Source organism: Psittacula echo (genome assembly GCF_963264785.1).
Source record: "Psittacula echo genome assembly, chromosome: 4".
Taxonomy (NCBI): Eukaryota; Metazoa; Chordata; class Aves; order Psittaciformes; family Psittacidae; genus Psittacula; species Psittacula echo.
Genome location: NC_137738.1, coordinates 36,609,577 through 36,753,755, shown reverse-complemented (window position 1 = coordinate 36,753,755; position 144,179 = coordinate 36,609,577). Strand labels below are relative to the sequence as shown.

The following is a 144,179-nucleotide window of genomic DNA, read 5'->3' as shown; positions in this document are numbered from 1 at the left end:
GCTCAGCCTCCACTTGAGTATTTTCTTTAAGATCATTTTGCACCTACAAGATAGATAGAACTGATAAAATAGGTACAAAAGCCAAATTATGCTTCCTGTCCTACCACTTCAGACCCAGAGAAATTACTGGGGGTTTTTTTCCTGTATGTAGACTAGGGAACATTTTGAACCGAATGACTGAAAGCTCAACAGTCTGCATGAAAGAAAAGTATGGCTGCGAAAAAAAAAAGATAAAGTGAAAAAGTATATAATAAATTTTCATGTGACAAGCACAGGAGTCGTTGAGTCCATTTGTTATTTCAAAACAAGAGTGACATTAAGAAGAAATGAGTTTTGAGAGAAAATATTAAACTAGGTTAGAACAATATCATGGGGATGCTGCAATGCTTTCCACAAGGACAAGAAATACAAGTAAAGAATTCCTATTATGATACAGCTTCCATGCAACCTTAATTCTGTTCTAACACTTTGCAATAATATTGTCATTATAATTACAGCATTTGACTTTTAAATATTGACAGGGTCATAATTGATTTGAGTCATAAAAATATTTTCCCTCCTTTCTGTTGTAATTCCGTGGCAGGGCATAATACTCTAAGAACAAAATGAAAACATATGCAAGCTGGATAACAACACTTTATATTTTCTTTCTAATATTTTCCCCATGTCTAAGGAATTTTGCAGGGTTTGAAAGATATGTTACTGCCTTATTCAGAAATCAAATATTTTCTGCCATTTGATAAAAGATCTGCAGACAAAAACAGTCTTGCAGACAAAAGCCCAAATCCTGTATTTTCCTCCATCATATAAAATTCTTACTTATTTGAGAAGTGCATTTGATTTCAATGAGGCTGGTTTTCTGCAAAAATAAAGCTTAGAAATTAGAATTTAAATTAAGATGACAATTCTTTACATTAAATAATATCTAGAATTATTTATGCTGGGGCATGTAAAATGCTTATGTATTTTATTGGGGGGGTTTATATGTGTTGGCACATTCACAACTGTATTTTTAACTGCAGTCACAACAGACTGTGTAGTAATACAGAAGACCTGAAAGAAGATGTGACATCTGAATCCCATAGCTCATTGAATTTTAAAGTTTTCAGAACAGAGAATATTTATTTGAGATTTCTGTAAGAGTTACAATCTAGTAACCCAAAAAAAGATATATGCAAAGAGCTTTACTTAGTTCTTGTGTGTTACAAGTTATTTGCACTGTCTTCTGCAAAAATAGCATTGCAGCACCAAAAGTACTGCAGAAACTATTGCTGACCAGATTTGGGCCTACCTATCACATAGAATTAAAAATTTCCTGTTAAGATTGTGGCTATGAAAAAACCTGAAACAAGTATGTAGAGCAATTTTTCCTTTTCTTTGTAATTTTGTTTTTAACAATGCATTCACAAATTTTAAACCAATCAAAATAAGAATCACACTTCTTGTCAATAACAGTGATAAGAAACAACTCTACGATAAAAGGCTCTTGAAATGAGAGACAGACGAGTCTTTGTAGGAAGCCTTCGATAGGCTGCTTTCCAAGCATGCCCCCGTTTCTGGCAATAGGGCATGTCTGCAGGGAGCCATTAGTTCCCCATGCAGACACCAAGGCTGTAGCTCCTCTGGTGTCTCTAACAAACACAACACTGGAGCAACCGTAGCTCTAACTTTGCTCAACAGCAACTCTCTCTGGCCAGGAAGACCTAAATCCATCACTGTCCAGGTCGGTGGTGGCACAGAGATTTGGGGACCTACCTTTCGCAAATGCAAGCGTGTGGCCCCCATCTCACCTGGGCAAGTAGAAGGCAAAGACTCTTACCTGAGCTGAGCAAGAAAAGAAAGAGAAAAGCAGCTTTGCTAATCCCCATTTTGGCCCAGTTGGCGGTGCTGGAAGTTGTGTGTGTCGGTGCACAAAGTTTTATTGACTCGCACTGCAGTGAGGCAGCATCAAACAAACAAGGCAGGTAGATGAAGTTAATCATTCTCCCATGCTGTGACCCCCTTTACCATAGTGTGGCCATTCAAACAACCTTGAATTGGGTGGATTACCAAATCAGACTCAATCATTTGTACTGGATACTGGGAAATGTGAAGGCACTCTCTTGTTTTGTGGGGCACTTTTGCTCTCAAATGGTTAGGCCTTTCTTTACTAAAGAATATAATAATTTTGCTGGAAAGCATAGGAAATCATGGGTCCAGGCAGAATTTGAATTTCTCCTGACACTGTACTCCCAATGGTAATTTCAGCCAATAATACCTCTATTGGTATTATAAGCACCAACTTGCATTTAAACTCAGGATAAGCACAATTATCAGATCTTGACAATATTAACTCTGTAAAATAGTTTAATTTTACTTTTTTATTAAATAATTCCTTCTGTCCTACATTTGCTTGACCTAAGCTTCACTTTTTTTTTCTATTTGGGAGTAAGAATTAGAGTTAATTTTAGTTCAATAGCATAACTTCAGGCTTAAGACCCACAGATAGCTATTTCATGTTCTCCCTTACCACACATTTAACCTCATATCGCCTGCACAAACTCATCCAGGTAGGGTGTCAGACTTTGCTCATCCATGTGTTATCCTGATTTCAACAACAGCTCACTCTGCATTTCCCAAGCGGCCTTTGCCTTGGAAAGTTGCACTGCAGCACCATTTCATGGCTTCTTTTGCATGTTAGGTCATTGATGTTTCTTCAAAACAACTTGTTGAATTAAATGTGCTGGTGACTCACCGGAGGCAGGAGGGGGCTGAATATTGGATGAGGAAAACAGGTCTGAATGGGCGCTGCTGGGTCATGAAATTCAGTCTTCTGCAACTGAGGGCTTAGGATAAAGATAGGAGTGCAGAAGTAAATAGGTGAGAGAGTTATTCTAATATGGAATCAGATTAGCTGCTATCATATTATTATATGACGTTATATATTATTATATACAACATATATATAGCATATATATATTAGATGATATATTAGCAGTTATGTGAAAAATCTAGAGTTGATCCTGCTTATAGCCCTGCTATTTTTCTCCATTAATACCATGTTATCGGGTTGTCTTCCGTACTTGAAGCTGTTTTAATGCACTTGTGAACAACAGTAAGGCACAGGATATCTGTAGAGACTTGAAAGACCACTAATGTTACACCAGGGAAACAAAGCAAATGGGCCCCAGAGAGGAGCTTATGGGAGCTGGACACAGCTCAGGGGAACACTTGTAGGGTGACAGGGAGAAGGGGCTGGATACTGTGCAATTACATATAGGATTTGGTTTATTGGGTTTTAGGAAGAATTACTTGTTAGGAAGGAAAGAAAACATGAAGGAGCAGAATACAAAGTAGGCTTCACTAGCAAGCAGGCTTCATAGACATACTCTAGTCTGGCTTAGCCCCACATGTTTTTAACAATCTTAACCCCATTTTTGATCTTCACTCCAGATCCTGAGCTCCCTCTCTCCTGTTCCACACCCAGTGACTCCCTGGCTACTGCTTTGTCCCCAACCACACCAGCATCTGCTTGCCAATCCCCATGCCTCCTTACCATTAAATATTATCAGATAGTGGTTTTTTACTTATCCCAATGCAAAATTTGTTTTTTGCACATCTCTGTCATCCCCAGCATGACTGGCACCTTCCCCGCCCATCTACATCCCCCATTTCCACTGAGGTATTCTCTGGATTAGTGCATTATGGTACATATCTGGTGGTTAAAGTCTAAGAAAAAGCTGCATATGTGGTTTACATGCAATTGTTTCTGCTGCATGTGCAAGGTTTGAAAAGCCTTGAGTTTTAGCTGCACTCTTTTGCAAGTTTTCCTCATGTTAAAGATCCACATATACTCCTTCAGGTCTACAGCAGTTGCCACTTTTAGGCTTGGGTCTGGTTCTTCCCTCAGTCTCATTGCCTTGAACCTGATTAAGATGAATCTACTGCAGTGTGGATGCTTCTCATTTATTTCTGAGGAAAGAAAAGAAAACTTGTATTGGCTTTTCTTTCACAGACAATATCAAAAGGATATTGTCAGCAATTGTTCCTGGTACAAAAATGTCATTCTATTAGTTTTCCACAAGAAAATGTCAAAAAAGGGGAAATGTCTTTCATCTGCCAGACTGGCGCTTCTCACTGATGTCTTGTGACAAGGATGTGATCTTGCAAGGCATCATGTTTGAAAGAATCTCTTGCAAGCTGTTGATATATCTGACTCCTTCCATACCTTTCCTTCTTTCCTCTTTTCCCTCATAGATCCGCACAGTGTCTAAATCCTTCCACAGTTCTGGTCTCGTGGTGTTTGTTCTCATTTATTTGACCACTACGAGGCCTACCACAGGTGGAAGTTTATCAGACTTTATTTCAGAGTCTGGGTACATTAGTTAGCACAGTGGTTAAAATATAAACAACAGTAGGAGGCTTTTTAAATAGAAGTTGACCCTTGAAATTGGGTTTACTGTAAGCTCAGAAAAAAATCCCCTGAAAAGAAATTGCAAACAGTGTCAGAACACGGGTCACACCTTACTGAATAACTCACACAAACTTAATTTCCCTAAATTTCAGATTCAGAAAAAGTCAGAAAACTGCCATTTAGATATCAGTTATTTGCTAAGAGGGGAAAGGACTAAAGGCAAGATTCAGTTTCTTGGAGGGGAAGATCTCAAGTCAGCTCTAAGGAAAGGCACAGCTGTAAGACGGGGATGATCATGGACTAAAGGAGCTCATGTAAGAGCTCCAGAGGGTAACGCTATGGCACAGATCCACAAGCAGCTGAGTAATAAGGAAGATGTTTTTACTCTCTTTCCAAAGACAACCAGAACAAGTGACACAAGTGACATAGCCCTAGTTCACAGAGCCAGAGGGAACTTTGGGCAATGACCCCAAGGATAATGTGCTCAGCTTCCAATAGCAGGAGCTGCTGCAGGTAATGCGGGAAGGGGTTCAGGAAGGAAAAAGGTAGCCAATTTAGGAATAAATTCTGTCCTTGCTCTACACATGAAGGAACACAGAGGGCAGAAAACCTGATGGATAAGCTCATCTCTGCAATTTTTGGCCATAGATGCTAATGTATCCAAGGAAAGGATGGTGATGAAACAGAGAGGATGTTTTTCCAGTAGTGAAAGTTTTAGTCTTTGAGATGTTCATTTGTTCTGGCAGCTGCCAGATATAAGAAACCAGCAGAATAAAGTCAGATAGACATGTGAGAAACAGAGAGGTTAGGAAGTGAGTAGACTGATGTCAAGATCTTTATGGAAGATCTTCTTTATAGAATATCTAAAGAATTAACTATTGGGGGGTTTGTGTTGCTGAAAATGGTATCTGGAAAAACAGGGACCCTGCAATTGAGCTTAACAGAGCCATGAAGAGCATTATTGCCATAAAGAATATGACAGCAGCCTTTACTGGAGGAGATTAAGAGAAAGTGCAGTCCTTTTGCCATCTTAAAAGTAAGCAGCTGAAGTGTTAATTCATCTGTAAATACTCAGAAATAGTGCCCAGCTCAGCAGCCATGGCATTTAGCACAGTGTGTGCTAGAACTTTTTCCGCATGAGAAACAACTTCATCTTGTCACTGCTAGGTAGGAAAGCAGCAGCATTCTCCATATCCTAGACAGAGAGCTTTGGAGAAACCATAGCTAAACTGAAGGATGGCATACAGCAGAGTGACCCATCCGGTGGGCAGCTTTGAGTCCTGCTCAAGTGTCTTGGCATTTAATGCCCAGCACTAGTAGTGCTTTGAGAAATGGTTCAGCAAAACCACTGTGGTGATCTGCTGTAGCCTACTCCACATTTTTGTTAGTGGGAGCACATGTCCTGCATACAACCTTGTCCTGTCTTGATTTTGCTATTCTCCTAGCATACTGCCATCAGCATCCTGCATGCAGGTGCTAGTCACTCTTTACATGTGGAGCTGCACATCAGAAACAGAGAAGCAGCATACAGTAGGGCCTGAAATTCAACCTGTATGTACATTTTTCTTTTTAATTCTATTTTATTTTTGGAAGAGTCCATAAGGAAGTGAATTACCTGTTTGTACTCAGGCTCTTTAAAAGGCTGGTGCCTGGCAGATCATGGCTACACCTTTTTTGCGTTTAGCAAGCAAGTAGTTCCTGTCCCCACTGCCCCAGATCACAAGACTCAGTTGTGACTGCTGTTCTGGAGCCCATGGGGAGGAAGGGTTGTTGAACTCTTATCAGTCCTTCCTCTCACATGCAATGGTGCAGCTTAACCCTCTGTTCAAAATATCTTGAGCTACTGGGAAGCTGCAGGATGAAGGTGAGGCTATTTGCCAGCAGAATGTGGAAGAGAAAGTGAAGAAAAGCGTAAACACGAGTCCACTTCTGGTTAGAAAGGCAGAGGAGGTAACGTGTGGAGTGATGTTGCATTTTACCCAAAAATTGCCCAAGTGCCTCCAAAGACCCCAGAAAATGCCTCCTGTTTGTAAGGTGCTGTTCTGTTATTTTTCTACATGCTTATACAGTTATATACAATGAAGCCTGCAGCAGTGTATTGCTTACTGATGGTTCCAGCTACTGATGAAATCAGCTGTCTAAAAATGTCACTGAAATAAGATCATAGAATCATAGAATAGTTAGGGTTGGAAAGGACCTTAAGATCATCTGGTTCTAACTGATGAATGTTTATAGCTCCCTGCTCCTGACAGTTTCAGAAGAGGGACAACCCACCTCCATTTTCCATGCAATGTATATATTGAAATTGCCAATGAAGTTTCTACTTGTAACTTACATGTAGGTTTACTTCCATGCTTGTTCTTGACTCACTAACTTGCATGAAAGATGGATATTACCAGTGAGGAGGGAATATCACCTTCAGATTTAGTTTAATATTTTGGCAGATTATGTTTGTATGTGCACTGTGTGAGTTTGTGTGCTTATGTGTGTGAGCATAACATACAATAACATCTTCTTTGTTTACAAGTTCTTTATAAAAGTATTTACAATAGTTCCAGTTTAATAGATGTTGTATAAAAATCCTTTATTCTTTAAGAATTTTCATGCAAAAGATCTTGCTATTAGGTTCCACAGCTTGCATTTGCTGGAGGAAGCATTGGAAAAGTTGTTGGAATTTGGGCTTGTTTTTCCCTCTGACTCTCATGTAAACTCCTGAGCTACGACATTTTACATTAGAAATCATGGAAAATTTGCTGATCAGCCTTTTTTTTTGCTCTTATTCTATTTTAATGTAATGTAAATTTCTGAAAGATACTCCATTTGCGTATGTGTCCAAAAGACTGTAGCATACCATGTTCTATTTTTGCCAAAGAAACTGCAGAAATATATGATTCATCACAAACAACGAGGTGGAAGGTAGATAAAAGTGGGTTGGAGACTTAAACAGATAATGCTGTCAGCAACTGTAGCTATCTTCATAACTTTTTTCCCAACCTTTTCATCAAGGTCTGCAGCACCTTCCCTAGTTACAAACTGCCCATTAGTCTTGTAACATCTTGTATAACATAACTTCTTGAAGAAAATGCACTTCTAGCACTCTGAAAGGTTTGAAGTGCAGCAGTTGTCTACAGGCTTAAGGTACAGGAAAACAAAGAAATCCAGTGGTCCTTTTGCAACTGTGACAGAATAAGAAAATACAGTGCACTGAAGCAGACCCAAGAAGCATGGATGAAACACAGGATGGTACTCTTGTGCCAAAGATGCAGGGTGCCATCTGATGACAAAGTATTGGTCTTATTGTCAGAATCAGAGTCCAACTTCCTAACTCCTATGACAATGTATGGACACAGTCCTAGTATTGACGAGTTGCACTGTTAATATAAATATAGATTTATTATTTAGACACATCAAAAGGCCGGAAAATGCAAGAAGCCTTGCCAGAAGTAGTATTTCACTATATGCCAAACCCAGGACAGATGACTAATAATAAATCAAGAATTCCTATGCTGCAAGAAAACAGCTGAAATGGCAGTCATTTTTTCATCTGGAGAAAGTAATGCAGGATTTCCAGATTGTGTTCTCATAAAAGCTAAATTAAAAAAACCCAAATTACAAAATGACACCCAGAAAAGACTCAAATAACTGTGGAACCAAGTCAAAGAAGATTCAGAGCATATTTTAAAGTGAAGGCTAAAGAGAGAGGTTCTTCAGCCCCTGAATACATCCTGTAGCAAGAGGATGAACTGCTAATGAATCACATGGACTTCTGGGAAAGAAACCCAATTTCCAAATGTGATGCATAGTGACATGAAAATTGTCATATTTATTAATGTCCAGGAAGAGCTACACTGATGGTTACACCAAATCTAACCAAATAGTATTGCAAGGTACACTGCCAAAAGTGCCTGGCAAGAATGGCATTTTTTAAGCTTTGCAATCAAGAAAAACAGCCATTGGTTTACATGAAACAGCAGCAGCATTTCAGTGACAAACGTGTGGGGTTGCCAGGTTCCATGAGGGGTATGCAGCTGCACATGTTTGTGCTACTGCGACATGTGAATTAGAGGCAGACTGTACAAAACCTTTGCAGGCAATGGTATCATCTAGGTTGGCAGACCTCCAGCAGGCACAATTCGGCATCTACTAGCAAAAGATGGTAACAAATACCTGAAATTGCCATTAGGCAGTGCCTGGAGCACCAACAGAAAGGGAAGCAGACGCCAAGGATGGGTAGAGGGACAGGCTTGATTTGGGATAAAGTTTCTTGCACAGAAAAGACCTTGTACACAGAGATAGGCCAGCTGTTTGCACTTACAGAGAAGAAAAGCAGGTTTCTCAGCAAAGAAGAAGCCACTTTTATGAGTTGGAGCATGTCTTAAAGAGGAGGGTGAAGTAGGAACCTTAGAGTTGCCACATGCAATATGTTTGACTTACTAGGCACAACACAGACACACTGATAGACAGTAATAATTGGCCAACTTGGCTATTTCTTTGCAATAACTACTTCAGCCAGTTCAGCCAGTAATTATATTTATTTAAGATTCTTACAAATTATTGCAATTTAAGACCATACTTGGAATGCTTTCCAGAAAAGCTAGCCTGCAAGTAGATTCAGTGGGCAACCATTGCATTCTTGATCCAAGAAATGAAATGAGGAATTTGGACAAAAACTGGCTTTGATGGCTGAGTACAATCCAGTCCCCAAGAGGTGACTCCATACTGGACAAATCTGTCCTTATCTTGGCAGACCAAAGGTCCTCCAGCTTCAGCCTAGGGAGGAGAAAAAAGAATAAGGTGACTTCACTAGTGGAGACACTGGACACAAAGAGCAAAATGTTTGGCAGGAATAATATTGTGGTAACTCTGAAGGCCTCAAAATATGACAGAGGCAAGGGATGTAGAGAGAGGAAGAGTGTTTTATTAGACCTGCTGGACTAAAGCAATTTAAAAGCCCCAGAGTTGCTTCCAAGCATCCAGGCCATTCCCCTGCTCTGAAGATCTACCATCTGAAGATCTAATCATGGATGTAGGAACATCCCAAGATCATTGTGAGGCCAACGACACACACAAAAAGGAAGTTTCTTGATTTTCCACATCCTCTGACATACTTCACCCTGGTCAAAATGAGTTTGTTTTAATGCTGTTCCTTAAAATCCAGGCATCATAGGATATGAATACCTATGTGCAATAATTTGTAAGCCTATCAATAAATGCACTGTCAAAGATATTGTTTGCAAAGTCTTAAACACATGCTCAGACAGACCAGCATTTTCTTTCTGACTGTCACCAAGTGGTTACCAGGTTTTTATTGAAAGGCTCCCATCATGATGGCCTCCAGTAAGAAAATCACATTTTAAAAGTCTTTTCACCTACTGAGAAAATTGGAAGCACTACAAGCTTTATTTAATCAAGGGATTAAATGAAGATGTGATACAACTCCAGGCTGCACCAGAATCAGCCACTAGTTTCCTCTCTGTCTCTAGGAATAAAGGGAAGCCCAGCTAGTATACTGAAGTATATTTCACGTGAGGTGGGGCATTCACAACACTAGGCTACAATGAGTAGGATATGCCAGCATGCAGTTCTGAAAGGAAGGCAAAATTGCTCTACACAATTTTCCTGCTATTCTAGTTAACTGTGTGAGGAAAGAAAACATAGTAAGCAAGCCTCAATTTTTATTCTTCAGGCAGAAGCCTTGAGTTGCTGAAGCTGTTTCTGAGCCTTGAAACTGTCATTTGAGCTGCTTACACTCACAGCCCGATTATTCTTACCTCACAGTTATCTATGCTTCCAAAGGTAAATCCACCACAAAATTCATGATTTCTGACACTGCCATTCAGAAATTCAGGTAGATTACATATTCTATTTTCAAGCACGGGGAATTCAACGTCTTTTAATCTGTTGTCTGCATCGGTACCTTTTTGAACAACCAAGAAAATATAAGTTATAAATGGTAGCTTGGGCATTTTGATCCGGTGAAGCCTCAATAATGAAAAGACTGGGATCCATCCCCATCTCTACTGTAGTCTCCGAGCTCCTTGAGGGGCCTTATTAAATCTATTTTGTACTTGGGCCATACCTACCTCAGCAAGCAGAGGTCAGTGCTCTTTGCAAAGTGTTACTAATAAATAAAAACAAATTCTCAGTATTCTGAGCCACTGTGTCTGTTTGCAGGCTTTCATTATGGTGCCTTAGCAGTGGCTTGTTTCAGGGTGAAAAATGTTAACCTGGGTTTACTTAATTTGAATTCTTTCAAGCCTAAAGTGTTCTCCAGACAAGGAGGATTTTCCTGATGCCAAGGTTGAATTTTCCCAAAATACAGTTTGTTTAGATGTGGGACTCTGGCTCTGTTCTCCCTTCTCTGCAGATCTCATGAACTAATTGTATGATGTGGAAGGACACTCTTTCTCACTTCCTAAATGCAGCAATGGTCTATTGAGTTTTCCATCCTAATGCACTTCCAGAAGAAATCCAGCCTGTACCATTTTTTGTGGCTGGGATCACTAGAACATAGGAAGCAGCTGCCATCGTGTGGCAAGCTGAACAAAAAAGAAAAAAATGCAAGATAAGAAGGGGAAAATAGGTGAGAAGAAAGCCTGTAAATACTGATCATGCTGGAGGAAAGTGTTTCTTGATAATGCTGAGTTACACTAATAATAGAGAGATTATTCTTAAGTACCCTTTTCATGGCATCAGTTTTATAGCTAAATAACACAAGATGTGAAGGTACTGCAATCTATGTGTAAGCTTTGTATGGTGAAACTCAGAGACAGGGACATGTTCTGTTAATTTGTGTTTCTTTCTTTTAATTCCGTGGATGCACACACAAAGAAAAATTCATTGGCTTCGTTTCACAGGTGGAGTATTAATAAGGTGCTGTCTGGCAAATGGGATGGGAAGGGCATCTCTTGCATGTAGCTCAGCAAGGCCAAAAGTGTGCACATGGAAGCTGGGACTGAATGAAGGCAGATGCCAGCATCACTGCTGGAAGTTGCAGGGATGAGGAATCGCCCCCTATTGCAGTAAAAAATGGGTCAAAGAGGGCTGGGTATTCTCAGCCTGCAGCTTAGGTGGAGCGAGAGCTGAGCAGCAGGACACCCCATGGTCAGTTTTTAAAGCTCCACTGTGAACAAAAATCTGGTAATGATTTTACTTACATTAAAAACCTTCGGTCTGAACTCATTTTGCCCCAAAAGGTGGCTGGATCTGAGTAAGGTCTGACTTAGACTCTTTGTGGTTCCTGGGGTGCTATCTTATCTCAGATAGAAGGTCTTAAGCTGATGTTTGCCCATATATCCTATCAGTCTGAAATGAATGTAGGTCGCTGCAGAAGCTTATGCAGACAGTAATGTTTAGATTAGAAGAAAGCAAGTGCAAGCTTCATTCAGATGTTAAAAAAAATGTATATCTGAAGATCAAAATTAAAGGCAAGGGCATTATTTAAGTATTGCACTTATTTGGGCAAACATTATAGTGTGTACCTAAGCTGAAGAAAGACCTAAATAGACAGGGATAAAAGGTGGTAATTCCCATCTCTCTTTTTCCTGTTCAATGAATTCAGTGTATGTGACCAATGAGGAGCAAGAAATAAAAATAATAAAATAAAAGAAATAAACCACATATTATTGGGTAGGATTTGAAAATCCTAAGTGATCAACCGCCTCAAACATGCTTTACCTCTCTTTTTCCCCCAGGCAGTTAGAAAACATACTGCGTTTCTTTCTACCATCAGGCTGGTTTCAGGCAAACAAACTGGTTTAACACGGTCGGTAATTGTTACAGGACTGGAAAACAAAGAAAGAATAATTAATAGATCCTTATTAAAATGACCAGCAGCTGGTTCAGTCTTCATTCGCAGAAGGCTCTGTATAGAAATTCAGTGGGGAAGGGTGGAGAAGCTGATGGTGCCCTACAACCATATAGATGGTTGCAATATTAGTCACTTTAGTGAAAAAAAAGGAGTTAGTTACAGCAACTGAAAGTCTCTGGGATGTTTCTGTGGGTGCAGTCTCAGTGTGAGTGTGTTTGCAGCATAGTACTTTAGTACTAATCTCTGATCTCTGGTTACCCCTGAGGCGCATACAGGAACATGGACAAGTCCATGTAGGTGGTGTGAGCCTGACTTATATCATCCTTGCCTCAGAGATCATGGACATTTTCAAGGACTTCATGGCAGAAGGGAAGGATGAATGAACGAGTAAATAAGCAGGCAAAGATGACAATGCAGAAAATTCCTTTCTCCTCTGGTTACATGGGTGATAAACCTGTAGGTGACATACAGTATCTCACACATTACAAACCCTAGAACCTGGCAAAATCTTGGAGCAGATTCTCCTGAAAAGCATGCTAAGGACCATGAAAAACACCAAAGTGGTTGGTGACAGCCAGCATGGCTTCACTAAGGGGAAATCCTCCTGACCAATTTGGTGGCCTTCTATGATGGCGCTACAGAATTGATGGACAGGGGTAGAGCAGTTGACATCATCTACCTGGACTTGTGCAAAATGTTTGCCTCGACTCTACTCTTGTAAGACACCACTTGCAGTACTGTGTACAATTCTGGTGTCCTCAACATAAAAAGGACATGGAACTGTTGGAACAAGTCCAGAGGAGGGCCACGAGGATGATCAGGGGAATGGAGCACCTCCCGTAGGAAGATAGGCTGAGAAAGTTGGGGCTGTTCAGCCTGGAGAAGAGAAGGCTGCGTGGAGACCTCATAGCAGCCTTCCAGTACCTGAAGGGGGCCTACAAGGATGCTGGGGATGAACTCTTCATCAGGGACTGTAGTGATAGGACAAGGGGTAATGGGTTAAAACTTAAACAGGGAAAGTTTAGATTGGATATAAGGAGGAAGTTCTTTACTGAGAGGGTGGTGAGGCACTGGAATTGGTTGCCCAGTGAAGTTGTGAATGCTTCGTCTCTGGCGGTGTTCAAGGCCAGGTTGGACAGAGCCTGGGGTGACATGGTTTAGTGTTTGGTGTTCCTGTCCATGGCAGGGGAATTGGAACTAGATGATCTTTCCAACCCTAACTATTCTATGATTAAAACAGAATTGTAACAAACACAGAGTAGACACTGGCTCTGTCTCAGAGGTCTCTGATGTGGGAATCCCTCATGAAAATCCCTCCCATCATAAGTGGTCCTTCCCTTCCTTAAACTGTGTAAGATCACATGGGTTCTGCCAAAGGGGTTCTTCATCAGAAGAGATGTTCAGAGTTCACCCTTGAACAGATACCAGCACTAGCACTCAAAGGGGTTCTCATTCTCTCTCATACCACCCACAACCACTCCTGAGAGCTAACTCCAGGTTAAGCTAACTTGTGACTATAGAATAAAGGTGTTAGGGGTAGAAAACTTGGACTGAAATGGTACCTGTTCAACTTCATCAAAGCAATGTCTGCTCCACTTGGTTCCTTTAACACTTTCTGAACACTTTGTGTTTGCAAGGATGGCTCTGCTGTGTTGAGATTCTGTATTCCAAGAAACACCCTGTAGGAAGAAGGTTCAGTTGACCTGGAAGAAACAAGGTGGCAAGGTTGTACATCCATACATGTTATCAGGAATGTCACTCAACGACTTGTGACTTCCCTGGAGAACTGCAATTAACAAGATAGTGGGTCTGCTGCTTCTGAACACAGATGCCCTCATTTATTCTTGGGGAGAAGGAAAATGTGACGCTTTTAACAATTTGATTTTTATGATGGTGAAAAATCCCATGGGCTGTAAATAATGTGGCACCTTCTCCCAGTGTTCACACCTCCCAGATCCACAGTTTTACCAAGTGCAATTAGCACCAGCACATCATTAGCACCCTTTTTGCATGCTTTGGGGTGGGGAGAGGGCAGGCAACAGAAGTAACCCTAGTTGTGCTCTGCTACTTTTTGACTGGGAAAAGAGAGGAAGATAAAAATTAGGTCTCTGGCAAGACAGACAGGAAATAAGGAGTAAAGGAAGCACCTTATTGAGTACATCTTGCTCTTCTGTTTGTTTTTCTCATACAGATTTAGGAAATGCCTGTCACTCATTCCAGCAGATACTCACTTTTGCAAGCACCGAGCTGCAGTAAGGACCCACTGTGGATGTATCAGAGTGCCAGCACAATGGTGCTCATTGGAACTAGAATAGAGAAGACAATGACATTCATTAAGACAATTCTCCACCATCTATGCTGTGCATAATGGAAAATATTAGTAAATTAGCAATATGCTCCTTATTCAAACCTTTTACCAGTCATAATGTGTCTTTTGCCAATCGCAAAAGGAATCAAGTGCAGGTTTTCAAAGGGCAAACTTTATCTTCTCTAGGAGAAACATGACAGAAATTTGACACACAGGTGAAACTTTTGCGGCAGGGCACACTTGCTTTCAGGAACTTAATAAAAATAACTGTATTTCCTAACAATTTCACATGGGTTTGTCCTGATCACCAATTCATAAATGGATACATCTTCAGATTTGTAGGGTTGCTTTGGACTAGTTCTTTAAAGAAACCTTACTATGGGCTTGTAGCTTTTCTTGAGATAATATTTAATGTGGTGACTGTCATCAACTCTATAGAAATTTTCATTAGCCTTTCTGTAAGCACTTCTCCAGCGGCTGTTCAGCCACTCTGATTTTGATTATGGAAATGCCATGCATAATTGTCTTTTATATAGAGAAACGATGGTCTTCCTATGGCTTCTAACACAATCACGGTGGTCACAGCCTCTACTTACATTTGAACCAGACAGGATGCTGGGTAAAAAGGAATGATCAAAATCCATTCATGCACATTACAGTCTGGTGGCTATATGCCTGGGCTTAAATCCCCCACTGCAGAATACAATTAACTATCACTGTCCTCAGTGGGAATTATTCCTTCCCCATTTCAGTAAAAAAGGGTTTACTTAATATCTGCAGTTCAAGCTTGCCCTCTAGAGATTCAGGAGAAAGTGAGGACTTAGGAATTAATGACCCAATAATTAGCTATATGTGGACATTATGTGTTTTACTTGCTAAGGCATTTTATATAGAAACCAAGGCCAGTCTCCAGAAGCATCTGAATTATTTCCTATTAGTTTCTTTCTAATGCCTGTTCTTTGTGAAACCCTAGTGCCCATGGATGGTGATACAGTCTGGAACACCAGTACCTTGTCCTGAGACTGACATGCCAAGGCCAAGACCCTGGAGGTGCGTTGCACATGCTATATTGCTCACAGGCTCGTTCACTCCTCACTAGGACTTTACCACATTCATTCTCAGAAGAAGCTACAGAATGAAAAAAGATATAATGGAGAATTTTAAGGCAGTTCTGTAATGCCATCCACAGTGCAATCAGATGGAAAGGGAAAGACATCAAACATTTTTTTATCTTCACTCTTCACATTGGTTAATAGAAAATAAGGGTAAAGAAACAATCTGAACCTTTAGACTCCATTATATTATCATTACCTGAGCATTTAAACCTGAGGCTAATCTATCACATTTGACATCAGAAAATACTAATTTACCTAGAAAAAATTGCTAACTATGTCAAGTATTTGGACATAGTCAGATAACATAAGTAAAACTCTAACCCTAACCCACACCAAAAAGAAAATCTGTAGGGAAGTTGAAGAGCTCAAGAAAGTGGAAGAGTTTTTGCCCAGACAATAATAACGATTTCTAAATTTTTAGAACATTACAGTGTACACCTTTGTTGAGTTCAAACCAATCCCTAGATTACAAATAAAATCTGTCCCCTTGTCATAAAATATTCTAATTTTGCCCTCACTCTACTTTCTTGTTAATTTGAGCCTCTCTGAACTTTTAAAAATGTATTGAGCTTGGGTGCTCCATAAAGGCTTGAGTAATTCTTTCCAGAGCTCCATATGGTGCTATGAGTGTAAATTTATAAGTTCCAGTATGAGACAATTAATGAAATAATCAAAAGTAAGAGCCTATAAGGTTCCCCTACATCTTAATTTAAAAATCTAGTATTCAAAAGCTCTTTTGAAAAGAGATCAAAGTGAAACTCCACCACAGCAGTTCCAGGGAGCAGGGTTTTACAGCTGTGGTATGCGTCCTTCGTATACTATTCCTTACTCTTTTTGTCTGTGCAGCTCTTATGTCTGGTTAACAAAATTGATGTGTACAATCACAATGCACTGATGCATAGAGGAATACATTAAATGGCCAGCATGAAGAATGTCACATACTTCTGAGACAGTGACCACTCTTCACTCTTTTGTATTGCTACATTGTCCAACAGAGCAGGGACCTGGCCTCTAGATGTTGCTGTAGTAATAATAGCACATAAGATGAAGAATAGACTTTTCATATCCCTGCCAGGTATATATAAAATATAATTATATCAAAATGCAGGCAAGGAAGGGAAGAGCAAAGCAAATGAAATGACTGCCAGGTGTGCCAAACAGCATTACAGCTGTTACTGATCCCCACTGCCGGGAGACCAAAAAGGTAAAGTCTCTTTCAGTGCTAAATTTTTCAGCAAACACTGCACATGCTCAGTGTGCTGAGTGATGTCCTTAAATAATAATTTTTTTAAAAAATCATTAAGAAAATCTGTGTAAAATATCCAGGACCAAATTCAAGCCCTATCCCAAAAGAAAGGCAAAATATCTAGGAACAAGTTATTTAATATCCTGATCAGAATAAAATTTAAGTCAGTTGAGAATGAAAAGTGTTTGAAAGGATGTCATCTCTGTGCTCGCAACTAACAGGAAAAGTGTATGAACATGCTGTGATGGCATTAGTACTGCCACAAAGTACATGGAAAGGCTAGCATGAACATCAAGGAGCCCAGGGAAGGAATATCTCTTTGCAGCTTCATTGGGTATTTCAAATTCAGCTAGCAACTCTGAGTGCTTAGCTTCACTGATGATAAAACGCATGCAGATTGTTATCTATGAAATCTTACTGACGATTCTTAGCTCTGGGTTATCTAAACTTTGGCTGTTACAGGTGCGTGATTGTGCCCAACTTCCATACAGAACTAAATTCAAAGCTAAAGCTACTGCCTATTGCCGTTTTTTATGGGCAGACTGAAAACGTTTTGTAACCATCAAAGCAAGTTGTAGAAAGGGAGGACAGAAGAGTCTTTAAGGATAATTACAGCAGCGTGGGATTTCACAGTATTCCCATTTTTTTTCTGGGTCTGTTGTGAAGCACCAAACACCATTTACATCTCCATCAGGATTCCTGCAATACTGTAATAATTACAAAAAAAGAGAATGAAGACTCCAAATGTTAGCCACAGAATGCAGAAGTCTTTAAGCACGTGTTTTTTAAATGAAAACTTTGAATTATTTCCCCCAGCTACTTTCCCACTGGATGTAAAATGCTTTCTGTTTCCTCTGATAAAAAAAACCCTGTCTTTCCTGTATCTCAAAACCATTAGGTGAAATTAGGAAAATATGATTAAATTGCTATTATTTTCTCAATCCACCAAAAGTCACGTAGCTGTAGTGCTTTTTAAAGCCTCTTAAGTAAAGTTTGACATAAGATGACTAAGTGCTTTGCACTAAAACATTCATTGTTGGCCTAATACTTCTGCTAGTCAGTGAGATCAAGTTAGGTCACCTCTGAGAATTTGCCAGGAGCCTGCTTATTTGTGACAGACAACAAAAGGCATCACTTTGGGGTTTGCAGAAATCAGGGAAGCTCTGTACGGTTTCTTTTGTGCTTCTTGCCTGTAAGCATAAACCCCATGGCATACATCTGCACTTGAAGAACCAACAGCCTAAGTAATGTAAAAATGCATCCTTCTTTTTTCAACTCTGATATAGGTCTGGGCTATCAACTCAGTGACTTCCAGATACACTTAACCTTGTCTATAAAGGCTGAATCGGAAGTGATTACTGAGGCATTATGGAGAAGGGAGACAATGTTCATTGACACCAGTGGCATTAGTAGCTGTTTACATTTTTATCCAGGCCTGCTCTTGGATGAGTCATGGGAGTGAAATATCTGTGGCTATGAGGTTTCTGAGAACTCCACTCTTGACAAGTTCTGCCCATTGCAGTTTTTGCCACTGTGCCACGATAATCTTTACCATTGCCATTCATGCAGTCTGTGAAAAAAGAGGAAACGGAAATGATTGTTAGCTACTGAATCTGTATGTGGTGGTGGCAAGCAGAAACAAGCCAGAGTAAGTACCTTCAGGACTTGCATGCTCTCTAGTGTCTACAGCAGAAAGAAAAAAAATGTACCCTCTGGTGGGATCCCTTAGTTTGACGAGGTGGATGTTTTCCTGGATGTACAGAGTAACTGAATTGGAGGAACATTCAAGGAAATTCAGGATAAACTTTTTTTGTAACATGTTACAAGTATCTGAAAAGACTCCAAGATCCTTGCTAAGTGGGTATCAGTAAGCACTGTCCATGAGAGAGCATATTTCAGACTTAGCAGCCCACTGGACTGAAAGAGCAGTTTTTGCTTCCAAGGACATTGCTTCAGGTACTCCTGCTGCACATGAGTAACAGTACACAGCTCCATTTAAGAACATATCTTTTATCCAACCCTGCCACCTTCTTTTGAAAATTAAATAATCCATTGAAAGATCTACTATACATTAAGAAATGTCACACCACTTTGACTAACATGAACTGTTTCAGAAAGCAAGAAAGCAGGACAGAGCAAAACATTGTTTTTCTTGGTGCATACATTTTACAAAGCATGGCTGCCTGTGAACGATACAAGGTAAGGTCAACCTCCTGAAAACATAAAGCACAGCACAAGCAATATTCCTGTAATAACAGCCTTCACTATGATTGTATTTCGGTAGCACACAGCTACAGAAACACTGGAAATTTTGTTTATGTTCCTCTTTTTCCCCTAAATGAAATAGATATCCTACAAAGTGTATTGTAAAATGACACAGGCTACTGATACGAACTGACTAAAGAGTACCTGCTGCAAAATTCAGCAGTATAGATCTGAAAACTGAAAGAGGGATGTGACTGCTATGTTGCAGCCCTACTCAAGAACAGTTTTAATAGATTAGTATTTCCTTTACCCACAGACTCTACTGGAGGTGACACTTATAGCCAGCTGTTACCAGGTGTGTTGGGTGTAGTCAGGCCAACGTTTCGTGCCATTGTTGCAGGGGGATCATTTGGTATGTGTTCTTGTGTATGATCATCACACCTCTTGAGATTGCAGTACTCCCATGTCACGCTGGGGTCAGTGGTGAAACACCATGGGCTGCTGTCACCATCTGGGTTTCTACAATAGTTGTCCCTCAGATCACTGCAAAGATCAGTACAATAGTCATGGTGTATGACTGAAAGTAATCATAAGAATACCTTGCCAAAAAAGATGAGGATCTGTGTTATGTAGAAATAAATAAATTAATTATTTTTTTTACTTATTGCTAGATATCCCTGTACCAGCAAAAAATTTATGTCTGCAATATGAGTGGAGAGTTATATTTCACATGTACAGCAGTCATGAACACATTTATGCATAAGGAAACCTAATTCAACAACTGGCTTAAATTCTGGCTGTAATATGTCAATGTGCTAAGTAGCTAAATGCCCGATAGGCAAATAATTTAATTTCTAAGAATATATGAATAAGCACATACAATTGTGTGAACATATGAATTAGTAATAAATATACAGGAAGATCCATACGGTTAGTGGGCAATTATGATTTTCCAAATTGTTTATTTTTAAATGTCAAAGAGTTCTTTCTCATATTTAGAAGAATGGCAAATAAGTATTTATGCAAATGACACCCCCCCAAACAAACCAAACCAAACCACACCAAGCCAAAACAAAACACTTCTACTGAATTCCATGTGAGCACTCCCATGCCTATGCTTGCTATGGCAGGGTGAATTAGAATTTCTCCAATAATTTGCAGAGTGACTGTATTTTCTCATCTTGAATCACAACACAGTCACAGAATAAAAAACCTGGAATGTTTGTGGGTTTTTTTTTCTTAATATGTTAGAACATGTTAATTCCTTGTTTTCACTGCTTAACTTCAATTCCTTTAAATGTTTGTGGAAAACTTCATCCCCTCTGAGGATGTTCCGGTTTCAATACATCAGTATTTTTGATGCCAAACTATAACTGAAAATTTCTAAAAACTTTATTGAGGGTGACATCATAAAAAAGTTAAAAGAATAGAAAACTATCAACCTTCTTGCTTATACCTGTAATCCACCAAACAATGATGGATTTCCTAGCAATTGTCATCTTGTTGCTTTCCTATGCTTATTAAAAGCTGGCGTATTAGTAACTATGATCAGCTCTCTTAAGTCATTGCTGGTCCAGTTTTGCTAGTCTGATGAAGACAAATCAAGGGGAAAATCCGATGTATGCAATTCTATGTGCCCAATTCCAACTAGAAAGAACATTTAAATGGTAGTTCTTATTGTAGTATATCTGAATGTGTGTTTTGCAACATGAATGCTGTGTTCTCCCCAGATGAAATTAGTAGAAAGGCCACCACAAAGGTCTCAAGTTCATAAACAAAACACATATTTCAGCAGGTGCGCAGACTCTGGATACAAGTCTCCTGGTGTTGTTACAGAAGCACAGATTTGAAAGTAAAGGTACACTGGTGTAGTTTAGTCAGACTTCAAAAACAGGAAAAGGTGGCATTTAAAAATGAGACTAACAGAAAGTGTTTCTGCATCTTTGAAAAATTCTCTTTCATAGATACATCCCCTGGCAGTGTTTTTGAGCATGGGTGTGCAAAGATAATACAATCAGTGATAGTCATTGTCAGATAAAGCAAGAAAAGGTGGGATAAACATACGCATATGGGAATCTGTCGGGGGTTTTTTCATGTCTGTGTGGGAACATGGAGTTCCAGGCCTGGCATTTTTTTCCTGATGCAGTAATGGAAGTTGTGCCACGATAACTCTGGCCTTTGCCTTGGTAGCACTCCTCTACCAGGGGAACTTTCATAGGCACATCTGCAATGAACAACAGAAACTGGTCTTTTGCACCATGATTTTGTGTTCTTACTGAGTAGGCACAAGAAAGTATCAAACATACAGGATGGCAAGAACGAATGACTTGTTTATACAGACAGCCTCCAGAGAGAGCGTCATGGCCAGCATGAAAAGTGGAAGGGCATTTCCAAAGATGCTTAGAAAGCTTTCACAGATTAACCTCATTTGTCAGATGTCATTCATTGGAGGGTTCACCATTTGTTTCATTTTGGTATGTGAATATGCTTGAATTAAAGATCAGCAAGTTCACATGCAAGTCCTCAAAGATCAGGTGCTAGTGATTTTGCCCCTGCTATATTTCTAAAATGGACATTATATTAGACTTTAATATCTCTATTATGCTTCTGATTGCACTAGATTTTCTTGTTATTTTTTGTGCTTAAATGAATGGCTGTTTCAGATGATATATTTATTACTTTTGAAGCTTCTGTCCTCTCATTTGTGCCTACTTTCCAAAAATGGGGTTTCCTTTTACTTAGCCATTTTTCATGTCTTTAAACTTGTTTTTAATTTTTCAATTAACTTGCTAAAAATGCCCTACCTTTGGGAAAAAAGAAACATTAGAAAAATAAACTTCTTTTATCATGTAGTTTTTCTGTTAGGTCAGTGGTGATTTACATCCTTCACTGCACTTCCTTAACCATTGAAAGTCCAATATTTGGCAGGTTTTGTAACATACCAAGCAGAAAAACTGCATTAACAACAGTGACAAAATTACTGAAAAAAGATTTATCACATTTACAATGAGAAACAATAAATCTCTCACTATTTTAAAGTCCTTAGCTCAAACACGCTCCACTACTCATACCAACAATCACTTGTTCTGTCTCATCACAGTGGGGAATTGCACAATATTCCCACCGAACGCTGCTGGTGGTGGTATAGCACCAAGGTCTCTTCTCTCCATCAGGGTTTCTACAGTAGTTTTCCTCTAAGCCCCTGAAACAGAAAAAACAGCTTTAGATCTCTGGATTTCTTTGAGTAGAGTTGTGTGCAACACAACTACTATTAACAACTACTGCATGCAGAACTCAGTGGCTACATTTACTCTTTTTGGAGATTAATTACCTTATGCTCAACTATTTTCAAACTAATCAGCAGCCTTCAAATTTACAGTCTGAAATCTGATGATATATGAAGACCTTTTCCAATGCTCGTGTTTTTAAGGCAAAGATACAGCAGTAAAAACTGACTTCAAAACACAAACCATTGATGCACTTGACCATTATGGTAAGAACCAGGCAAGGCTGGATATCAGAGACTGATCTTGAAAGTGTGTTCATATGAGTACCAGTGCACACTGCTCTCTGCCCTGTGATAATGGACAGGGTTTCACATACCCAGGAAACCTTGCAGGACCCATTTAACAACCCACAGGATCAAGATACAGAGCTGAAAGCCTGGTCAGTCACAGCTATCTTGCCTATAGATAATGCTCCACAAACCCAGCTTTTCTGACCTTGGAACTTGAGGATGTATTGTAGCATCTTGGACCCTGGAGCATCACTCTTCAGAAGAGTAACACATTGAAAGTGTGCTAAACACAGCCAGGAGATTTTTAACTTTAAAATAGTAAATACATATAACTCTGCAGTGAAGAAGACAGGTGATCACAGCATCATAGAATAATAGAATACCAGGTTGGAAGGGACCTCAAGGATCACCAGGTCCAACTTTTCTTGGAAAAGCACGTAAATAAAGCAGCTGGTAAAAAAAAAAAAGGAATGCAGAAAAAAGTGAAGAGCGAGACCTGAATGGATGTATTGAGAGCTGACAAAAGGTGAGAAAACAGCTTATCAACATAATGATGTAAAACCTGTGCTCCTCTGCACCTGAATTGATAAGGAATAATTGTATTCTTTGGTATTTAATAAAAAGTCGAGGTACAGCATACTTGCAGGGATATCTGCCAGGAATCCAGCCATGTTTGTGAGGAAACTGCGTGTTCCAGTGTTGGCAGGCATTTCCTGATTCAGTGGTGGCTATCCTGCCTCGATAGTCTTCTCCTTTCCCTGAAAGACACTGGGAGCCCGGACCAGAGACTGGGGGAGGTGTAGCTGTAATAGGATAAAAAAAAAAAGAAAAATAAGAAAAGGAAAAGAAAATCACTGCTAATTCCTGTTTTCAAATATATTTAAAAACCCTTTGTTTTCCAGAATGTTGGAAGTGCGTTTTTTTCTTTCAGGAAAGGTGACATTTGTGGGAAGCCGTGGCAAAACCAAAGTGTACGCTTTCACAAGCAGTTGGGCTGCCAGACAGGGGTCCTGTGTCTGCTCTTTTGCGGCAGTCAGTAAATAACTTTGCTGGGTCAAGCCAGACTTTGTGCCAGCAGTCCCCTGAGAGCAGAGCTGGAAAGTCAGTAAGTAGTCCTGTACAGTCTTGTAGAAACAAGTGGGATGAAAGGAGCGCATGAATATAATACACATAGGGAAGGTGGAAACACAGAAACGGCCAAGAAGAAATTGTGACAGAAAGCACAACAACCTTCAGAGCTGAGCCTCTGGAGTCAGTGAATTGGGAAAGTGGTGCGGAAGGAGGAGTAGAAGAAAGTGAATTGTTCTGGGAATATAGGGAACAGCAAAGCAAGTAAAAGTAATGATCAGAGGCACAGAACCTGCAGAATGCAGAGAGAAAATGAATCTACAGTGCATACCTATTATATATACCTTATATATATATATCTTTTATATATATATACCATAGGTATTTCACAAGGAGACAAGTATGACTCTGAAAGGTTGGCCTATTCATTTGTTCCTTAAATTTTAAGTTTTAAGCACAAAATGGAGAGGCTATGATAACTTTCAGAATTTACATTATCATACAGAAGTTTAAAATAACCATTCTTCCATCTGTAATTGAGCATGATGAGGTGAACTACATCTAGAAAACACACGCTGCTACTTAGAGCAATGGCAAGCGCAGAAGCATAAGAAAGCAAGTTCTAGAGATAAAACCAAAAACAATTTCTCAAAGTCCAGTCCGGTTCTCCAAGCAACAATGCTAATCTCGCTATTCAGCACTTTGGAACTGTCCAAATTTAGTGTGTTCAGCTTAATGGGTTAAGCTGGCTCACTGATAAGTCAGGTTTTTCTCCTGAGGCCTGAACTTGTTTCTCAGAATTCATGCCTTGATAAGAAAAAGGCAGTTCCGGCTGTGCTGGCCAGACCCAGGTAAAATATCTCAGAGTGGCCACACGGTGATTTAGGCGTTTTACATGAATTAGCAGGGCAGCTGAAAACTAGCACCTGATTTAACCTGAATGCCCTGTCTCTCAGGCAAATTGAAAAGTAAGGTGGTTTAAGAAAAAAAAAAAAATTAAGTTTTCCATAACATCTTTGACATTATTGTACTTTGTGAGACCTGCATCCTCGCTGACCTTACATGATTTTATGTAACAGAAATTTAGTAACTCTGCTCATTAATGTGCACTTTTCCTGGTCCACAAGGATTTCCTCAGGTTATTCAGAATCGTGATTTCTTGTATTTCCCCTCCTTTCATTATTTGAATGAGAATAGCTACCTTCCAAAGTGATCTTACGAAATCAGACTCACTGCAACGAGGAATGTTGCAATATTCCCAGCGTTTAGTAGGGCTGGTAGTGAAACACCAGGGCCGAAGTTCGCCATCGGGATTACGGCAATAGTTCATCTTCAGATCCTTCTCTGGAAAGCTGCACATTGCGAATGAAGGAGAAGCTTGTCAGTCAGCTATGTCCAGCTGTAGCAATTACACTGTCTGCAGGCAGGGACTCCCAGGCACTGCAGGAAAGAATTCAGCACTGAGTGTGACTCACTGTTTCAAGGTGAATCTGTGCATATGAGGCTCTTGGGCATCCCAGCGCTGGCACTCAAGCCCAGACTCTGTTCTGGAAACTTCTCCATGGTAGTCTTCACCATTACATCGCATGCACTCTACTGTCGGGGCTAAGCAGAATGAAAACAAAGCAAGGTTTGCGCTAGCCCATGAATTCTTATCCTGATCTACATGGAGGACTACGCTGAAAGGAAAGGAGGGTTTTGCTCCAGCTAATGATGAAAGGAATTCAGAAGACCATGCATTACAGCCTAGCCAAATGAATAAAGCTTTAGAGATACGTGTCATTTGGAGGGAGGACTTTGTAACATATCTGTATGTACTGATAGCAACGGGAATTTTGTACATAACACAGCACTTGGGTCAACCTTTACTCTTGCTACAATTAAATAAATTGCTAGGGTTAACAGCAGGACAATATCAAAAATTATTTAAAAAGTTCCGTTCCTCCATGTTTACAAAACTACTTTGACTTGGGTGACCTGGTTTAGCAGGAGGTGTCCCTGCCCATGGCAGGGGGATTGGAACTAGATGATCCTAAGGTCCTTTCCAACCCTAACTATTCTATGATTCTATGATTCTATAACTGGAGCCAGTTAGAAAAAAGAGCAAACTTTGTGTTGACAGCTTCTTAAGTACCAGCTTGAACCAAATTAACATTTGAAACCAATCTGCAATAATAAAGCAAGAAGAAATAGCAGGAATGATATTACCTACTCAAACACTCCTTCCATGAATAATAAACATACCTTCTCCAGTGTGCGTGACCTGGCCCTCACACTCTGGGATGTTACAGTAATCAAATCTTGTAGCAGGATCTGTTGTGTAACACCAGGGTCCATTTTCATCCCCATCAGGATTCCTGCAGTAGTTTCTATCCAACCCTGCTTTGGGGTGTTTTTCAGGAGTATAACTGTAACAGTATTAAAATTATTTTAATTCCAGTAATTTAGTGGAGCAGAAGGGAAATGTCTATCTTGCTAAGCTAGCAGATCTATTCATTCACAGTAAAAATGAGAGAAACAGATTCCTTATTGCAACCCATAAATGAAATCTGGAAACACATTCCATAACTATGATTATTAGTAGCTTTCTCCCTAGGTCCCAGTTGCCAATGATGAGTGAGCTTAGAGCCTGCAAGGACTATGGCAGTCTCAAAGGACTGTCTTTAACGTTTGCATTTAGCTAATCTAGTCAACTCGTTACGACCTGTGGTTCTATCATGAAGTAGGGGAAGCTTGGAAGAGATTCAGAACAACATGAAGACAAACATAAATAAAGCCATACTTTGGGTTGTGAGGTGTTTTATCTGCCCACATCTGGCATGGAATACCCCTCCAAGTTTTAGCTTCTGTTCCTCTGTAGTCCTTCCCAATCCCTTTTTTACATTGTAGAAGGTAAACTGAAATGGAATTGGCTTTGTTAATTCAATGGTGTTACAACACAGCATCTCTTAACACTGAGAATGTGCAGATATAACTCTAATGTTCATCAGTTCATACTGAACTATGTTTTAAGCATGTTTTGAACCTCTTGTGCATGCAAACAAACGTGATTCCATAAGGTATTTTAAAACAAATCAGTTACCAGCTACTAGCAACTATACAGGAAAAGTCCTGAAACATATGTATAAAGCTAAAAAAATCTAGTTAAGAAAATAGATATAACAAGTTACAATTGTTTTTGATAAGTATAAAATGTATGCCTATGTTATCCTATTACTGGGATAAAAAGGAAGGTCTTTCAACAGCAGCTGGAGATTATTTGAAATGCACTGTTCATAAGCACATTTGCAATGTAGGTGCCATGCAACTATCCCTTCAAGCCACAAAATCTTTAGTTATCGAAATATGTTTGTCACATGATGGCCTCCAACTGTTTGATTGCTCTTAGCCTCAAACTCACAGGTCAGACAGACATTTACCTGAGGCTGGCATACAGTAAGAATTAAGCACAAACGAAACAGCTTACAAAATAAATTTTTTTTTCTGCCTGGTCCCAATAATACATGACTTAAGGAGTGAAATATAAGTTCAAATATAATGAGCCTTGATGCTCTATGTGGAATTCTCCGACAGTTTCAGCCCAGTTCATAATGGGTGCAGGCCCCCCTCCACTGAAACTGTCACCACCCACAACAGTTCACTCTAGCACTGCAGCAGAGAATGCAAGTTAAAATAGAGTTAACATGTAAATGTGTAGCGTCTTACTATTCACATACTTTTCTTCTCAAAAAGAACTGCATCCGTGCTGTTGAATGTCACTGTCATTTTGGCATTTTCAGCCAGTGTTAAACACTGTAGCTTTTTCCTGGTGAATAGGAAGGCCCTGTTGAAATTTAGAAGGAAGCAATGTTAACATAAGGGTGGAGGTAAGCCACAAGCTTTAAAGGCAAAAGCATGGGTGATGCTGCTGTAGGCAGAGCTGAAGCAGGGTGAGGATTTTGTTCTGAGCAACAGCAGGAAAATATTGATATGCAGACACCCACAATAACATAATTTTAAGATTCAACATAAATTACCTGCAATTAAAATTTCCTTCTGCTTCACATTTCTCTGCACATTCTTTTTCATTATTTGTTTTGTAAAACTGTTTATTTCGAGTAAGTATCCAAATACCGTCTGTTCTTAAATAGTCATCCAGTATATCTCCTTTCACTACGAGGGAAGGAAAGGAATAAGGCAAAAAAAATGAGAATGCTGCAGTTAAGAAGATCTGTGACTCCAAGTCCCATTTTCCACGTAGCTTTGACAGGGAAAGGCACCATTTATTTTGTGTAATTCTGGGTAAAAGATGATAAACTCTGAGGCAATTTCTGTCTCCTGACACAATCACAGCTGTATCACTATAACACGTTACAGGACAAAAACAGCGGAAGAGGGATGTAGAAAAGCAGCTCTGGATGGAGTTATGCATGGGTTTGAATCTGAGAACAAGAAATGTGAAACAAGAATAAGAGACACTGAAGAGAGGGACTAAATGATGTCAAACAAACACCAGTCATAGAAAAATGAAAGGAAGTTATACCGATATTAAAGTTTTGGAGAAGCGAGAATTGGGAAGACGTGAGATTATGACCTCCCATGTGGACTGTACAATCATTACAGTTTAATTGGTCACTGCATAGCTGTTTGTCTTAAGATCTCTCGCCTCAATCATAAGATGACTATATAGCTTTTTATGATAGACAACATTATTCTTTTGTAATGGGTTGAGCAGACTTACTAGTGAAACTGCCAGGCTGCATCTCTGTTGCAACAAATTAACCCAAGATCTTAAATTAACGAATCAGTATTATCATATCTGAAAGCTACAGGTGCATAAGATATCTCTATTTGATGTGCCTGCTAATACATTTAACATTTATCTCTAAAATGTTGTTGCTCTCAATGGAGTTTGACATCTAATTGCTCTTTCCTTTCATGTCTATAAAGAGTCTGTTTTTCTTCATGGAAAAAAAAACCATTCTATGTTCCTAATTTCTACAAAAGTTTGTTTGTATATCCAGCACCAGGTTACAAGGTTATGAAAGTGATATGGTTTAATGATTTCGTTTTTCAAGCTAGATTATTATTACTGATGGACACAGGAAATTCATAATCTTGTGCAGCACTGTCACAAGTAAAGGTGTGTATCTCTTGTTTATGCAAACACTCAAATTAGGCTCAATTCACTGCAATCACTCCAGTGTAATTAATTCCCATGACATAAAGGTCATCCATCACCTACCTCCTATTCATGTAAAATAAAAGGTAATTGGGGCAATAAAGAAAGTAAGATGATTAATTGCCTGAGGGCTATTTTCTGTGACTGTTTGCACAGTTGTTGAAGCGCTAAAAGATCTGCGTGTTTTAAGAAATCCCTGACACTGAGACTTCTCATATCTAATCCTACCGTTAAAGTAGGACTATGTAAAGCACCAATAGCCTACCAATTTCTCCTGATGGACTCAGCAAACAAGTGTTTCCTATCCTGATTTTCTTCATAAGATGACGCCACCGTTCCAGAACTGCAGGTATCAGAAGACGAAAATATTACTTTTCAAAATTCATTGGGCCTTCTTAAAACTTTATGTTTGTCCAAAGAGCTCTACTTTGGATAAAATTCCTTCTCAGTGACCATAAAAAAAAAAAAAAGACATATTTCAGTTGATTTAAGAATGAACACATGAGATTTTGGATGACATGCATAAGCTAAAAGGCAATACAGATTGGCAGAAGCTTAGATAACAGAAAAGAAAATGTGAACTAAGATGCTTGGAAAACACTGCGAAGTATAAACTTGCAAAAGAATCCAATGGGTTTAAAATGCATCAGGGAATGTATTAGTCTGGACAAAGTCCAAGTCTTTATAAACCCAGACATGACACATGATAATTGAACAGAATATTAAAATATATATGTAAGCAAACCAATTTATTTTTTTACATATGTATCCTTCCAGACTTGACCAGTACTAATCCAGAAGACTTAAAAAATGGTTTGCAGGCAGTTTTGTGGATCATCACTTTAAAGCAAGTGAATTAGGGCCGATAACAATAAGCAAACAAAAATAACTTTATCAGCTGTCTTTTATAACCAAGCACAACCAAAGAGTGATATGTCCCTGTTATTCTAACATATTAAATGGTTGAGCTATTAGAAAGTCATAGGAACTGCACTGATATGTTTTTACCAGTACTTTCTAAAAGTCATTTAACAGCCATACAATGATACACAATGTTAAAGTACTAAAGAATATGATATCTGATTGAAATCTGATTTAAATGTATACTACATGTGGGATATTTATTTACAGAATTTGTAAATAAGCTTGAAACTCATATATTACCTTTAGTGGAATACCTATCTTCTTTTGGAGTTGTAAAGAATTCTAGACATATTGCTGCAGAAGTTGGTCTAGGTTACTGAAGATACAATTTCTACCTACTGCCTCCGGGAAGCATGAGAACATTTTTTTATAAGTGCTTGACAACAGAAATGAGAATTTGATGGAATATAAAGGAGCATTTTAAATTTTGAATTTGTTTTAAATATTTATTTTTAAAACTTCAAAACTGCTATCATAAAGGGTGAAAATCAGGATCACTGTGCTTAGAAAAGCTTGGCAGTAAAAGCAGCTTCGACATTTGATCCAAGCTCACTGAAAACAGATAGCTGTCTCACTGCCTGCTCTGGGTTTTGTACAGGGCCTTTGGGGCTGTTTCCCATGTCTGCAGGGAGCCATTAGTTCCCCATGCAGACACCAAGGCTGTAGCTCCTCTGGTGTCTCTAACAAACACAACACTGGAGCAACCGTAGCTCTAACTTTGCTCAACAGCAACTCTCTCTGGCCAGGAAGACCTAAATCCATCACTGTCCAGGTCGGTGGTGGCACAGAGATTTGGGGACCTACCTTTCGCAAATGCAAGCGTGTGGCCCCCATCTCACCTGGGCAAGCAGAAGGCAAAGACTCTTACCTGAGCTGAGCAAGAAAAGAAAGAGAAAAGCAGCTTTGCTAATCCCCATTTTGGCCCAGTTGGCGGTGCTGGAAGTTGTGTGTGTCGGTGCACAAAGTTTTATTGACTCGCACTGCAGTGAGGCAGCATCAAACAAACAAGGCAGGTAGATGAAGTTAATCATTCTCCCATGCTGTGACCCCCTTTACCATAGTGTGGCCATTCAAACAACCTTGAATTGGATGGATTACCAAATCAGACTCAATCATTTGTACTGGATACTGGGAAATGGGAAGAAAACACCATTCATTTCTATTTGGCCAGTCAGCAAGTGTGTACACTTCAACCAGCATGTCAGCATATGTACAGGTGAATCCCAGGAACATCACCTTGTACACATGGATGTGGAAGAGATGGGCTGTCCTTATAGAAGCAGGAATACCTCACAGGGAGATTATGGGGACATGGATGGGAAGAAGCAGGATTAGAGGAATATTTGGGAGTGAGGAGGGCATGGAGGACCTGAAGATTTCACAGTTTGATATAGGAGAGAGGCGGGGCCACCAAGAGATGCAAGAGGGCATGATGAGCAGGGATACGAAATACGTAGAGACAAGCCTTGCTTGTTCTGCCACTGACAGCGTTACTTGCTCTGTTCTCAGTTAACAAATGTTAGAGACTATAGATGCAGAAGTCTAAAGTCACTCTAGATCTGCTAGTAAATAGCATGGAGATTTTTATAGCAGAGAGATTTTTATGCCCATTTTCTATTAGAAACAATGAAAGCCACATCCTTGCTCATGAAAACTCTTCTGTAATCCTACCTGGTTTTGTTTGGGATTTTCTGGCGAATGTGCTGTGCTGGTAACGTCCAGAAGGGTGCAGCAGATGATACCTTTTTGACAAAGGGTGACTAAATCCCTAGCATAAAGCGGCAGTAAACACTCAAGATAAATTGGCCAGAGATATTTGTCCATAAACTTGAAAAAATCCCGAGGGATTTATTTTTTCATTGCTCATATCACTGCACTAGATTATACGAAAATTTGTCTTACTCAAATATGCGTTTCTTTTCTTTCTCAGTTCCCCTTTTTCCTTCCTACCGGAATACAAGAGGCTTAAAGTTGGTTCACTTGAATTTATGCTGTATCAATAGGTTCAGAAGTTTTTATTTTCTCAAAGCTGTATTTCATGTGAGAAAGGCAGCATGCAAGTGTGAAATGCTGGGAAAGAACAAGGGATAAAAGCCAAATGTAACATTATCACTGTAAGAAACTGAAAAACATAATCAAGGTTATGATTTAGTGAAAAATAGGGGCCCCTATTTGGAAAAACACCCCCCACACACACATATTTTGTGAAAGCATAGTGCAGATTTCATCTAAATTAGAAAAAGGAGAAGAAAAAACAACTCCCTTGAAAAGGAAAATAAATATGGATAAAATGAACGAATGAGTTTTGAGCTCAAATTAGTGTTCTTAGTTTGGAAAAACATGGAACTGCACAGTAATCAAAACAAAAAAGAATTTGAATGTCAAGTGTCAGATTATAAAATACCTGCATTAGGCTTTCACCTTGGAGGAAGAGATGTGTACGTTATTGCTCATTCTACACCTTAGCTAGGGAACATCATGCAGCTCTGCTCCTCTGGCTTGGAGTGTGTGTTTTCCTGAAGTGATGAACAGGAGACTTGTCAGTTAATCAAGGAGGTACTTCCAAGCACTGATTCAGTAATTTCTGTCAGTGGAATATAAATATTTCTGCCTACTTCAGAGGGCTTTTATACAGGCTTTGTACAATTTTAATCCCCCTGTACTCTGCACTGGTGTTACTGTTTCCCCATCAGATGCAAACTTGTTCTGAAGAGCCAGCTTCTAAAGTACTAGGGAAAATTTCCCTAATTTTCCTTTCCTGGTAGAGACACATTGATAGGAGTAGCAAGTGAGAGATGAACAACCAGAACTAATAAGAAGGATAGTAAGTGGTGGGCACTGCTTTTGTATTGATTGGCCAATTTGTTTATTTTTTCGTACTTTTCCATTTTTAGTCACAGAATTCCCATCCCCAGGTTGGTTTCCAAGGGGAATGAGAGCAGTGTCCTTTAACTCTCATTAAAATCTCTTTCATGCAAAGGAGAGTGAAGCCCTGGAATTTTGCCTGGGGAGGTAGTGGGATCTTCCCATATGGAAGTTTTAGGAACAAGTTTGATAGATATCTGATGAACATTTTGGGTCTGTGTGTGTTCCTACACCATGAGGGCTGAAATAGAAAATCCTTTTTTGTTGTCTTTTTCTTTAACTCTGTGCATTAGATTTGTGACACCTAAACAGCTGTACTGCAACTCACCACAAGCCACTGGCAGTAATCCTCCACTTTTCTCTGCAGGATGGCTTTTGCACTTTCTGCCTTCCTTCTCCACTGATCTCCTCCCATAGCTCATAGACATGAAAAGAGGAAATGCTGCATTTCCAGGAACCTAGAGCTTTATGTACTCATGTTCCCACAGCCGCTGTCCCCATTAATCACTTTGGCTATATCTACATGCCCTGCTTTCTTGGCAGGCTGCAGTTCAGTGCTGTAGGTCATCTTTTAGAGCACTTTTGATTCCTTTGGGAAGAGTACAACACACTCAGTCCTTGCCCCAGGAACTGACTGAGCAGAATAGCTCTCTTCAGAGAAAGAAGAAAAATCTCTTCTTTCCCAAACCACTCTGGGAACACTCAGAAATCTCCTTTCTCAAAACATCTCCAGTATGAGCCTAAAAGCAACATCATTTCACTCAAGTGGCAGCTCCCCATGCCCCGCGGGTACACTGAGCACAGTTGGTTTGCACCTGATTTTCACAATATAATAGCAATTTCTGGAGTTGCCTCACCTTGACAGCTCAGTTGTTCTTAGCTGCAGTGCCCCCCGGCTATGACGAGAAATGCACGCAAATCAGACCTGTCCAGGCCTGATCTCCTGGCCTCTGCCAGTTCTCCTGCAGCTGGTGATGGAGACTTTGTGTCCTCCTGGCACTCACCAAACTGGGGCTCTGGCTCCTACCCAGCAGTTTTTCTAGTGCCTCAGATGCTCATCCACCCAGCCTCTCAGCACCAGCACCACAGGCATTACCTGCACGCTCCCAGCACTGCTGAAAGCTCTTTACAAGGAATAGCCAGATTATGAATTATCAGATAACAAAATGCTTCAGAAAAACATCTTGTCCTAAATAACCTTGCTAAATTAGAGACCAATATTCACTTTAGCCTCTCTGACCTGTACATATTGGCATATGATTGAGACCAACCTAAAGGACAGAGTACTCTGATGGAGCATACTCAGAGGAATAAAGTTCTTGTTATTAGTCATAAACAACTGGTTGTCTAAGCCTAACACCTTCCAAAAGTGAAGGTCTCTAAGCTTGCTACCTTTGAGGAAGGTTTGAGGCACAGGCCTAGATCTCATTTCCTCCTGCAATTGTTTGGTCCCATATTTTCCTCCCCATGTGGATACAAAATACTGAATCTTTAATTTGAAATGTACTGCATAAACTGAAAGTGTGAATTTGTGACCACTACTATAACAATTGAAGGGCTGGAATGGGTCCCTGGAAGCCACTTAGTCCATCTTCCTTCACTCAAAGAAAATCAACTCTACCATGTCCTTCCTGACTGCTGCTTGGACAACCACAGGATAAAACTTCCCAGGATGACAACTCCTTACCCTTCTCAGGAAAGCAGCTCACAATTATCCTTACTCTTAAGGTTTTTCTGATGTTTAATCTGAAGCTTTGTGCTGTAGTATAGTTCTTTCACATTTTACAGCATGTGAGAATTTAGCAGGGTATCAAGTAGAATAGAAGAGTTGTAAAAAATAAACCAGGATAGTACAAGCCTAATAGTTCCTAGTATTTCCTCTGCATGATGGATTATGTTTACTTGAAAAATACACTGAAAGGCTTTTTTTGAAAAGCATTCAGACAACTGGATGCAATATTAAGTTTGACCTACATGCAGAAGACCTCAAGCAAAACACAGTGCCTCTTAATTTATATTCATATAACTAATACATATTCTTTAAATATTAATGATAAACTTCAGCATTGCTAAAGGAAGTAAGTGCATGACAATAGTGGCTCAAATAGTTGTTTGAGAACAAGTGTCTGAGCTGACATTTTTGAGATGACTGGTGTGTCTCACAGCCCTCTACCAAGCCATAGTCTTATGGTGACTCCTGTGCCATGCGGCCCCAAACTTTACCCCTCCAGTTTTGCTCCAGGTGTACCAGGCAGGCTGCTACTTATCCCAGCAAAGCATGAACACCGGCAACACAAGAAGGGCTACATCCCTGCTGTCTCCCATGCTGTTCATGTTTATCCTTCACCTAGAAGAGGTCCTCGAGCACCTGCATTGTAACTGCAAACAAAGCTAGACATGCTGGTATTCTAGCACGGTAGGTGACCTGCCTCTTGGCAGATGGTAAACCTGGGGCTAAGGGTCTCTCTTCCAGAAATGTAGTTCAGGAAAAAGCCTGTCTCAGGATGACACCACATTTCTCCTACTATTGCTGTAAGAAACATGCTCAGATAGAGCTGGAGACAACGTTAAGTACTACTGGGTTGAATGTAGAATGTGGCAGCTCCTGAAGTCCCCAAAGTGTCTGCTCAGCTGGCTGAGAGGATGCTCTGCTGAGAGCTGAGCCAGCCACCCCACCTGCCTTACCTGAACAAGACAGATACTTCTTGTGCACTTGCTCCTTTACAGGCTGACTTGCCAACCTCCCCACTGTGGGAATCACTACCTGGAGACCACCACGATGTGAGCAGGAGATCAAACAGGCAGTGACAGTCAGGGCTGGTGGTGCCCCAGGCCAGGGTTCTGGCTACAGACCAGGGAACTGAGGTAACAGGAGCTTATTTCGCTGTCTTGCACCCATGTCACCACTAAGTCGTCCCTCTCCTCTGCAAAGCTCAGTTCTTTTACTATAAACATCATCTGTCCAGAAGAAGGCTTTCAATTTCATGTCTTTTACATCCCTTCCTGCTCTCCTCAGACCAAGCTGGCATCTATTCCCATGGGTAGGAGTCCGAGGTCAGTCATTTATGTAGAGAAGAATCTGCAAAAGCAGTTTATATCAGTGGAGAAACCAAAAGTTCAAGACACTTGGCTGCCTCTTATCTTTGCACATGCACATGCATAATAGGACCAATAGGACCTCTTTTCCTGATTTTTTCCATGCTTACATCCACTGTGATTTTTCTTGCATGGTGAAGGGCTGGGAGCTGGACTGGCACATGCAGCGCTAACACAATCACCTCTTACAGCCCTTGGGAAGAACTTACACATTTGCAGAGACATTTCACCAAGCAAAGAGATAATAATCTGCTATGACATTTATTGGTAAATGTTTTATTGGGTTTAAAGTAAATGTCAAAACTGTACATAAGAACACAGCATGCTACAATGCTGAACAATATCTTACATGCCCAAGGCATGGATGCTTAGCCATACATTCACCTTGTTTCCTCCATATTTCTCAGGTATTATGTTGAATTTTATTTTTCGGTCCTAAACTGAGGGGAAATCTTGTTCCTTCTCATCTAAGGGGAACTTCTCCCACCCAAACCTCTCCTTTCCCCCTGATAATGTGGCAGTGATCAGCTGCACGTGTTGTAACAGGTCACTTGTTGATGACTGAAATTCACTAGCATAAAATAAGTATAAAACAAATGTGGCAACTGCATACATTGAATTTAAATGAACTGTCAGCAGTCAGCTTGGAACACAAGTAGGAGCTAACTTTGTTCAGTACAATGAAGAGAATATGTTGTTTGTCCGGTTGTAACATTAAGCCTAAAATTATCTCAGACATCCTGCTCTGCAGCAAACCTGAAACTCAGTTCATGTTGTTGGCAACTGTGCTTTCTAGAAAGTAAGAAAAAAAAAGCTTATTAGTTTCTTTCCTGTAAAGGATGTGTTTTTAGGAAATCACAAGGATTGAAACTATTCCACTTCTTAAAAGCACTTGTGTGCTTTTGGATAAAGTCCCACTTAATAGCAGTTCTATTTTCCTTGGAAACAACTTGGCGTTAAATTCCTACAGGCAGAAGCTACTGGCCTTTGTATTAGGACATGCTGGCCAAGCCATGCTGTAATGAACTATTTTTATTCTCCTCCCTTTTCTGACATGAGGTCATGCCACGTTCTTCCCTGTTGAGCTAGCAAACAGCTTCTCAGCACCATGATCCTCTGTGCAACTGTTGCCCAGGTTCTTGTCCAGCCTCTTCCCCGCTTCTGGAATTTCAGACTATCAGGTTGTGCAGATTTACTTCTTAAGACATAATGCTTTTTTCTGGAGGAGACTGAAACAATACAATCTTTAGCTCTGCTGCTTCTTGGCTATAGACACAAGGAGGAGGTAATTGTGTAAGAAAATATCTGAATTGGCTGCCTAGGGTGAGAGGAAGGAGAGATCTGTCTACCTAAAGGTAGAACATTGCAGAAGATGTCCTTTTGGGCAATTACAGCAAATATCCCTTTCCTCTTACCCTGCAATCATGCCTCCATGTGTGGGAACAAACCCAGGGACAAAGCACTAAGGCAATGCTGAAGAAAGCATGAGCTGTATAGTGTGGCCCCTTAATCATGTGCCAAACTTGCAGATTTAGAGGCTTGCAAATGCCTTTTTAAGGTTTAGCCCTACATTTGCAAATTAAATGCATGCTTAGGTACCCTGTGAAAGAGTCCTTGATGTTCAAAGGTATAGTGCAGATGCAATTCCTATGCTGCACCTGGACTTCACATTAACAGAGCAAAACAAGCCCACTTGATCCAGAGAGCTAGAAACGGATTTAGCTGTCCATGTTGGAAATCCTTCTAGAAAGCATATTGGCTTTAATCACCCTTTACACAGGGTAACTATTTGTGTTTGAAAAATGTTATTTCTTTCAATGGCCTTATCTACTGCTAAAAAGAAGGGAGGAAATTGGGTTACTACTGAAGCAACATCCAGGCTTTCATTCACAGTCAAGGATATTTGGTATTGTTATGATAATATGCTTGGCAAATAGAACATGTAGCTGGATTGGGAAACTATTTAAAATTCAACAGCTCGGCTGTGTGGCTTGTTCAATTAATTGTTCCTCGCACCAAGCAAAGACTGGATTTTTTTCATCCACTTTTAGCAGACCTACTTTTAGTGATCAGAATAGCGGTTTATCTATGTCATCTTAAGCGAGAAGCCATAGGTAAGCTATAGCTAGAGCTCCTTTAGAAAGTTTTGCTAGCCAACCCACATCATTAAAAACCCTCATAAAGATATAGATATAGGAGTAGATAATGTACATAGAAGCGCAGCTTATGCTAGGCAGGGCACAGGCAGTACCTGCATTAACATGAACTATTCCGTAACTAAATCTACTTTGGGATGTTTTTGTCAGTTTCACTGGATCAGAGCAACTAAGGTGGAAAAGTCTATCAATTCAGTTATATTCTAAACAGGTGGAAATAATTTTGTGGACTGAGAATCCTTCAGAAAAGAATTTTACTCCATGCAAATAAAGGCTTTTTATTTTGTTGTTCTTGCTGTGATGGTGGCATAAGGTCATGGAGAAGACAAGGTTTATAGATGGACTTAACATTTTGTGTTAGATCAACTAGTATAATTGGAAAAACTAAATGTGTTTTTGTGCACACAAGCCCTTCTTTCTGCCTAAAAACTCATCTAGTTTTTCCAGCAATGCCAGCTGGGCTGATGAAGGTGGTAGGCTGAGTTCATAAAGGGTGATAGTAACAGAATCAAGACAAGGGTGAGACAGAGCAGGTTGTACACACTATTAGAGCATATTATTTACTTTTGAGCCTATATGTCTTGTATAGGTCTACTCAGAATACTAAAATCTGATCTAATCTGAGCTAATTAATTCCATTTTATAAGAAATATACAGAAACCAACACTGTTGATATAATCTTGGAATTACACATCAACTAAAACTATTTCAATGCTGGTTTAAATTCCTTTTTTTTTAATTATTCATTTTCTAAGAAAAATAGAATTTGTAACTGATCATTACTTTGTCCCTAATGGAAGTGATCTCATGCACAGAACACCAAACTGCTGACTGGATTTAATTCAAACTTTTCTAAACAAGAACATCTGGTTGAAAGAGGATAATGCCAGAAAATTTCTTTTTAAGAACAAAACAGTGTTTTGAACAATATTGTGGCTTATATACAACAGCTGCTGCAAAGACATCAGTACAATAATAGTTTCGGGTTTTTCAACTACATTAAAATCCACCAGGACATTTTTAGAATCTTTATAAAAAGTATTTGCATATTTCACATTTAGAACCATGATAAACCAAAAAACTTGGTTCACAGGCAAGGGTGAAACTAACAACACAATAACTCAATTGAATAATAAAACTAGTTCCTGATGCTGTAGTACCCTTACACATACCTTATAGAAAGTGATTATGAGGAAGGTATAAAATCCTTAATATAACACTGACCTGTCAAATATTTCTGTTTTCTATAAAGAAGTAAAACTACAGAGTTATGCAGCCTGTGCCTTCTAAACCAGGATATAACAGAGAAATATGCAAGCTATTATGATACAGTGCACTGTCCCCAATGGCAAAATAGAATGTAAAAAATTATAGTCAGAAAAAGAATTAAATCTGTTTAGTTCTCTACTGAATATTGTAAAATGATGCTAAAAACAGCCTGGGTAAGCAAATCATCCTTTGTCAAATTCTTCTGATTTTCCAAGTAATTTCATCTCTCTATTTCATATGATTTTCATATGAGGAAAAAAAAAAGGAACAATATCTACACACTTTATCTTTGTTATTTAGATGCAGTCTCATAGCAAAAATAGCAGAAAAAATGAACATAGAAACAAATGAAAGATCTAGTTGAAGTTTTATCGGTTTCTAATATACACATGTAAGATTATTAAGCACAGCACACGTGAAACCATAGACAATAGCGATTAAGATGAAACAGGGGTAATATTTTTAGGGGAGTGATATGGACAGTTACTTTTGTAATGTCTTCATGCATTGAGTTTGAAAGCTTTGTAAGTGAAGTAATAGAGAAGTTTTAGCCTTGCATCTTTATGAAACAGTGAAGTCAAGACACTTGCAAACTTCATGTTGGACTACTGTTACTCTTCTAATAATATGAGTGATGTAAGTACAGTGTTATTCAATCAAATAAGATAATCAGAATCTACTGGGTATTTCTTCTAATGAATATTGCATATAAATATGCATATGAAGTAGATACTTTTAACAATAAAAACTGCAAGCTTGGTTGTTCAGTTAGAAAACAAGCTGTTGAAGTAATGCTATCTCTGGTATATACCATCTGCTTAGCTCTTGTCAAGCTAATAAGCATGGTAACAACTTTTAGGGTTTTATTTTGTTATGAAACATAAATACCTGTTCTATGCCATTATTCTTTTTCTACTGTACAATGTGCATTTACAACAATAAATCTAACAACTTCTACACACATTTTTAGGGAATAACTATGCAACTGCTCTTTTTCATCTGCACACAATATTCAGTGTGGGAAATAACTGCAGTATTTGCTCAAAAGCATTTCAGCTCTACTGAACAAGCAAAAGTAGGAAGTGATGACATGGAATAAAAGACAACAAATTTTTAACTGATAATATTACACAGCCAAACTAGCTTTAGGACTGGGATGATGCAGCGCTCTTCTTGCCATACATGTTGTAAGCAATAAAGGTTTTCTCATTGGAATCTGTAAAACAGATGCTGAAGAGTCAAAACAAGAGTCAGGCTGGCCTTCGATATCTTTGTTGACTCTGCAGGGAAACAAATGAAGCATGTATCTTTAAAAAAAGTTAATTAATGTGGCTGAAACACAGACAGCAAAATTCACTGCTCAAACAGTTTGAAGTCCTTAAAAATTATTTCTATCTATTCTCTGCTCTCCGAAGAGAAGGATGATGAAAGTCCTGTGCAACGGATATTTGAATCTAGTCCAGGGTGCTTGTTATTTAAACACACAGTGAAAATTTTTCCTGGGGCTATGAAAGCAGATGATTTTCTAGGTGCATTGGCATTTCTAGACAGCTTGTCAGTCTTTTCCTTAAATATGATACTTCATTATACTGTCAGAAATAAAAGCAATGCTATTTATGACGTATTGTGGGAGAAGTAGTACTGGTTGGATACAGGGACAACCATGATGGATTGGGCTACTAAGGAAAGAATGTGCCAGTGCAAAATGAAACATTAAAATAGATGTGCTGAGATCTGATGGCTCTTTAGTTTAGCATTATAGGCATGGCAAAGACTCAAATGCATTACAGCTGCTCTGTTTTCTTTTCCTCCATTGCATGTCTTAAATTATCATGGAGCAGTAAAATGTATGTATCTTAATAGCTAATAGGAAAACCATTAGCCTTAACATGGTGCATACTCTTCACTCCCACCCTATTTACCAGTCAGAGAAGTGGAGGGTGGAAGCATTTCTTGTGCCTTCCAGCAAGTAAACTAGGTGAAGAGGTGCTTCTAAAGTTGTAGTCACTGGTCCAAGGAATTCTTACACATTTGAGCAATGTTGTCTAGTGGAAGGTGTCCCTGCCAATGGCAGGAGAGTTGGAACTAGATGATCTTTGAGGTCCCTTCCAACCAAAACCATTCTATGATTCTATGATTCTATAAATTCTTTCCAAATAGGGCAGAAAATTTACAGCTAAACTGGGACTTGCTTAAGCAAAGCCTCTAATATCACTTCAGACTGCCTGGGTAATTCTACAGGGATTATAGTTGCCACTTCAGAAAGGACTCGGCCTCCTTCATATCCTGTAGCTGAAGATTTCTAAATTGCCCTAGCCATCTGTTTGGGAGCAGTTAAACCGTACCTCCGATGTTTACACACTGAGACAAGGTGGGTACTAAGGATCTGACACCATTTTTACTTTGCGTTGTAATTTGTTGTCAACTGCAGTGCTGAAAAGCTTTGCAGACTTGCCTCAACCTACCAAATGGAAAAGTTTTTGAGCTTGTCGTCTCGTATGTTACTATACCATGGGCACTCCAGTGCTCAGACTCAATAGCACTTCTGAATTTGCCATACACAAACATGAACAAAAAGTACATTCCATTTCCACCTACCCAGACCCTGGGAAAATTGTGTCTAACACCAACTATCAAGGACAAGAATCTTCTAAACCAACTAAAGGGTTCTTTGTTCACTTTTCCTCCTGCATAGCATCCAAGGGTGAAAATAACTCTCATGCTTGGCAATCGCCATGATAGCTATTAGGTAAGTTCAAGAGCATGGAAACTACCAGACCCACGTACTGAATGTAATGAAAGTGAATATAACTGAACATATATATAAATGAATATAAGTATATAAGTATATAAGTGTATATATAAGTGAATATAACTGAATGTAATGAAAGGCATTCACAGTCCAAAGCTCACTGATGGAGAGCCTGTCTCCCACAATCTAGCTTGATATCTTCACGACCTATGGGGGGCCCTAAGAGAAAACTTAACATATGGCCATAATAATGTACGATGTCAGTGAAAATATTAAGAGTACAAAAGACCTAGAAGAATACAACCTCTATGAGACCTAGAAATAGGTCAGATTCAGCTGATCAGAGAACTGGATGTTTTGAATGTGTACTTCACCTGTTGTTATTGTAGAATGCACTGAAATACATACTAAAAGAGCATATTGAAAGAGGGGAATAAGCCGTCAGTTTGGCTACTTATCAGAGTGTTAGTTTACAGTAATTTATAATGCATTATGTTTCTTTTTTATTCTGACAGGACAAGGGGTAACGGGTTAAAACTTAAACAGGGGAAGTTTAGATTGGATATAAGGAAGAAATTCTTTACTGTTAGGGTGGTGAGGCACTGGAATAAGGTGTCCCTGCCCATGGCAGGAGGGTTAGAACCTGATGACCTTAAGGTCCTTTCCAACCCTAACTATTCTATGATTCTATGATTTCGAATATGCATACTGCTTTCCAGGAGAGGGCAGTCCATTCCCAGGATCAGTTGGCTCCCATCACGTTCTTCAACCAAGAAGTGTTAACTAGAAACTGACAGTTTCTTTGGTGATGCATAACCAAGATCCCATATTAGACAAAACTCTCTTGGACAACACAAACTGAAGGTTCTTCATTGTCTCCCTGAAGAAGAAAAAATATGAATATGCTAGTGATAGTACATCAGTAATCAGTAATGTGCAAAATGGAGGCACAGAAGTGGAGCTTCACCACAGCTGTAGAAGGACAAATAAATAGCATAACCTGAACTTTGGCTAGGGAAGACTTCTCCCTATTACACAATTATTGTAAATCTTTATGCTATAAAGCCATAAAAGCTCTAGAGACAGCCAGGAACTAAGGCTGGGCTTTTATTTCATGTAATTTCGTTCTTCAATTCATTTAATTTCATTACTTTTCATACTTTTATTTCATATTTTTATAGAACAATGTGAGAAGTTATTTCTGCAAACAGCATGTAATGAGTCAGACTGTTTTTCTTCACTTAGAATTCCTGTCTTCCCTCTACCCTTCTCTGCCAGATATGTGATTCATCCAAAAGAGCTTTGAACTCTGCTCTGAAGTAAAAAGCAGGGTAGCCACATCAACAGGATACAGCAGCTGAAGTAATTAGCTTTAACAGCATCTGGCACAGACACTCCCGAGCTTGTCTGAGATAGTATGTTAATGTATTATATTTCATGATAACTGAAATCCACAAAAGATACTGGTTTCTCTCCTGACATGGTACAGCAGCACTAGTGTGGTGCTCAACATGAACATCAACAGTGAGCCCTCTGCAGCAGCTCAGGTTATTAGCTGACAGTTTACCTGCAGATATTGTTGCACTGCATTGTAATCTGCACTGCAGGAGATCAGTGTAACAAACTCAAGGAAGGAGAACGTGATTTCTTTAACAGAGGAATTGGTATTACCTATTCAAACTCATTCACTCGTAAACTTTATTTGCTCACACTCCTACACCCACGTGCCCTCAAGCACTTCTTGGCACTATGTCTCTACGTACCCAATCGGTCTACCCAGGATCACAAGGGATGCTGACTCCTGAGTCCTCATCATGTCTCTGGGGTTATTTTTTATTAGCAATGGCTTATTAGTCTTTGGACAGATCTTTCACATCATTTAGGAGTCAAGAACTGTAATGAGGTGGTCTTTTCCTCCAGTGTGCCTTCCTGATTGGTTAATAGAAAAAAATAATGGAATCATGTGGTGTACAGTCATGTAGTTCAAGTGCTAGAAAAGGAAGGACCAGGCACAGTGTGTACCTTTCAGCTCTTTTAGATGGAAGGTAGAGCATACATCACCTCAGTAATAAACTAAAAACTGAACTAAAAGTAATAACAAAGAACTTTTATTTACTTAGTGAATCAAGGAGAAACTTGAAATACATTTATAAACAATAATACAGGCAATCAGTGAATATATTGACAGGACCAAAGAACTAGAAAAATAAACTCCTAGGAGCAATATACTTTCTATAGGTTTGCAATATGGATAGAAAAAGATAAGCTTACTCAGTGCGTTAGGATGAAGAACTTCATACTACAGAATTGAAGGACAGAGGCATTCATTGCAATGGAAGTGTACTGGCTGTTTATCTTATGAAGGTGTTACTAGGTTACAAATATGTATGAAACTTGGAATTTGATGTCAGTTTACTATGTTAGCTGGAAATTGGACCTAGATCTTTTCTGTATTATTTTTAGTGCATTTGCTATCTCACCATCTACCTTTAATACAGTCAAATCCACTTTCTACAAGTTCCTTCAGAATCTGAGACAAGTGCTGAAGACAGGCACGTCTTATAGGCAGGGGGATGCATCCTCCAAAGGGCAGCAGTGACCACAGAACAGTCTGTGTTCCCTTCTACTTTGCAGTAGTTGAATGTATTGTCTAGGTGGACAACCATAAATACTTATGGCACATAAATACATGTGCATAACAAAGGCTAAGTTTGAGAACCTTTATTGCAGTAGTTGAAGTGAATGTTTTGTTAGCTGTGTTGTCCTTTGTCAGCGAATTTTACCTTTCTCCTCCCCTTTGCCTTCATTGAGAATTTTGCTTCTGTGAACTTGAGGAAAGGCAAGGGGTTTTGTTTGTCTGTGCCTTCTGACATCTCCTTTCCCCTGGTGCACTCCCTAATCCTAAATCATCTGCCACTCTTGCCAGACCTTTAGTGTGACCTGCCATGCTGCCAGGATCATGCTTTCTCTTACTGAGTCAGAAGTACACAGAAAAGACTGTCTTCATCTCAACAACTATATCTACAACCCATCTCAGAGAGTGATCTGTGTCCATGTCCCAAACTGGATGTACTACTAGAAATCTTCAGATTCCTGAGATATGTGGATGGGGCTGGTAGAAAATACAAGCAGTCTTTTCCTTGTCCTCCACTCATCCCAATGCTAGAATGTTCTTGCAGTGATCCTCGTCCTTCCAGCCCATCTGGTAGTGACTTCAAGTATTAGCATGTTTTGTCTGTTGAAGATGAGACAAAGACTGCATCTATACTAGTAAACTAAACATGGCCAGGGTCTGTAGTTGCACACTGTTTCATGACTGAGCAAGCTGTTCAATTGTTAGCACAAACTCCAGCGTAACTCCGACCGATGCTGGCTATTGTGGTCTCCCACAATGTGAAGACGTAGTCTGGGGGCTGACAGTGTCTCAGGACTTTGCCAGCAGGCAGCGTAACTGTCCATTTTGTTCTTGATGAAACCTAGCAAATGTTTGTAGAGATTTAACTGAAGGCTGTACAAATGTTCTGACTGGCTGAGTAATGCCTGAATGATGTAGTATTCATCTTTACTGACATTCATTAAAACATATATACAACTGCAGAAAATACCGGCTTGTTTTTCACTCACATTGGAACTGAACCATATCTTTCCTAAGTAGGAGCTTACCATAAAATTAAAAAGATTTTATTTTTCATTATCCGAAACTGAGAAAACAACAAGTGAGTCTTCTGTAATTTTTAGGTCCAAGGAGCTATGAACACATATGCATGTGAATTTAAGTAGGGATTCCTATCTAGAAATTGAACTATTGAACTATTTCCCCACATAAGTGTTTGCACAATGAAACCTGGATAGGACAGTGAAGAGAACTGTCTTCTTCTCCCCAAGCATTTTAAAGAGCTCAATTAATTTCTTCATCTTAAATCAGAACAGTGACAAAGTCTCAAACAGTTCCACAAACAGAAACCTTTCACACACAACAAAAAAGTGTGATTTGGGATGGAACAGAAAATAAGAGATGAGCTGTTAGCAGATTTGAACAGAGATTTATGTGGGAAGAAGTAATGATACACTGGAAGGATTTGGGGAAAAATAACAGATGAGAAAGCTGTTGAAGACAGGAATCAGTTAATTATATTAGTCTTCTCGTTTCCATTCCAGTTTAAAACTAACGGCAGGTTTGCTAACCATTGTGATTGCTTTGCTATATGAAATACTGTCCCAGCCACTGATAAATGTTAAGCTGCTCTATTCTCCCATCTATTGCTCCCTAAAGCACTTTAAAGGCTATTGCAGCTCTCTCAAATATTTATAAAGAAACAGTTTTGGAAAGCAGACAGCTATTCTGCTGTATGTCTGAATGGCTGTTCTTCAGTATGTTCTTGAAGAGTAATGACAACTCTTCAATTTTTTTCAGGACAATTTAAAAGGACTCTCTTCATTTACATTTAGCCCACAATTTGAGTATAATAAAAACGTGACTAAAGGGTAATTTTTAATGTTTGGACACGTGATTTTTTTTCTGTCAAGGACATTGCCTTCTACTTTAAAGTACTGTAAGGCAACTGTGTGGAAAGCGAAAGCAACTGCCTAACATAATGCAAAAAATACAAAACAAACATACATATTTGGGAAATCCCATGCTGATGATGTGGCATCATCAGGCTCCACGCTTGGCATTTCTTTCCTCTGACAGTAAAAGAAACTGTTCTATGGTAATCCAAGCCTGTATCTCCTGATAACACTCCTCTGGTCTTGAAGACTGCATTGATATATCACTATCTGTAATGAAGAGCAAAAACCAATACCTTAATTTCATGTGTATAAATTTTAATAATAACCCCCCAAAACCTTCAGGAAAGTGAGTGAGAAAAATCAGACAGATTGGTAAGCAGTCACAGGAGTGTTTGGGAAAAAAGACCAGAAGGCATTTGTAAGGGTGTCTGGAACAATTTCGTGCAACATATGGTACTTGGTAGGAGCACTTGCATTTCAATTTCACTTCTGCACACCACATTTGTTTGTATTAGGGAAGCAAAAACTTCACGTACAGCTCTAACATTTGTTCAAATGTAATTTTTCATTACTTAGACTTCAGAGATTAATGTTCAGGATTTAAAAAAATTGATTGCTATCCTTCTGGTTTTTTTTCCTTTCATCCTCATTTTCACCTTCCCCCCACCCTGTCAATACATCCAAAAGGAGATGTGATGCCAGTATTTTGATTATATTTTTAGTTGTGTTCACTTCTCTTATGCTGTTATATTTACTTACGTTTAAAAAGAAACCTAGAACTCTCTAACGCAAAACCATCAGCATCAGTTCCCCTGTTACCAAGAGGCACTGCTTTCTGTCCATGGCTGAGATAGCTTTGCAGCATACACACAAGATCAATGAACACTCAATGGTACTGAGCAGAGTTTTTAGGAGAGATTTTTGCAACACAAATGATCACCTTCCAATGTATTTTTCGTTTCTGTAGCATAGCTGTATTTCACACATCCCCCCCATTTTCCCAGGGTTTTTTGATGCTGTCTCTGGACACTGAGGAATGCCATAATACTGCCATCACGTTATATTGGTGGTAGCATAGCACCGGGGCCTCATCTTACCATCTGGGTTCCTATAATGATTTATATCTACACTCCTGAAGTAGACACATAGAGTGGAAATAACAGCATTCTAGAAATCCGAAACCAGCTGTTGTATGAAGGTATAAAGTATTTTCCTGACCTGTTTAATGTTAGTCTTATTTACTGGGTAGTCATCATTGCAGGTAAAACATCATCTCATGTTGCTGTTCATTCACAACAGAGATAGATTTTCAATAAACTACTGTTTTGGAAGTGATCAACAAACCCTGTAACAAACAGGGTCTTTTGCTGGCCTTTATATGATTAGTTTTTCATGTTTCAAGTTGTCTTCTTTGCACTTGCAGTTAAATATGCCTACTCTATGATATGTATACTGGCAGCTGACCACTAATACTGTCTCCTATTCAATATGCTGCCCAGTCTCAGGTGGCTTTTGCACTGGACCACTTATGGGGAGACATACTCTGACTTTTGTGGGGAGGATTTTGCCCTGATAACACATTTTCAAACATAATTGGACTTCTGAAGGGTGTTCTGCACTTCCTTTTAACAGCAATCAGGCAGAAATATGACCAAGATGAGCATGATCCCACACCATCAGGCTCAAGAGCATATAGCCTTGATAGATCGAATGAGCAACAGTACTGGACAGGAAAATGTGAAAAGTCAGCTGGAAGAGCAAAGTTGGAGTGAGCAGCAAAAAGTGAGGGTAAGAGGCAAGAATAAGGTATGAGCAGGAGCACTGCAGGGTACAGCGAAGTAGAGGAACCCAGCTGTAAGGAGAACCCAGACCAAAGTCTGTTCTATGCACAGTAACTGGACTTTATCAAACTACATTTTAGTGGCTGCGTTACGCTACAAGTCCAAAAGAACAATGCAGCCTAATCAATAAAAATGCTCTAAATTCACATGTAAAGCGAATCTCTCATTCAAAATGAAACAAAGAATATGAATAGCCTCTCCTACTTAAATATCTCACAAAAGAAAATAAATATCATGATAGAGAACATAGTGGGGAGAATTGGAGGAAGAAACATACATATTCTGGCCTTTGCACTCTGGGATGCCACAGTAATCTAATCTGGTAGCACAACTGGTTGTGAAACACCATGGCCTATTTCCATTCCTGTCAGGACTGCTGCAGTAGTTTTCTTCAACTCCACATGAGCCAAAATTTCATGTGTGATGCACTAATAGAAAGAAAAATACCATTACAGATTAAATGATTGTTTTCTTTTTTCTAAATGTTTGTGGCTCAGTTCACGCAACCTGGAAGGCAAGAAAATGGATACTCCTCTTGTGGATCTGTGTCTCTGCCTGAGCATTTTTCCATAAGATAAGCTCTCATAAAAAGCCTCTCTATCGCCACTGGAATGCCCCAAAGAACCACCAGCCTCATGTCCACAGTCCACAGGAAATTCAACAGTCTTAAACGGCAACAGTACTCCTCTGTACTTTCATGCAGCTGATCTATTTGACTTTTATTGCCACATCAATCGTTTCTAACCTGCAAGGTTCAAATGCAGAACTATGACTTTTTTTTGGAAGATACAGAGAAAGGACACCGATTAAATGAGAGTGGGTTTCCAGTAACATGAATGTCAGAGCTGTGTGAATATACCTGAAGAGCAGATATACTTTCCTGCATGCTTCTCATATAGCAACAATAACATATTAGCAGTGAAAAGGCTCATCAGAATAATGATACTATTTCAGTTTAATTTTTCATATATTACTTTCCATCTAAACAACAAAATCCTGGCCCCATTTAAGAACAAAACTTTCATCGTGTTATTTTTTCCAAGTGAGTGTTTTGATTGAACAAGGACCACAAAAACTAGAAGCATATGATACCATTTTAATCAAAATGGGACAAATTACATGGTATCTTAAAAGCATATCTGTCTTGCTTATTTTTGTAATAAGAGATAAAAGTCAAAGTGAGAGATATGTTGAGGAAACCACTATAAATTAACCTCAGCAGTAAGTAACTGTCTTTGATAATCTATAGCATAAAATTGATTAAATCACCCTATTAATAGATGGTTTAGAAATGATCATTCACGATATTTAGACAAATACGAGAACAAACTTTGATGTGTGGTGTGTGCTACCCGCCCACCTCTGGCATCACACCCCATTCTGAGTTCTGTCTTTTATTCCTCTGTAAACCTCCCCCTTTCTTTTCTTGCATTCTAGAAGATAAACTGAAACAAAATACACTGCTGATGAATTAATGTCACTTTACATGTGTCTTACCTGACATTCTGCACTTCTGTTATAACATATTTAGTGAATTTAAAGCCTCAAACATGCACAAACATGCATGTTATTCCACTATCATCAATAAAAGAAAATTAGAGATATTAACAGAGTTAATAACTTATTAACTTACACATGGAAACTCATTAAAGGTGTCCTGTTATCCACAGGAAGACCCTAAGAAGGGACAGCATATGAAGAGCAATAGGCCATTTTGTTCAAACTTGTCTCCTGCTAGAGTTTCTGACAGAGTGTGACTATCTCCAGCTTCCCATGGAGCATTTGTGCTAAAATGTTATTTCTTTCATATATGTCAATGGTGTCAAACAATAAAGCTCATTCTTCTGGAAGTGGTACAGGGTAGTGTTGCTGGAATAAGTAGTGAGGAACACACAAGAAGGCAGGGAAAGATCTTCAGCAGTACAGAGTACTGCTTAAGACAAATACAAGCTTAGTGGATGGCAGAAGGGTTTTACCAATCAGTGCCCTGAGACTTTGCGCTATTCCATTTTAGATCTCACTTGCAGTTTTCTAGCATGCTAGCTCCTTATCTTGTAAATGCCTTGTTAACACAGGTGATATGATGATAAATATATGAAGTTATGAATTAATCAAATGTGATAGCAAGGAGGTTCTTGGAAGCATGTAGATAGTGAGGCAGAACACATCTCATGACACCTCCTTACAGGATCATAAAGCAATGAATTTATGAGCTACCTGTGACTCCATCTCTAATCCTAGACTCCTTGTGTTCTTCAAAATGGTTCCAGTTCAGGTACTCCTGCGTTTTTGCACATAAACAAATGTACATTCTAGCTGGTTCACGTTGAATAGGAGACTGCTCAGGTGGGATGCATACTCAAGTGCGAGTGAGAAAACTGAATCCCTAAGCAGCAGCAAGAAAAGAAAAATGTGGTCTGACAAGGATTTCAAAATAAATATTTAAAAACTGATTACAAAATATAAACAATATGCGCTGCTATGGTTTGAAACCCATTCTATTATAAGCATAGGAATAGCACAGGAGAATTGATCAGGACAGCCATAAGAATAAACTCATCTATTTGCGTTGCAGACACTTCTCTAAGAAATGAACTTGAAGAATCAAAAATATTTAAGAGACACAATACCACATTTCCTGGAAGCAATAAGGATCATCAGGTAAAATAACTCTTTCTTAGCAAACCAATCTGCACACAGCACATTCTTGCTATATTTTATCATTTTTCTATATATTTTTCATATGGTATTTCTGAATAACTATGTAATTGTAAAAAATATATTGACATACCTGTTACTGTATCTTAAAAATGCAGCTACAACAATAAAGTAAGCCTTTCTAATCTTTAAATGAAAACACACTAACATTTTTGATGTTACATGAAAGCTGATTGTGTGCTGTGTTCACTGAATTGTTTACCCCAAATGCCCAAAGCTTTTACAGATAGCTAAAAAAACCACAGATTTTTTTAAATGTTGACCATATTGCTTAGCACTTTGTAAATTCACTTTTATTTCCCTGAAAAACAAATTCTGCATCATCTAAGCAACTGAAAATTACATTTTAATCTGCTAAAAGCCTATTTTGCTCCTATTTTTATATGCAATAAGAGGGCCTCATCATAGAAAAGAGTGAATGTTCCATGTCTTTTCTTATGATGCTTTTTAAAAGTTTGGATTTCAGAAAAGGAGCATTAAAATTAGGATTCCTAAATTGTGAAATATTTCATCATAACAGAAGCAATAGGCAGATACAGGACCAGATCTACCTTTCAATGGGGTTTAGTACATGTTCAAGGACTTTTTTCAGTCTTTTCAAAGTCTAATTTTAATAACATCAGAAAGACTGAAAATGTTTGGTTTTAACTTTACTAATCCAAATGTATGGCAAAGAAATCTTACCGGAGCATAGAAATGCAAGAAAAAAACCAGCTTTGCTAACCTCCATTTTGGCTCAGCCAGCTGGAACTGGAAGCTCTGTGTTTAAAAGCTTAAAGTTTCTTTGACTCCCACTGGAGTTACACATCAGCAAACAAATGTGGTAAATGAAGTTAATCATTTCCTCAGTTGCAATCTCAATTTTTTAAACTTCAAACATGACCTAGAACATAAGATGTTACAAAATAATATATAAATGTTTGTACTGAGTACAGGGAAAGTTGAAGGCACTCTCATCTTACCGAACATGCTGTTATTCTGAAATTGCTACGCCTCATTGTTTTTTTAACTAAAGATATAGATAATACTGCTGAAAACGATGGACAATGTCCCTGAACAGAATCCTGGACTCTGTATGTTCAACTCTGATTCTCTGTGCTGTGAAAGTGTTACCTAAAAGGTAAGCAATATGGGACTCAAAAGAACTTTCAGTCTAGGTCCCTGCAATTGGAGGGTTGCACCATGCCATCACACATTAAAAAATCACCAAAGTCCATTGTATAGTTTTGTATGTTGGAAGCTTATCTCCTGCATACTACTCCAATGAGGAAGGCTGTTCTTAACACTTACAGCTCCGTTGAAAACATGAAAGCAAGGGCTGATGTAAATTGGAAAGGAGTTGGATGAACTATCATTTACAAGACTGCGAAATTTCACAGTTTAAAATGAATTCTCTCTAACTTAAATTTCTGTAACAGGATCTCCTAAAAGAAGTTTGTTTGCACTGAAAACGATCTGAAAGCACCTGGCAAAGCTTATAACTGTGCAGTATCCCTACAGGCAGGCTCTTCCTGGAGTCCCAGTGGCTTAGTAAAACTGATTCTCACTTGTGGAAGTTCCTAGATTCACGGACAGAGAAGAGATGCTTTAGTCTAGGGAGGTGGGTGCCACCTGAAAGCCAGGCTCATCACAGACAGGGAAAAACATCTAAGCAGAGGGAGTAAAAGCAGCAAGCAAGGTTCAGTTGTCCTTTGGATTGACAATGTATAGTTGTTATGCAACTGCAGTTTTCAAGAAACAAGGACTGAAGACACTGCAAAACGCACAACAGTCCTGGCATTTGACCTCAGAGGTCAAATTTCTTTACCAACGTGACTCTCTAGCACTTGGAGTCTGCATGGCTCAGCTGTATGATGGAATAGTTAATGCTGACCCAAAGGTTGACTGTGTTCAGGTACACTTGAGGACAGGAGTAGCATTCCACAGTTTCGACAAACTGGAGAACCAGTCAGGAGAAAAGGTCAGTGCAAGACCTTAATTTTATCCAGACAAAATAGTTATACAGAATGGAGTTGAAAACAGCTGGATGTGTAGCAAGTCTCTGAAAAAGAGCCTGAGCTTTCCAGTTGGTCACAAGCTGAAGAAGGCTTAGTACCAAAATCATCTAATTTTGTCACAGCATTTCCAAAGACAGTTTGGTCCTAATTGACCACTAAGAATGGTGACTTAGCTAGAAATTTTATCTGTGAAGGAAGCCTGCAAGACATAAGTTTCTTGTCATCAAGAGAAAACTTCCATTTCTATGGTAGTGGGTAAGTAGACACAACAGAAATCTTCAGATTTGCAAGATGCTCTGTACTTATGATGAAAACACATCTTTAAGTTTGAAAGACTCAGAATAGACATGAAGAACAATTTGCCATGGCATAACAAGAAAGCCCTGGAATAGATCAGCTAAAAAGATGTCTTAAGGACAGGCTAGACAAACCTCTCATAGGACTGATACATAAAAAGTTGCACTGTTGCAGGAGAGATAGGTAGAATTAATAACCTGTTTTTCTCTGAAAGTCTCTAGTATCTTGGACCTCAACTCTCTATAATCCCTTATGTCCAGGAAGTTGTGTCATCTGGCACTTGAAACAAGGATGGGACCACAAGCTCCAAAACAAATGCCACTGAGTCCTAGGTCAACTCCCCATGTCTCATTTTTATGTTCCAGTTTGAAGTTCAAACTTCAAAATTTGAACCTCTGAAGAAGGTTTGAACCTTATTGAACAGGTTTCAAGAAGCTCAGATATGTTTTCATGGTCACTGATAACCCAAATATCTTATCCTACAAGATGTTGCCATTTTAACGTTTTATCTCTTCTGCACTGACAGTCTACCAAATGTTCTCAAGTATTTTAGATATTTAAGCATTTATAGAATTACTGGATATCAGGGAAATTAAATTAGAAGAAAAATAAAATACGCCCTTCAGAAAGGACAACCAAAATAACATACTTTTTTATTGTAGTCCCACATTCAAATAGTGAAGCCTGGGTTTACTACAGGGGATATGTAAAATGAAGAAGAGGATGCAGGGACTCTTCAAAAGTCAGATTAATAGAGGGATTTTCTGAAACTCAGTACCTCTCACCCGTGCCCTTGCATACACTCAGATGAAATGGCAGCACCATTCCTGGGGAATATACAAGAAAACCTTTTGGTGTTCTGCTCCTACTTGAAAAAGAAATGCAGAATGGAATCCAACTTACCTAATTAAAGATAAAGTTAAGATAATAGGAAAATACTGATTTCTAACTAGTCTGTGACTAATTAGTCACCCTTCAGATCCCCTTTCCAATCAGTTGAGGGATCGACATTTGGAAACAGTTTGCCTGACTAGACATATATGTCTACTTTGGAATGGGCCACATACTGGGAATTCTCATTTCTCTCATTGACTACAAAAGCAATTCAGTGTGATGAACTTGGCAGAAGACATCTACACTGAGATCTCTGCATATGATCAGATAAATCCTCCTACAGTGTACACAGTCCCATTGAAAGAGAGGTTGCTTCACTCACATCTGTTCTCAAGAATACGCTGAGCAAGTTTTTCTTCCACTTCAAGATGTTCACCATTAATGGGATGAGAAAAGCAGACAACCTTTGGGCCTTTTTATTTACTCTTTTTTTTGTTTCTGAGAGAGTACATGAGACAACAGATTTGTCGACAAGATTCTTGTGGTCAGGGAGCTGTGACCACACATGCTTTCTTCAGACAAAGTAGACAAGCGATCTCTTGTGCCGCACTGCAAGCTTTTATATATGATTACAGACTCTTCTGTGTAATACCTTTCTATTTTTATTGATGTTTCTTCTTTCTCATACTTAGATAGCCTAATGTTTCACCCTTCTCAGTAAGTTATGAGGGGACAAATGCTGACAGTCAGGTAGCAGAATTTATCTGGGAGAACAAAAAAGAGCAGTACCTTCCCTTGTCTGGAAAAGGAGGAGACTCTCCAGAAGACAGTTCTACAGGAGTGTAGAGTTGTTTTATATTGTAGGCAAGAGTCACACAGCTGGCTACGAACAGCCCCAGAAGTTTCAGCTAAAATTTCAGCATTTTGAGGTTTTCTTTAGACAGGACAGTGCATGCTTGTGATGGTCTTTGCAATGACCTTCGAGGTACTGTGCTGTTGCTAATGATGTTTGCAATATGCAAGGAGCATTGCCACCCAAACTCTTTGGTCAAGTTCATAGTGATGTAACTTTCTTATGCTTCCTATAAAGCATTATTATGGGTCTGTTAACAAAAAGACTCTATTTTCACAAGAAAATACCTGCTAATTAAGGTATGGCATGGCATCCAAGTCTAAACTCATGCACACTTGTAAAACTCAAGTTAGTCCACTGAGATTTCTCAGACAATAAATCATCCATCACTTGCTTTCTTAGAATAACAGTGCACATTGCTGCTATTGAGAATATACATTCTGATATTAAACCAGCTAGTATATTATTAATATTCCTTTTTGTGGAGAAATTCAGTTTGTGTTTCCAGATGCCTTGAATCAGACTTCACAAATAAGATAAATATCTCAATTGACCTTTTTATCTATTCTTTTACTCTACATGTAGGATACCGAATTGAGAAGTGACATATGTCTTTCTGAAATCCTCACAATACCTCTTCCAGTAATCAAGTCTGAGGACAAAAAGAAAAATCCAAAGTATACTTTTTTTTTCCATTGGAAGCACAAACACACACACGTTCAGGGTTTTTCTGTAGTTGGCAGCATGTGAAGTCTGTAAGGAAGAAGATCCTCTTTTTTCAAGGAAGCAGGAGATCTCTCAATTTAAGGATGCACAGGTATGGCGTTAACACAGACATGGCTCACTCCCACTGATATTCTTGCATTTCAACAGTTATGCCCTTTTTTTACCTATATCACTTTTTCATACTCACTGTATTTGTTGTTTATCATGAAGACAGTGAGAGCTGAAAATCACAGCTCAAGAATATGTAATAGCAACGAAAACCTCTTCCTTTTGCACAAATTGTTCTCATTTCCTGAGGGAAAAGGCAAAAATGGGAATGAAATGCATGTACCTTCCAGTACCTTCTAATTGGTCTACCTCAATTTACAAAATATTATACTGTGGTTGCAATTAACTGAGCATTATATAAGAAACATGGGAGCCAGATTTTTGTCCTTAGGCAGCAAAAACCCATCCAGTGTAAGTATAGATGTGTGATCTGAAATCATACTTCAATTCGGGCAGAAGATAGTACTGAAACATTTTTGCCACTGAATCTGGTCTCCAGATCAGCCAGAAGATTGGAAGTTAAAGAAAGATTTGCCTTTAAAAGCATTGAAACTCAATTTTTGCTGATGCAATACATCCTTTGCTTTTTCTATGTATCTGTACAAGTTTTCTTTAAAGAAGTGCTGCTCTGTGGATGTTTGGAAGAGTCTGCTGATGACATTTTGTTTGAAAAAAGGTGTAGCAGCACAAATTCCAAAATAATAAAGATCCTAGTAACCACATTGTTGCATGTAGGCAAGAAGTATTTGGTTATTAACTGAGTTAATTCCTTTGCCATTTCCTTGCCCATTGCACTGAGGTAAATTTATATGGAAACTTTATTTCAGTCCCTGGTCTTTTCCCTCTGTTTCTTTCTCCCCTGTTGAAAGGATTAAAAGGACCAGAAAGGAAAAGGAGAAGTGACTCAAGACTGAAATGTCAATGCCTATGGAAAGACTGGAGACCTGTGCAATGGAGAATTTAATCATTATAACCAGAGACATACTTTCACCTGTTTCCATTTGCAAAGTCACAGAAACATTGCAGAGAACTGTAGCCATTATTTCCAAAGATGGATTGTTCCCTTAACATAAATGGTGACTTGCTAATTTGAACTAGCCTGCAACAATAAATGGAGTAACAGTGACAAGGAAGGTCCAAATTAAGGTAAAAAAACCCCCTCAGGGTCTTACTCATATCTTGCAGCTTGGGAGCCAGATAATTAAACCACTGGCACTTTCTTTCTTTCCCTAGGAAAGTAATTGATTATTGAAACAAGAACTGCTCAAAGTAATTTTGTCTTGAATTCATCCTACTCTTGTGGATGCAAAAGTTTGATCCCATTAACTGCATGGTTAAATTCCTGCTTCATTAAGCCCAGGTGACAAAAGAGGAGTAGACATGAAATAAAATGTGGAGTAACATTAATTAGGAAAGCAGTGACACAGACAAACGGAAAATGAAAGACAAAGCTATTAAAATGCTGTGAAATGCATGAAAAAAAAACCACAACAACACAACAGGCCAAAAATCAAGCTTTCACACCAATTTACACTAAAAGACCTCAGTACCCATTAATTATAAAAGATGCCTTAACATTTTATTTAATGTGCAAGACCATTTTAGGGAAATGAAACAGTGAGGGTAATGAAAGGACATGTACTTGAGGGTCTCAATTTTATTAATTCTTAAACCTTGCTTGCAAAAATCTGACTGTGTAAATACTGCAATAACTGCAGCAAATGAAAAAGGTGAAGCATATGATGAGGCATGTAATAGGGAAGGTGAAGGTTTAGAAGAATATATCAATAGGTGTGCTGGTTTTGCCTGGGATAGAGTTAATTTTCTTCATGGTAGCTGGTGTAAGGCTACCATTTTGGACTTGTGCTGGAAGCAGTATTGATAACACAGGGATGTTTTAGTTACTGCTGAGCAGTACTTACGCAGAGTCAAGGCCTTTTCTGCTTCTCACATCACACCGCCAATGAGTAGTCTGAGAGCGCACAAGGAGCTGGGAGGGTACACATCTGAGACAGCTGACCCCAACTGACCAAAGGGATATCCCACACCATATGGCATCATGCTCAGCATATAAAGCTGAGGGAAAGAGAAGAAAGGTGGGGATATTTGGAGCGATGGCTTTTGTCTTCCCAAGTAACCATTACATATTAATGAGCCATGCTGTCCTGGAGATAGCTGAACATCTGCCTGCCAGTGAGAAGTGGCGAATGAATTCCTCTGCTTTGCTTGCACGCACAGCTTTTGCTTTCCCTATTAAACTGTTTTTATCTCAACCAATGAGATTTCTCACTTTTACTCTTCTGATTCTCTCCCCCATTCCACTGTGGGGGTGCGAGCGAGCGGCTGTATAGGGCTTAGCTGCTGGCTGGGTTTAAACCACAACATCTCCAAGGTCCTGTAACTCAGTTCTAACGCATACATGCCATGACATAAAAGGAAACAATAGTATTTTTTAGACAAGTAAATGGAAAATTTGGTTTCAATTTTTAAATGTATTTTAGGTAGGAAAAATAATTTCAATACACAGATCTTTATACATTCTTGGGCTGACTTGCTATATGGAGCCAGCAGCAAGTCATGGGCTCTATGCAGTGCGAGTACCTGCACATCATCCTTCAATCCACCATGGACATGTACACAAGCTATTTACTTTGTTACTCTGCATTTCTTCCTCTGATATCTGATGCTTCACAGTTCTCCACTGAAAAATATTTATAATGACAGTGAGAAAGGAGTAGGTTAACAGTCACGGGGAGTGGTGTAACAGACAGTAGGCACAGTGTTGTTCACAGTATCACAGTGTTCGCTTGTTTTCCAAAGTGTATGAGCTTGATGACCTTTAAATCTGTTCCTGCTGTTTCTGCAGTTTGTTTCTTATCCACTGCTACTCCATTCAAACCACTGGACCCCAGTACATGTTCAGCACAGCACAGTTCTGGACCAGTTCATTATATGCAGTAAGTAGAGAAGTTTTCTTTAAACTTTTGTGTTTTGCCTTATTTGGGTTCCAGCCTAGCCTGGGATTTTTGATTGCTTTGGTAGCTGTTTTTTTCTTTTGTTATACAAGATGCCACATTCAAAAGAATTGTTTCTTATTAATCATGACTATCATGTTAATTAGTACATCTATGGGTTCTCCTGGAAGAGATTGTGACCCAAGGCTTGGTGCCATACAGCCAAGCAGGCCAGGAGAAAGGGCTTTGGGGGTGAAATGGAGGTGTGAAGAATAAAAAACGCTCGACCACGGTTAAGGAACAAAAGAGTGGCAAGGCCAAACCCCTTGGTCACTTGTGCTCCCTGCAGAGCTCTGTTCATTTTTCTCACATAGCATCTCTCACACTTCCAGGCCACCTCCCTTTCCACCTCTGTCAGAAGAGCAGAGCTGCTGTCCTCTACAGACACTCCTGGCCCAGGTGCTCCTATGGGGAGGCCACCGTTGGCTGGAGGGGAGTTAGGGGGAACAGCTTCAGTCCTGCATGCTTAACTGCAGCACCTGATGATGCACTTTGAGTAAAGCAGTGCTTGCACTCCCTGTGAGTAAAGGAAGGGTGACAACACATGCCTATCTGCTTCCTTGATTTCTGGGTAGTGAGTTTGTGCTGTTGACACCTTTAAAAATGAAAAGCATTGCCTATCTGCTCATAATTACGGTTATATAAATTACTGGTGAGCCTCAAGGCATGTTCGTACTGAACATGTGAGGGAGCTGGTACTTTAAATACCTACCCTCTATGATTTTGTCCAGATCACTGTAGGACTGAGTTTAACTTAAAAGTAGAAAACCTCTGTATTTTCAGTAGAAAGTGAGCTCTCCTTTTCTGATCAAGGTATAATTGTTCATGCTTTCCTGATCTGTGAAGCCCAAATGGTGCAGTAAGTTTCCAGAGGTGCTTTAGGATAGGTTGAGAGCTGTTTCTTAGAAGTAGTCAGACAATAATTTTGTCTGACTGAAGCTGAAGCTTTCCTGAGTTATGCATCCAATATGTGAAAATTTGAAATTTTCAGAAACATACGAAAGCAAACATAAAAAATTATCCTATAGCCACAAAATATTCAAAATTTATTTTGCTTTTGCAAAACTACTTTGATCAATTATTAAAATGTTCCTTTTAAAAGTACATAGACTGTTCGGATAACCTGGCATTTAAAGTGCCAAACAGTATGGCTTAACCTTCACAATAAGGTACTATTGCCTATGTTTGACCACCTGTTTTCAGCACTCTGCTCCAATGGGTCACCCTCCTCAAAGAGCACATCATCTGGGCCCTACACACCAGCCTCTGGGCAAAGTTGCTTGGCTGACTTTAAAAGCCCCCATCTGTTGTGGCTCAGTCTAAACTGACTGCCTTGCATTTAGGCAAGCAACCTGCGGGTGAAGCTCAGTTAGATTGGCAGTAGTTGCCTGCAGATAAACACTGCACCGCAAGGGACAGCTAGGAAATTGTAACATTTTAAGCCATTACAGCTGTTTCCAAATAAAACCTGACTTAGACTGCAAACAGATCAAACATTTCGGTTGTCCTGGAGCCAGATTATCCCCCAGACTATTCACACCATTAACCTATCCCTCCGTATTCTGCCATTAGTGGTTTGGTTTGTTTTCTCATTCTCACGATTTCACAGAACAGAAGAGCTACACAGAAAAAAGCACTGTAGCAGTGAAGCAGCAGCACACAGCTGGGATGATAATCTTTTAATCCAGCTCATCGTGTTCACCTGACTTCCCTTTACAAAGCAAATTGAAATGACTAAGGCAGCAGAGGAGATTGTGGTGTGACTGGTGGTGGTAGCAGACGTGACTACTGCTGCAGTCAGCGGCTGCAGTGCTGTGTGACTAACAGACTGGTGGGATAAGGCCATCCTCTGATGGCCAGAGGTGTGACTGCTTCCCACACCTCTGATGAGGGTGCTTGTGTGAGCTCCCACACCTCTTGCTGCAGCCTAGCAGCAGACCTGTGAGTGCTCGAGTGCTCTGCACATACAAAACCTGAGGCCACACATACAGTTTAACTGGGGAGACCTGCTCCCAAAGATGCTCTTGAGGAGACAGCAGGGTGGTGTGGGCAAGGAAAGTGAAGTCTCCCCAGCTCCAAACACAACCCCGCATCTCCCATCAATACTGAGGAATGCCCCACAGTACTGTTCTCAGTTGGCCATCTGTAATAGCTCTGGTCAGAAGAGCAGACACTGTCAGATGTGAGCTCCATCACAGGTCACCTCTGAGTCACCTCTGTGAGTCACCTCCGCCTGGCCTTGGCACTGGCTACAGAGACCCCAGCTACAGACCAGAGTGGGAAGGAGCAGTCTGTTCTCTGTAAATCATCTTTACTCCATTGTCCTGCTGCTGCTGGTCCCTTAACTCCATCTCCAGTATGTTTTGTGAGTGCCAGCCCCAGCCATCCAGGGGGTGCCCATCTGGCTGGGGTGCCCCAGCTGGCTCCCTCTCCCTCGGGAGGCTGCTGCCCATAAACAAGTCAGGCAGCAAATCATTCCCTAGAGAGTGACAAGCAAAAACATACAGCAAGCCTGGCTTTTATTTGGCTTGTGAAAACATCCTGGAAATGGGAAAAGGTGCAACTTCTCCTGGCCTGAGTGCAAAGCTGCAGCTCTCAGAGCCTGTTAGATTGCTCTGACCAGCCAGCACAGGGAAGTCTGCTGGATGAGCTGAACCAATAAGCCCATCTGTTTTTTGAATGGGCAAGAAAAGCCTTTCATTTCGCCTGTGCTGCTGGTGCTGGTTCTGCCTCAGGGCGTTCCTCCCCAGGGCTAAGCTGTGAAGAACAAAGGGGCAGGGAACCAAAAGGTCTAACACAGACAGTAAAAATAAATAGTGCAAACACTTACAAACATCAGGAATTGCAAAGAAGGTCTCTATGCTTTCAGCCAGTCTCTCTAGGGCATATGGTCTTAGTGCAGGCAAAAAAAAATAAGGGGTCATACAATTTTTATGAGTGCCTCCTCCCGCCATTCTAGCAGCTATTTAGTTTCGCAGGTAGAGAGGTCACTTAGACACAAGAAGGGCATTACAAGCAAAGGCAATTATATAAGAAGCCAGAAGTTCTGCCTCTCTATATAATCCAAACTTTCTTATGTTAGAATTGCCAGCTATCCAGAAGTCCTTTCAGCTTCATGTCCTTTTAAATCCCTTCCTTTGCAGAACAAGCTGGCATTCAGCACCATAGGAAAGAATCCAAGCTCAGAGGCGTCTTTGTAGAGAAAAAACTGTGAACACAGTTTCTCTCAAAGGAGAAATTGAGTGTTCAGGGCACTTGGCTAACTGTCATCCTTGTCCCTACAGATGCACAAATGTAATACTAGCAAGGACCTTTTACATATTTTTTTCCATGCTTACGTTCACTGTGACTTTTCCTGCTGGGTACAGGGTTGGATGTTGCACTGACAAACAGACTGTGTGTTATTATAATCACGTTTTTTAAATCATCTGGAAGAGCATATGGCGGTTGCATTTCAGTCTGAAGCATTTAATTAGGCAACTGAGTAGCATAATAGCAGCTGCCATTAATGAAATGCTTTTTGTCTTTTTGGTAAAATGACAGGGCTACAGAATAGGCAAACATGCAAAAAGTACAGCCAAGTATTTTGCAATTTTTATATCTATTTTTCAAACTTTACATATAATCTTTTTCAATCAGCAACAGGCTGAAAGAACTCAACTGAAAAAATCCTTACTATTGTTTTTGTAGGTGGTCCTGAAAGAGTGTTTCCCCAGGTAGCTGGTGTGGATGTGCACTGAAAGACAGCATTTCACTTCCACAGAGCTAGAACCTGTAGAAGGACAGAAAACCCCTTTTGTTTCCTGAGGAGCTCAGGCTTGTTTTCAGTGTCTCACTGCTAGGACAGATTGTGGTCCCTGAGGGAAGGTGGAAGGTGTGGAGGAAGCGCAGCTCCTCAGGTGACAGAGATGTTCAGAGGAATTGATGCAAGAAGGACTGCTGTGGCAGGTCACACTGCACAGTTGTTTGCATAATTCACTCGGCAGATTTTTTCACCTTACACAGAACCCTAATTTCTAATACTAACTGGAAAAATTACTAGGCAATGTGTCCTAGCCTCTCACTGATACACTAATGGTGTAAAATGCAATGATTGTAAGAAAGACCACATTTCCCATATAATCCAGAACAATGGCAGCTGATTCCTGAAGGACACTAGAAAGATAAAAATTGGAGATGCATCTATGCCCTTCTTTTACATATTTAACGAAAAGTTAAGTCATGCTCTAGTGAATAATGTGCAAGAATCTGCCATGCAGGAGCTATCACAACATCATTATGCAGCTAGCTACACTGGGCAAATAGAGTCATCCAAAACACCTTGGACATAGTTTTAAATGTGTTAATCTTTAGATTCATTGCCAGAGTTGCGTATGCCAGTATATTTTACAAACATGTCACATTAAGGTATATGTAACATATTTGTATAGGTATATACAGATAAGAAATTTACAGAAAGCAATAAATAGCTCAAGTAACACAACATAGTGTTATGCTTTTGCACCACAGAGACAGGATGAAGCAAGTTTTAGAAAGGAAGGACATGTAGGAATTCTAGGCAGAATAAGTCACTTGAAAATCAAAATAAGGCATGGAGAAATTTCCATCATAGTATCTCCAGGGCAATAGTGCTTCCACATAAGCCTGTGTATTGCAATATTTCTCTGTTTTCTTTTAGAGAAAAATAGTCTCCCGCAAGAGCTCCCAGTTCTGATTAGAGCACTATATATTATCTTTTCATAGTCTTTTCTTTGGTTCTCAGTTAGAGTTTCTTGTACTGATCAATACAATGACAGACCCAGCTGCGATCTGTACTCTCCTGGGCTAGCATGGAGGGAGAAGCTGGTGCCCTGAGGAGGTGCAGCTGTGACTGGCTGGCACTTGCACAAGCCACATCGTGGTGGGAGAGGCCGGCTGCTTCACTGAGTAAGGGTTGGCCAGGTTCTGATATTGGACATTAAAGTACCTACATATCGGATTTGGGCTGGAAGAGTTTTAAGGAGTTTCTGTAGTGTTGATACTGCCAACGCAGAACAGAAGAACATACTAGTTTTCAACGGCAACTGAAATACACACATGTCAGAAGGCGCATACAACAGAGAAGAAAACTTATCTGTAGATCCCCCCAGATATCAGCTTTCAAACCCTGTATTATGGAACAAGGAAGCCTCCCAGATAGAGACTCGAAAAAATTGATTTCCAGTACTTTGGTTTCTTTGGATACAGCTAGGAATTGTCAAAATTGACAATGAACTAATCAAAATTGTTAGTTATTTAACACTTAAAATATAGCAAGTGAAAAAGTCCAGCCAGATTATCCACTGCTGTCTTTAAAAAAAAAAAGGAAAGTGATGGTTTGTGTCCCAGAGGACCAACTGCCTCAAAGAAAAGACATATGTGAGTGGGTAAGATCAACAAATAAATCATACTGGGGCAGGCAAGAGCAGAAAATGAAGATAATTGATTAACGCTTGTCTGCATTCAGTCAGGAACACTTTCCACAGTTTTCCAAATAGGCAGCTTATGAGATCACAACCTTTTCATTTTAAAAGGAAAGAAACATTTTAGCTGGTGAACGTGTCCTTTTCGGAAGTCCAAACAGTTCAAATCTTGTTGCTTTATGCATCATACTTAAAGGACAAATGATACAAGAGGAAGAGTGCCTCAGAGCAGCTCCTTTTAATCTGTCACTGTGTAAAGGTTACAGTAAAGAACTGCAGATTCAAGAGCCAATGTTGCATATTGATCTTTGTGGACATGCCCTGCTAACTGCCAAGTTCTGGGTTTCTTTTTTTAGCATCTTAGTATGGCTTTTACCAAGCATAAATATAGCTACACAAACAGTAAGGAGCTATTTTTGAACATTTTGGTCACTGCTAAGTACAGAATTGCTAACCCAAGCATTCAGAAGTCATGATTCAGGTCCACAGAATGAGAAGGCTGGCCTAAGTATGTAGATCCTTTCTTATTTGCTGTCTGTTTGTTTTGCTTACTGAAACTTTAGAGTATTTTAGGATCATGTCTTCAAACATTTTGTTTCAAAATTGAAGATGGAAATTTAATCTGGGTTTATATTTGCCTCTAATTCACATGATTCTGGACTTAAAGAATTCTTGCTAATGCCCTGAGACAAGAGACTTTCATCGCTTCTCTGCCAAAGTGTCTGTTACATTGGTAGCTGAAATTTCTTTAATCAGAGATGGAAATGTCACCAGTGAGCAGACAGACCGGCAGAGGACTGAGGCACCATTCATTTCCCGCCATCCCTTGTTTTCAGAGTTTGGATAAAAGGGGAGCACAGTGCCTCCCTGTACAGGGGTGACATTAGTCAACCCACGGCAGAACAGCAGCAACCTTCTGAGTGAGGCACTTGCTCATGCTGCATAAATACATTATGAATGTCACGCAGCGCACAAATATCATGGCACAAATGTCAAACACTCCAAGGAATACTTGCAACAGGCATTAGCTTAAACTTGTTTGATGAATGTTTTGTACAAGTAATTCCAACTCATGACGCATTTGGGAGGGTTTTTTGTTTTGCAATTTTAAAAGCAGCTCATAAGCAGAACAAGGGTCTTTGTCCAGTGAAATTAAGATTAAAAAAACCGCTTATCCAGTTGTAACCTTAAGCCAAATCTGATTTAGTACATCCTCAGAGCCTTCTTACCAGTAAATTTTAAACTTATCCAATGCTGTTAGTAACTGAGACTTCCTGCAAGAATGGTTTATTGTCCTCCTTCCCATGAAAAGATCCATTTTTAAGCAATCACTGTCATAAGAGCTGGTGACTGTTTCATTTCTAAGAACACTTGAAAATGTATTTTTGTGGATGAAGCGCCCTTTATTCACTATTGCATTTTTTCCTGGAAATACCTCAAAATTAATGCAAACACAGGGAATATGTTTGGCCTTTTCAATAGTACAGATTAGCAAGCTTCCCTTCTACAAAATACTTTTATAGTATCCTTTTCTACTGCAAGACTCACAATTGGTCTCTGCTGAAAACTAGCACCATAATATCTGATTATTGGTTCAGTAGCTATTCACCTAATGCCTGTTCTGTCCTCTACTTGCTTTTATGAACTTCATATTTTGCCTTTCAGGGGCATCCTTTTGCCTAAATAAATTAACTAAATATATTTGTGTAACAATACTGCAATAATGCAGGTTCTTTTTGTGTGTAGCTCTCAAAGACGTTTGTGTGTCTCTTTAACCCTTCCCCCTGCTTCAAAGCTTCAGAGTCTGCTTGATGCCTATAAGGGAACAAATAGTCTGACAGGGAAGGGCATGGGCAGGGCTTGCATCACCCTGACCCGTTCCTGCTTGTTGAGCCAGCTAGGCAGCCCAAATCAGAGGTTACACCTTCCCTAAACAGGTGTAACTTGAATACATGCCCAAGTGCAGTAGAGAGCTGGGTGGAAAGAACCTGAGTCCCTAAAAAATCTCATTGGAATTGCTTTCTGTGGCCGAGTGTTGACATCCAACCAAGATGCAAAGCACTTCGCAGGTCCCACTGTTTGTACCCCTATTCTTGCAGGTATCATGCAGTATGCAGCATGCTTATGACTCACATCACAAGAACCTGAAAATCTAGTCAGTATAGGCTGTGAACTCCGCCACTACCCATGGAGGTAAGGGGATGGAGCACTAGGGCAAAGGAGAGACAAGCAGAAGCGCAATTCCCCTCCAGGCTCGTGGCAGGTCAGCACTCCACAGATCAGGAGCAAGGCAGCCAGCAGCAAGGATGGGCTGGCCTAGGACATGTCTGGCCTTCTCCTGTGACCTCACCCACCTGCAAAGCCACAGTGATTGCTCATCAGGTCACTGCTAAACTTGCAATGCTTTCTTTATGCCAATGTTTTCTTTACGTTTCAGCCCTACCAAAAGCAGCTTAAACACATACCTACATACCCTTGCAAAGGTGTTCAGAGATACTAAACATGTCAATTCCCTCTGTGCCTTGCCATTTTACTCAGAAAATGCAAAGCAGGCCAGCTGTATTTAAAGACCTTGAACTAGACTGAAAATGTTAATATTAATTATCTTACATGGATGGAGGCTAGAGCTTTGGGAAAAATCTTTTCCTTACGTAGCACTTTAAGGAAATCAAACCTTTAATATTAATTTAATTAATATTAAGGGCTGCTGGTGGCACTGAAAAGAACATCCAGGCTTTTGTTTTCAGCCAGGGAAGCTGAGTACTGCTCTGACAATATATTTGGCAGACAGGGAGCATGCAGCTGGATGAGCATTCAACAGCTAAACTGTGCAGCCTGTTCTTTAGAGTTTCTTGCCCTTGGCAAAGAAAAAAGAAGTGCATCTTTCTGGCACTGAAAATGGGTCTTATTTTATTGATAAGAATAAACTTTTTCCCCGTCTTCTTATGCACAATAAATGAGACTTTCACAGTAAGCTAATGATGGTTGTCTATTATGTACGCCAGTCACAGCTCAATTATTGATTTAGTTATACTGGTAAAATGATGCACACTTTATCATAGTTTTATGCTGCAATGGGAAGAGATTCAATTATGCTTATAAGTACTGCAGGAGCTGTATTTATAGTTCTGCCAGTTCTTCAAATTATAAATACACCAAGAAAACCTTTTTCAGCTAGGCAGATCATACAGAAATGAAGAACACTGAGTGAGGATGCTTTGGAACCAACTGCCATGTAATACAAACACGTGGAAGCAGAAAAATCAAGCAATATACAAAGGTGAGAAGCATGGTTCACAAACACATCACAATAAGTGACAAACCTTAATTAGTTATTCTCACAGACTTCTTACTTTGAAAAAAAAAATCAGTTAAATTCAGTGCAGTAAATCACTGTTAAATCAATACTTAAACCAGCTCAGTATAAGGCTCAGGTTACACCAGGGCAGTACCTACAACATCCTTTTGCTTCTGCTGTTCCATCCTTTCTGTATCTCCTGTATTTACTAACATTTACTAACAGAACCTCCCATTAAATGTCACATCTGGATATGCTGTTCTGGCTATAATTGTAGTTATCTAAGGATATTAGTTAACAGTCCCCCACATATTATATAACAGCAATGTTATATTTCTAAACTAAAATTTAGAAAAACAGTGTATTAAAAAAAGTTAGCTTGAAAACCTAGCAAACTTGCTTTGTACCACCATGCAGATAAGCTGGCTGATTTCTTATGTATTCGTTAGCTCTGAATATAGACACTGTGCATTGAAACACTATCTTTCAGGGGTTTTTTATATGTAAATAGTCACATTTTCATAATCAGCCTCTAGGATTCTGACTACTAACATAAGCACAACTGTTTAATGTTGAATCTTAAACTGTGTGCTTGAATATAAGGCTCTGTGAATCTCAAACTGGTAATCAGATTCACTTCCGATTTGCACTAAAAATTGAAAATAGCATACTATGAAGAAAACTTGTCAGTGCACTCTAGTTACTGATCTGTAGATGAAAATATTGATGATCAAATAGGAAAGACATTCAATGGCATGTTTAAGAAGCTGGTTGGTTGTTAGTGCTTTTTCAGGCAGAAATCTTTAAAAATTCAAATAAAGATCATTTGTCCTCACAGTTTACTGGACTGTGATGATAACCCCACAAGCTGTGACTTTGACACCTACAGCTTGCAGCTTTCTAGGATACTTATACTCACTGTATTACATCACAGAGCACTTTTGATAGCTCTGGCCTTACCCTCTTTATGGAAGTGATGAGACAGGCAAAATATCCCTTTCCGAAGTCTATGTGAGCTAGTAACCTCAGGAAGAGAGATCCATTCACAGTTAAATCCTCTTACTCGACACTATTTGACAGGCTGCTGTGGATACGACAAGGAGACTTGGTATAGCTGTAATAAATGTAGCATGAAATCTAACTCTGAAAAATATTGGTAATATAAATAGATTTTAGGCATTTGTCACACTAAACGTGCTTACAGGCTATTTTCAAATGTAGGCAGAGTGATTTATTTGACATGTAGAATACAATGGTTTAGAATTCACACAATTTTAATATCAGGATTTTGCATCACTTGAAGAACAAAAGGCATTGTTATTGTTAATTGTTCTTTAAAATTTCCTTAAATCAATTAACTTACTGTCAAAGTATGAAATTCATCATGTCCTTGTCTTTTTTTGTGCCAGGGAGCCCAGAACTCAGATGCCATTTGGAAGTGTTTTATAAATGGGTAAATATTACATTTTAGTGCAGAAATTTTAACTGAAGCGCTATTCTTGAAATTTTAAATCCAGATAAGAATAGCAGTCCTATTAACCTTAACCTTAACTGTTGCTTTAGAAATACAATATGTATTGCCGTCATCTTTCATAGCTTATAGAATACATATCTTCTCATTCTATGAGTATTCATCTGTGCCTAATGAAGACCATGAGAGACCATCGTAGACAGATGGGCTATAGCTCAAATGTCCATCTAAGGAATTAGTGTCCATGTAAAGAGTTAGTTAGAAAATAAATAATTCTGTGATCTCATCTCAGGCAGGTTACAGTTATGCAACATGTGATAAAGTTTTGTAACTGACCCATAGTGAATGCTGTTGACAGGTGAATAAGGAAGCTGCAGTCATCAGTCCCTGTCCACCACTACTGAAAGAATAACGGGTGCTCACCCTGTTGAAAACTGGGTGTTGAATATGCAGATAAGCATTTTTTTCCCTAGCCCTGTATGCTGCAACATTCACACATTGTTAGAAAGCTGGAGACTTCTAACTGAGTTTAGTATATTTTACATTAGTGTCTCAATGTCTAGGGTAAGAAGTAGGGCTAATTGACTGGTGTCTTTGCTGGGATTTAGGCTGAAAAAAATTTCTCTCCCAGACTTCAGACTATTCATAGATAAATAATAGAAATAGGGCTCAAACATGCCAAACATGCCTGTAAGAGAGGAGGAACTGGGCAATGATAGGTCCCCAACTTCAACACCAACACACTATCTCACTCTGTTTTCTCTGGATAGAAACAAGAAATAACACAATTTGACACCTTTGTATTTCTGGTTATCACCATATCTCAGAGCAACTGCTGTGGAATTGAATTGCTTCAGAGTGCAATCTGGAGTTAAAATAGCTACTCTTAAAAAACAAAGCCCATTGTAACCTCACAGTCAAAGTGAAATCTACACAAAGATGCTGACAGCAGCCATCTTTTAAAGAAAAGAGCATTTTCAGAAGTATTCACAGTGCTAAGAAAAACAGAATAAAGATGCAAGTTATGTTTGGGTTACATAATATTTTAACATCTTAATTGTTTAAATCTCAGTGACATCACTTTGCTTTTTATCTCAAGCAAAAAACAGCATGGTATCAGTGGTATCATTGTCATATATTGATGAGACTAACTTCATACCCATAAAGAGAATAGGAACTTCATCTTTTAAATCGAAACAATATCAGCACCTAATGCTCGTTAACAGACACTGCTGTCTTGGATTCTGCTACTGAACTTCCCTTTGACAGATGTACTAGAAGTAATTATTTCCATTATATTCTTCTCTTCCCTGAGCATCAGTATGGTAGCAACTGCAAAGCACTAACTGCACTGGCCTTAGAGTCAGATGAATTTCCACATGTATTACCTATGTATGCACGGCTCCATTGGCAGATGATATTTTTCATCTCTTCACCTGAACTATTTTGATGCCTCTTCAGTGGGGGGTTTTGATTTTGATTTATAGGAAAAAACAAGGAAAACAATCCATAATATTTTTTCTCAGGAATGTAAGAAAGTGAATGGGATTCTAAATTGCTAAGTGCATTTTATCCAAATTTTGACAAAATGATTTCTTGGATGGAGTCTGAATCTGGAAAGTATTGGTTCATTGTGAAGATTTTTGGAAAATTATTAGCCTAGGAAAAAAGGCAAAACAATGTACCCTCTCACACTTCCACTAAGAGCGTTGCTATGGCAATTAAAAACACATTAAAATAAGACCCAACAATATTTTTCATATTTTCCCAAAATTTATTTTCCTGTTTCAAAAACATCATGGTTACATGGATACATCTAAATCACATGTTAGCCATGATAGTAGAAGCAGAATATACTTCATTTATCTGTTATGTATTTTCCTGTCAGCAACAAAAAAAGAAGTAACTGTTATGCCATGTGTGGGATACTAGGATTATCAGGGGCATACAAAACTCCACAGGGTGTCCCACAGCAAAGGCAAGACTTTTTCAAGTTATTTACAGGGGTAGCTCTGCTGCTTCTGTGTAGCCTCTGCAAGTGTGATGAACGCATGTAGCATTATCCTGGCAAATGGGGAAGAGGAAGAAGGATGTTAGAAAAAGGTGTAACTGGGGTAAGATTTGTGTTTGTTGCAACTATAAACTTCAGTGGAGCTCTGTAAGAAGACTCTGCAGCCACAGGAAAAAGAAAATTAAAAGGTTGATTCCCTGTCTTTGTACCAAAAGCATTTGTTCTAGACTAATTTTATCCCTTGAATTCCATGGTAACTGTTAATACTTCAGTTATTTCAAGTGCTGTGTGCTATGTTTCCTAGCATGGATATGTCTTAAAATAAGCATCAGTACCTGTGAAGAAGAGGAAATGCAAAACAGCTATAGAAATAATTATAGGGGCCAGTAAGACTCAAATGAGAATAGAAAACTGAATGCATCCAGATAATGTCAAATGGCAGGCAACTATCTCTTTAGAGTGTTTTATACTGTAGAAACTGTGTAAGTATTTAGAAGGATGAAAATAGTTATGTTCACAATGAGGCAGCAGCTTTTTTTAAGTAATGAAGTGGAAGGAAGTGAAGGTGTAAGATAAAACCTAGAACACTGCACAGTTGGAGACAATTGGGAGTTGTAGAACAAGTTACTACCTCGCTAACCTCTAGTTAGGGAGACATTGCAACAAATGGAAAATACCTTAGTCCCTACTGCTGTTCACCAGGACTGAACCATCAACGGGATTATACCACCTTGTGAAGCTGTGAGTGCTAAATTGTTCCAGATGATTCAGGGCAAAAGGAGGAAATGAATCCTATAGACATTATATACATGAATAACTGCTCTCCCAGGGTTGTCCTATGCCTATTACATAAGTGAACTGATGTGTATAGAGATGTTTGCAAGGATTAACATTAAATAAAGATTAAAATTTTCTCAGGGCAGTTTATAGCTCCATACAGCTGAGGCAATAGCCAGGAACTGTAGGGGTAAAGGAATATGCCAGCTATGCTGCTTTTCCCTGAATACTCTCACTTTATATGAAGAGCTGTAGGAAGGAGGAGAGATGGACAGGAGTTGTAGAAGATATCCCTAGGCAGGGAATTTTGATACAGATCTCACAGCTGTTTTCTGCTGGGATAACGCAGCTGCTGTAAGGCGGATATAGAAAGAATCTCAGATGCACAACCAGATATTTTAAAAGATACAGCCTGGAACTTTTTTTTTTTTTTTGCTTTGTGGGCTGATGAAAATAAATAGCATCACTTTCAAATTTGTAATCTAAGCAGATGTTTAGACTTGCAAGATGCTTGAAAAAATAGTGTGTTGCACAAGATGATGCACTAAATTGCACTGCCATGCACACACAGAAAACAGATGGATATGCTCTGGGTCTACAAACATGATTTTGGAGGATGGGCCTCAATTCTTCAGTAGAACTTCTTTGAACGTGAAATTACAATACTCAACACAAATGCAAACAAGCACTACAATGATCTTGGTTGTGTTTATAAATATCCCATGGCTGGTCACTAAGTATGTCTATTACACAGCTGGGGAAAGAATTATAATGTGATTTAGCTGGAGCCAAGCTAGCTTTAAGCAACTTACTCTGTTGTTGATAGCCAAGTTCAAGAAGCACTAAATTCAGTGCAGCTTATTTTTACAGGTCCAAAGTCATTTCTTGGGAAGAAAGGAATAAGCTACTGTAGCCAGACTGTTGCATTACGTATGTTGTTGACTCAGAAACATTTTCAGTCTCTTTATATCTAAAGACAATAATTTCTATGTCCAGTGCCCAGGTGCCTTTGAATACCAGCCAGTGGTTTTAGCTACGCCCAGCTTTACAGACACTAAGCTTGAAAACTAGCTTTGCACAGTAAAAGCATACTGCTTTAATACAATTTGGGTTTATACATCTCTTATGTGGGTCATGCCATTTTAATAATAGCAGAGGCAGTGTTACATAGAGTTGCTTTTTAGGACAGGAAGTACCAAAAAAAATACCCAGTTGAATTGATAATCCCAGAAATGTCTCTGACCTCATGCTACTCTTACTAACAAATACTCCTTTAATAGTGATGACTTAATGATATCAAGCCTTGTGTGATCTGACAGGCAGCATGTGAGATGACAGCGTTGAGACAGAAATACTCTACCTCCGTCAAGCTAGCTGGCTCCTATTATAGCATGGGTGTTAAACCATGCTGCTGAACAAGCTTTGGCAGCTATCATGCGAGCTTCTGAAGTGAACGAATCACAGTGGTAACGGATGATTGAATGGGGGTATATACAGCATGACTCCTCAATTTCTTTCAGAGTTTCACACTTCAAATCAAATGCAGCAAAGCTCAAATTATACAACACTGAAAACTGAGTTCCATTTCTTTCAACCCCGTCCCGCCCCCAACCTGATCTTCTGTGAAAGCTGCAAAACAGTAGATGGAAGGACCTTCGTATTTCCAGGTAGAAATACATCTTCGTATTTTATTTTGTGTGAGTAGCTAGTTGCAATATCTACATAAGAAGGATATGATTGTCTTCTAGATATTAAATGCAGTATTGTTCATGTTTTACTCTTATTTATTGCAGAAGAGCATTTCTAATCTGTTACTAAGAAAAAATGAAAATGCTATCTTCAGAACGTTGTACTAGATCTAGACTAACTGTACCGAACAGGTTGCTTTCCAGTGTCTACTGCTGAAAGGGGGACTGTGTCTAATTAACTTTGCTCTTCTAAATAGCTTTTAGTAGAACTAACAATTTTATTGGAAGGAAAAAGTAAACCTACAAAGCTGTTTTTGTTGAGAATTTACTTTTTGCAAGAAGTTCACAGTGAAAAACCATCTGATGACTACATTTCATTAACTCTTCAAAAAAAGAACAAGTTGTGCCTTATTCTGCAAACATCCCTAATGTGAAATACACGTTCGGCCTTGTGACAGGTACTGGGAGAAATTTTTTGAAAGATGTTTTTATAACATTTAATTACCCACATAGAACCAGTCTTTCTATCTCTTCAGTAGTGTTTGCTGTATATAAAAAAGAGCTGTAGAACTCACATATGGCAAAAGCACAGCTGCATGTACAATCCTGTCAGATACTTGTAGAGGAGAAATCAGGAAAAAAGGAGTAACAAACAGAAATTTAAAAAAGTAGATGCAGTAGAGATTTAAAAAAGTTATTTGAAAGACCAATTTTTGTTACAAGGATGCTATTGCCATCTCTTAAATTTTTATTGCATTTTCTAGGACTCCTCTTGTAATAAAAGGCATACTGCTGAAATAAAAAGCAATTCCTAAGCAGTCGCAGTATCTGCTATAAGTATGAACCTGCATGGTCAATTAAGGAAAGAAGAAAATTAATCCTAAAACTTTAGGAAACAGAAGATAAACTGAAATAAGTTTGTTTGCTTTGACAGTTGCCTTTTTTGTAGTTGCTTCTTTTTTTTTTTTTTACTTAGAATTTTGAGATCATGGTTTTGTTACATCAGACAATAAAATTCATTAATATTACTAACATTTTAACACAAATTTTTGAAAAATTAAGATATCATTTATTGTGATGTCTGTTTTAATTTTGTGTTTCTATTGCAGTAGTAGAACCAGAATGAACAATTTTATTTATTGATTTCCACGCACCTGTGAAACGCTGATATGTTAAGACTCACCAGCTGGCAGTCAGGGAATCTTTGAAACAAAACAACATTCCTTAAAAGAAACCAAAAATGCTTAAAAGAATTTTGTGCACATCAATTTTTGTAAGACCTCTGCAACTTCTTCAGATTTTATCTTTGCTAAATATTATCTCTATATAGGCTTTGACAATCTTATGTCATCTGCTGTTTCCTGTACTATCAGTCTCATATATTCCTGCATCTCTTTTCCTTTCCTTCGGAGTTTTCTGCAGGCTGTTCATAAACCATCTCCCTTTACAATTATTCTCCTTGATGCCAGGAGCTATGTTGCTCACTGTGGCCTACTGCAGACAAAGAAGTGCCATTGTATCAAGCTTACAGCCTTGTTTTCTTTGGCCAGTTATCTGTAGTTTTAGCATATTCTCTATGGTGTACCACAAGAATGTGATGCAACCCAATATGCCGGGTTGCCTGAAAAGGAAAGTAGAAGAGGCATGCAGGAGAGTTTATTCTGGACCTCCTTGCTTGAGAGGCTGCAGTGAGTCCCTGTGCAATTCAGTAAACCATCTTAATATCCGCAGAAAGTAGTGTCAGTGGGCAGTCCCATTTCCACTTTTGCCAAAGGCCCCTGGAATGTCTGCAGACCAATGCCATCATGCCACCATAATCTGTGGCAAATGGCAACATCATATATTGCCTTTTTATTTTTCTTAGTTAATTTTACTAGTTATTTTTTCCCAGTTAATGGAAGCTCTATGCTTCTAACATACCATTACACTGTTTTGATTGAAGAAGCAAAGAAACTGAAAAATTATGCTGTGATGGCTAAACATAAAGAATTCTCTGCCTTGCAAATAGCTGAAGAGATGGTATCAGACAATGATCCATAACACAGCTGAAAAGAGTCACAAAAGCCATTGTTATGCACTTATTTCACCAATGACATTGAGCCTTTGTTATTTGCAGCCATAGTAAAAACATGCATACTGTGAAATTGGCAACTTTGCTTTCAATATAGAGAATTGGTGTTTTTATGGAGATGATAAGTAATTTATTTCAGAATTTCTTCAGAATCTCTAATGTTGACTCTCTTCACCTACAGTTTCTAGGTTTTGTTCACTATAACAGATTAGTAAGAATATACCATCTGTATACGCCTTTAGAACTGCTTTTCGGTTTTGGACTCAAGTATTTGGCCAAGAATCATTAATATGCTAAACATTTTTCCATTTTTTTCCATTATATGAGGTAACTTTAAGCAACAATTCTGCACATAAATGCTGAGTGTCTTGATGTTTAAAAGTCATGACCATTGGGGTCATGACGATCCACACATTTTGCTTGACATATAGAAAACAGGTAACTGGCTTCCTGCAAAATGTTATTCAGGGGGGTTGGAACTTGATCTGAAGGTCCTTTCCAACCCTAACTATTCTATGATTCTAATATCTTGTCCCACATTTTAATGCATGTATTTATTAAGATGATAAATGTATAGTAGAAGTATCTTTTGTATTTCAGCCCATAGTCTTATTTCAAAGGGCCTGTTAAAATCGATCTGTAGAAAGTTAACTTCTTAAACTTTGACAGATACATGGGCAACTATGTATCACGAACAGTGACTTTATAACTGAAGTTTAGTGTCAGGCTAGAAATCTGTGTCAACTTCTTGCACAGTTAATTTAGACTGAAGGGAGTGCACGTAAAGCAGAATCCAGCATTGATTCCCATCCAAGTTCAAATTTCACTCTTCAGAAATAAGATACGCTGTTTGTACACACATTGCCAATGCCAGGGTTCGCTGCTGTGCTTCCAGTGCTCTAAAGCAAAAGATGAGGCTCTTTCTCTGTAACCATAACAATTAAATAACTCATGGCACTTTTCTGCATGTGAAGGGCGTTAACGCTGGTGTTCCAGTCAGGGTATAGTTCAGGAAATTACATTTCTCCTCCCTGTATTTCCAAATGGATAACGTGACTGCAGTTCTGTTCAAGGCTGATAACCGGTGCTTATGAAACGAAACAAACTGCTCCATAAGCAGCAGGATAAATGATTTATTTCTTGTTCGCCTGCCTGCAAACCGATGAGCACCCCGGTTCATTCTCCCCTGTACCCCCTCCAGAGGACCCTGAGGCCATTCCATGCCTCCCAACTCTTTGGAGAAAGCTTTGGGGGTCCCACCCCGAGCGGGCCACCCCGCAAGCAGGCTGCGGGGCGCTGCCACCTTCAGAGGTAAGTCACCTTCTCTCCACAACTACATTCATGGTCTAACTTGCTGCTAACTCGCTAACCCTGAGAGTTTTGAGACCCCGCAGCGGCTCACTCCAGAGCGGCCAAAGGCGGCTCTGTCAGGGTGGGGAGGGAGCCCGGCGCCAGCTGGCGGGGCGGCAGCTCCCGCCGCGACACCACCTCCGCCCGGCGCCATCCCGTCCCGTTCCGCGGAGCCGCCGTGAAGCGCCTGTTCTGAAACTCTGCAGCTCCACCGCGCACTCCGTCACTGCCGCCCGTGCGAGGCGGGAGTGGCTGCTGCTGCTGCTGCTGGTGCTGGTGCTGCTGCTGGTGCTGGTGCTGCTGGTGCTGGCGGTGGCGGGACGACAGCCCACGCCCGGCGCCGCGCGCGCGCTCCTCTGTCTCGGGCTGTCCCTCTTGGCGCGCCGTAGCGATGCTCCCGGCTCCTCTGGCCTCGGAGGCTGGATTCAAGATGGCGGCCGCGCGGGCGGCTCTGTGCGGCTGTGTGTCTGCAGCTGGGTAGAGAGCCCCCCTTTCCCTCTGCCCTCCTCCTCACCGCTGCACCCCCGGCGCCGCAGCGGCCCGGGCCCGGCCGCGCACTGCGATCCGCCGCCATGCCGGCTTCGGTGCATGCATGAGAGACGTCGCCGCCGCCCTGGTCCGTGCCGCTGCCGCCGCCGCCATGGAGGAGCCGCCGGTGCCGCCGGGGAGGTCAGTATCCAGAGCTGCCAAATAGGCGCATGCCGCCTGCTGCCGGGCTGCACGCGGGTCTGGGAGTGCGAGCGCCGGCCACCCCTCCTGCAGCGCACGGGTGCAGCCTGCCTGCCCCGCGGCCGCCGGCCACGGCGTCGGAGCTCTGCGTGGCTGCGGGTGCGTTCCGAACCTTCCCACCCCCGGCCCGTGCGCGGTGCGAAAGCTCTGGCTGTGGCTGCTGCAGCTTCAGCGTTTGTAATAGCGCGCCCACGGAGTGAGAAAGCGCTTCGATAAGGAATCTCTAGTGGCTGCGGTGGGTAAGGCAGTGTTTTGTGGGTGCTTTGCAATTAGAACCAAATCGTTTCCTACCCCCCCCTCGCTGAGCAGCAGGAGCAAACAGGTGTTTCTGGACATTTGCAAGGCCAGCTCCCGGGGACAACTTTTACCGGTGATTAGGAAGCGTGCAGAGATTGGGGGAAGCAGCTGCCTAAGTCCCCCGGCAGACTGGCGAAGCGTGCACGACTTGTGCTCCGTGGCTTTGAGCTGCACGGACAAAAATACCGCCTGCTGCGAGGGTGCCAAGTGTTTGCAGCGGCCGTGGTTAAACCCCAGTAGTTTGGTTCTCTCGGGCGCGCGGATAAAACAGCAGGATCTCGGAGTATTGCTCCTGGCAGCGCTGCGATTGATGTTCGGCAGAAGATAGAGTTAAAAAACAACTTCCACAGAAAGGGCTAGCGTTATGATGCCTCAAGCTTTTTGCAACTGCTGTTAACCTCCTGAATGTGCTGACCTGCAGATTGGCTTTTTGCAAGTCTCCATCTGTGCCCTGCTGAGAGATGGAGATGCAAATTACTTCATGGTTTAGTGTTTCCAACTGGCTGTAGAAGTGTTGCATAAGTCCAAGTTATTAATTCTGTGGCAATTATTTCTCCTTTTAAAATAACATCCTGTTGATGCACTTCACTTCTCACTAGGAAGCATTCAGGAAACGTTTCTTAAACTGCTTGTGTGATCAATTAGTACTGTGAAGCACATTCTATTCCAGGTGTGCTGTGCAGAAAAGCTTCATGCTGTCATGTTCCTGAGATCACTCTTGGATATTGCAAGCTACTGTTTTTTACTGATGTAATAAAAGGGAAGTGGTGATGCACTCAAGTTTGGATCGAGGCTACAGAGTTGAACAATGTCTGGTTTGAGTTTTCATTAATGTATTTTAATGATTTGTTTTTCTTAAGTCATGAGAATGCCAAAACCAGAAGGCACATAACAGTTAATTAGATTTAACAGAAATATTATGAAACACAAGTGCCAGTGGGGCAACTGCATTCGTAAGCTTCCAAGTTCCTTATTACAGTATCTTCAAAGAGTAATACTGCAGGTTAAGCAGAAAATGATTTAGAGTTTGTTCAACAGCATGACCCTAGACCTGGGCTGTCTTCATGTAGAAGAGTAATCTGCAGTGCCTGGATGGAAAACACCCAGGCATTTCCTGTCTAGGGCCATTTCTGACCTCTGCTGGATTCTGCTTATTAAAAGACAGTTTATATGAGTCGGATGTGGGTGTGGACAGTGTGGTGGCAACTTTACCCAGCAAATGAAAATTGAATTGGTTATTTCAGAGTGAGCTGGTGGGTGGGAAGGAGAGGTCTCAAAACAATTAGGTAGCCTTAATTTGGATAGGGTAACGCATGTACTCCACTATGATTCACTTCTGTGTGTACTCTGTGTACCAACTTCACTGCTTTAGAGAAGAACTGATTCTCTGGCTTTATACGGTACTTACTTTATTCCTGTGTTATACCTAAGAAAAAGCATCTGAATCTTTTTGAAATATTATTAAAGTTCATTTAAATTTTGGGCTTATCATTAGGTGTGCAGTCTTGTGGGTGTGAGGTTAGAATCTTGTTGAAATCAGTGGGACTGTGTGAAAGCTTGGGAATTTGAAATCCATGTGGTGGCAGATAGCCTTTAATCCTGTTTGTAGCATACGAATGTGTTTCTGGCCAGCACAGAAGTAAGTGCGTGGTGTAATGCATTCTCTTTAAGTTAAATTTAATTCTGTTGGAGAAATACTCAAGTCATTCTCATCAGCAATGCACCTACATTTATTTAAAAAGGAAAGTTATTGATTTATTGTTGTGGGACTGCTTTATGGTAGACAAATAGATACTTTTTTGTCTTTGTGTAAGGATTCTGTCTTGTCAGAATATAACTACAACGATCCAGTTTCTAACTCTAAAGCAAGCATGCAATATATTCATGGCTTTTTTGGAATTATGTAGTCCATAGTCCAGAGCATTTGATTGAGAATCCCTGTCCAAAAGTAAACTGTTTTTCTGAGGTCTTCCATTCTTTCTTGAAAAATATGCTTTGGGGTACGGAAAGCTCTCAACTGAACAGGCACATGTTTGGTGCTTCTTCGTTATGGCCTATAGGCTTTAAATTTTCCGAGACCAATTTTTGGCTTTCCTAAGGATTTTCTGGCACAAAAAACACTACAGAGAAGAATGAGGCCTTAAGCATGGCCTTTGTTGGGATGCCAATTTTGGTGGCACTGCAAAAGCATAAAGAGGCATAGGGCTATGTTAACTTGTGTCTAGGTTGTAGCCCTCTCTTTTTTTCCTAGGATACATACAGTGCAAGGGGTGAAGGAAGCAGCAGGGCTATGAATAAAGTGGGACAGAATTGTGAACAATATGGAGGCTTCCTGCACGCTGGGGAATTTCTCGGTGGTCTGTCTATCAAATTTGTTGGCTCTATGTTGACAATGAATTGGGCTGTCAGTCTGCAGCATCTGTTGTTTGAGGGAAGCCTGAAGTCATGTCATGGATTGTGCTTCAACCTATTACTCTTTTTGCCAAACTATCTGTATGACTTATAAGTGTATCAGCAGAGCAGGAGTTTATTTTATTAACTTACGATCACAGCTTCAGTGGGAGAAATTACTTGAGTGTACACAGTTTTACCATACTTTTCTTTTTTTACTTTTGTTATTATTTTTTCATGCATTTAAATGAGGTAAGATGTAGTCTGTATTCCCCACGTACTGCATTTTCTTGTTTACATGTGCAAGATTGGGATGAATGACTGATTGCTCCACCTACGCGCAAACACACATGCAGTGCTGGCTGAGATGTCTTTGGCATTTGTAGGAGCAAGGATTAGTCTGTGTTGTGTGGCTGCTTGAGTTGTTTTTATGTCTGTTAATTAGTGCTGTCTGTGTCAAGGTTGGTTTTACTGTTATGTAAGCTAGTGATATTAGCCCTTGTGGAATGCAAACTGTGCTGTGATGAAAAGCAGATCTGCAGAATTTAAAGGAAAGGATAAGCGGTATGCAGTGATTTTTATTTTAGAGAGCAAATTGGGACTTTTAGAGGCTTATAAAGATTTGGTTTCCATGACAACATTTCTTAATTATCCAGAAATCATTCTTTTAAACTGCATCTAAAATAGATTTAGAAGACTTTTTTTATACTACTAATTGCTAGTCAAGTAGTATGTTGACCTGTCTTAGGAGAGGTATCTTGGCTCTTAATTCTTCAGCTGTCTAAGTGGATCTGCTGTTGTATATGCCATTTATGTTTGCAGGGCTATTACTTTCTTCAAGTTTTCTTCCTCTCTTAAGTGTTTCTGCATTGATGTTATGTTTAGCCTGTAATCTATTAACAAAATAATTTTTTGATTTTTAAAAATAACTTAGAAGCTTGTGATTTAAAAATCTGATAATTGTCCTATGCTCATCCTTGGTCAACTGGAAATATAAAGCCGAACCAGAATGTTTGCTCTTAACACCCGAATTTGAGTGTTACTTTTTTGTCAAATGTTCACCCATGTCCAGTTCAAAAACCTGTATGTAAAATCACATCAGCTTTCCATGAACCTTGATCAGGTTTATTCTGGATCCAGACAAGATGGGCTAAAACTTCATTGCCCTGATGAATGTACCCCATGGGGTAGGAGGAGGGAATTAATCCTGTTCCTTCTGTGTCCCGCTAACATTTAATGGTATTGATTGTTGCGCATTGCTTTCTGATGTGGTATAAATGTATGATTTATTCTGTTCTTGGCTCACATGTGCTGCTGGCTTGCTTGCTGATGACTTCTCTGAGAACAGTATTTGTAAAGGTTTTTCATTTTAGCTATGAAACATCCATCTAGGAAGTGATAAGAAGGCTACAGATACATACGCATCTCTTAACTCCTTGGCTACACTATAAAACTCCTGGGCGCATGTCCATTGAGCATTTGGGATGCTCCAAGTAGTGCGAAGTACTGCAGGTCTATTACATTGCCTGGATTTTCCAGAGGTCATAGACTACTAGCTCAGCATCCAGTGCTTCAGCACCAGCTTCCACTAAAAGCATATTTAACTTACAGTGCTTCACCATCAGGGTTCTTGTAGACTTTGACTTCATCTAGAACATGAACTGAAACCTTGAGGTCAAAGCCACTTGGTAACTTTTTCTTATCTAAGAGTTGAACTCACTGCCAGAAGAGTAAAGTTTGAGCATGGGAGAGTGGGGGGAGAATGTCTGTTACACATCTTATTTTCTTAGGTCTGTGTCTTTTCCAGTTTATCACCATTATAAATGATATCTGTAGCTGAGCTTAGCAGCTTAACACTTTGTCCTAGTATCTCTTTTCCTGGCAGTGTGTAACTTTTCCTGGTGTGGCTTAAATTTTCGTGAAAATCTATCCAGATTTGTTAGTATAGATTTTTCATAAGAAGTACTTAGATAAGCTGCACACCCAAAAAATAAAGTATGTGTACATTGAGACCTTGGAATCTGATCTGTGCAGGCACCAAGAACTTAACTGCAGCACTTATCTTGTGGATTTACACTGTGCTCTGTAATGCTCAACAATCTTTACTCTCTGCTACGTATTTTGGAGTTTCTCATTAAAAAAACAAAAGAAAAAACCCCAACATAAAAAAACAAACCAACAAACCCCAAACAAACAAAGAAAACCCAACAAGGTGCTGTTCTTGGAAGTTATAGTTTAAAAAATACTTTTCTCCCCCCAAGATGCGCTAGGGTTTAATTGAGGTTGAAAAGGTAGTACTAAGGATGAAGCAGGGTGTTAGAAACCAGTTAATGTTTTGCCATTTGTTATTCTGAGACAATGATGAGAAGAGAGCTGGATACTGCCTGGGCTGGGTGTAGCTCTGATCTCCTTTTCTACAGTTCTAACCTTTAATCCATTTGCAGCCTCACCTGGTAGGCTTAAATGTAGATGTGAAAACCTGACAAACCCATCAACGTTTTCACACGCCTGTAAGGCATTGTAAGAGCAATGTCAGAATTAAATAGGTCTGTTGCTCTTTCTTATTGAAATAAAATATAGCTTAGTTTTTTATCAAATAATCTATTCGTGAATGGGAAAATGAGAAGTCAGAGATGAATGTACATGCATATTCTGTAAATGCTGTTGTATCATAATCCAAATTTGTGTGAAAATTTACAGTATTCCAAGATTGGAAAATTAGTTAACATTTCTGTGTTTCTATATTTACCAGTAAAAAAGAGCGGGAAGTTCTGATTATTTTTCTCTGAGATGAGAACATGAAGAACCACCAAAACTGTTATAAGAGATTTATATATTTATTTAAAATATTTATATAATATTTTATTTAGTTATTTTTAGTTGGTGTAACTTGCAGAGGAAAAGTTCTTCCTTAGACTATTTAAGTAGGTCTCAATAGCTCTTATCTCTGCTTGCAATAAAAAGGTATGATGAATACTAATTTGCATTTTTGCTTAATTAGTTTTTAATTGTCAGTTTCTGTCTTTTTGAGGGGTTTTTTTAGGCACATTTTTATAGTCAGACAAAAGGTGCTTCAGCACCTCTCCGCGGCTTCAGTGCTGCTTTTCTGGGACTCTGTCTTTCTGTCATAAATATAACAATCAAGCACTTAGAAACTTCTGTCAGAGAACATGACAGATTTTGGGTAAAAGTGTCGAAGTATTAGTAATTCACAAAACTGAGTGTGGTAGTTTACACGTCTTGAGAAGCAGAAGATTTGGTTGGAATTTCTTTCAAAATAAATGTTGTTAGTTAATAGCAGTGTGAGGAAGTTTGCAATGGGGGGAACTGAATACTGTCAGATAATATGCTTGAGGTGTACTGTAGAAATTGTGTTCACACTTGCTGGGTCCTTCTGTTCTCATTAGACAGCTTAATTGAGAGTTACCGAGAGAGAAAAGATGTCGATGGAATCAACTAAAAATTAACTGTTCATCTCTAAGCTTTACATTAGTCTTTTCCCAATAATGACTTTTTTTACTTTTATATTTCTGCAGAAATAGTGGATGCTCTTATCGCAGTGAAGTCTTGCTATAAATCAGTGTTGATCTTGCAGCAGAAATGCTTTGTGTACTTCTCTCAGGCCTTAGCTGATCTGGGATTCATTGTATTTGGTGCTCAATTGCTGGCAGGGCAGTTGAAGCATAAATGTCTAGTTTGCAAACAGGTAGCAAGATGTAGGTCAGGGCTTCATAGCAGCTTTGGGTGTTTGCACTTGTGTGGTGATGCTGCAGGTTAAACAAGGCATAGTGAGCAAAGCATGGCTATTGCAGGGCTACTATTACATTTTTACTGTATACTAGTTGAGTTTTAGTGTTTCTGTAATTATTTCTATGTTGACAAGCCCTTTATCATAGTTAATTTATAAATTAGCTCCTGGAATGATGTAGTTCAATCAGTCCTTGGTAGTGATACAGGTAACCTTAAGCATCTTCCTGCCCAAGTACTTCAATTTTGTTGTTGCTGCAAGTAAAAAAAAAAAAACAAACCACCACAACAAACTTGCATTAGTTTTGCAGCTGACCCAGACTAGAAGTTACTAGTCTCATCTCCTAACATAGAATCACAGAATAGTTAGGGTTGGAAAAGACCTTAAGATCATTTAATTCCATCCCCCTTGCAGTGGGTAGGAACACCTCACGCTTGACCATGTCACTGAAGGCTCTGTCCAACCTGGCCTTGAACACTGCCAGGGATGAAGCATTTACCATTTCCCTAGGCAACCCATTCCAGTGCCTCGCCACCCTTACAGTAAAGAACTTCTTCCTTATATCTAACCTGAACTTCCCCTGTTTAAGCTTAAACATGTGGTCGCTTCACTACAGTCCCTGATGAAAAGTCTCTCCCCAGCATCCCTGTAGCCCCCCCTTCAGATACTGGAAGGCTGCTATGAGATCTCCACACAGCCTTCTCTTCTCCAGGCTGAACAGCCCCAACTTTCTCAGCCTGTCATCATACGGGAGGTGCTTCAGCCCCCTTATCATCCACGTGGCTCTCTTCTGGACATCCCGCTCTTCTCCCCCCTCCAGCTAGGAATATCTGCCATATGAAACTTGCTATCTTACCATCAAGTACATTTGGTTGCCTAATCAAAATTAAAGTGGTTGAAGTTGGAAAAATCATGCAAATAAAGACATTCCATCCGAGCTGGATTGTTTTGGCAGCACCAGTGAAGAACCAGGGTTGGTATTTTCAGTTGCACCTGTGCAACTTGTGGGCTGGTAACATCTGGAGAAGTGTCAGTGGAAAGCAGAAAGGACAGTCATCTTATAAATTGCTGCAGCTGCAGCCAGAAGAGAGTGACTGAGGGCATGATTTCACATTACGCTCCATGTGTTGGAACAGCAGGTTGCTTTCTTCCCTCTGATCTCCCCAAGAGGAAGCCAAGCTCTTTCACTGCATTCTTTCTGGATCTAGTAGTCATGTGTCTGTAGTTTTCACTTCAGCTTACTGATCTAATGGGTAACTGGTGCAAGAAAAAATGAGCATGTTTTGTTTTCTCTCCATCATATTGGTGAATGAATATGATTGTTGGCTTCTGTGTAGAGGGGGCAAGGATATGCAACCTGGGGAACAAAAAGTACACTTGGACAGGTTCCACTTTTTGTGTCAGCTTACTATGACTATAGTCTTGGTAATTGCTGTGGCTCTTCATCCTGGTAGAAAGTTGTGTCAATAAGCTGTGTGAATAAGCTTCATTACATGTCATACTTGATTTTGACAGTTTTTTAGTATTCAAGTTTTTTGTGTTTTTACAAGCTTCTCTGTTGTAAGATGCTCTAATGTAAACTTAGTCTACAGATGCAAATTTTACAGAATCTTACTTGCTGAAAGATGCAAGTGTTTGGTTTGTTGTTTTGTTGTTTTTTTGGTTTTTTTTTTTTTTCAGTTAATGTAAGCAGTAAATGCTAAAATTACTATCTTTGTTATAAGTAAATTCCTTTCCTCCCCACTGCCTTTTATCCCCAGTATCCTGGCTGTTCATTCCTAGACTATAGAGATAACGGATCATATATCCTGTCTTCCCCTAATTTCTCTGGGAGGAAAAATGTAGCTATATACAGCTGAATTTGAATTCAAATATTTTGTAAAACTGAAATTGTTATGCTGGTACTATTTCTTTTTTTGACTGTTATTTTGAAAGACAGTGAATACGTTAAAGCCTCAGGTTTCTGCCTTAGGATGTTGCTTTAAGATGACAACATGATAAAACACTCTTTTGTTTTCTTATGTTATTTCCAAGCATTATCTTTAGAATCTGTTTCTCCTTTAAACTTTCCTCTAATTTTAATATAAATTTTGAGTTTGTGTTTTTCTTTTTTCTTTCCCAGTTTATTTTAGCTTTGACATTGGTGTGCCTTACATCATATCTGCTTTTCTGGTTTGAGAAATCAGTGAAAGCTTGAATGTGACTCTCATAAATATTTATGTCTTAGCTTTCAGAAGAGAAGGGAAATGGATACATTTAACTGTATAGGATTGACCACCTCCCGTAGAAAGGAAGAATAGTGCAGGTGTAATGGTGATCATAGGGATACACCAATTGAGTTAGAGAAGCGTGCTTGAAAAATAGGTCTTGAGAAATGATGTGAGTTAGCAGTCTTCCTTTTTACTTAACTGAAGGAAGAGTTGCAAGGGCAACAAGTGCTTTAGAGAAGAGCGTTTTTATTTTGTGCCTTTTTATTTATAAAGCCTTCAAGAGATGATACCCTGAAGTTCCCCTTTTCCACTGTGAGATTGCTGTTAGGTGTTCCTTCTGCCAGGCTTTATTTTCAAGTTAAGTTATCCAGATGCTTCTTTTCTAGGGTAAAGTAGTGTCTACAAGATCAGTGTGAGCTGGAAACTTGGAAGTCCAAAACTCTTGTTCCTGATCTTTCCTCCAGCTTAAAGTTGCTATCAGTAATTTTTACTCTACTGGTGAGATGTGGCGTCTGTGGGGTCTGTGTGTTTTGTTCTGTTTTTTTGCCAAGCAGTGATGTTTTCCAAATGTAGTAAGATTTTGTTTCTCAAGAGGAAGCTGATCCAGGCCTTAATAGAAATGTGGTACAAATCTAACTGCATTTGCCCTTAATAACTTCAGAACTTTTCTGTTCTTAGAAAATTTTTACACTAGAAAACCCTTAGAAAGGACTGTATTTGCAATTTATTTTCATGGTAGTGATTTGTCATTCAGAAAAGCCCAATGCCAAGCTTGTTGCTTTCCTATAGCTTACCCAGATTATCTTAAATATAACAAATTAAAACCCCAGACATATCCTGAGCTTCAAGTTGAATTTAATTACACTGTTAAAAATCGTGACGTATTACCAAGTTTGTAACAGTAAATCCTATTAATATGTTGGCAGCAATCACAATTTATTGGTGACTAAGATTTGACATTGACTGCTCAGAAAAGCTGAGCTCGGGTTTACGAGATTCAAATGTTAATACAAGGTCAAGTGTCTTCATTACCATGTATCAGTATTAGGTTTTAATGTGAACAATATGTTTTTTTACAGTCTCTGGAGGCATAGTCACAATAGGAGTACGTGACATGTACATGCTAGTCACAGAATTTTTTTGTATCTTGCTAACCAGGCTATTCCCTATGCCAGATTTACACAGGATGTATTTGGCAAAAAAATACAGTGTTATTTGTATAAACTACGAGCAAATTCCTCTTTCTCTAGAATGAAAATATAAAATAATGAAAAAAGCTCAAGTTTTTTTTCTTGCTTTTTATTGAGGGCTTCCTCAGAATTGTGCTTATAGCCCTTTCTTCAAGATTCTTTTTTTCTTTTGCTTCCTCAGAGCAGTTTGTAATACCTTCTTTGAATGCAGTAGTTGCAAATATTTATTTTAGTGCTCACAAATGTAGCAGAATGACAAATGTAGAGACCACTGTGTACAAATTTGGATCTGTAGTCCTTTCTGCTTTCAGTTCAGAAACTTCAGAACCAAGTCCATTTATTTAAGCTTACCCCTTCCCTCAGAACAGGGAATTTTTAAAGGGTGATTGAAAAATAGAGGTGTGTGGTGCTTTCATGATGTTGGAATGGCACATTAGGAGTTTATACCAGATAACACTCCTGTACTTTAGCAGAACTGCATTTCATCTTAATTTAGTTTCCTGATTAGATTGTCTGATCATTAGTCTTAATTTCCTGAGGTACTGCTGATTGATTAATGAAGTTCCTTGTGCTGTTGGTCCAGGAGTACCATCACATTTTCTAGTGCTATGCAGATAAAAGAAAACCCCGTACTGCCCCACAGAAGTTAGAGCTGCTGACTCCATAGTTGTATTGTGTGTGGTGTTCAGCAGCTCTAACTGGATGCCATTTCCTTTTCAGTTTTAACAGATGCAGAGGTGGCTATGTAAAAATCCTGTTTCCTCTTTGCATTATCAGCAGTGGTGGGATGATGACAATTTGCAATTATGTTCTTGTCAGAATGTTGTTTATCTTTGAAATAGAATTGTTGCAATGACATTTAGGGAGAGCTACCTTAGATTTAAAATTACTTGATTGATAGTGTGTAGTGTCAATGTTTTCTGCTTCCTTATCCAATTGGCAATGTACAGGCTAATGGAGCATATATTTGAAAAGTAGACACTTTGCCTTTAAAACAAAGGCACTGAGTGTCAATAACTAGGACTTGGTAATTCGGCAGTGGACCTTGTGCAGATCTTGCAGTTCTCTCTGTGGAAATGGCAGTGTGCCATAGGAAGTATTGAGAAAGAGCCTTGCTGATGCGTGAGTGGTGTAATGTCTTTGAAACTGAGGAAAGCTGTTTACGGCAGCAGCTTGTGGAGTGCGCAGCTTCATAACTGTCGTGGTGGGTGATTGTCCTGGCTACTGTGTTGGAATTGCCTAACTCAGATTTATTACTATGTGCTTGTAGTCCCATCATTTGACCTCTATTGCTCTGATTCCCAGCAAGCTTTTAAACTGTGTGTGGGATGATAACCAGTGGCTGAACCTGAGTTAATTATGTGTCTAATACATTCAGACTCCTGCATGTGAGGATCAAGGCTAGCTGATAGAAAGGGAAAATCAAAAAAAATGTTTTCCCTCCTACAGATGTCACAGTTTTTAGCGTGACCTCTTATTATTGCTTGTTACAAACTTTGAAAGTTTTTTGAGTAATGCTTCAGTAAAGTACAAAAAATTTGTAGCAGTTAAAAATCATACTCTTCAGTGTGACTTCAGCCTACTTAATTTTAACATGTTCCCATGTGATCTTCAGTGGTCTTTTTATTTATTCATATATTTTTAAAGATAAATTACTATTTTTCTGAAGACTCATGGTCTTTATTAACAGCAGTGGTTACCAGGCTTTCTTGCTCCCTGCCCTGCTGCTCCAAATTCTGTACCTCAATTTTCCCTCTCTCCTGTTTCTGCTTGGAGGCCTTTGAAATTGTAGATTATCATGATTGAGCTGAAATTGTAGATACAGTGCCAACATTTTGATTTAGTGAAGAAAAAAAATTACTAAAAATCCTATTGTCATCTACATAGGCAAATTAAAAAAAACCCTGTATTTTGTCTTTTCAGATTCTGGCTGAAATGCACACTGGTATAGCATATAGTAGTTACTTGCTGGAAGCATTCTTGGTTATTTATTTCTTGTTGCATTTTCGAGCTGTCAAGGTGTTTTGTTTGGTGGGTGGTTTTGTGTTTGTTTGGTTTTCTACCATATTGCTCTTGCAACTCTCTCAGTATTCCTGATTTATGCATCCTGGCTACAGTCCCTTCTATATTCATCAAGGCAAAATTGATGAGATACATGTTGCTTGTTAAAGTTGAAGCTGGGAGCAGCCTGTAAATAGGCTGATGTGAAAACTATGCACTTCCAGTTTTCCTTGTAAGCATTGGATTTAAACTGTCCTTGGCAAATAGTAACTTCACTTAGCACATTTCCAGCTTTTACTTTTTGGATGTATGTGTAATGAGGATTAGGATGGTTTTCAGTGGCTGTGGGGGGAGAAAGTCTGTAGTTCTTGGTAGCAAACAAGAAATTAGTTTTGATTAATGTTTACCAGCTCTGCTTGCAACAGTATTTAGGAACCAGCAATTTTGTGTAATAACAAATACTATAATCCGATTTAGGTTAGCCAGCACTGCATTTTATAGGCTTGCAGATTTAATTAGTCTTTGGTTAAGTTCATAAAAGTGAATAGCACATGGACATTACAAATGCTATGTCAGTAATCTGTTAACTAGCTTTAATACCAGAGGGTTTCTGCTGATGATCGTATATGTCTAGTGTTGTCTAGATGAGAAAAATTGAAACCAGCATGACTAAGCTGATGTAGTTGCTTTAGTTCAGACCCTATATATTTAGTGCATTGTTGCACGCTAAGGCTTTCACTGGTGAAACTGAATCTTTGTGTTGACTGGCATTGATTTGAGCTCTGAGATACAGTTTTAGCACACAAACCCTAAACTGAGCATGATGTATTTTTAAACTTGAGTTGCAACTTGAGTTGGCTTCTTCCCTCTATGATGAGCCAGCTCCAGTTAGATCATCTAGTTAGCTGCTAACAAGAGCGGTTCTGTAAAGCATGATTGCTGTTTTGTGATACGTCTAGTACTGCATGTTTTGTAATAAATATGCTATGGTTCTTAACAAGTTAAAAACCAGCTTACTAAATTACCCAGGAAGAAAAAAAAGTCTGAATGTTAAGTAAATCATACTGGATCCAGCATGATGCCAGTGAGTCCAGAGGAGGATCATGAAGATGATCAGTGTGCTGGAGCATCTCTCCTATGAAGACAGGCTGGGAGAGTTGGGCTTGTTCATCCTGGAGAAGAGAAGGCTCAGAGGAGATCTTACAGTACCTAAAGGGGGCCTACAAGAAAGCTGGAGAGCGATTTTTTATACAGGCATATAGTGATAAGACAAGGGGGAATGGCTTTAAGTGTAAAGAGGGTAGATTTAACTTAGATAGCAGGAAAAAATTCATTACTGTGAGGGTGGTGAGACACTGGAAAAGGTTGTCCAGAGAAGATGTAGACACTTCTTCCCTGGAAGTGTTCAAGGCCACGTTGGATGAAGCTTTGAGCAACCTGGTCTAGTGGAAGGTGTCCCTGCCCATGGCAGGGGTTTGGAACTAGATGAGCATTAAGGTCCCTTCCAACCCAAACCATTCTGTGATACTGTGATCCCACTGTGTAGTGTGTATGTAATTCAGGTGTAGGATTGGAGGGTGTTTTGAATACTTTTGGGCTTCATGCCTTCTCCTCAGACATATCAAGAAACAAACAAGGTAGTGACTGTTAAGGAAAGAACTAGCTTATGGTCTCTAAAGATCAGCCCATTCAGCCTATGAAGAGGTTTGATCATTATACTCTTAGAAGAGGTTACTCACTGTAAAACAGAAGGAAAGCAGTGTTTTCACTCGTCTTTTAAACTAGGACAAGTTACCTCATTATAAAACTGCTTTGGAACTGAGACTGAACGCGAATAACGCAGAATCCATTCTGCCAGGCCCAGCCAAGAGCATCAGCACCCCACCCTGTGCCTTGCCAGGCCAGTGAGATCACTGAAAAAATAAATAGTTCCATGAGCACTGGAACTAATGACTTCTGTTTCATGTGGTTTAGTCTCTTGTGGTTGATTTGTCTTTGCCAAATTCAGAGGGGTGTGCTCTGCCTGAAGTGTTTTCTGCAGTAAGGCTGTTTGCAAGAGTTCTCAAGAATAATTTTTTCCTGATGTAAACTTGAGTTCCACTTTCCCAGTTCAGCACTTACAAGATCCTTTTCTGTTATTCATCTACCTGTTTTCACAGGATCTGTAGGAACAAATTAAGACCTCTTTGTTACGTTTGGCTGGTAGGGGTTAATAAAGTCAGACTGCTAGAAGACACACAGACAGCATGATTTCCCAAGGCAAAGAACCTAGGCTAAAAGTACTGGTGATTCTGTGTGGTGGTCAGTGGCCAAATTCACTGCAGAGCTCTCCTTAGGCTACAGGTGGTGCTATGGTACCACCTGAATCATTTTTCTTAGGTAATCTCTAAAGTTTAGCTACAGTAGTTGGTGAACTTGCTTGCTGCCTTTTCAAAGCTGTAGTGTGAGAAGAGTAATTTCACATGCTGAAAGTTTCCATGGCTTTGCAGAGAACATAATTGTTCTGCGTGTTTATATCTAAAGGCAAAGCAAAAGTATGGTATCTGATTTGTTTGTTTGGTTTTTGTTAGCCTTACTGCTGTTCTACTGGCTGGCAATATTCTGGCCTATTTCTTCCTGCAGACACTTGGACTCGCTCTGCCGGAATATGAGTAACATTCCTCATCTGCCTCAAAAATAGGAGAAAGTAAACTGTCATTTATGATTCAGGTGAAATTGAAATTGACATTACCTCTTCCTGATGCTAGTCTTGCACTGGCTGATTTAGGTTGAATGTTTCTTTGCCTCCATGTCTTTTACTAGAGTGAAGATGGTGTTATTTGCACGCTTGCTTCAGGAATAAAATATCTGAGGAGATGGAGGCAAACGTTTTTTTTTCCCCTCCTCAGAGGTAGTGGTGCATGTTCTTCTCCCAGGTGTATGTTAAAGCAAGAGAGTTCCACATACGGCTCCAGTGGGGAGTGGTGGTGATAGGAGGACTGTGCTGCGGTAGTGGGCCCAATATTCTGGGAGAAGGCAGACATCTCTGCATCACTTTAAGGTCCAGCTTATCCATGGGATTTAGTCACCTAGGAACTTGTTTTGGCCTTAAGAGTCCTCTCCTCCTACCCTTTTTCTCCCTTCTCTACCCAGAGTAGATAAACATCTGATGGGTATAAAAGGATAGTGATAGATATTAAAACCCTGTGCTGCTGCTGTCTACTTTCCTGTGAAGCCTGAACTAGCAGTAGGATTGTCATTATTTTGTGCAGCTTTTTTTTAACATTGTGAAGAATTCAAATGATACGTTATTGGTGAGTCAATGATACAGTTCACAGATTACCTTAAAATAGTTTGTTTCCATGTAGGAATCTAAAATTTCATAATATGTCAGTGAGCAGCATAAAACATACTGGAATATTGTGTCCAGTTCTGGGCCCCTCAGTTCAAGAAGGACAGGGACCTGCTGGAGAGAGTCCAGCTCAGGGCAACTAAGATGATTAAGGGAGTGGAGCATCTCCCTTATGAGGAAAGGCTGAGGGAGCTGGGTCTCTATAGTTTGGAGAAGAGGAGACTGAGGGGTGACCTTATTAGTGTATATAAATATATAAAGGGGGAGTGTCATGAGGATGGAGCCAGGCTCTTCTCAGTGACAAACTATGATAGGACAAGAAGTAATGGGTATAAACTGGAACACAAGAGGTTCCACTTAAACTTGAGAAGAAACTTCTTCTCAGTGAGGGTGACGGAACACTGGAACAGGCTGCCCAGGGAGGTTGTGGAGTCTCCTTCTCTGGAGACATTCAAAACCCGCCTGGACACATTCCTGTGTAACCTTATCTAGGTATTCCTGCTCCGGCAGGGGGATTGGACTAGATGATCTTTTGAGGTCCCTTCCAATCTCTAACATACTGTGATACTGAAGTTTGGTTGTTCAGAGTCTGAGCGTAATTTCATTGCTGTTTGTTTGTCAGTTGATCATGCAGAGGAGATCCAGCTGTTGTGCCCAACTGCAACTCTACTGAAGTAATCTTATTTGATAGGACACTGCATCTAGGAGGGAAAAGGGTTATCCAACATAATTACTTGTTTATGGTATTTGTCATGTATTTTTGAAGCAAGTCCTAACATAAGACTGCATGCATGTCCCCCTCTTCTGGTGGTTTTATATCTGACATCTTTTTATGAGAGGAAGCTGGTACTGGAACTTGTCTTTGAACTGGCCCAGAGTTTATGTGTGAAAACTGATGGCTCTTTTTAATTATTTACACACACACACACACACTCCATGTGAGTTTACTAATAGATCAGATCCTGGCTTAGGGGGGAACTATGTAAGTGCCAGAACTGACTTGAAGGAAAGGCTGTATGAGTTTTTGGCTGTGGGAAAAGGGAAGCCTGAATAATAGCGGTCTGGACTTTGATCGTCTTGTTCTGCAGTGGAATTGTGCCATTGCTAAGGTTAACTACTTGATACCATACAGTTGTTGTTGAGTTTTGGTTGGTTGTTTTTAGGTTTTGTTTTGTTGGTTTTTGTTTTACAGGCCTGGCCCTCACTGAAGGAAAAAGGTGTTACTCTACTTTTATGTGCTAGTAGTTTAAATGGAAATAGTGTAGAGTTTTTGAAAATTACAGAGACAAGTCAGCGTTTTTAAAATAATGGAATGTTTTGTAATACTGCATGTAATGCTACTCTATAACATTTGCTGATACTACCGAATGTAATAGTAATGAAATGTCTAGTTTGGCGTTGGAAAGTTACTGTGCAGCACTCTGTACTGACATAGGTGCTAATCCTGCAAAGACACATGCTTTCTGTTGAATTCAGTGATACAGCATCCAGTTGCTAATCCATCTGGATTTGAGGTTTGAAGAACATATATACATTATCTTAATTTTGGTTTTGCATGAGCTCTGAATTGTTTTAAAGTATTATCAGTATTTTTTCCAAAGCGCCAGTGTAGTCAAGGCTAATTGAACAGTTACTGTAGAGACCCTTTTGGGCCTTTTTTTGGTTGCCAAAAAAAAAGTTCTGAGGTTAAATCCAATTAATATTAAAATCAGTGGAAAATACATAAAGTACATTCAGGTCTCCTGTGTTACATAAAGTTTTGTGAAGGGTAGAGAGCCTTTCCAGTGAATTTTAAAGTTGCATTCATGGTATGCACACGTTAGGGGGTGGAGGATGGAAAGAAAGTCCTCTGCTGCTGTCTCTGCCACTGATTAGGTTGATTGTCTTGCATTGTATTTGTATATTTGAACCTTTGTTTGGTGTTCCTCTTAGTTTAGGCTTGCCCCAGGTTTTCTCAGAAATGAGCATATTACATATGCATGTACCTTTACACTGTGTTCTAGTGACACTGACCATACATCCCCTTTGTTGTATGTAGCCTATACTTTGCTTTATTGGAAAGTTGCACTTAAGGATGTGAAAAAATGGGATAAATACACATGGCTGTGGCAGGAAAATATAGAAGGTTGACTGTGGTTGGGATTCATCAATGGATTAGCTTTCTAAACAGATACTGCAAGTAAAAATCCTTTAACATCCTGGTTTAACTTGTTTTCTACAGGAAAGCGCGCACGTCGGAAGATGCTGCTTGTAAGATCTCAGAATCTGACCCTGAGGAATTATCAGATGAAGCAAGTGCTGACACCTTCTATGGAACTTCTCCTCCTAGTACACCCCGACAGATGAAGCGTATGTCAACAAAGCATCAGAAGAATAACATTGGGAGACCTGCTAGCCGCTCCACTTCGAAAGGTTGGTGTGGTGTTTTGGGTTTTTTCCTAAAATGACCATAAAGTCATAGTAGTTGCCTTTCATTACCTGATGGAGGAGATGCACAGAAGATGGGGCCAGGTACTGCAGTATCAAAAGATACTTGATACAAGTTTTTTCCTAATGTTACTAACTACCGATATCTAATAATAAAACACTTTTAGGTTAAAGTATGGATTTTAAGCTTTTTTTTTAATTTTGAGCAGATAAAGAATATGGTAATTACTTGTTGAAAAGAATTTTAAAAAACATGCAGTAGCTGCATCTTTTCAAGCTGCCCTTCTAAGAGAAAGAGAAAAAATATATAACAGTAGTGGTTTTGCTGAGCTTATGATGGGTGAAGAAAAGCCATTTTTTAAGATGGTGTGTTCAGTATTTTCATACAGAATTATACCTAGGCTCTTAACTTTTTAAAAACCCCAAACAAACCACACACAAAACCCACCACTATGTCTGACAATGTTATTTACCAGAGTTGTTATGGCAACTTAAGTACAGCCAGTTAATGTTTTGGAAGCAATTTTTTAAACTGGTTCACATAACACAGGAAGTGATATCACAGAGCACATTTACTTGCAAGGATTACATTTTCAAGGTAAGTGCTTCAGCATGAAAAAAGGAATGCAGTCTGTTCTGCAGTTGCATGGAGTTGTAGAGTGCAAGTTCATAATAAAAGAATGGCCCATGCGAACATCTTCCAAAGCATTTGGTTCCCTTCCATTTCGTACAATCTCTGATTATTGTCACTGTGAAGAGAGCATTCACCAGAAGACCTCTTCCTCACAGTGAACAGAAGTCTTGTTTTACTTGCCAGTACGTATGTAAGCATTGGAATTATTAAGCTTTGTTTACTGGCTTTTAATTGTACCTTTTGGCTAAGTTAAACTCCTCTAATGCAACATTAACCTTATTTAGTTCTGTATATGGTAGTTTTGTAATAACTTCTCCTGCTTTCTGTCTTTTTTTTGTTTCTGTGCTTTAAAAAAAAAAAAAAGGTTGGTTTCTAACCAGAGAAATTGTGATACTAAAGGACTGTAGTGCATAACACTTCATAGTAACCTTTTGGTTCTGAGCTCGTATTAAGGATCTATAATTGTATGAGAAATAGGGAGCTGTTGTTTACCCCTGCTATCCTCTAACCCACTGCAAAGTCAGCATCTTCAAAGTCTGTCTGTTTCTTGTTTTCCTAGAAGCAAGGTAGAGATTCTGGAATGTGGTTTGCAAATTGTTGAGAAGTCAGGGTGCAAATTTAAGTCAGAGAGCATCGAACATGAAGTGCTCAGCGTTCTGAAATGTTGAGCAATAATAGATCTTCCCTTTTTTGGCACCCAAAAGTATGTTGGCTTGATGGATCATTCTCTATCATGTTTTTCCATATACAGAAAAGGAATAATATTATTCTTCCACTGAGGAGGCCTTTTTGCAAATAAGCTTATTAGTATTTCTGGTATTAATGGATGTCATAATGAGGAGCACTGTAGCAAAAACTCTAGGGAAATCACTACTTCTAGAGTGGGAAATGAGCCCTGTGCAGCAGATAATCCTTAGCAGCATAGTAAACAGTGAAAAAATTACAAGGTATTTGGCCACTTTTTGTTCTTGAATAAGCAGGGGCCCTGTGACTGTGTAGCTGCTTGTTTTCCAATTCCTGATTCCTGGACTGCAGCTAGTCTACATTACAGGCATTTTCCTCCAGTGTGCCATCAATTATTTGAGAGAGAGAAAACCATTGTTTCAATACCAAGTAGTTTCTCCTGTCCTGATCTGCAAAGCCTAGATTGAAGAGCTTTTCTTATTGCTGCAGAAGAGCGATAAGGTCTGCTGCTGCTGAGGAAAGAACAGGAAGAAAAGAGATTGCGTAGTTGTGCAGAAAAGGGCTGTTATGTAGTATGGGAGAAGGCAAGTGTCTGTGTGTTGGGAGAGTGGTAAGGTAGGCTCCTGGTGTTAAAGCAGTGTATTAAGATTGCAGAGGGTTTCCCAGAACTAAGATCAAGCCTCCCAAGAGCAAGGGTTAGGTCATTTTAGCTAGATTTCAGAATCCATACATGCTTCAGTTTTTATGAAATTGCATGTGCAATGTAGTCTCTTTAATTCTGTTTGACTTAGAAACTCAAATGCTCTGTTGCATTTTGAGGTTTTTGTTTGGGAGGTTGTGTGACAAATGTGTGGAAAATGAACTTAGAACCCATTCTTTTCCTTTTGATCACACTCAATTTTCAGTAGATGGCATGCTCAGGACAGTGGCAGTTCTCTGAAGTCCTTTCTACAAAAGAGGTAAAGCAAGAGGAGAAAAAAATTTTCTTTGGTGCTGCTGTTGATTTAGCTGTACTGATGGTAATTTCCAGGACTATGTTTTACTTCTACCCATGCCTGTTTTGTTTTGTTGGTATTAAACCATGCTTTATGCTCAACCTATGAAATGCGATTGTGAGCTGGATTGAACAATGTTTTTTCTTCTTGCTGCAGTCACGTTCATTCTTTTATTTTTTTCTTACAGAAAAGATGAGTATGCCAACTCAGTCTGTGCATAAAGACAATGGGAAAACCATTGATAATGTGGAGGAGCACACTTATAAGCAAGGGAAAAAGATCCGAGACACTCTAAGGACTACAGAACGAGATCACAAGAAAAATGTGCAGTGCTCATTTATGTTAGACTCAGTTGGTGGGTCTCTGCCAAAAAAAACAATTCCAGATGTTGATCTCAATAAGCCTTACCTCAGCCTTGGCTGTTGCAATGCTAAGCTTCCAGTCTCAGTGCCCATGCCAATACCCAGAACTACACGCCAGACTTCTAGGACTGATTGCCCGGCAGACCGCTTAAAATTCTTTGAAACCTTGCGGCTTTTGTTAAAACTTACCTCAGTCTCAAAGAAAAAGGACAGGGAGCAAAGAGGACAGGAAAACACCTCTTCTGTCTGGTTGAACCGATCCAATGAACTGATCTGGCTGGAGCTGCAAGCTTGGCATGCTGGCCGGAGCATTAATGACCAAGACCTCTATCTCTATGCAGCACGACAAGCTATCCCCGATATCATCAATGAAATTCTCACCTTCAAAGTGAACTATGGGAGCTTCTCCTATGTAAAAAATGGAGCCAGTCTCAATGGTACTTCAGGAGAAGGAGTTTGCAAAGCAACATGTGGAACTAGTGCTTTGGGTTACTCAAGTTACCATGAACACCTCCATCGCCAGCGGGTCTCTTTTGAGCAAGTAAAGAGGATAATGGAGCTGCTAGAGTATATAGAAGCACTTTATCCATCTCTGCAGGCTCTTCAAAAGGACTATGAAAAGTATGCTGCAAAGGACTTCCAAGACAGAGTGCAGGCACTCTGTTTATGGTTAAATATTACAAAAGACTTAAATCAAAAATTAAGGATTATGGGAACTGTACTGGGCATCAAAAATCTTTCTGACATTGGCTGGCCAGTGTTTGAAATTCCTTCTCCTCGACCGTCTAAGGACAATGATCCAGAGGATGAAGAAGTTGATGGGGAAACAGAAGTAAAGGAATCCTCAGGAACGTGCACAGAGGAGAGTGATGGGGAAGAACAAATCTCTGAAAAGAGTGTTGAGGAACTTAGACAAGCCATCAAGAACAATTTTTCTAATAAGCCAAATTTTGACTTTCAGGACCATTTTTCAAGGAGACTTGATAGGCTTGAATCTGAGGATGACTCCGCCTCTTGGGTTATTCCAGAATGCAGTGCTGAGGCAAGCTGCAGCCAACACTGTTTGACCTCTATTTACAGGCCGTTTGTAGATAAAGCACTGAAGCAAATGGGGTTGAGGAAGCTAATTTTAAGACTGCACAAGCTAATGCATGGTTCATTGCAAAGGGCCCGTATGGCGTTGGTAAGGAGTGATCACCAGCTGGAGGTAGGTTGCTGTTAGTATAAATGGATAACAGGAGTACCTCCCCTGCTGTACTGTTTCTAACTTAAACTGGAGGAATTGGGATCATATGAAAGTTTTGGTTGCTTTGTTGGTGTTTGATAGTGTGTGTTACAATTAAGAGCCCAGTTCTGCTTTCACTGAAATTAATCTGTAATTTGACCTGAAGTAGAATTTGTGTGAAGCACAAGCTAGTTCTCTATTCTTGCTTGTAATTGAAAAGACATTTTTATGCTAACATCTTTGCTCATTACATTTTCTAATGTTTATTACAAATAAGTCAGAAAAATTGCAATGAAAAATTAGACACAAAAATTGAAATGTAAGAAGAATTGGGTATGGAAGCAGTCGTTTTCCTTGTCTCTAAGAGTGGATATCTTTCTGCAGAACAACCTTTATGAAAATTTGACTATTGTTTTGAGGTTTTCTTCATCTAAGTGAATGAAGTACTCTGATGACACATTATGTTTGAGGCCAGATAGGAAAAATGAATGGATTCTCTTAACCTTGAAATATATGAAAGCAAGTCATGTTAGAATGATGCATTCTTCAGCTGGCTTAGTTTTTCTTTCTTTGGGTCATTTTATATTCTTGATTGCGAGTAAATAAAAACAGAATTATGAAATAAGTGGTAAACAAAAGGACAGTAGCTGATGTTTGATGTATGCATGATCTCAATAAATGGCTCGGACTTTGATTTCTTGGGGTTTTTTTTAAGAAGTGTTGGTTAGTCACTTGAAACATTTCAGATTGGGCCTACTGAAGATCGATTAATTAGATTGGGCAATGGAAGTTTAGGTGTCTAATACTAAGTCCTAATGTCATGTGCTGTTATCCTCAATGTTAGAAAATGAAATAACATTAATTTTATTTTTTGCTCATAGACTAGTTTTTTTTTAATATTTTTATAAGGAAAGAAAAAAATCCAGCACTATACTTGCATCACAATGAAGATTGTATTTCTGATATATTTTGTTGTACTGTAGAAGGGTGGTATTTTCCTAATCTGTTGTTACTGAAAACTTTTTGTATAAAAGCCTTCAGCTCTGGTGCTATATGATTCTTTAAGAAATAGTACAAAGAAGACTTTAATATGCCATCTAAGAGATGTTCGTACACTGTAAATCAGCTGGTGATTAAGTTATCATACCGTAGATCAGCTAGTGATTAAGCTTCAGCTAAACTAGGTGTAGAGGAAATCCTCCCTCATGCATGTTTGCTGTCTCTGCATAATGAGCTACTGGTTTTATAAACTACTTAAGAACCTGCCGCACATAGTACATTATGTGCCAGCGTCATGCAGTAGTGAATATGCTATTCCATCCTCCATGACGGTTGAGAAACATCACAGTATTAAAAAATGAAAGTAAAATTTTTCTTCTTCCCTTTTTTTTCTTACTTGCTAGGCAACACTTTACCAGAAATTAGATCAATGATAGTATTTTTCTCTCCTTTGAAGTGATACTGTTTAAACTTGGCACTGAAGAAAAGAATAAAAAATGCTAGTTGTGTCTAATATATGAATGAAGGATATTCAGGTGGTGTATTTAGCAGCTGTGAAATGAGAATTAGAATAAAACAACCTGAAACAAATCTTACCCTGGATTGTGTGGACAGTGTGTGGTTATCTTTGAGCTGCACATATATTGTAGGCCAAATTTTCTTCCTAAATTAAAGAGTACCTTCATATATGGAGGCTTTGAATTGTATTACAGAGTATATAGTTTAGATATCTAGCATATCTATTTCAGATAGTTTCAATTACTCATAGAAATGGCATTTCATCTAAATGAAAAATAAGTTTATTAATTGAAAAAAAAGCTTGATCTCTTTATATTTCATCTGCCTTTTTTAATTTCAATTTCTTAACATTTACCAAAGTTAATAAGTTATTTTTTCAATAGTTTCAGTAGTTTTGTTCAGTTTAGCTAATGACACTTTCTTGAATATTGCATTACTTTACAATACGGCGTTTTATGTGTGTGCATTATGTATTTGAAAGGAAAGAAGTTGCTATTTCTTGCAGACTTGTTTCTCTAGATAGAGTTAACTATTGTAAGACCTTTTTTAACGTATTTTTTGAGTTTTCAAGTACTGTGTCTTACACTGAATATATGTTCCTGTATATATTGTTAGGCTTAACTTGTACGTTCATCGTAACCTCAAACAGCAGTTTCTTCTGTGTAGTGAGATGATCTCCAGCGTTAACGGAAATTTTAATTGTTTTTAAACAGAAACATAAAGAGATTGTTTCGTTTGCTCCCTTGGGTCCATAATTGTTTTCCTCACCCAGGTGTTGCTCAGATTAAAAAAATAAAAAAGAGAAAATCAAACTTCTGTGGTTGATTTGACCATTAGTAGAATCTTACCTTTTAAAAATACTTTTGTATTGTTACTTTAAACAAATGCTAAATTCTAAAGAATTTTAGGATCCTTTTCATGATACCTATTTCTTGTTACAGTTTTCAGAATTTCCAGATCACATGTTGTGTACAGATTACGTGCAGTTATTAAATTCCCCACCTTGTTGTGAGCAAAAATGCAGTACTGTATCATGGGAGGAGCTGAAATCCATGGATTTACCGTCTTTTGAACCTGCATTCTTGGTCCTCTGCCGAGTCCTACTCAATGTTATCCATGAGTGTCTCAAGCTAAGGTTGGAACAAAGACCTGCTGGTGAACCATCTCTTTTGAGTATTAAACAGGTTTGCTTCAACTGTTTTGTGTTTGCCTTTTTTTAATATATATTTGCTATTTGAAATTATTTTGTTATAAGGTCGTCAGTTTAAAGAAGATTAGTTAAAGAAATTACAATCTGTAATTATGTAACAACTTTTAATAAATAGTCTTTTATTTCATATGGAGATCTGTTTTTTTGCATTGTAAACGACTGGTCATGTATACCTCTCTGATTTAGATTTCCAAATCAAAAGTGGTGATTAAAGAATTATCAACCAGTGAAGTTATTTGTTCCATTTGCATTATAAGCTGTGTGACAGTGTCCAGCACATCTTTCTCCATTTGGGTTTCTTAGGCAGTCTGTATATTTTATTTTTTTATTTTGATCTGATCCTTTTTTCTTTGCAAATGTAAGATCTCTGCCAACATACAGTGGTCACATAAAAAAAGTTGATCAAGAATTAAAACAAAACGCAAAAAAAATTATCTTTCCTAGGATATTGTTTGATATAAGTATCTGATATTTTCTGTGGATAGTTACCCAAGGTTATCAGTCCTGTCACTGGTTGTGAATGTTGTATAAAGATTCCTTTTCTGCTGCTTATCTGATACACTGAAGGCTGTTTAGATCAATGTCATTTTTCAAAGTCTAGTCCAGGACATCCTACAGTTGCCTGTTCCCCGGCAGGCATAACCAGATCAAGGTTTTATCAGGTGGTCTTTAAGGGTAAACACTTAAATAAGCTTTTGGGCTGATTATGATTTCACATTCCAGTTATCTGCTGCTCCAGAATCACTTTATGGTCCCAAATAAATTTCAGTCACCTCTCATCCCCTCTGACTCCCCCTTACTGCCCCCTGTTTTGTTTCCTGGGTATGCTAGGATTTTGGATGTCCTTATATCCAAAAGTACAGTACCTACAATTTCAATCTTAAGAATCATAGTAAAATATAGTATAGCATACTGTATTGTAAAGAACAATAGCTGGGAGAACAGACACTAGGGCTTTTTTTTTTTCCCCGTTACATTTTGTATTCTCTGTGTGAACTTTGATATAAGTAAAAATGGCACTTTCTTCCTGGAAAACAGTGTTATTTGTTACGGATTGTTTTGATGGTGTGTACTTTCTTGCTAATTACATTATAAAAATGAATTCAACTCAGCAAATGTTTGCTGTCCCACGCAACATTTCTGAACAGGCAAAGGAGCTGTGGAGGATATTTCACAAATAAGTCTGTTTGTTTCCTGAAGAATTATAATTCCTAAAATCTTGAGCAGGCTTGAAACAGAGCCTGTGGGTCTGTTTTGTTTTGCACGTTCACAAAGTATTACAGAATTACAGAGAATTCTGGGTTGGATATACTCTGGTCCAAACCTGGGGAAGCTGGGCCTCATACTAAGTTATCCAGCACCTTGGTAGGCCAGGTCATGAATACTTTTAAGTGAGAGAGAGATTCCACTGCTTCTCCAGCCAGTCTGCTCCAGCATTTGTTTTTTCTCCCAGTAAAGCATTTTTTTTTCTTGTATCCAGATGCAATTTCCCTGAAGCAGCTTGTACTGTTGCCTCTACTTGGGTCACTGTGCATCCTTGTGAAAGGAGTACCCCCGCTTTCTCTGTAGCTGCTACTCAGTAGGCATTGGAAAACTGTGATTAATTCACCTTGCATATTTTCTTGTGTAGGTTGAACAAACCCAATCCCTTGAACTGTAATTCATATGCATATAGAACAGTGCAGTTTGATTTCTATAGTGATTGAACTAGTGGGTGTCATTTAGGGCACTGAGACCTTCGAGTGTCTCTTACATTTTTTTACCATTTGAAATGCGTAGCAGTACTGTTTGAATCAGGTATGCAAGTCTTGATACTCTGCTTTTCCAGGGTGAGGTTAAATTTTTGAATTATTAGCAGGTCAATTCTGTTAAAAAAAAAAAAAAAAGTGATTTGCAAGAAAAAGTATACTCATGAAAAGAAAACCAGCACAGATTATGTTCTTCCTACAGTGTGCTTTTTCTCCCATCCATTCTCACTAGCTGCTTTTTTAGCCATCTCATCCATGTTTTAGTAGTAGCTCTTGTAATCCTTACGATCCTGTGTTACTGGATCTCTTAATGTCTTGACTGATGGCCGTTTTTGGGTTTTTCTCTTGCAGCTAGTGAGAGAGTGTAAAGAGGTTCTGAAGGGTGGCCTGTTAATGAAGCAATATTACCAGTTTATGTTACAGGAGGTATTAGATGACTTACAAAAGACTGATTGCAACATTGACTCGTTTGAAGAGGACCTACATAAAATGTTAATGGTAAGCTTCAAAAAGGAGAAATATTTGGAGACCTAGTAAGTGTTATTAATCTGAATGCTGCTAATATTGTCCTGTTGTGTGTAAGTCTTGCGATTTTTTTTGCTCTTATGCTAGTTTAACATAATTTTACTAATTTAATGGACTTGTAACACAGTAGCCATTGCCTTTTTAGCAGTGGTTTTAGCAATATTGATTTTTATTTACTGTACTCTGGTACAGAATACTTGTAAATTGCATGTATTTACAATAAAATGATTCATATATAGAACTGTAAATTCCATACATTTAAACTAAACATTTAAGAACCTTTTGGTATTAAATAAAAAAATAAATACATGTATTTGACTAATATCATGTCTTGATATCTTGCTATTGCATCATCCATTAATGATACCTTCCTTCTAATGTGTATTCATACTCCTGTAAGTTAAACACAAAGAAGTATTTTCAAGACTAACACTTGGCCTCTGAAAGGTTAAATGAAATATTCCTTAGTAAATTTAGTTTAAATTCTGTTCTCTTGGACGTGACTGATTCTTATTCTTTGTGAGTTGTTTTGACCTTTGTCCTCAGTATTCTGGGGGGTGGAGGGAGATGACAAAAGTTACACCTCAGTACCTCATCACTAGTGTTTCGTCAGCAGAGCTGTTCACAGAGTCACAGAATGGTTGGGCTTGGAAGGGACCCCTGGAGGTCATCTAGTCCAACCCCCTGTGAAAGCAGGTTCACCTAAAGCAGGTTGCACAGGATTGCATCTAGGAGGATTTAAATATCTCCTGGGGAGACTCCACGATCTCCCTGGGCAGTCTGTTCCAGTTCTCTGCCACCCTCAAAGAAGTTTCTCATTATATTCAGGTGGAACTTCCTCTGTTTCAGTTTGTGTCTGTTGCCCCCTGTGCTATCACTGGGCACCACTGAACAGTCTGGCCTCTTGACACCCACCCTGAAGATACTTGTATACATTAAGATCCCCTCTGTCTCTTCTCCAGGGTAAACGGGCCCAGCTCTTAGCTGTTCTCCATAAGCAAGATGCCTCAGTGTGTTAATCATCTTGATAGGGCTCTGCTGGACCTGTTAGTCAGAACTCTGTCCAGATGGCTCTTTATTATCTCCCAGAAAGGAGACTCCAGAACCTCTCTGGACAACCTATTCCAATGCTCAGTCACCCCAATGGTTCTTCCCCATGTTCAAGTGAAACTTCCTGGGGTTTAGTTGATGCTTGTTGCTTCTTGTCACCTGGCACCACCAGAAGGAGTCTGACCCCCCATCCCTTTGACACCCTCTTTTCAAGTACTTAGGCACATTGATCGTATCTCCCTTGAGCCTTCTCTTTCTCTAGGCTAGACAGGCCCAAACTTTCTCAGAGGAGAGATGCTCCAGTCCCCTAATCATCTTTGGAGCCCTCTGCTGGACCCTCTCCAGTAGTTCTTTGTCTCTCTTGTACCAGGGAGCCCAGAGCTGAACACAGTACTCCAGATGCAGCCTCACCAGGGCAAAGTAGAGTTTGGGGATAACCTTCCTCAACCTGCTGGCTATGCTCTTCCTGATGCACCCCAGGATATAATTTGCCTTCTGGCCCACAAGGGCACATTGTTCGTAGTTGACTTTTCTACCAGGACCCCCAGGTCCTCCACAGAGCTGCTTTCCAGCTGTTGATACCATCTATTGTTGAAAGATGGGGATAGAGATGACTCTCTATTAGAGAGTGTAGAGATAGGAGTGATGGCTTTAAACTGGAAGAAGGGAGATTGGATGTTAGGGGAAAGTTCTTTACTGTGAGGGAGGTTGCCCAGAGAAGTTGTGGATTCCCTATCCCTGGAAATGTTCAAAGACAAGTTGGATGGGGCTTGGAGCAACCTGGTCTAGTGGAAGGTGTCCCTGCCCATGATTTTATGATCTTTAAATTATTACAGTGTGGTCTGAAGATACCTAAAACCAATAGGAAGTGTCTTAACCATTTCTAAGGAGGGACATTGCTTTGTTTTGCAGGTTATTAAAGAAATTACAGCTGATCTTGAAGGGTGGGTGTTTTAAGAAGAATTGTACTTAACTGTTTATGTTGGTTTAAAACAATAATAATTAAATAGAAGTGAGGGATAAGACTTGATACAAAGGAATGCAAGGTATAAAGTAGAACTTGAGAAACTTGTTGACTGCACTTATCTTTATTCAGGAGGATATGTACAGATAAAATCTTTTGAAGTAATCCAGGTAATAAAAGATTTAGATACTGTAGTTCAGCTTTAAAAACTCTGGCCACTGTGGGTACTTACTGATACAATGCTGAGTAGCAACACAGCAAGCAATGTGGTGATACTCAATATTTTCAGAGAAGTTTTGGGGAAACGTAGTATTTAATACTTCAGCAGCACTTTCTGCTTCCCAAGCCATAAATTGCCCCTTTTTTATGGAAGCATGTATCTCATTTTCAGTCATAGCAAATGAAAAATGTAGAAATATTTTCTACAAAATGTATAATACTGAGGTTGTTGATCTGAGAAGTTGTAATCCTTAGGTACATATTATAACTATTTCTGTTTAAATTATCTCTTTCCATGTACAGGTTTACTTTGATTATATGCGAAGCTGGATCCAAATGCTACAGCAGTTACCTCAGGCTTCTCATAGTTTAAAAAATCTGTTGGAGGAAGAATGGAATTTCACCAAAGAAATAACTCCTTATATAAGAGGAGGTGAAGCTCAAGCTGGAAAATTGTTCTGGTAGGTTTTATTTAATTATTCCACTTGCGGTGTTGATTTGTACCAGACAGATGGTCAAGTCACCACTTGTTCAGGGTTCCCAGGTTGGACTTCTGAAGGCTTCAATAAGCAGCTGATAGCTTTTGTGAATTTATGGGTTATTACACTATGACTGTAGCTATAGGATGCAGTAAGTGCAGATTGCTCTTACTCTAGCTGTAGCAGGTATGACTACTTCTATGGAAAAGTCTGTTCTTGTTAGCCCTGTGCATGTAGAGTAACTACTGAGGGCCCCCAAGATGCTGCTTGTTTCTGCAGGCGGACTTGGCAACGCGGCTCTCTTGTGTTGGACAGAGTAGGAAGAAGTTTAAGGTGCCATGCTACCTGAATAAGACTCTGAAGTTCCACCATTTCTGTTGCTACAGTGATATTGCAGGAATGCTGCTGAAATCTACAGGAATGTTTTTAGATTCTGGACTGCAAGACAGTTGTGATGAATTTTGGGCCAGTGCCGATGACAGTACTGCATCAGATGAAATCAGGTATTAAGCCTTTCGGCTTAATAATAACAAACACTCTCATGTTTCTGTACCCCTGACAGGTACATAACTGCATTTTATTTCTAAGAATGAAAACTTTGTAAATGCAAGACTCCATAGACTTTTATTGCTGATATTTCTGTATGCAGTTGTAATGACCATCATCTTGTTTGTTTGAAGCTTAGTAACCTTCTTTTTAGTTCACAGTATGAGAGATTGTTTATGTAGCAGTCTTTAAATTCAATTTATATGCCCTTATCAAAAATGTGCCTGTGCAAGTTAAATTTATTTTGTCAGCTGTTTGTAAATATTTACCTTTTCTATGTTCTTTCTACTGACACATATGTAAATAATTCTTATTTTCTAATACCTATATAAAGGCAATATGATTTATTAAAACATTGTCACTCCATTCTTACCAATGTTTCAGGAGGTCTGTTATAGAGACCAGCCGAGCACTCAAAGAGCTGTTTCATGAAGCTAGAGAAAGGGCCTCCAAAGCTCTTGGCTTTGCTAAAATGCTGAGGAAGGTAAGTTAACAGTAGAGTTTCATCTGATTTGGATGCTTTAAAGAAATATAGTCTGAAAGCATATTCCTTTCTTTTGTCATTGTTTGTAGGACCTTGAAATAGCAGCAGAATTTGCATTGTCAGCCCCTGTGCGAGATGTTCTGAAAGTTCTGAAAACAAAAGAATATGTAAAGGTAAATTCAGTTTAGAGACGTGGAAGTAGAATGGAGATAGAAAGCAAAATGTCAGAGGATATTTATTGGCATACTTGCAATTTTTTTAATGTGGCATCTATAATTCAATATTTAAAATATTGTATTTAATGTTGAATTGTGGTAGTAAAATTATTTTCTATACCTCCGTTTGTGTGGGTGAGAACGCTAGTCTGTGTTTCGGGAAATCAGTGTCTAATTCCTTTTCTTTCCAAAGATTATCTTTGTGATTTAGGAAAAGACTTTTTGCTTCAATAGTACTTACTCATTTGTGAGAAGGGAGAAATAACCCTTAGCAGAGAGTGTTGTGAAGCATAAGCACTTTAAAGTTTGTAAGGTAAAGAGATACATCAGGAAATAGACATGTTTAAGAAGATCATCTAAGACTACGGACCTGTGTTCTGTGTGCTTTTATAAAGCAACAGTATTATACTGGAGGTATATAATATCATGGAGGGAGTTTAGTTTTTTTAACAGGCTTTTAACTCAGATATTCATTAGTTTTGGGACTATTTTAGCTTTCAGTAATAACCATCTAGTTTTTACATTGACCCAACATGAAAACTGAATGGTTTTCATTATAAAATATGGCTGCCCAATGGTAAAAACATCAAGTGCAGTGTTTCATCATTGCATGGTGACATCAGACTCTGAAAAAGAGAGAATTAAACTCCACTGTAGTCAGTTACCTCATGTCAAATCACAGGTATCAACCATTTTACTGTTTTCACAGTCCGATTCTGATGCCTGCCTTGGTTAATGACAGATAAATGACAGATATAATGTGGAAGTAGTTTTTAAATAGTATTATAAGTAGTATAATCGTAATAAGTAAGATAATTTTAAGTAGTATTTTTTTAAAAGAGAACACTCTTATTGGACTTAATTAATCTCTCTTACATGAATAGTACAATAATAACTGATACTTTTTTAGTAATATTTTTTGCTTACTTTTGATCTTTTGTGGCCATTGAGAAATGCTATATAGATTACTAAAGATCCTGAAGGAATTTTTCTTCTTTTAGTATTCCAGTAATAAAAATGTGTGCTTCAGAACTCTTATATTAGTGTTGACTAATTTACTTTTTAAAATATGTGTGTGTATATATATATATATGGAATCAGACTTCTTTCAAGAAAGCTTCCTTGAGAAGAATATGTAGAAGGATCAATTGAAGATGCAAAGAAAGGTATCATTGAAAGTTGGTGATCTAGCAGGTTTTAAGACCAATAATTTCTTATATGCATTTTGACTTTTAGTGCAAAAATAGCTGAATATATTGGTTTAGTATATATACTGTACATCTGTTTAAAATGGAAACTCTCCCTGTTGCTTAAATGAGATGACATAGATCTATTTTATCTGTTTTATGTATCGTAGAAGACAGTGAGATTCACTTGTTTAGAATGTTTTTATTTTTTCTGTAGGTACAAATCCCTGGACTTGAGAGTTTACAAGTATTTGTACCAAATAATATTGCAGGGGAAAAATCTGTGATTTTGCAGCTCCTCAATGCAGCTGCTGGAAAGGATTGCTCAAAGGATTCAGATGAGCTTGCGTATGAGGCCTATTTACTAATGACAAAACACAGTGGTAAAGACCGTGAATTAGATGACAGCTGGAGTACATGGGAAGGTCAGCCAGTCAGAGTTGTGCCACATGTAGAAACTATTGATACCTTACGCACCATGCAGGTGAGTTTTGTTGGTTTTGGGGATTTTTTTTTCCCTGTTTACATGATCCTCACACTTCAATATGAATGCTTGTCTTTCAGCTTAGCCACACTAATTCAAGTGAGGCATGTGCTTTATAGGTAATAAGTTAAATACAAGGGTAGGATTGATTCGTAAGTTGTGTTAATGCAAGATTAAATTCAGTGGATTTTAGTATTTATTGCTACAATGTACATTTTTCAGGGTTGGACTTTTGCAATAAAGAGATACTTTAAATATCTAGTTGGGGCTTCAAGATCAAAAGTGTGCATGAGTCTTGAAAACTGTGCATTAAGAAGTCACCAGTCTCTGAGAACTGTGATGGTTGTGTGCTTTCCACACACTGAGACCAGTTACTTTTGATCTTGAATGAATTGTGAAATTTAAAGTTAAATTTCTGTGAAAGCTTCTGGATGTTCAATGGTTATGCAGGAAGAAATACTTCCAGTCATACTTTCCTTCATAGCGAACTAATAGGGGTTCCCTACCAACAGTTCTGCTGTGCTTTAGCAACTGAGCCAGCTGCAGCTCCCTGCTCCTTCTGTTCTTATATCCTTACATTAAGCTAAGTGAATTTTCCTTTTGGTATGTCATGCAGTTCCTTGAATCCCTACCATAAGTGAGTTCTACTGTCCATGAACAGAGTGATTTTCCATGTCACTGTGCCTGACCTCTAGCATTTAGAGGGCTTTAGCAATTATAGGCAGTTGAAAAGGTCACTCCTGCACATACTGGTGTTTTTAATGTGCAAGCATGTTACTTTTTGTCTATTGTCCAGACTGATCAAAAAAAAAAAATAGCCTTTGATTAAGTGCTTAGAATTTCATTGGACTTCTTTTGAAGTCAGCATTTCATTCAGAAAATGAAAACAGCAAAAGATGAAATTTGGCTTGCAAATGATATTGTATCTGACATATGTAAGTGCATGTAAAACACTGTGTGAATGTGTTTGTATGTGTATAACACTGGTTTTGGGTTTTTAAATCTAATTTTGAAAGGTTAGGAAGTAAAAAGTCTCTCAGAAAGATGGTGTGCTGTGTTTTTTAATAAAACAGGTTTTGATTGCGAAATAGAGAAAGTGTAAGATTTTATTTAAAAAATACTCATAAAAGTATCCCATCAGCATTTAAAGAATTTTGAGCATGAAAATATTCTTTGGGGGTGAGGTATTGAAAATCAGGATGAAATAAGTCTTGTTTTGTGAGTAGCTTGTTGCAGATGGATTGTCTGTAGTTTGAAATCAACAGAACTTACTATGTGACTCATAGTGCCACAGCAAAGACTGTGACTGTGTACTGTTAAAGACTTCTGCAATATCAGAGCTCTGCTTTCCAAAACAGATTCTTGCATTTTAATAATTTTCAAAATGTAAGCAAATACTGTGTGGTAATCTATGACTTTCCTTGTTCAGTTGTAGTTTTTTGTCCTGAAGTGTATTACATTACTTGGATAAAAACCTGTTTATTTATGAATGGCTGTTACCTCCATCTGCTCCAAGAAAATTTAATTATTTTGCTTAGGTTTTGCTTCTTTGTGTGTAACTATAAGAACTAGAGATATCTTGTATTCCTAGGTTAATAACCTCCTCCTTGTAGTCATTCAGTCTGCCCACCTTGTGAGTCAGAGAAAAGCTTTTCAGCAGTCTATTGAAGGGCTCATATCTCTGCACCAGGAACAGACATCCAGCCAACCAATCATTGCCAAAGCTCTACAGCAGCTAAAGGTAATAACTCAATCAAAATTGATGGTACTTTACTCACTGATAAGTAAATATGTGTAAGCAGACTTGATTGCAGAGCTAATGACGTATTCTGCAATTGTAATTTATGCAACCTCTGTGGACTTTACTGTCAGTACAATTTTCATTGTGCTTTTGAAAAACGATTTCAAAGTGTATTTTTGAGCAATATTGGTGTAATCATTTTTGCACTGGGTAAGTGGGAAACTAGTCCATAATACAATAGAAATAATAACAGCAACAGAATGAATGCGTCTTTCTATGAGAGCACTATTGAATTGAAACAAAGAGTTTGATTTCATAAAAATGAATTCTGTCAAAATCTGCAAGAATTCTATCAATGATATGCAAGAAACAACTATTTTTTTCCCACTCTTTGGTGGGGTATGTTTTGGTTTTGTGGGCGTATTTTCCTTCTGTATTTTTTTTTCTTTGTGGTTTCTTTTTTTTTTTTGATTTTTTTTCCTTTGATTTTGCTTTGTTTTTTGTTTTGTGTTTTTCTTTTTTTTTTAGAGGACCCAAAAAAGCAAAGATTTGTTAGGTTGAAGTTGCAATATCAAGTCCCTGCATTTCCCCCTGAGTTCAGTAGAAGCTCTGCACACATACCAGGTTGAAAGTACAACCAAAGGCTTGGTTATCTTATAGAGAGTAAAACTCATTTCTTGTCTGTCTGGTTTTGGTTGAGTGTCTTTATTTTGTGTCATCCCTGCCTCCTCCTGCTGTCTTTCTTTTTAAAGTTAATCTCATTTAAGCAAACAAAATTATAATGCTTCAGTTAATTATAAGATTTGCTTAATGCAATTGCTAGAAACTTGCTTTTTTCCAAAGGCTGAATGAATTGTGATGGCATTAAAGTACGTTTCCATTTAAGGTAATGTAATTGTTAGATTTGTGTTTGCCTTAGTCTTGCCAACTGTAGAATATAAACACTAATTTGATGCCTCACCCATCTCTTTTTGTTGTTGTTACTCAGAGTGATGCATTACAGCTATGCAGTAAGATAAGCGGTGCCATTGATAGAGTTGATCACATGTTCACATCTGAGTTTGATGCTGAAGTTGATGAATCTGAATCTGCCACTCTGCAGCAATACTACAGGGAAGCCATGATTCAGGGTTATAATTTTGGGTTTGAGGTAAGGAAGCCAAATCTTAATGACACCTTTTTCTTTTACTTTTGGTAAGAACCAGTTGAAATTTCTGGTTTTGTGTTGGTGCAAATAAGGTAACTGTAACTCTGTGGGAACAAGAAGAATTCATAGAATCATTAAGGTTAGAAAAAATATTTAAAACCATGGAGTCCGACATTAACCTAACATTGCCAAGTCCACTGCTAAACCATGTCCCTAAGCACCACATCTACATGTCTTTTCAATACCTCCAGGGATGGTGACTCCACCACTTCCCTGGGCAGCCTGTTCCAGTGCTTGACAACCCTTTTAGTGAAGAAATTTTTCCTAATATCCAATTTAAACCTTCCCTGGTGCAACTGGAGGCCATTTCCTCTTGTCTTGCTTATTAACTGGGAAAAGAGACCAACCTCTGCTTTACTACAACCTCCTTTAAGGTAGTTACAGAGTGCAAAAGGTTCTCCCCTGAGCTTCCTTTTCTGCAGGTTGAACAACCCCAGTTCTCTCATCTGCTCCTTGCAGGACTTGTGTTCCAGACCCTTCACCACCTTTGTTGCCCTTTTCTGGACCTACTTCAGCACCTCAATATGTTTCTTGTAGTAAGGGGCCCAAAACTGAACACAGTATTCAAGGTGTGGCCTCACCAGTGCCCAGTACAGGCAAACACTGGGTCCTTTGTGACCAAAATGCAGGACCTGGCACTGGGCCTTGTTGAACCTCATACAGTTGGCCTCTGCCCGTTGATCCAGCCTGTCCAGATCCCCATGTAGAGCTTTCCTACCCTCAAGAAGATCAACAGTTCCACCCAACTTGGTGTCATCTGCAAACTTACATAGGGTGCACTCAATTCCCTTGTTCAAATCATTGATTAATATATTAAACAGAACTGGCCCCAATACCGAGTCCTGGGGAACACTGCTTGTGACTGGACTTAACTCCATTCACCACCACTCTTTGGGCTTGTTCATCCAGCCAGTTTTTTATCCAACAAACAGTACACCCATCCAAGACTTGAGCAGCCAGTTTCTTCATCAGAATGCTGTGGGAAACAGTGTCAAAGGCTTTAGAAGTCTTGGAAGACGACATCAACAGCCTTTCCCTCATCCACTAAATGGTCACCTTGTCATGGATGGGGATGGGGTTAGTCAGTCAGGACCTGCCTTTCACAAACCCATGCTGACTGGGCCTGATCACTTCATTGTCCTGTATGTGCCACGTGATGGCAGTCAAGGTGATCTGTTCTTCCCTGGCACCAAAATCAGCCTGACAGGACTGTAGTTCCCTGGGTCCTCCTTCCAGCCCTTCTTGTAGATGGGCATCACACATTTACTAATTTACAGTCAACTGGGACCTCTCAATTCTAGCAGAATATCATATAAAGTATATGTTGGTGCAGAAATCTTATGGGAAAATGATTGTAAAAGAACAAAGAGCTCTAGTAAATGCAGACTCCAGTTAGCAATGCCTGGAACTTTCAAAAAACTAAGAACTTAATGATTTCAAGTGTAGTCATATAAGCTCTGCTACTTGGCAGTGTTTTAAGTGAAATCAGAAATATCTTTTGATACTGATTGTAATGTGTGACTTGGCTTCTTACAGTTTTTTCAGCCTAGGATAGCATAATGTTGTAAATGAGCCATTTTTAAAAAGCTCATGGTGATTTTTTGATGTGCTGCGTATAGCTTGTGAATGCCTGCCTTAGAGTGCTGATGAGGAAATGTGTTCATGTTGCTTTTGTATACAGGTTCACTATTTGATTCCTGTGAACTTTGTAAACGTTTTTTAAGACTGTATTATACTCTAGCATGCTTCTAAGGTTAGTCTTAAAAAAAAAAAAATAAAAATCTGGTATTTCTGTTTAATTTTTTAAATGTAGACATACAGCTTTTTAATCCCCTTATGCTACCTGCAGTGTAACTAAAAATAGATGCTACTTTGCAGTTCAATCTCTAATTATAGAATTGAGCTTTTTTTTTCTGTAAATATGCAACTGCTTGCATAAAATGATTTTGTCTAAGACTAGGATGTGACTGTTACCATACTATAGAATTTAGGTAGACTGCAAATACTCCAGTATATATTGCAGATGGTATTCCTGTTCTTATTAATAAGATGTGAAAAGTAACCTTTAGTTTCTTACAGTACCATAAAGAAGTTGTTCGCCTGATGTCTGGAGAATTCAGGCAGAAAATTGGAGACAAATATATCAGCTTTGCCAGAAAATGGATGAATTATGTGCTAACAAAATGTGAGAGTGGCCGAGGCACTCGACCCAGGTAACAGCCAACTTGTTACTACCATAGTAGTTTGTGTTTAAATACCATGCAGGATTTCTCACACTGTAAATAATGCTTTATTGTTTAAAAGTTCTTCTGAACTATTGAGTCTTATGGCTCTTAAATTTTGAAAGTAATTTGAATAGTAAATGCATAAAGCCAAGTGAACACTCCAGCTGCTTAGCAGAAGAATGTGGAACATTTTGCCTTATGTTAGCTGACAGAAAATGGGAAGAAAAAGTGGAGATTGTTAGACCCAGACAACTAAAAGACTTCAGGTAAGGGTCATTAGGTTGGAACAAAAGTGCTGTGTGGTCAGGAGTCAGTAAAGATTGCAGAATATGCAACAGTAAATCTCTGGGTATTCTGCAGAGAATTCCATGCCAGTTGTGGAAATGTACATATGGAAGCTTCAGCCTCCTGTAGAAGTCCTTCTATTAGTCCTTTCTGAAAGCATCTGAAGTATGGCCTGCAGATGAGGTAGAAGTATTTCCACTCTGGTGAAAACCCTTCAGTTTTATGATTGCAGTAATTTGTGGATTTTGTTTTGTTGTAGTCTCAAGTACTTTCTGTCTGTTGTCAGTAGCGTTGTGTCCAGCGGTATCTCAAACTGCTTACAGTTAGTGCTATGAAACTACTCCTGGGCACTAATGAAAAAAGTTATAATCTTACATCACTTTGAGGATGTAAACAGAGGAACTGGGAAACTGGCCCAAACAAAATGATACCATTACTTACTTCATTTGTTTAAGTGTTTTTACAGTTGGTATATCAGAAATTTAATAGAATTCTTTTGCATTAAAATAGATGCCTTATCTTGATCTGTGCTAGCAGTTTATATATCAGTGAAAGTTTTGTTTTCTTAAAGTATAGGGCTGATCGCTCTGTCCTGGAGGTGGTTTGTTCTGCTTGCTGGAAGGTGGAAAGAGTGGGTAGCCTGAAGTGGATAGGCTAGTTAGGGTGGTGTGCTAATCTTCAAAACACAAAAGGACACAAACAAACAAAAGAAAAGCCAAACAAACTTAAAGGGCTTGTCAAGTATGTTAACAGCAAAAGGAAGATGAAGGTAAAGCAGAGATGTTTAATGCCTTCTTCACCTCTGTCTTTAACACAACTGATGGACCCTGGGACTTCTGGAGTCCTGGATTGGAGTACCACGACTAGGGGAGTGATCAGCCCCTGGCTGACTTTCAACTTAAACAAGTTTTGCTGCAGCAGTAGAATACACACAAGTCTGTGGGGCCTGATGGAATTAATTCCAAGGTACTGAAGAAGTTGGCCAGTGTTATTGCAAGACCTCCCTCTGTTATTTATCAGTGGCTGGAAATCTGCAGAGGTCCCTCTTGACTGCAAGCTAGCAAACATTCCAATTTTTAAGAAGAGCAAGAAAGAATAGCCTGGTAATTATAGCCTGTCAGTCTCACTTCAGTTCCTGGTAAAATGATGGAGAAGATCATTCTGTGAGTTACTGAAAAATGCTTCAGAGACAGTGTCATCATCAGTCGAAGTTAACACAGGTTCATGGAGGGCAAGCCATGCCTTGCTAGCTAAATATACTTTCATGACAAGGTTACATGCTGAGTAGATGAAGAGAAGGCAATAGACGTGGTTGGGTTTTTGTGTCTTTCTTAATTATTATTTTGACAGCTTTTGATACTGTCTCTCACAATATCCTGAACAAAATGTCCAGCATACAGGTAGATGTGCACAATATGATGGGTGAACAATTGCCTGAATGGTTGGGCTCAAAGAATTGAAGCAAATGGGGTAATATTTGGCAGGTGTTCTCTGGGGCTCAATTTTAGGGCCAGTTCTCTTCAATGCTTTTGTCAGTGATCTGGACACAGGAGTTGAATCCCTAATAAGTAAGTTTGACAATGATACTAAATTAGGAGGAGCTGTTGATTCCCTTGCAGGTACAGAGATCTCTTACAAGAAAGAAGTTGATAGATTATGAGTACTGGTCAATCATCTTCTGAAATGTAACAAGTTCCAGATTTTGCAACTGGAGTGGTGCAATCCTGTATGTACATATAGATCAGAGGCCAAGAGGTCAGAGTATAGCCCTGCAGAAAAGGGATCTCATGGTTCTGGTTGATGGTAAGCTTTATGTGAGCCAACAATAAGCCCTGGTGGTGAAAAGGGCCAACCGTATCCTGGGTTGCATGAGGCACAGTATAGCTAGCCAGCTGAAAGAAGTGATTGTCCCATTGGTGCAGCCTCACCTTGAATATGTGTGCACTTTTGGGCTCCACAGTGTAAGGAGGATGTAAAAATATTAGTGTGTTTAAAAAAGAGCAACAAAGATGGTGAAAGGACTAGAAGGTAAGACTTAATGAGGAGTGGTTGAGGATACCAGGTTTGCTCAGCTTAGGGAAGAGGACACTGAGGGATGACTTCATTGCTGTCTATCACTTCCTCATGTGAGGTGAAGCAGAGTGGGAGGCATTGTAGACCATGAGGAAACAGCTTAAAGCTGTGTTAGGGGAAGTTTGGATTGGCTACTAGGAAAGAGCTCTTCACTGACAGGGTGAAATAAGCTTCCTAAGAAAGTGGTCATGGCCGCAGGCGTGTCAGTGTTCAAGAAGCATTTGGACAATGCTCTTATATATACTGTTTAATTTTTAGGTTGCCCTGCGTGGAGTCAGGAGTTGGACTCTGAGGATTCTTGTGGGTCTCTTCCAACTCAGGATATCCTATGATTCTACTTGCATTTTGTAGGTTGCAGCTACTAATTCTAGTAGGCCTAAGAGGAGGCAGTGAGGGGGAGAGCAGGTGACTGAAGACACAACTTTCTCTAGCCAAGTTACTTTTTTGTTTTACATTACAAATGTAGGCCCTGAAACCACTGATGCCCAGTTACTGCTGGTCAGATAGTCATGTAATCATTAGTAGTTTTGTTTCAGAAAGGAGAATTTAGGCAGGGAACATAGTGGTTTGGCTTGTTGCTCTGAAACATACTACAAGGGAATTGATGATACTGTTCCTGTAGATAGCACATATATAGGTTGAGATATATAGCATGGCCTGCTTACTTTATTTGGCAGTGTCCTTGCTAAAATCAGACTTTACCTGAACATAACTGGGCAAATGCTAATGCAGATTAAATATTTTACCTCTTATATATTTATCCATTTTATTACAAAGATTTTATCATATTTTCCCGAGGAAAAATCATTAACTGCCATTTACGGTTCTTAGATGTTGTCGAAACTGTTATGATAGCTTTAGCCAAAGAGCAATTAATTTTCTGTCTTTTATTTTTCTTTGAGATAGGTGGGCAACTCAAGGTTTTGATTTTCTTCAAGCCATTGAGCCAGCATTTATTTCAGCTCTCCCAGAAGATGACTTCTTGGTATGGAATAAGTTATTCTGCTTGTTGATTATTTCTAAGTGCTTGTGAAGCTATCAGTATATGTTTTCAGAGGTATTTTTTATAAAACAATGTCTGAACATAAGTGCTGTCTGAAACAGTTGCTGTTGTATATAACTGTTGATGTTGATCTCATAAAATCATAGAATCACAGAGTCAACAAGGTTGGAAAAGACCTTTAAGATCATCAAGTCCAACCATTACCCCAGGACTGCCACACCTAAACCATACCACTGAGGGAGGGCCTCATCTATACGGTTTCTGAACACTTCCAGGGATAGTGATTCCACCGCTTCTCTAGGAAACACATTCCAATGCCTGATTACCCTCTCTGTGAAGAAATTTTTCCTAATATCCAACCTAAACCTCCCCTGGTGCAACTGGAGGCCATTTCCTCTTGTCCTATCACTTGTTATTAGGGAGAAGAGACCGACCCCCACCTCACTACAGCCTCCTTTCAGGTAGTTTGTGGAGAGCGATAAGGTCTCCCCTGAGCCTTTTCCACGCTAAAAAAACCCAGTTCCCTCTGGTGTTTCTCACTCAATTCCCTCGCCTAGATCATCAGTGAAGATATTAAACAACACTGGCCCTAACACCAAGCCCTGAGGGACACCACTAGTGACCAGTCACCAACTGTATGTGATACCATTTACCACCACTCTTTGGGGCTTGGCCATCCAGCCAGTTTCCAGCCCAGCCAAGAATACATCTCTCCAGGTCATGAGCAGCCAGTTTCTCCAGGAGAACACTTCTCTCCTTATTTTGTAAGATTCTGGGTAGTGAATAGGGTATGTTTGTGACCATTGCCATTAATGTTTTCAAATTGCTGACAAGTTGCTGGTACATCTTAGGAGGTTATTTTCCTTTGCCTCTTGGGAAATTTGATGGCAGCTTTTTTTAGAATTACAGTTTATTAATGTCGTAATAAATTTCAAATAAGATTCTGACTCTTAGTTAACACCTGGAGTTCATTTATGGGTGTGGATACAAAATGACAGTTGTTCAGAGGTATTTCTTCAAATTGTGCCAACGTGAAACATACTTTAAAGCATCTTTCTTTTGTTTTTTTATTGTGGGCAAAAAAGCCCCAGTAGACTAAAACTGGCTTTTTATTGTGCTCTGCCTTCCTCCTTTTCCTGTGGAAGTAAAATTCTGAGAATTTATTTCTCTGATCTTGGTACAGTCCTACAGAGAAGTGAAAGCGCAGTTGCCACTAAATAGCAGAATGTGTTAGCAACTCTAATTTTTATTAATTTCAAGGTGTGTTGTGAAATGCCAACCACATTAATCTTGCATAATACAGAAACAATATAGTTCAGTATTTTTTCACATGTATTTTTATCAAGTGCTCTCAACTAAGTTTTGTTTTAGTCCTGTGTGTATTGCTGGGAAAGGGTTATCTACCTTGATGACAGAGTTAAGCTTGTATTTGAAAAACACTGATACTTTATCTTCAAGCAGTAGCCCCTCAAAACTATTTGTGTTGACACAATTTCTAAACAACACTTTGAAAAACTGGGAGAGAAAGGGGGAACCCAAAACCTTAGCTGCATTTCTGATCTTCTGCTTTCTTAAACTGGATTTCAGTTTTGGAGAGCATCACTTGAAATCACTTTGATTAATCTGACTCCTGTATGAAGTAGGCCACAGCATTTCACCTAGAAATGTCTGTGTCAGTCCTAATCTTTTATTTAGATAATATCTGGTGTCACAGAAGAATTGCAGTCTGGATTTAAAACTCTGGATTTAAAGCTGAAATTCTTGCTCAGTCTGGGTTGGAAAAACACTTTTTTTTTTTTTTTTTTTTTGACTAGCTTCAAGTTGCTGGTCTTCATTAAGTTTTTGAATTTCTGGAAGCAGTTTTGATAGTCTGAATGACTGGTGTATAGAAATGGCCTTTATAACAGCTATACCAAAGAATATAATTCTGATTCCTGATTGTGAAGATATATCTTATCCCTGGTTTTCTGACAAGTAAATTGAATCAGAGGAAGATTTAGTAATTTGTCTGAGGTTGCATACACAGTGAATAGTACACCTAGTAATTGCGCTCAGATTGCCTGAGCACCACCAGTTCAGTGGTTTTAACTATGAAAGATTTGCTAACTTCATGGGTAGACAAGTAGATTTCTTTTAATGCGTAGTGCTTCATATTTGTTGTTCTGCAGACTTCTGTCTTGTGATTCATGCCATCATACTCTCACCCATTTGAGTGTTTCTTCTTGGGGTGGGGAGAGAAGGTTGTTGCAGCTTTTTTCCAGTAAGCTTGGTGTTTAATTTTATTAGCAACTGATATTTTTAAGTTCCACTAGCTTTATATTATGAAATCTTTATGATGTATTGTTATTCAGTTACATAGTTTTGACAAGGTCAATAGGCAAGACAAAACATAAGACTTCATAGCTTAAAAAAAATAAAATCAATGAAGTCAAAACTCTAATGTGGATCCAAAATTTTGATGTAATTGAAAGAATGTAGGGGTGCTTACTTGACAGATTATATATTTAACCAGCGTAATTTTATTACAATGAGATTTAGCATGTGACTGTTAACTGTCTTGTAGCATAGAACGTCACAACTTTTTCTGTTTGTCCTTTTTAGAGTTTACAAGCACTAATGAATGAGTGCATTGGCCATGTTATTGGAAAACCTCACAGTCCTGTAACAGGTTTGTACCTTGGTAAGGCAGAAGTTACTGGCCTTCGTTCTGGAGCTTTGCTGCTATGGTTTCAGAATTTTGATTGTAAAGTACTTGTAAAGTGCTACAAATACCAATAAAAGTATTTTTAAGCTTTTTGTGAATGTTGATGCAAAACCGTTATTGCCTGACATGTAAATACATGGTGGTTTTACTCAAGAAGTTAAAATGCTTTACAGATGCTTTCCTCTGATTTGGTACTTGAATTCCTGTGAAGTCTTGCAGATGTTCTAGAAAAGGATTGTGCTTTTTCAGGGTTGGATAAAGAAGTGATTACAACTTTAAGGAGGCAGTAGTAGCTCCTTCTCCCAAAATTTCATTATGGTGCTGTAGACATTTACACTTCTGATGGACTTTATATTATAGAGGGTACAGAGGAGCTATACCTGTGGGCTTGAGAGTAGAGCTGTGGGAAATAGTTCTCCAATTCACAAAATTTGTCATAGTGTAAAAAATATCCTTGGCGTTAGAGTGAAATCAACATAGCTCATTGTTTATCTTGAGAAGAGGATGTTTCCTCAGCTGTGTTTTCATTTTCTGTATTTCTTTCTCAGCACTGTTTCCCTCTTCCTACTCCCAAGTCCATTGACTGTTTTAGCTTTCAAAATAGCATGTCATCTTTTCTTTCTCCTGATGTCCACTTCCTGGACAGAGTTGATGGCAGAAGGCACATTAGTTTGACTTGGGCAAGAGGAGGTTTGTCAGTATTTCAGGAAAGTTTCAGTTTTGATATAATTTTGATGGGAAACTCTTACAGCTGAGGATCCTCTCACAATGAAAGTCAGTCCAATCCTGTGGAAAAAAGCGTAGTCTAAAATAATTTAGGCAAATTCTGTACTGTGGTGTAAAATCTTTATATTTGCTTTTGATACTGTTGTTCAGAGAAAGGCCCATGTTAGGTAAATCACTAACGTGATGATCCAAAAATACGGAAACTCTTATAAATGCTATTGCAGACAGAACAGATCATGCAAACTAAATTGCTTGACAGCTTTTGACTCAGAGGCATAGAGAGAGGGTGACATAGAAGGTTGGCGTAGAGTTGAACAGCAGGCTGAAACTTTAATGCATAACTAAACATAAACTGTATCCTGGCTGCAGATGTTTCAGATACCCCTTTCTATCTTGTGATCAAGAGAAAAATAAGAATTCCTTGTTCCATTTGCATACCTTTTTAGGGACTTAAACCCACTGTGATCTCTACCTCTTTTCCCAAAGCTGAGGATCCAGCTGTGTTCATGCTGCTGCCTTTAGGGGATCTCCTGTGTTTTATCCTGTCTTTTTCCTTTGAGAAACAGCCTGTGATCCACCCAATTGGGTTAGGTTCTGCCTCTGGATCTTCTACTAGTGTCCATGTGAATTGTAACAGGACAGTCGACACATGGCCCTGGTATCTTTTACTGGTAATGCAAACAAGACAGAAACTCAACTCGCTGTGGTTAACCTAGCCTGGCAAAAAGTGCTGGCTCATATTTTGATGGGCATCTTGCGGTGTGACTGCCATAAAATTTTCTGGCTAATTGAGGGGGGAGGAGTTGAGGAAAGCAGAACATGCTGCAGGCTACTCTTACAGGCTAAGCATGATGTGATGGCTCATTTAGGTTTGACCCTTTCCCTTTGTACCACTTCCTTGTGGCAGACTGTTGTGTTGGGCATTAATATAGGTAGAATTGTGATATGTGGGTTTTTTTCCCAGCTCATTTTGCTTTCTGTTAGTGTCTGAGAAAACTAATCCTGATGAAAGGAACATAATCATGCTGTTTGCTTTTTTATTATTTAAATTGTTTAAAACAGTTTAGTTTGTTAATATCGATTTTACAATAAGATAAAAAAATTATCTTTAATCTGTGAAGCTGAAATAGTGAAGATATAGTTAAGTAATTACACCTCTTCTGATTGGTAGTTTTTACTTCTCTGGAAAATTTTCATTATTTTATAGATGAGTTACATGATACAATAATATGAAAGTATTCATACAGTTGATTTATTTTAAATTGGAATAATTCGTATTTTTCTTAAAGAATAGGAAAAAATTATATGCCAGTTCATACTTAGCTGTATCAAATAGGAATTTGGTTTAATTTTGTGTCTTGAAATGGCCCTAACAGTGTTTTTCTGACATCTGAATAAATGTTCTACCTTTTTTTATGTTTGCAGCTATTCATCGAAACAGTCCCCGTCCTGTAAAAGTACCTCGGTGCCATAGTGATCCACCAAATCCTCATCTTATCATCCCCACACCTGAAGGCTTCAGGTATTTAGCATTAGTACAAAGTTGTAAATTGGCTTATCCTCTCTTGGCTATGCTGACTGTCAGTAAGGGTAACAGCTTTTCTGTTGAAGACAAAGAAAGTAGAAAAAATTAGCATGTTACCGATCTGAATTGTATCAATATGCTTTTGATGACAATGTAGTTTCTTACTCTCCTCTACCGCCTTTATTTTACAGTTTTTATTTTTGCATGCTTTCTATCTTTGAAGTCATTCTTATCCTCTTTGCCTTTCCTGAGAACTGTGTTTCAATGTAATGAGCTTTCATTCACTGAAACCTGGTCATTAACAAGGCTTTTATTTCCTTCCACACTTTGCGTGTCTGCATATGTGCCTACAACAGTGCTTTCTGTGATTTAGCGTAGATTCTTTAAAAGGTAGCATTCTGGAATATGGTGGCATTTCTGCATCATTACCAACCTGATATGAAGCAGCTTAAAACACTGGATGGTTTTGCTTACCTTTGAAAGAGTTGACATGAGAATTAATGCAAAAATAGTTTTAAAAGTCTCAACAAGAACTTTGCCATGCATATTTTTACACAATCAGAGGGCCTTGTTTTTTAAGAAGATCAGCACAGTTTCATACTCTACACTTGACTTTGTTGTTGTTTTGTTTGAAGTTGCTTAGCTGTTGGCAGCAGCTAGCGCTACTCTAAAGATACAGAGATTTTTCTTTCGAAGATTATTATTATTATTGTATGTATTGACAGCCCCTGAAGGTCCTGAGACCCAGAAGTATGTCTTTATGTACTAGAAAAACCTTTAAAATCAGGCCTTATTATGCACACTTCAAAATTTGACTTTTAAAATAAACCTTCAATTCCATACTTTTTTCTTCTTTTTTTTCCGAACTGTTTCCTGAAGTTTTTCTTCTTGCCACAGCACGCGGAGTGTCCCTTGTGATGCACGGAACCATTGCAGCATAGCTGTCAGTCGCCCCTCTCCCGTTGGTAGCGACTCAGCTCAACCCAAACCTGTCAGCAGTGCAAATGATACCAGGTAGCTCCACTCCATGACGTAGCAGCCTCATTCTACTTACATCACCCATATAACTTCTCCACATACTTGCATCCTAGTAGATCATTTGCACTGTGTTTTTCCGTCCCATCATGTCTTCCACTGGCTCCTTCATTCATGTTTGACTTGAGCAAAATCTTCTTAGACATAGATGATAAGACTGCTTTCAGATTTAAAATGTCTGAACCATATGGTAGTTAAAGTGTGCAGTTCTGATGCAGATTAAAAAATTTGCTCAGTAAAAATGTCTGTGAAATTAACATATGGCAGTCAGTTCATTGGTATAACTTTACTAAATAATTAGTATTGATAACTAACACTTTGCACGACGATGACTGTAAGATGCAAATAAACCCAAGGATTTTTTTGGTTTTTATGTGAGCGAACAGTTTTGATATTGTCTGCTATAAATATTTGGAAGTACTATGTAGTGGCAAACCCAGAATTAAACACATAACATTTCAGGAAGGTGTTTTTTTATTTCTTGCTACACCTTTGGCTTCTTAGGGCTGTGCAGCATAAAGTTAATATGAAAGAAACCATTCCTGTACCAGACTATGTAACAGAAACCACTCCGGTATTGTCTGTTTGCAGAGGTCATAAGTGAATTTTTTGGCAGATGTAGGTTAGTATCTTTCTTGCTTTTTGGCCTCTGATTTGGCTGTTATGTTTCAGGCTGTTGGTGTTCTTTCTTCCCATCCCACAGTCAGACCGTTGACAAGTCTGTTTTTTTTCTCTTCACTCCTGACTCTGAAAATCCTGCTGTTCACACAATGATATCATCTTAGGGTTTGTAAATAGCTTTCGGATTTTTATTTCTACTGTAGAGTACCAAAAGCTCACTTGTACAAGAAATTTTTATGAATGGAGACGCATTTTTATGAATGGTTTCACACAGCCATAGAAAAGAGAAAGAACAGGTAGTGAAGGACAACAGTGTGATGGTGACCAAAGTGAACTTAGATATGACTTGATTATAAATTATTATTATTTTGATAAATAATTTTCAGTTGTTAGACACAAAATCATCATGGTTTATAGATTTGTTTCCAGATGCACAGCAGGAGCATGCAGTAAGTTCTTAAGAGGGAAGTTATCACTTTTTATAAAAAATCTCTTCTGCAAGTCTTTTCAGTTAATTTTTATGGTAAGATGGGACTTACACCCTACAATAGTTTCCAGATGTACACCTTGTGAGTCTGGGCCTTTTTTTTTGGTTGGAAATATATCCAGAATTTCTGTCGTTCAAACTGCCTGTTTTTATTATATGTATTATTAGTCTCCAGCTCTATGCACTTGAAAAGCCCTTTTCAAGTAATGTTGTAGAGAATTTTCACTGAGAAAATTCTGGCATCTTTGGAAGCTGACAGGGTGATGGTTAATTAGGATTTATGATTTTGAAAATGCGGAGTTTGTTCATTTAATAATTAGTCTCTACACAACATATTTTTTCCCTAGAATATGTAGAGCACTTTAAGCCAAGGAATATCTTTGAAGTTAGTTTTTCAAGAGGGTGATAGGAAGCTAGTTTTTAATATGTGTAGGCTTTGGTGTGATTTTGTACCACTCTGTCAGGTGGTATTTTATACCACAACTGTGAAGTTTATAAATTGACGCACTTGAATACAACGCTATATTCTTCTAATGTTTTCTGCGCATTTGTCCTACACAAATACCAATCAAAGTATAAAGTTCGGCATTTTGGCAGTTTCTTCTAGTTCTAGAAAACAGTCATTAGGAAGAAATGCAAATTCTGCTCCTTAGCTGCAATCAAATGCTTAATACTTTTATGGGTTGTAACACAAAAGTTGATGTGAATGCAGCATTTTAGTCAAATTGCCTAGGTCTGTAATTCAAGGACTTGTATTTTTCTCAGAGCTCTCAGTTTTTACTTTTCTGATGGTTGTTAATAAAACGTCCCAGATTTTTTTTTTTCTAAGCACTGCATGGATTTTTAACTAGCGCTGCTCAACCCCCTGAATTATCTTGGGAGAATTCGAAGAAAAAGTTATTAAAAATTATTAAAGCAGAGACAGATTTTTGGAGGCTGTTGTGTTTTTTTAAGGGTTTTGCTTATTGAGAAAGGCAAAATATTGCAAGGTGATGTATTTATAGCAAATTCTTGTTTTTAATATAGTCAAAGTTGCAAATGGAATCTGTTGGATGAAGAGAGTGTTTTCTGGTTTTGTATGCAAGGTGTGGGGCCCAGCTGCTGGACTACCACAGAAACAGAAACTTTGTGCACTTTCCAGAAATTCTTTAGGCGTCTACGACATGATTGTAGGCATTAAATATCTACAAAAAGATGAATGTAGAAACCTAATAAATCAGATGCACGAGGCAGCATGTAGTGCACAAATGCCACCATAGTTCTATTGAGGTTTCTGTGAAAAAAATAAAAAAAAATCAAAAATCAGTGTAATACAACTAGAAAGCAAAGTCCAAAGTAGCAGTTACTGGTTGTTTTCAGTAAGCTTTCTGTTGTTATTCATTTTGCACTGTGTTCTTACTAATGGCCTTTAATGTTAATTTTCTGAGCTAGCTGGGGGTTATTATTCATCATTTTATATTTATCCAGGACTGAGCAGAAATTTAGCAAGTCATCTTCTTTTTTACTCTATTTCTTTGCTTAATAACATGCACACAATCTTTCTGGACACAAACAATGAAAGATCTGGGTGGCAGAGATGAGCATGAAATGGATTTTAAACACCTGCATTCAAAGCTATAATACAGTCCTCTGTTTAGCTACGGTCTCATTTTAGAGGTGGTTTAGCTTTGCTTGTTTTTAAGGTCTTTGTGCATCTAGAATTGTTGCTCTGTATGCGCTGAGAATAACCTCAGCCTTCTTGCTGATTAAAACCACAACTTCCTGAAGAGTACTGAGTATTCTCACTAGTTCAGGTTCAGTTCCTCCTCAGACTTAAAAGATTTAGTTGGCAGTAGTAGGGAATGCAAAGCAGACGCTATTGAGAACATTCTCATGGGAACAGGGTAACTTGGGTTTTGGCTTCTGTTCTTAAGATTATGAAGATTGCATCTTTTCTTTTTCTCTTTCTCTCTTTTTTTTCTTTTTCCTTTAATAAACCTCCCAAACTATTATTAGATAATAATTGGGTACAATTCAGAAGCAACTTTAGAGCTATAGTGAAGCCCTCCCATAGGTGTGTGTACTTTGCGATGCCAGGTATCTTTCATCCTTTTGTAGTTGTTAAATCCTTCACTGAAAACTAACGGTGTTTCTCTTTCCTGTAATGTTTAGCTCATACCTCTAAAGCATTATGTTAAAGGGGGCGTCAGTCACACATCTTCCCCACCATACTTTAAAAATTGAAAGGGACCCTTATCCGAAAGTGACTTAATGTAGAAAGACTTTCATAAGAGAATTATGGGTCTAAAACATGAGTGGATTGATTAATGTCTTGGGCTGAAGAAAGGTGCCTGAAGATTTAGGGGTTTAAGGCTCCCAGTGTTATTTTCACGTTCTGTTCAGCATGCTTATTCATCTGGGTCTTATTCTGAGGTATCTTATTCTACTCTGTGCTGTCTGGAAGAGCTAGGGCTTCCAAACAGTCAAGCTGCTGTCATTTAACACTGTCCTTCCTGTCAGCTTGCTTATGGCTTTTCCCACTAGTTTTGTCTTAATGAATGTGGACTATGTTATTTGCAGCTCACTAGGAGCATATGAATTCAGTTACCACCCTTCATCTGATAATGTTTCTCACATTATCATCAAGCTGAATCACTTCTGATTGTATATCCAAACCTGGCACCAGCTACGTCCTGCAGCAGCTGTCTTAGTAGTATGTTCCAAGTCATTAAAATGCATTCTGTGTTATGGGCAAGTAACAGTTGCTAGTAGTTTGGGCTTTTGAAGCCTAGGGGTTTTTCATAGAGTGGCATGACTAAAATAATGTAAAAAGTCTTCATTTGGGGGAAAAAATAGCATAGAAAGAGCTTTTAATTTACCTCTTGGCATCAGGTTTTCTTTCATGTTACTTCCATGGTTCATATCCTAGGCTTCAGAGATTCTTTCTCTTTAAACTGCAGTTAAATTGTCACTAGTAGTTATTCAGTGCAATGCTAAGTTAATTAGTACAATGGCTCTTTTTAACAGGGGTTCCAGTGTCCCTGAAAATGATCGACTGGCTTCAATAGCAGCCGAGTTGCAGTTCAGATCTCTTAGTCGTCACTCCAGTCCCACTGAAGAGCGAGAAGGTGATTGTCACAGTAACAGATTGTGACCTGGATGTGCAGATGATTTATGCCATTAACTTATTTCTCTGTTTCCAGTTCTGCCCCTTTCCAAATATTTTTTCACCTTTTCCCATTCAGAAATCTTAGCTTTTTAACTTCTAGGCTTATACTGTCAGAGTAAGTTCCTCTATTTTAAGAAACATCCACTATTCTCTTGCCTTTCATATTGTTTCTGAATTGTAGCTGAAGGAATTTCCTGGTAGCTTACTAAGTTACAGTGTCCAAAATTAAATGAGTAACATGATTGCTGAATTATAGTAACTTTCTAAATGCTGTTAATGAGGTATGAACTGGAGCTATCAGGACAGTGAAGTTTTCTATCCAGTTCTTTAACTTCCACTGCAATATTCATCTTACAAATACTTGCTGTTATTTGCATTCTGGAAGAGGGGACAGGGTGTGTGACTTGATGTACTGTATCAGAGCTTCTCCTTCAGGTTTCCCCAGTCCCTGTATATGTGGTATTTATTACATCAAATACCTTGAAATGTTGATTGTTAAGATAGTGTGTTCTGTGCAAACCAAAATGAAGTACAGAATCCCAAGTGAAGTAGAGTTGATATTGTGGTCATCCTGCAAAATGAAGTGGATTTCAAAGAAAGAATGGCCTTAAAAATTTATACTAAGAGGTGTGGGGATTTTGTGGTTGATTTGTTTGCTTGCTTTTAAGCAGGTGTTGAAAATACTTTCTGCCTTCATGCTTATTTCCTTTTATGTATCTGTGTGAATAGGAAACTGGCTAAGTTTGGAATGAATACAGGTCTTTTTCTAAGGAACTTTGAAAGATTTTTTTCCTTCAGATTTCTTGCATATTTGATTAAGTGCCCTGACTTGAAGTGCTTCCCTCAGTTGGGAAGGAGATCTCTGTTCCTGTATAAATTAAATCCTATTTCAGAATAGCTTTCACGATTTGTTTTCTAAAAATAAGTAATCTTGTGAGTTCAACAGCATACATTGCTATATGGCTGCCTCATATACTTGTAGGGTGTATTAGTCCTGATGTGTAACATCTCAGGTTCTGCTGAATATAGTGGCATAATTCTTAATATGAGATAAAGCCACTTCTATGCTCACAGTATTTTTTCTCTAGAACCATCATATCCAAAAGGAGATTCAAGTGGCTCTTCCCGGCGGAGCTGGGAGCTCAGAACGTTAATCAACCAGACCAAAGGTAGGTGTTTAGGAGTCACTTTAATGTAATATTTATCAAACTAATGCTGCAATAAAAGGCTGAATCTTAATGCTGATTGTAAAGAGATTTTCACTGCTTTGTAGATAGAAAAGGGAAAAACCAAGATCCTGATTGCAGGTAGAATTGCTAACAGAATCACAAGGTGTGAGGTAGGAGAAATTAAACTTCATGAAAGATAGATCTTTTCAGTTCCTGAAAGATGCTAGCAGTCTTTCTGTTTACAAAATTAGTACATTTATTACTATAGGAATTGAGGGCATTTGCTGTCCCTGCTCAGTGCCCAGTTATGAATTGCATTAGACTAGGAAGCACTTCCTCATTTTCTGAGATCTCTTCCCCAGTATGGGATTTTCTTATTTTGGGTGTCTAACAGGATATGATCCTGACTGTTTCCTGAATTCAAGGCTGTTGCGGGGCCCTTCCTCTCTGTCCTGCTGCTTATTTTCATGAAACATAAAGTAACTGCATTACTTGTGAGGCTCCTATACAGTACAGATATATACATGTAGCTTGCTTGCATGTATTCTGGCAGGGTGGAATCTCATGAAACATTAGAAAAACGCTTTCTGTCACATGAAATCTGGTCTCATTAGGTGGCTCAGGCAGAACACAGGAAGAACATTACTTTTTTTTTCCTGAAATCTAAAAGGTTTACTTTTTGTTCAGAACATAAACATTGAAGGAATTGAGTTTGTTTAAACTAGGAAAGAAGAGTGAAGGAAAACCTGAGAATTTCTAGAAGGCTGTTGCAATGGGAACTGGTTTTACTGTTCAAAGATTTTGGTTTAAAACAACGAGACAGATTTGGTGTAGATGAAGTGGTATTAATTATATGTGGGCACTAGAATATGCCATTTAGGAGTATCAGTATCTCCATCTTTTGGAGACTGTTAGAAACAGGTTGGGCTACTGTCAGTCAACAGTGACAGATACGTAATTTTTGTGCTTTACAGGGAGGGGATAAATTAATGCTGCCCTGAGATTTCTTCCAGTCTCACTCAAAAGGATTCTGTTTCGTGATAAGACTTGAAAGCTGGAGTTATCTAGCACCACTAAATCTCTGAAATAACAGATGCTGAGTTTTCCAAGAAACCTCTTATATCTCTGTATAGGACAACTTAACCTGTCCTCCTTTCCTTGCTGCTCTTAGTGACCCTAACATATTTCCACTATCTGTCGGTGGTTAGTTACAGGCTACATGCAGACAAATGTTCCATTTCGTATGTTTAATTTCCTTGAATCAAGTAAGAGATGATTGGAAAAGTACCAGTACTCATTTTACTTTAGTTTCATATTTGATTTGTAAGTGAGAGCTTAATATGTGATTGCTAAGATGTTTTATGCTTTTCCTGCACCTTAGATTAGACTCACAAAATAGTTGTCTTCTAACTTAGGTCACTTCATGTGATACCAAAAGGTAACAAAATATAAACACAGCGAATATTTCTCAATCAAGGAAATTGTTCATCACTCTTTTTAGACACTGCTTCCAAGCAAGCACCGATTGAAGCTGTTCAAAAGTCTGTTCAGTTGTTTGAAGAAAGGAGATACAGAGAGATGAGGAGGAAGAACATCATTGGCCAAGTCTGTGACACACCGAAATCTTATGATAATGTCATGCATGTAGGTTTGAGAAAAGTGACTTTCAAGTGGCAGAGAGGAAACAAAATTGGTACGTTCATTATACCTTCATTTGTCAGGCTAAAATACCAACCTTAGTTTTTTGAAGGAAATCTAAGGCTATCTTTTGAAATCTTGGGTCTCCACGTAGGTAATACCTATTTTACTGTAATCAGAAGGTTAAGATACTATTGCAGCTAGGACTTTATGTAGAACTTCAGTGAAGTTTTCACTGGTCAAATAGCAAGAAACAAATAACAAGAAAGAGGAGGAGGATTTGGTTAGGACAATTACTTAGGTATGACCCTGTGATTCCTGCATGTGTTTAACTCTGTGAGATATTTGACGAGTTCTGCTTTTGGAAGAACCAGAAATACAAATGGGAATCAGCGTGAACTTTGGGACTTAATTCACCAATATTATTGTTGTTTCCCCCGTATGATCATTGTTGACTCCGGCTTGGGGTTTGTGGGGAAAATCCTTGTATTCATGAGAAGTTATCTTTCAGATCAGCCTGTTAATGTGATGTTTTTACTTTTAATCAGCTTGAATTCAGGACTATGAATGTAAGAATAGGTGTAACGGGTTAAAAGCTACTTAAATTCTTAAATTGAAAGAAAGGTAAATAATCTTGGCAAGCTGATTCCAGTGATGTTTTCACATTGCAGTTGATGTTCACGTTGGTTATTGAATGTAGTATCATTTTTCTTATTTTAATTCTGCAGGTGAGGGCCAGTATGGGAAAGTCTATACGTGTATCAGTGTTGACACTGGAGAGCTGATGGCTATGAAGGAAGTGAGTACTTGTACAAGAATCACTGCTGCTCTTGTGGGGTTTTTGGGTTTTTTTTTTAAACTGAATGTGCATGACTTAGCAGACATGAAGGATTTCTGAGTACTGTTGCTAGCTAATTGAGAAAGAGCGGGAAGGCAAATGTTTCTTCATGTAGCCACATAGGCTGTTATCAGTTGTTCCTCTTAAGTTACTTAGGCTTTTTCTTTTCAGTTTACAACTTCCAATTTAAATGTATGTAAAATGGATGGGTTTCAGAGGGATGTTGTGAACTTAATGAAAGCTTGCTTAATATATAAGAGCTCCCCTTAAGAGATCATCAGTTATTTTGGAAAAGAGTTTTCTGGTTAGTGAAGTCTGTACACAAACTTATATTTACTTTGCAGGTTTTCCTTTCACATTTTATTCCTTTTTTCTTCACTGCTTAGAGCAGAAGTGTGGCATCAGGTTTTTTCAGCTTCTCCTGTAGTTTAAGTAAGCTAGGCTGAGTCACAGAGCTGTTGACTAACCTGGTGGGTACAGAAAATTTGTCAGGGTAGAAGCAAGTAAAGCTGTATAGGTGCAGAGATCTGTTTTCCTACAGCACCTTGCCTTTTAAAATATTTGTATTGTTCAGTTTTATGGCATTTCTACATCTTCAGACAACTGTGGGCATCAACTCTTCACAGCAGTTGCCATGCCAGCCATTTGATGCTGGAGCAGTTACATTTATATGAGCCAGTTCCCCCCCCTTCCCCAAAACATATGTGATCTGAAAGGTTTGGACAAGCAAGACTTGGCTTACGCTTAACTTCTTGTACCATAGTCATTCACTAATACCAACACTTGAAATCTTGTTGTCGAGTTGTTTCTTTTTTTCTCAAAATTAAATAACGTTTCTCCCCCCATTGGTAGCACTCAGCTTCTGGAATTCATTTTCTAGGTGCAAGTGCTTTTTACAGGTTAGCATGTGTGTGCTGTTTAGCAGAAGCTCAAATAAGTCAAGTGGACCCTGTTTGACAGATACTTTACTAGGAAGCTGGATATGCAGTGTGCTGCCTTTTCCTGTAGTTTTTTTAACTTCCAGAATTACTTATTTATTTTTAAGCTAGTTCAAGATACTGCATTTTCCCCACCCCCTGAGATTTCTTTACTGTCTAAAAATCTCTTCAAATTATAGTGGAGAAGCTTTACTACAAATACAGAGTACGGCAACTTTGAAGTGTTACAAAATATGTAAAGTACATGAATGTCAGTTGCCACCTTTTTGTAACCTCTATGTATTTGATTTTACCACTGAGTGCAAACTGTATCCTGTAGTTTTTATACAGAACAAAACAATCACAAGGCTTGATAAATTTTTCCTCCATGAAAAATCCATCACAGGATATTGTAGGAGAACCGATGAAAACCTGGTTCTTTCATTAAAATCTTTACCACTCTATTTGTTCCATGCCACGCCTTTTCCTTGCAGCTGCATCATTCTCAGTGAAAACCCTTAGAATCTCAGTTGATGAAGTACCTGGTAACGAGTCTTTTCTTGAACAATAGCTCTCACTGATACTACTTTCAGATTCTCTTGTACTGTGTCTATCTACCATATTTAAGCTAGTAGGCAAGCTTGGAAGAGAGATACAAGCACACATGTGTACTTATACATTTACGTTATGGCATTTCGCTCTTACAAAGTTTATAATTCATCATATCTCCACATAATCTTCCAAAAATAGCTTGGTTCTGTTTTTTGTTTAAGTGTTTGGGTTTTGTTTTTGTTTCTTTTTTGGTGGTTTGTTTTGTTGTTTTTGTTGTTGTTGTTCCTTGGTAATTTGAAATAGTGGGAAATAATGAAAAATCTTTCTTGCAGATAAGATTTCAACCAAATGATCACAAAACCATCAAAGAAACAGCTGATGAACTGAAGATTTTTGAAGGCATCAAACACCCTAATCTTGTTCGTTATTTTGGTGTGGAGCTCCATAGGGTAAGAAAACATTAATAATTTGGGCTCTTTTATAGGGCAGAGAGAAAAATTCAAGAAGCTTTGGATCATTGGATTTAGTTGAGAACATTCTAGTTTATCTTGTCTGGATATCTCTTGATATTTGAACTTGCAACGTGTCTTTTTTCCTCTGAATGTTGAGGTCTCTGAAACATAGTTTGGAGAAATATTTTGGAACTGATATGTAAATAGAGAAGGTTCCCAGTAAGTGAATAGACTGAGTAATGCTGGAGTTATTTTATGCTGCTACTGTTTTAAGTGCTCTAAGAGCAAACTGTATCATATACAGTACAGTAACTTTTGCATGTAGGTAAAGACTAGAGAGCCTAAAACCCTTCACTGTTAGCAGCAAAGGTTTTACCAATATCTTGTTGATCCCTGGAAAAATTTTGTGCTGATGTTTAAATGTTGATGCCAGAGAAGTATCTTAAGAAGGCAGATCTTTTGGAATTCAGCTAGCACCTCTTCAGAAGGAAAAACAAATTATCTTGCTGGAGCCTGGTTTTCTTATGGAACTGGATTCCAGAGCCCCACTTTTTATTAGTCCTGCTTCCCATGTGCCCTTCCCACCTCCCCTGGTGAGTCTCAGGTCCTTCATGTTTCTCTGCTGGGTGAAGTGGGCAGGGAACAGAATGCCTGGTGTCTGGCTGGAAAGTGGTGTGTGGATTTGACTGATTTGCTCAGTATGAATGAGTTGATTTGCTGACCCATTGCTGGTTTAGAAGGGGACACGGGGTGCTTTCTGTCTGCATTTCTGGACTTGAGGACAAAACTTCGGGTGACTGTGTCACTGGGTCATTCGGTTCTCAGGGTAGTTCTAAAAGCTTAGTGTCTTTGCCATCTTTTTGTATTAATTGAGGCTGTCTGAAATTGGCTGGGCTTGAAAACAGACAGAAAAGAACCTAACTTCTTAATGTGAGTTAGAATTGGCATGCTTGTTGAAGCCACAGAAAACAGCAAAAAACTTGCCCTCCCCAAGCAACCAACACAAGATACTGCATGAACTGGGAGAGAGGGAAAAAAAACCCCTCATTAAAAAACCATCATTTTATCTTTTTGTCTAAATATGCAAAGAAAGAAACTTTTTGTAATATACCTACAACATTTCCAAAGTGGTTTTTGGTTGATGTCAAGGTAATATTAATAGTTTTATACCACCAAGTAGATAGATAGACATGTAGCAGAGATTTTCCATAGCTGTGCAATAGAATATATTAGTTTGAAGCATGCTGAAGAGAATAGAGTTCTGAAGATATGATTTATTAGACATTCCATGGTAAGAGGTACTTCATTAAAACATTACGTGGTACTTCCATTATTCTTGTCACAAACAATGAAGGATGGAAGGAAAACTTGACCGTAATTCAGTGTTAAAAGCCTAAAAAAAAAATCAAACTAAAACCAATCATATCCGGTTTGGTTCCCACAACAGGAAGAAATGTACATCTTCATGGAGTACTGTGATGAGGGCACTCTGGAAGAGGTATCAAGACTGGGCCTTCAGGAGCATGTCATTAGGCTCTACTCAAAGCAAATCACGATTGCTATCAATGTACTACATGAACATGGTATTGTTCATCGAGACATTAAAGGTAATGTTAGTGAAAATGGTCATGTTGTTTCAGTGTTGTAGATGAGGGTAGTGGGGAGGGATGGGGAACATATTTGCCCAGATTTAGTGCACGTTACCTATACAGCCTTTAAGTGTATGAAGCCTTCCACTCATTTTTCAGTTTTCAGTTTACGAGTGATTGGCCAGTAACATTGCATTTTGTTAAGTGCCGAACATAAAAAGTGTTCACAGTTGGCATTGAAAACTCATAAATTCTGCCCATGCTTTATATAGTTTCTGTGGAGGTTGTTAAGATTGTTGGGGATTCATCCAAACTCAAATTTTGGTCCTGGTATTTTTAGTACTAATATATTGAGTTATGTAATGTTGTTTTTCTTCTCAACTATGCAAGAAATGGTGTTTTCTGGGAGCTGACAAGCAGTATACTGTGCTAGAGTTGTTCAACAGAAGTCTTCCTGGTGATTCCTATTTTCCAGAAGAGTTTTAGGATTTCAGATGAGAATTGCTTAAACAATGTTTAAGCAATAATATAATAAAAGCCTTGTTAAAAGGAGTCAAAGGGATATGGTAAAATTACTTATGTATTGTTTTTGGTTTTTGCCATACATTTATCTACTCATGCCTGGCTCTCAACATTTGCTTACAAAGTGAGCAGACTGGAACTACGGTAACCAAAGGGGCTTTGGTTTTGACATTTGCTTAAAGCACTCTGTGTCAGTCCACATTTCACATTCATTTTTCTTTTCCTGCGCCTCCAAGAACATCCTCCATGTGTGGTTTATCTTGGTTTTGTTAGTCTGGCATATTTTGCTCACCTGTGACAGAAACTTAACTGAAGGTAGGGGAAACGATGAACAATGCACAGACTATGCCCTGCGAATGCTCATTTTGTGTCAAGGCAGTGCAACCCAACGATGCTGGGTTTCTATGTCCCTCTTGCTCACAGGGTTTTGAATCACCGCAGCAGTGTAGGAGGTTCCCAGTTGCTCTTGGTCCTTTGGCCTCGTGCTTCTCATTTGGGAAAAGAACTATCTACGATCCAGAGGCCTCCCACCCAGGTAGGCCACTCTTGAGTTAGTTTTGGCTTTTGTTTCCTAGAAAACACTTTCCCTCATTCCCGTTTCCCAGCAATCTTGCCTTTTCTGGTTCTCCTTCCTCACCCAAGGTTTCTCTCCAGTTGTGAATTTCCCTCTGTGCTATTCACAGTGCCCTCCTTGTCCTTTACTTGATCGTTCCATATCCAGGTTCTGATTAGCTGGATTATGCTCTCCTGGAAGCTTATTGTGATCAAAGGCTGTGACCAGGGCTGGCTGACAGGGATTTCTTTTGTGCGGCTCTATGTCACTGCTGATTTTTGGATATATTTCCAAATAGGTCTTCCTCTCATTAGGGAAATGCAGGGAAGTGAGAAGAGCTGTTTAACAGAACTGTAATTCGGTGTTATTTGAAGGCATTTCTGTTGCAACAGGTTCCTCATATCAAATGTTGGGCTGTACCTTGAGAATAGCAGCAGCTATAAACAGAGTGTCACTGCAGACACATCTATGTATAGACCTTCCTGAAATTTAATGACAGAATATGAAGACAGAGCACAGAGGGTATTTTTGCTAAGGATGCCTGATGTTATGTTGGGAGTCTCTTGCTGTCGTCTTTTATGCTAACATTGCGTCCTCAAGTTTTCAGGCGAACAGCAGTAAAGAAAGCTCTGGTTTTCATTTTAGCTCCTCTGTAATCAGGTATTTTTCTGATAGGGAATCAGAATGATAACACGTCAGTCAGACTGTTGAAACTGCTTTCCTGTGGAAATCTTGCTGTCAGATCACAGGTTGCTAAACATCACTGTGGATCTCTTTCTTTTACCAGCAGATAACAAATTCATAATTGCTTATATGTATCCTGCAGTTGGTGTCTGCTAGTATCTTGTGCTCAAAACCTGAGTCTCTCAGTTAGTAGTGTTCACTTGTGCCACTGTTGTCTTTCAGATGCTATTACAGCATCCAGTTCTTAAAGTGTAAAAGATGAAGCAAGATACAGCTGCCTTGAATCCTTTTCAGCCCATGGTTGCAAGAGCAGACTGAAGGTAGTGTTGCCTGGGTGTTACACTTGGCTGCACTGGTTTTGATGAGTAGTTGGTGCTAGCATGTGGTGATGAAGTCTTTTGGGATACTTTTTTAATCTCTATTCTGGGTATTGGATTTTAACCCCTGTGGCTAAGCCCAGATTCCTCAGTTATAATTCATTCATTTTTTGCAAGAAGCTATTCTGCTAAATGATCAAGAGTGATGGAATATTTAATGCTGAAGGGACAGCTCTGGTTGGGCCCTCTGTTCAAAACAGGGCCAACCTCAGTATCAGATCCAGTGTTGAATTACATCAGATTGCTCAGGACCTCATTGAGTTGAGATACTCCTGTCACCAAAGATGGAGATGCCCTTTTCTCTGGGCCCTGTCTCAATGACTGGCCTATCCCCATTGTGAAAAACTTTTTCCTAATACCTCCCTGGAGGTATTTGTGTCCATTACCCCATATCCTTTCACACTGCACCTCTGAGGAAAAATCTGTTTCCATCTTCTTGATATACTCCTATTACACAGCTGAAACCAGCAGTAAATTCCCCTCACACACACTTTTCCAGTCTTCCCTTCTTCAAGCTAAACAAACCCATCTCTCAGCCTCTCCTCGTACTTTGTGTGGACCAGTCTCTGACCATCTTGATGCTCCTCTGGGCTTGTTTCAGTATGTCCATGTCTGTCTTGTACTTGCCTAAACCCAGGACATAGCACTCCACGTGTGGGCTCACAAGTGCTGAACTGAGAGGCATTAATCACTGAGGTCATGCCTTGTGCTATCTCTCTGGGAAAGAAGGGCATATTCCTCAAGAGTGCTTAGATTGCATTTTCAGGATGAGTACAGAAAATGAAGGGGTTGTATCTGAAGCTTCAGTAAATGAGAAACCTGTGAATGAGATGCTTCAGGCCAGGAAGTCTTCATCAAAGTGTTACTGTGTTACTATCCTCTTCTTAACTTTTTTGTTAGCTCAAAATTTCATGAAGGCCATTTCTGCCTTCATGTCTTTGTGGTGAGCACAAGGAAAGGAAAGTCATTCAGCAAAAGATGAAAGGCTGTTCAACGGGAGACTATGGGCATGTGTCATGCTTTCTAAGAGACTGAGTAAAAGAGGATGCGGAAGCTGATTTTCTCATCAAAGGGTAGCATTTGGCCTGCTTGTTTCTTGAATGAATTTGGCTGCTGCACTGCTGAAGTAGTGGCTGAGGAGTGTCTGTGAGCTGCGCCTCTTTGTGGAATTATGCCACAGTCTTTAGTGGGGCTTTTGGTAACGCTCCTTGGCCTTGCAATATTTACACCAGCACCTTTGGAACATCACGCCAGTGTAGTTGCACTTAATATGGGGCTGACTTGGCACAGAGATACAAGGCATGTAACTTCAGCTTAAATGCTTTGGGTCATAGCTGTTGTTTTCTCTAGCAAAGGTACAGCTTTTGACATCTGCTGTTTGTTTGCAGTCTGCCTGGAAGGTCTTGTGGCATAGATGGCAGTAGGGCTGTGAACTGGGCTACCTCTTGCCTCTGCCAAGTATATCCAATGAAGATGCTTTTGATAGTGTATGTGTGGGAAGACAGAAGGACCAGATGGGTGTGTTGTTCCTTTCTGCTGTTTTAGCCATTGTCTCTGGTTGTATTTTGCTCATTAACTATGCAGATATGGTAAGAATTCTGTCAGTTTCCCAGTAGCATGAACTGTCAAAGATAAAAGGCATCAAGCATCCTTAAGGCCCTTTTGTGTCCCCTGTTCTCTTACCCAGATCCTGCTGGAGTCTGAAGGTGTCATCTAACAAGGACACCCTTTTTAAAGACTCCTTTTAGAGTTTGGTCTTGGTCTGTGAAGTAGCTTGGTTCTTAGACCAAGTTCTGAGTCTCTGAGACCAAGCAACCTACAGAACAGATGCTCCAGCAGACAACACATCAGTGGAAACCTTATTCAGGTGTCAGAAAATGTGAGCAACATGAGTCTTCAATCTTCAAGTGCTGCCTATTTCTTCATGGTGAAACTTTGGTTTGTTGCTTTGTCCCATTTGGCAGCTCCAGGTGCTTTCAGGAGAAGAGCTCACAGGAGCTTTCACAGTAACATCTATGCAGAGTTGTCTCTACTTTCTTTTAAAAGGGACAGACTTTAGTTTGAAAGGCCTTGTAAGTCGGTTCTGAACTGTGTTAAACCAAACGATCACCATAGCTTTAGGTTCAGTCAGAAGAGAGATCCTTGCGCTTCAGCTCTGCCAGTTTCCACCCACTGCAGTAGCTGGGAACAGCTTTGTAGCCTTCTGTGAAATTTGCATGTTGCTTTCTTGAGGAACAGGAACATAGGTTTCCAAAACACTCTTGTGAAAGTGTTTGCTAGTGACGGCTGTTCTCACAGAGCTCTTTGTGTGGGCTAAGTGCGCCTACTTTCTATACAACAAGTGATTGCTTGAAAACCATTAGAAAAGCTGTAGGCAGTAGTTCAAAGGAAAAGCTGCTGAAAAGAGTAACTGTCACTCTTCCAGTGCGTTGCCCATACTTTGTGTTCTGTTGAGCTTCCTTCCTGTACTGCTTTGGTGCGTTTCTGGATTCTCTTTCATTGAAGAAGCTGAGGGATGGATGACCCATCCTCATTACATGCCTGTGATCATGTTGTGACTGTGGACGTGTCTGTCTCTCTGCCGGCAAACTGCAGAATCCAGCCGAGGAATTCTGAGTATGGGCAGGCACCTGAATGCCGGGAGTGGAAAACTTACAGACAGTGTGCACAGGAGTTGTATTCACTGAAAGTTAATTCTTCTTCCAGAACTTGTAGAAGGCTTGTAGTAATTAAAGGTTGGAATTTATTTCTGTTACTGATTTCTTTCCTCTTTTTAGTGCAGTTCTGTGCAATGCCTCTTGGACTAAATAAATCTTGATAACTAAAGCAAGCATTCTTATAGTAGTTAAGCCCTTTGAGAAGCAGGCAGGGTTTTGGCATTATTGACCTGCATGACTGTCTTTGACTTGAGCTTTTTGAGGATTCTTCTTCTTTTCTATGAATATCTTGGGGATGCTCAGCCAAGCTAACTGGAAAAAATCATTAACTAAGAGAATGTAACACAAAGGAGGAGCAGCCGGGAATTCCTGCACTGACCTGTGTTCAGGGTGGAATGAAAGGGAGAAAATTCTGAAGGCTATATTCAGATGAGCTGTTTTTGAAAGAATTTTCTGTGTGACATGGGGAAAGGCTGTGTGTAATGAAGTCCCCAATGTTTGCCTGCTCCTACAGCAGGCATACACTTTTGTTCTGTGCTACCATCCGTCTCGCCTTAATAGAGATCACAGCTGATACTGTGTTGACTCTTGCAATCTACTTGTAGTTTCAGTGTGCTACTTTCAGAGCCCAGGACTTGGCAGGACAGGTATAGTGAGCTGCTTCCGCTCTACCTGTTCTCTGTTGGCTCTCAACATGTGTTTTGGCAGGATGTTGAACAAAAGAAAACCACTTGGCTTATTTTGCACTGTTGTGTAGAGCAAGTGACTTGAAGCCACTTGCAGATTCTTCTTGGAGACTTTTCAGCTATGCTAGGGAAGTATTTTCTAGTGTAAACTGGCAGTGTAGCCAGCTATTGTAATGGTAGCCCTTCTCCAGAAGTTCCTCTTGGAAGTACAGCACAGCAGGAGTGGGTATTTGATAGTACCTGTAATAAAGTGCTATAAGCTCCATTTTGTAGTTGGCTGTGATGACACAGCTGTATGATAATCATGGCTTGACTCTGCAGAACTGCAGAGATGGCTAGTGGGAGGTGCACAGCAATGGCCTCTGCCAGGAAGGTCCTTCAGGACAGGTGTTTTTACACAGTGCAACATTCACAAGGATAAGCACTGGAATTCATAAATTCCTGGAGGAGTCATTTCGCATAACGAGCATGTATGGAAAGCTGATGAATTTGCCTGCTTGTACTGCTCTGTGATTTGAACACTTCTTGTTGTTAACTTCCAGTACACTTAGTGTTTACGCAAACCCACCAAAAATCCTGGTAGCATACCCTTTGGGGAACATCTCTAATGCTGTCGTATTTCATACTTAATCCACAGGTAAAGACCCAAGTGTGAATTCGGCTGTTATCTGCCATGTAACTTCCAAGGGTATATTGAGAAACCCTCATTCCTCAATTCAGCACCAGTTTAACAAGTGTTACTGTTTCTTGTTGTGTTTCCTAGGAGCCAACATCTTTCTTACCTCATCTGGACTGATTAAACTAGGAGACTTTGGCTGCTCAGTGAAACTGAAGAACAACACCCAGACAATGCCTGGAGAAGTGAACAGCACCTTGGGGACTGCAGGTAAGGAAGCCTGTGCTAAGCAGGCACTTGTCTAGTTACTGTAAAAGAAGTTACCTCTGCCGAAAGTCTGGGCCAGAGTGAAATGCTGTGTTTAGGGGAAACTTGGTTTTACAGTAGCTAGTTAGATGTGCTTTACATCCAGAAGCCAAAACAATCAGTGAATGATGTCACTGGAGAAATAAAGTTGTGTTTGTCTGGTAACTGTAAAGGTGCTGGAGCTTGTGTTTTCTGGGGTTGCATCTTTCTCTGCAGCCTTACTGGAACAGTGCTGTTCTTACTGAACAGCTGCTGAATCTGCTTTTTTAAAATGACAGCAACTGAAAGCGTGTTATTGTGCTAGAATTTTCACAGTCACCTTTCAAACTGAAAGAGAGTTATGCTGCCGATGTGTCAAAGAACAAGGAGAGAGCAAATGACAAAACTTAGCAAGAAAAGCTGAGTGGTAATTCATTACAGATGTATTAAAAAGCATTTGGCTTACCCAGTTAATCGCTTAATGTACACCATTCCTTCTGCCCTATGTACTGATGACATCATATGTGTTGTTTCAAAGCATACATGGCTCCAGAAGTAATTACTAGAGCTAAAGGAGAAGGGCATGGACGTGCAGCGGACATCTGGAGCCTGGGCTGTGTTGTTATAGAGATGGTCACCGGCAAGGTAGGGATGTTTCACATACTGGATGACTGCAGATTGTTCTTAGCAGTTTCTCTGCAAATTCTGCCATTTATCACACTGAAGTCTGCAAGTACTGGGGTGGTTTTTAATTTCCTGGGGTCATAAATATATGCTCTGTTGGATAGCAAGTTACTCACTGAATCTTACAATGCTGTTACCTGTTGCAGAGGCCTTGGCATGAATATGAGCACAACTTCCAGATCATGTATAAAGTGGGGATGGGTCATAAACCTCCTATTCCTGACAAAGTGAGCCCAGAAGGGAAAGACTTCCTTTGCCACTGCCTGGAAAGTGACCCAAAGATGAGGTGGACGGCCAGCCAGCTCCTCGATCATCCTTTTGTCAAGGTTTGTCTCGTGGCTTTGGCTACAAAGACTAGATAGAATCAAAACCAGATTTTTTGGCTTCCTTCTTTGCAGCTATGCTGCAGGGCTTTGGATCACAGTGGGAGGCTGGTATCAGGTTGATGCTGTCCAGAAAACAAGGTCTGGCAACTTTTCAGAAGCACATGTGACACTGCTGGCAAACATTTGACTAAAAGGACCTGGTGCACGCCATGTCATGAACTTTTCCTGCTGTTTTGAGATGCAGTATCATATGTTGAAAAGACCTGTCAAGCTTCAACTCAGCGGTGATTACTTGAAGGGCTCTGTCCCTAAAACTTTAGCACGAACGGATGCACAACTTGGGTAGTAGAGAGAGTAAAGATCCCCTCCAGAAAAAGGGAAAGAGGCACATGCTTGAGAACTTGACCAGCCTTCAGTGCAAGGGCCTGATTTTCTTTAAAGCTCATACTTAATGTGACATTCATGCTGAATGTTCATCTGGCAGTTGGCATAACAATGTGCAGTTCCTGCATGAACTGGGGTTTAATGCTTAGCTTAGGAACAGGCAAATAATCACAGCTACACGTTGAGGTGTATTCCTAACTTTTTTGAAGAACAGGGAGCACAGCAGGTTATTGAATTCTCTCTCATTTTCCAGCTTAAAAGTTTAGTTGCACGGTGACAGTGCAAACATGGGTATTCACTTGTAATTCATTATTTGTGTAACAAAGGAGAATGAAGAAAGCTTCAAAGATGTTCAGTGAAGGTGCTGAAGAAACTGATCTGTTGTCATCTTGCTGTAGCAGGGAGACAATGGAATAATTGCCTTCTGTTCCATTCACAGGTTTGCACAGATGAAGAATGAAGTTATTCAACCTCTGGCCTTTTATATTCTGGCAAGATCTCTTTTAATCACTACTGTATGTAATATTTACATAAATACTGTGCTGAGAAACAGTATAAAAGTTGAACTTATGAAGACTGCACAAGTGACGAGCGTCACTTTCTCTGCTGCTCCTGTATGTTTTACTTGGCACATGTTGCTCACGTGACAGTGTCCGCGAGGTGGAAGAAGCTGCATGTTTCAGTGAAAGTGCCATTACTACTGTATATGGACCATACCCTTTTTGTTCTTGCTCCCGTTTCTCATTTGATTGAGAACTGTAATGTTAATACCTAGTATTTTTGGA

General features: G+C 39.1%; 3 protein-coding genes across 3 annotated transcripts in view; 1 reads left to right on the top strand and 2 right to left on the bottom strand.

Annotated features, from left to right (window-relative positions):
- The window catches only part of LOC308219889 (plasminogen-like), a gene marked incomplete at both ends in the record, with an annotated part of 23,783 nt that extends 21,915 nt beyond the window's left edge, over positions 1-1,868 (bottom strand). The window contains one exon of the mRNA XM_080615474.1: positions 1,820-1,868. Within this exon, the coding sequence (XP_080471600.1) occupies positions 1,820-1,868 (49 nt within the window). The remainder of the gene's footprint in view (positions 1-1,819) is intronic.
- A 7,136-nt stretch (positions 1,869-9,004) lies between these two features.
- On the bottom strand, positions 9,005-30,664 carry LOC308219888 (plasminogen-like; the record flags this gene model as incomplete). Its single annotated transcript, XM_080615473.1, has 19 exons — positions 9,005-9,163; positions 10,165-10,310; positions 12,071-12,177; positions 13,766-13,906; positions 14,435-14,509; positions 15,522-15,639; positions 17,486-17,579; positions 18,294-18,442; positions 19,430-19,620; positions 21,142-21,301; positions 22,149-22,279; positions 23,235-23,397; positions 24,896-25,014; positions 25,138-25,267; positions 25,907-26,070; positions 26,445-26,559; positions 27,379-27,485; positions 27,679-27,814; positions 30,616-30,664. The coding sequence occupies 19 exons, from the start codon at positions 30,662-30,664 to the stop codon at positions 9,005-9,007; spliced, it is 2,454 nt and encodes an 817-aa protein (XP_080471599.1).
- Positions 30,665-77,424: 46,760 nt separating this feature from the next.
- MAP3K4 (mitogen-activated protein kinase kinase kinase 4) lies at positions 77,425-143,955 on the top strand (the record flags this gene model as incomplete). The annotated part of the gene is made up of 27 exons (XM_080615240.1): positions 77,425-77,501; positions 94,951-95,141; positions 97,657-99,038; positions 101,516-101,758; positions 103,884-104,030; positions 106,594-106,751; positions 107,156-107,272; positions 107,700-107,799; positions 107,889-107,972; positions 109,419-109,685; positions 111,277-111,426; positions 112,415-112,576; positions 114,713-114,846; positions 118,123-118,201; positions 120,821-120,899; positions 123,075-123,171; positions 124,072-124,188; positions 128,324-128,424; positions 129,554-129,634; positions 131,136-131,327; positions 132,001-132,071; positions 133,912-134,028; positions 135,479-135,638; positions 141,863-141,985; positions 142,539-142,645; positions 142,831-143,010; positions 143,834-143,955. 27 exons carry the CDS (start codon positions 77,425-77,427, stop codon positions 143,852-143,854), a joined length of 4,737 nt encoding a protein of 1,578 aa, XP_080471366.1. The 3' UTR covers positions 143,855-143,955.
- Between the last annotated feature and the right edge of the window lie 224 nt (positions 143,956-144,179).